This window comes from Centropristis striata, chromosome 24 (genome assembly GCF_030273125.1).
Source record: "Centropristis striata isolate RG_2023a ecotype Rhode Island chromosome 24, C.striata_1.0, whole genome shotgun sequence".
In the NCBI taxonomy this organism is placed as follows: domain Eukaryota; kingdom Metazoa; phylum Chordata; class Actinopteri; order Perciformes; family Serranidae; genus Centropristis; species Centropristis striata.
This window is the reverse complement of record NC_081540.1, coordinates 16957959-17102137: the sequence shown is the minus strand read 5'-3', so window position 1 is coordinate 17102137 and position 144179 is coordinate 16957959. Positions and strand designations below refer to the sequence as shown.

Here is a 144179-nt window from a genome sequence, read left to right as displayed (position 1 = left end):
TCAGAAAGCTAGATATAGTGATTACATCTAGGGCTGGGCGATACGGACCAAAAGTCATATCCTGTTATATTTAGGCTGAATATCGATATATGATATATATCCCGTTATTTTTATCGCAAAGTGAGAGCAAATGTTCAGTCAAAGTCAAATATGACATGTCACAAGTAGTTTTATTGAAACCGTTTAAGTGAACATAAATACTGTATAACAGGAGAACCTTTTTTTAAAAACAAAAAAATAAAAGCCGCAGCTTGCCTGGAGCAAGGATCACAGTGCAAATTTGAACTATATCGATATCACATTGAAAAAAATATCGAAATATCTTTTATATCGATATATCGCCCAACCATTATTCCAATGTAGGCTTTTCTTATTTTCCTCTTATTGCTTCATGTAAAATGAAAAACACAAGAGGAAAACACAATTGAAAAATGAAAAAATAAGAGTACCTTTTTTTTTTTTTTAATCAAAACTCCATAAAGTGCACATTTAAATAAATAAAAATATCTTAAATAAAAATAGCCTATGAAATAAAATAGGCCAATCTTTTTTTAAAATAAATAAATAAATATATATAGAAAATAATAACAAACATTACAAAATAACTAAATATTATAAACCCTAGTAAGGGCAGCATTTGTATAGAAAAGAAAAAAAATGTAACTATACCGATATATGGTCTAATTCCATATCACATCTAAAAATATATTGATATATCGCCCAGCCCTAATTACATCCCACGTAAACCAGTTCTCCAAGTAAGATAAGTGCAGCTGACAGGTGTCCTTGGTATGTTATCAGTGTTGAGTCAGAGGTAACGATGCTCCATATTGTTGTGGAAATAAACTCTTTGTATATGGTCCCATCACAGTCCCAGAGCAGCCTCCCCTGTGTATACACCACAGCCTGGTTTCCATGGCGAGGGAAGGCCAGCTGGGATTCACGCCGCCCAACTGAGCATGTGCAGAATACAGTCAAGCAAGCAGCTGTTGGAGTGGACAGGAGGACAGCTGTCTGCTACTGTCTGTTTGTTTACCACGTCAAACGGGAGGCGTATCCACGAGCGTTTGAGGTCATTCAAACACAGTTGTGTCACAAGGAAATCTGCTGTCAATGACCTGATCTCTGGTCAGCTGATTAGTAGACGCAGTGTTCTAAACATGCAGCTAATCGAGTTAAAACGACACAGATCGGGAGTATAAAGCGAGCTCCTTAACCCTTTGATGCACAACATGGGTCTAAAGTGACCCACCTGAGTTTTTATTTTCTATATCTTTGCAGTAAATTGATCTTTATTCAGCATTTGAGGTTTTCCTCGAATAACTTGTTTTTGATCATCATACATCGTAATTTTTTGTTTTGATTTCTTACTTTTTGAACTTTTTTGTATCACTACGCTTCTAATGCACAACATGCGCAAAAATGACCCGTATCCATTTTTTATGTTATTTCATGTATGGCTGAATGTAAATATACATCTTTGAAATAAATGTATTTTATCATTTTAGTCCAAATATTTAGTGTTAGTACAGTACAAATTGTTATTATTATAGTATAAGGCCATTTAATTTTAAATCAAATTTGGATGAATGGGTCATTTTTGACCCATGTGTGTAAATTTGATGTAATAATACAAAAATATTTTTCTTTATAAAGTATGAAAGGAAAAATGGATATAATATGTTGTAATAAAAAAAGATTCAAATAATACTTGGACTAGTCATCATAAAATAAATTGATATAAAAAGATATAGCAAAGAAACTCAGAGCCAGCATGAAATAACATGAGAAATGAATGTGGGTCATTTTTGCCCCATGTTGTGGATGAGAAGGGGGGTCAATATGTTGTGCATCAAAGGGTTAATGTGTGGAGAAGGACTCCAAAGTCACATGAGATCTATCCGTGTCATCCGAGTCCAGTAGAGTCACTGCAGTCCGGACTCTATTCCGCCTATCTTAGCAGAAAAACTGGAATAATATCCATTTCCTGGTCGCACAGACGTCACATTAATGCTGATCATCTCGCCTGGATCTGCACAAGTCTGCAAAAATGTCTATTAGTGAGTGTGTGTTTCTGAATGAGACCACTCTAATGTCTGGTTTTCAGACTTTCAGAGGTTGTGTGTTTTCCTATTTCAAGATATGAGGTTTCCAGGGCCGGGACTTTAACGCGTTAATTAATATTAATTAAATACACAAAAATGAACGCCTTAAAATAATTGACTCATTTTAATCACACTTATTTTTGCACCGCGGAACGTTTCTCACTGGATGAGTTTCAGGCGGACCGATTATACTGGAGCACCAACTAGCGAACTAGGACATTTTGTGACAAAAAACCAACGGATGGAAGCGTCGTTAAGAGCATGGTTGTGTGCAAGCTATGAGCCTAAAACCAAAGTATAATAGTTTACAGAAGGTTTACCTACCTATAGGCTACCTGAATTTCTGAAATGTACTATATTTCTAAATATGCTATTGCTACACTTGATGATAAAAATTGCACTGGTCTGTTGGACTTGAACAAAAATACACAATATTTTTGTTGCTTAAGCTTATGCATTCGGTCATTATTCAATGGTATACTAAAAATCCATGTGAAAAATTACTTCTCACTTCTCAGGTCAAATATTTATATGCGATTAAAATGCGATTAACTTCGATTAATTAATTACAAAGCCTCTAATTAATTAGATTTTTTTTTTTTTTTTATCGAGTCCTGGCCCTAGAGGTTTCCTGTCTGGGATCAGTGACCATGAATAATGTAGTTTTCCTGTTGATAACAAGCAGCTGATGTGTTCTCCCTGCAGGCCTTACACACACCCCGAAATCCGAGAAATCTGAAATGGTTTTCAACCTCAATGACGTGGAGACCTACCTGCCTTACACCAAGGCCTTGAGGGACTTCTTGGCCAAGTATGACGAGGAGGGACAGAGGGACAAGATGAAGTTCGATGACTGTGGAGGTAGGTTTTCAGCTGAAGTCCCACAGGCTCTTCCTGTTTCCCAAAGCTGGACAGAATTGGATGGGAAAATAGAGCAGCAGCTTCAACTTTTGACTGAAGCTTAATGATGCTACTTCGAGTGAAACAAAAGATCTGTGAACCAAGGTTATAATAGTTTTGGATTTTTCATTAGTTTTAGTTTTAATTTCGTTGTCATTTTTGTCTTCAAATTCAGTTCGTTTTAGTTTTTAAAGTGAGTTTGCTAGTCTTAATTCGTTTTTATTTTTGGGAAAATGCTTAGTTTTAGTTTAATTAGTTTTAGTGTTAGTTTTAGTTTTTTGTAATGGGGTATTTGTTGGATGTGAGATTCATTAAGGTCACAATAAATGTTCCTTTATTTCCTTTGTCTGATCCATCTCAGCCCCAATAAGTTTATTAACAAAGGTTTACGTGTTAAAGTTTGCCGAGACGAAAACAAAGGATATTTTCACTATACAGTTTCAGTTAGTTATTGTTTTTTAAAAAGCTCATTTTTATTTTTATTTCATCCATCCATTCTCGTCCGCTTATCCCGGGCCGGGTCAGGGGGCAACAGTTTTTGTTATTTTGTTAGTTTTCGTTAACTATAATAACCTTGCCTGTAGTTGGTTTCCATCTGAAAATTCCTGGGACCAATCCTAGCTAAAAACCATCAAACGGAGCACTAATCAGCAAGTCAAAGAGTCCTGGAGGCACGAGTCATCCTGGCCCATCAGTACGTCAACATAGGTGTTCCGAGAAGCTTCCAGTCTTGACAAGTCCCCCTTTCTCTCCCCTCCCCCTCTCTAGACGAGCCAGCAGAATACAAGAACAGAGGCGACTTGGACAGCGATGTCGGCATGAGGAGGGCCTGCCGTTTCTCCAGGACCTGGCTGGGACCTTGCTCCGGCATCGAGGACCGCGACTTTGGTTTCAAGGAGGGCAAGCCCTGCCTCATTGTAAAGCTCAACAGGATTGTCAACTTCCGTCCTAAGGTAATTATCCAAATTTGTAAAAGAAGAAATTGAGTATTAGTATACAAGTTGAGTGGAGGTTATTGCCAGTGCCAGTGAGCTCACCTGAGGAGAGTGAGTCATTAAAATGTAATGTGATACCCTGAAGGATACCTCATACTAATGCTAACAACCTTTCCAACAGCTCTGATGAAGTCACAAGACTCTCCTTGTACACATTAGCAGTCCCTCTAGGGTATTTATATACAAAGCTCCTTCATGTTTGTATAAAGAGAAGTGGATTCCGTGTTGGAGGCAGGGAGCTGTTATTCCCTATGAAAGTTGCTCAGTGGTGCAAGAAAGACTTCCATGCATTTAAAAAATAACCGGATCTTGGGCATGTATTGGGCCCACAGGACTTTAGCACTACAGACTTCCAGTTTGGCGATCCGAATGCTGACAGTGAAATTGGTCATTGGAAAAAGAAATTGGTAGTGACGCACACTGAAATTGTATTTCCACTGTTTCAACGTTATGTCAGACCGCCATCAACACCCGGGGATCGGATCGGATCGGATAAAGAACTTGTAGCTTTTTGATCAGCTCAGATCACAACAGAATTCCTCTTAACCCTTTGATGCACAACATGGGTCTAAAGCAGGGGTCTCAAACTCAAATTACCTGGGGGCCGCAAAAAGGTCAAAATGACCAAAAAAAGACACAAAATCACTAAAAAAAAAGACACAGAATTATTAAAAAAAGACACAAAATTATTAGACACAAAATTATTTTAAAAAGACACAAAATTATTTTAAAAAGACACAAAATTATTTTAAAAAGACACAGAATTACCAAAAAAGACACACAATTATTAATAAAAGACACAAAATTATTAAAAAAAGACACAATTATTACTTGATGTAATAATACAAAAACTATTTTTCTTCATTATATCCATTTTCCTTTCATATTTCATGATCTGTTGTAATAAAGAAATAAAAAAATTTTCAAACACACAGCAGCATGAAATAACATGGGAAATGAATGCGGGTCATTTTTGACCCATGTTGTGCATTAGAAGGTGTTTATATGTTGTGCCTCAAAGGGTTAAAGGGATAGATTATTTTCAGTGAGGTTGTATGAGGTACAGACGGTTTATTACCTGCAGTCGATGATGGCCTACGCGTTCCCAGTTTGGAGAACCAGACGTGCTCCAGGCAGGAACCGTAGAACTTACATGTTCCTACACATAAGCGCAGCAGATCGGTTGTTTTGGTCAGAATGGCGTAAGAAAACGGAACATTGAAGTTCTACGGTTGAGAAAAACTAGTGCCAAATGAAACAACAAAAATCTGAGGACATATCATTATAGCGTACACATAAACAGGAATGACCTTTGTTTAGGTGGTTAAACCTGTTTTGTCTCAGTCCCTGTCTGCAGCAATGCATTGATTTGTTCCTTGTCATAATTTTCCATTCAGCCTCCTACCTCTAATACAAGTATCCCTGAAGAGGCTCAATACAAGGTCCAGCCCAACGTCATCCCCATCTACTGCACCAACAAGGTACACCTTTTATTTAATAGTTTAGACCTATTGTAGGGCTGGGCGATATATCCATATAAAAGATGTATCGATATATTTTTAAATGGGAATGTGTGGAATTATCGCATTTATCGATATAGTTAAAAAAATTTTCTTTATATATAAATGCTGCCCTTACTAGGGTTTGTCATATTTAGTTATTCTATAATGTTCGTTATTCTTTTCTCGAATATATTTATTTCAGAAAAGATTGGCTGATTTTTTAAAAAGTTTTTATAGGCTATTTTTATTTAAGATATATTTTTTATTTAAATGTGCTCTTTATGGAGCTTGGATTTGGAAAAAAAAGGTCCTGTTATACAGTATTTATGTTCACTTAAATAAACGGTTTTAATAAAACTGCATGTCATATGTGGCTTTGACTGAACATTTGCTCTCACTTTAGGATTAAAATATCAGGATATATATATCGTATATCGATATTCAGTCTAAATATATCAGGATATGACTTTTGGTCCATATCGCCCAGCCCTACGCATAAGCATCCTTATTAAATCATAACCCATGAAGGCATATATAAATATGAAATTATTCATTATCAACCACTTATCTTACACTATAACTTCTATTGATTTATTTTGTCTTCCATAAGCCTCTACTACTTACATTAATTGTGTTATAATAATTGAAGTATGTACTTAGCTTTTACCATACATATCTATATATTTACATATATATTAGGTCCGGGACTCGAGTAAAAAAATTAATCTAATTAATTAGAGGCTTTGTAATTAATTAATCGCATATAAATATTTGACCTGAGAACAGTGAGAAGTCATTTTTTTCACATGGATTTTTAGTATACCATTGAATAATGACTGAATACATAAGCTTAAGCAACAAAAATATTGTTTATTTTTGTTCAAGTCCAACAGACCAGTGCAATTTTTGCCATTAAGTGTAGCAATAGCATATTTAGAAATATAGTACATTTCAGAAATTCAGGTAGCCTAGGGTTAGGTTCATTTTTGTGTAATTAATTAATCTTGATTAACGTGTTAAAATCCCGGCCCTAATATATATACATACACATGACATGTTATATTTGACTTTGACTGAACATTTGCTCTCACGTTGCGATAAAAATATCGGGATATATATCATAATTTTGATTTGATTGATATCAGTATTCAGCCTAAATATATCGGGATATGACTTTAGGTCCATATCAACCAGCCCTAACCTAATGCATGTTTGATTTCCTTTGAAAAAGATGTACACTTTTTGCTCTGCAGCTTAGTCATCCAAGCATTTGTCTGTTTCCAGAAAGAGGAGGATGCTGGTAAAATCGGGGAGATCAAGTACTACGGTATCGGCGGCGGGTTCCCCCTGCAGTATTACCCGTACTACGGCAAGCTGCTGCACCCTCAGTACCTGCAGCCGCTGGTGGCTCTGCAGTTCACCAACCTGACCCAGAACACTGAACTGCGAATCGAGTGCAAAGTGTACGGAGACAACATCCACTATAGTGAGAAGGACCGGTTCCAGGGACGCTTTGATGTCAAGTTCATGGTAAACAGTTTATGACGGACATCAGGACCATAGCAACCTCCCTGGCCGCCCTCCCCCCTTCGGCCCCTTTTGCCCTTCCCTAAATACAAATCTAATGTAGGAGATTCTAAGCGAGGGGGGTAGGCTGTAGCGGTTAAGTCAATCACAAATAGTCTTGAATGAATAAATGAAGAAAATACCTGATAGGGGACCGATGTGTAATCTTGTCTGCTTTCATCTCTAGCTTCTACACTTCTGTCTAGCGTTAAAATGTAATTTAGAGGAAAAGTAGCAATAGGCCTAATAAGAATATTTATTCAGCTGTAAATGAGACTTTTCCACAAGCCATGGGACATTGTCCATTGATGACTGTAAAGTTTAATTCCATCTCCGATGTGTAGCGAGCTGTGTCGTCCCCTCTGCATATCGCTGCCTCGTGTGGTTTCACTAGATATTTTTGGAGTGTGCATTAGTCGCAAAACGTGGTCCTTCTAAACCACGCTGTCCTCGTTTTCTTCCGTGAGCAAGCTTTAGCAGTTCTAGGCTTCACTTCATGATCGAAGTAGTCTCGACGTGGTCCACTCTTCTGATGTGTGTAAGGAAAAGGCTGCACTCCAGGGAACTTCTTTCCTCTTTTTATTATTCTTTTACGTCTGATCATGGGAGACTTTGCCTTTTATTTGCTTTGTTAAATCACTTAAATGTGTGAAGGGGTTTTATTACTTGGTTTCATGCCTTTTACTTTTGATTTTGCCTTGAATGTAGAGTTGTGTCCAGCCCGTTAGACACGCCGGCCTGCTGACACGACGCCGACGGTGCTAACTCTGGTTTTTAACATTTTCTTTTTGCTGGATTCATCACAGCACTGTGGTGTAACTCTCTGAATGTTTTAGCCATTAAACATGGTGGATGAATTTTATATTTATGCAGTTGTACATTTTGTTTCTTTGCAGAATATTGTAATGTATAAATGCAATACCAAAGTGACGAGTTGAAGAGAGTCTTTACCAGAAGCAATGCAGTACTCGTTTTTAGGATCTCATCATGTTATAAGTGCTAAAGTCAATGTCTCGCCTTGCGACCTCAATGGTTAACTCTTGATTTGTGTTTTGGCCACGAATGTAGTCAGGTGGAGGATGGACGGGTAACAAGCAGCCAGTTGAATCCCACATAGACCTGATTTCATGCATTAAAAAAAAAAAGATAAGAGTTCTTTCAGAGCTCAGTGGCTTTAGATGATTAATGATGTTGGCTTTAATATTCCATTGATCTCATGTTGATGTAAAACACTCGACATCAGTCAACTTTCCATCAAGTTCATCCAGCTTTGTCATTTATTCAAAGATAGAAACAAATAAAATCATAATGGACCTTTCTCTTGTGTTGTCTCTGTCTGTTATACTGATAAGTTGGCATAAGTAGGGCTGGGCGATATATCCATATAAAAAATATATGTTGATATTTTTTTTTAATGTGATACGGAATTAGACCATATCGCATATATCGATATAGTTAAAAAGGTCTTTCTATACAAATGCTGCCCTTACTAGGGTTTGTCATATTTAGTTATTTTGTAATGTTCGCTATTCTTTTTGCATATAAATATATTTATTTCAGAAAAAGATTGGCCTTTTTTTTATAGGCTGTTTATATATTTTTATAAGATTTTTATTTAAATGTGCACTTTATGGAGCTTTGATCTGAAAAAAGGTACTCCTGTTATACAGTATTTATGTTCACTTACATAAAAAGTTTCAATAAAACTACTTAAATATTTGACATATATACAGTATATCGGGATATATATTGTATATCAATATTCAGCCTCAATATATTGGGATATGACTTTTGGTCCATATCGCCCAGCCCTAAGTATAAGCATCCTTATTAAATCATAACCCATGAATGCATACATAAACATTAAATTATTAATTAATAACTTCTATTGATTTATTTTGTCTTCCATTAGCCTCTACTCCTTACATTAATTGTGTTATAATAATTTAAGTACCCTTTACCATACATATCTATATAGTTACATATATACAGGTTCATCTCAATAAATTAGAATATAGAAAAGTTTATTTATGTCAGTAATTAAATTCAAAAAGTGGAAATAACACATTATATAGATCCATTACACACACAGAATGAAACATTTCATGTCTTAATTTAATTTCTTCTAGTTATAATGATTATGGCTTACATTTAATGAAGACCTGATGACCTAATGAAAAAAGTTGAATATTACAAAAGACCAATTTTAAAAAGTATGTTTAATATGGGAATGTTGGCCTCTGAAAAGTATATTTAGATAGATGTATGACTCAATACTTGGTTGGGGCTGTTTGACTTGAACTACTGGAAATGGACTTTTCATCATATTCCAATTTATTGAGATGCACCTGTATACATAGACATGTCTGCATTCACGTCTGCACACAAGAAATAAATGAACCATTAACCACTATAACCACTAGATAGTTTTAAAGCCCTTCTGCATCCCTGTACCATGAAAAAATATTATGACATGTTCACAAGTCCTGGAGCACATCTGATTTTTTCCCAGCATGCACTTGGTGTGGAAGACAGTATTAGGCTCAAATTTTCCCCTTTTCCCTATTTTTCCCTACTAAATAAAATCAACCTTTTTTATGTAGATTGTGTACAGATTTTTCACTACTCTGCAAATCTACCCAGAGAGCTACTTTCTCAAATATTTAACTTTGTTAAATCATTTTTACCATACTATGTCTTAACTATTCTGCCCTACAAAGTCTAACAGCAGTAACTACATTTTTGGTCAAAATTGAGTTATAACTAAAAATTCCCCAAACTCCTTGATGTCTGTTTTATCTTGTGACAAAGTTTAAGATTTAAATTTTACTTTGTTTCAGAGAAATAATTATATAAAAATAGCAGTAAATACAAAATTCAATTTAAAACCAAATCAGACCAAACAAGTTCAAGTCAATTCAATTTCAAGTCAAGTCAATTTTATTTTTATAGCCCAAAATCACAAATCACAGATTTGACTCAAAGGGCTTTACAGACTGTGCATGTCCTTAGACCCTCACATCGGCCAAGAAGAAGAAACCTCAGGGAGAGACAGAGGAGGGATCCATCTCCCAGGAAGGACAGACCTGCAATAGATGTCGTTGTTGTTGAGAGAGACAGAGAGGAGCAGGAGTTCTGGGAGGAGACAGAGAGGAGCCGGAGTTCTGGGAGGGGCACAACAGCAGGTGATGAAGCGCCACCATTAGCCAGTAGTGATGGTGAGTGTAGAGTGGACCAGGAGAGGAGCATTCCCATCTGGGGCCGAACCAGATCCACAGCAGTGAGACCAGCAGGAGTGATGCGAGCAGGACCACAGCTCCACACCCTGTGAAAGAGAGAGCAGAGAACAGTGTGAGTACTCTGGAAATACATACATTAATACACAGGACAAGATGTTACTATCCGTTGTGCCATAGTCCTAGGGAGTGGACACACCCCTGTCCACACCACCACTGCAAGTACCATGCGGCCCCTACCAACCAATAAGGCTGTGACGAGCCTCACTCACGCCGTACAAGCACGCTCAGTGTCGTTGGTCCCGCATGGCATTCTTAGCTAAAACATCAGAACCAAGCGGCCCTGTAGAACCTGATAATGTAATAAATTCCCGATAATGTAATAACCCTGATAATGTAATAAAAATCTGCACTTGAGTCCACTGAAAATGTAATGAAACCTGATAATGTAATAACTTCCCGATAATGTAATAAAGTGAATTTCCAAATAAAGTAATACACTTTTTTTTTTTACCAATAATGTAATAAAGTATAACACCAAGCACCTTTAGATTTCAAGAAGCTGTTGAATGCATTCGTGTGTCATGGATACCTCGTTTGTGAAAAACAGATGAACGGGTCAAAAGTTAATAAACATTCAACTTTGACCTGTTGGTGGCGCTAGAGCTCTTGAGCTAGAGTTGCCTACACAGTATCACCACTTGAACTCAAGTAATGGGTGGTCTGCTGTTAAATTATTACAATATTGGGGAATTATTACATTATCAGGACTTGCAAAATGAAGGCTAACCTGATCATGTAACCTCCCATTAATGTTATACTTTATTACATTATTGGTAAAAAAAAAAAAAAAAAAAAAAAAGTGTATTACTTTATTGGGAAATGCACTTTATTACATTATCGGGAAGTTATTAAATTATCAGGTTTTATTACATTTTCAATGGACTCAAGTGCAGATTTTTATTACATTGTCAGGGTTATTACATTATCTGGAATTTATTACATTATCAGGTTCTACAGGCCCTATCCAACGGCTAAGGCTGTGTCGAGCCTCACTGGCGCCGATAATATGCGCTCAGTGCTGTTGGTTTCGCATGGTTTCGCACGGCATTCTTAGCTTAAAGTGACAAGTTAGCAAAAACATCAGAAGCCCAGCCCTAACTATAGGCTTTGTTGAAAAGGAAAGTTTTAAGTTTACTCTTGAATAAAGAGAGGGTGTCTGCCTCCCGTACTGAGACTGGGAGATGATTCCACAGGAGAGGAGCTTGATAACTGAAGGCTTTGGCTCCTAATCTACTTTTAAGGACTTTCTGAACCAGAAGTTTACCGCTTATAACAAAATCAGTTTTAAAACGTTTATTCACTGAAAACAAAATATTAAAGCTGAAAGAAGACAAAAACATTGTAGTTACTGCACTCTGTTTTTGCATTACTATTAGAACCTTTTACAGTAATGCAAAACCAGAGTGCAGTAACTACATTTTTGGGTTCAAGGGTCAAATAAATCGTCATGATTTTTGAGCATGAAACTGACATCATCAATACATGTAGAAATAAGTGTCATATCACTTACACTGTAAAAAAATGTCTGTAGATTTTATGGTAAAAAACTGCTAAACCATGACAGTAAAAGACCGTAAAATGATAAATGAGTTAATTCAGTTTACAACAAAACAATAACAAAAATATACTGTAATATATACAAGCCATCAATTTTGCATTTATCTTTTGTAAAAATACTTTTTCTCACTGTTAAATGTACTAAACACCATATCTCTAACAGAAATATACTGTAATATTTAATGGTAAAATCTTTAATTCATGCGGCATTTATTAAGTATTTTCTTGTCAGTTATAAGAAAAGGGAAGAGCATTTCTTTTGATGGAAAAACTTTTTATTTTTATGGTAAAAAATGGAATAAAATGGCAATCTTAAATGTGAAATCAACAGTGCTAATATTATTTTAACATAATATTAGAAAAAAATCGCACCATACCGTGAAAACAAGTTTTTTTATTTTTTTATTTTTTACAGTGTAGCTACCTATAACCCATTTGGCTGGCCAGTTAGAAAAATTGAAAGCAGTTTTTCTCAGTTTTATCCTTTGCATAGTTACTTCAGTTAGACTTTGTAGACATTATATGTAGACTTATAAACATTATAAAAACAACTTATAACATCGTCAGCCATTTCTTTCATGTCATATCTTCTCTTCTATTATTACAGAAAAAAATGTGTAACATTTATAATACAATGTATGGTCAAGTTATAAGTTCTCATGTTTTATGAAAAAACGCCATGTCTGTTGAGTTAAAAGTCGCGCGAGCGATAACACATCTGCACGCGCATTTATTTCGTGTCACGCGCGCAGATTTTCGTTTCGTATCTGTTTATTTCGGTCAATACATGTCATCAAAACAAACCAGAAAAAACAAAAACAAAACATTGCTCAAAGTAAACAACATGTAAACAGAGAGAGAAAATTGATAATAGACATTTGGACCGAAAAGGCGTAGGCTGAAGCATAGCTTATTACGCCTACCCTGTTACAACTCAAGTAAATTTAAAATTTAGAAATGTACAATCTGTTATTTATCAACAAAAGAAATAAGCAGTCACAAAAGAGAGAAAAGAAAGAAGCTTATTACTCATTACTCTAACTTATATAAATTAATCATCCTATTTTTAAGTAATTTTTTGAATAAGTTAATGGTATTGCAAGTTTTCAAGTCTTTCTCCAATTTGTTCCATAAATAGATTTCAACTGCCGCGCGCACTTGTTTGATCTTCGCGCACATATTCAGCAACTGAGTGAATGAGTGAAGCAGATTATCCCCCGTGCTCGCTCGCGGTGAAGCTCTGCTCGCGCGGAGCGAGGACTTTTGACACATTGGGGGCGGGGCCACGTGGGTGCCTTTTCAGTTTACAGCTGACAGCTGGTAGCGGCGGCATCATCTAAAGAACAACAACGGTTGTTTCATGACGTTCACGACCACAACTCTACGCTTCATCACTGATAATAAAAAGGTTTAAAAATGTTGTTTCTTGTTTCTAAATGATCAAACAGTAGTTAAAGTGTTAGATCCATGGGTTTGCCGTGACACCGAGCAGAGACCTGCAGTCCAGCGGTGCAGGCTGTCTCTCTGAAGCAGAGGATGGCGGTCGTCTTAATTTATGTCAGTCTTCTCAGACAGCCCACAAACATTGAAAGACTTTCTGATCTGGGAAGAGGACGTGCTGTCCCTGAAGGATGTCCGAGCTGAAGGATGTCCGAGCGGAGACACCGGAGCGTCCTGTCAGCAGCAGGTAACTAGGTCAAGCTAACTTACGTCAGTAATCGCAGGTGGTTTAACGTAAAATATAATAAATAAACGCTATAGTGAGACAGGAATATGATGGAGAAGAACAATGTTTCCATTTTCAGTAGTTATCAGACGAAAACATTTTAGTTTATGTCGCTCCATGCTAACGGTAATAGCTAATTACTAGCTAACATTAGCGTTAGCTAACCATGACATCAAATGGCCGGCTAGGATGAAAGAACACGTTTTCTTGAGGACGAAAGAGTGTGGTGCAAAACATGTCTGAGAAGTCTGGGTGGCATTCTGAGGGATGTTGAACATAATGATATTAATGTCACATTCTTTTAGAAGCCAGGGTATTAGTCTTCTGTGACGATCAAAAGTATCAATATGCAGTTACCTCTAACATTTATGGACAATCGTGCACCTTACTATATTAGCAATAACCACCTGACTTAACTTATGTACAGTGTATAACATATTAACATCATTGTGCACTGTATGCAGCACATAGTGTAGCGTAGTTATGGTTATATCCCTATATCCAATTATCTTTCAAAACATTTTCCATTTGCATCAAGTACTATATAATGTTTTATTAATGGTTTGTATTCTGCTCTTCACTTTGTTTGTTTTTTTACTAAGAAAAGTTGCTAGTAATAATTATAGAAACTAATTATGATAGAATCTCAAATACAAAAGCTGGACTAGGCTCAAATACTGAAAATTCGCCATGTTGATTAATATAATATACTTGGTATACTGGCGCTACTATTGGTTCATGTTGTTGAGCTGTCAGAGTCAGAGCCAATCAGAGGCAGAATAGGGCGGGTCTTAACGGAACGGGGTTCAAGGGTCAAAGGAACCCATGTGATCTAAGGTCAGCCTCAAGTGTTTTTCGTTTTTTAGCTAGCGACTGTCAATACTTCTGTTGAGTAAAATATTTTTCCAAAAGTAAATGATTGTGCATTATTTTGGTTCGTGTTGGCGAAGCTTTTTTATTTTATTTTTAAAATCTGCCACTACACATGGAGACGCATTTGAAGCAGTTAGGCCAAGTAAAGAAATAGCGCATGCTAAACTGCACGCATCACAAAAAATATAGCCTGCAAGATGTGGTGAGGGAGGTCGCGGAATTTAGGATAACCTGACTGACTGACGTGGAGAACGAGGAGTCACGGTAAGAAATAATAAGTAAAAATAATCATTTCTTTAGAGGTTTGCATCAGCTGTGATGAGCTCCGCTGGCCAAAAAAATAAATTATGTTGATGTGGAATTATTTGGGTTTTAAGACAGGTGTTGTTGTTTTTTTTATATTATTGTGGTTACTTTTTAATTTTTGACAGTCATTTCAGACCAATTCTGAGCTGCAGATATGTTCATGTTTAGGCTCAGAGTGGTGAGGGTATTTATGAGGGCTGCTGTTTGAGGTGAAAGGTGTTTAATAAGAGGCTCAGAGGGACAGAGTCGGACAGCTACGTTTCAATTATTGTGTTTGTGTATACGGTTTGTTTTGGAGTATGGACATAGTTGATGACTTAATACCTGCTGACTTAGCTTGACCTGTCTCACTGCCTGCCTGTCTGTCACTGCGGTGGATTGATGCTGCTGTACTGCACTGAGTGTTGTGCGCTCAGTAGAGCTCCGGTTATAACGGCAGTGAAATGAAAAACACTCCAGCGTCTGTAGTTAGCATTTTCTGGAGGAAGATTTCATAGAGCAGGATCCAGGACCCTGGATTGTCTCCAGTCATTAAGTTCATTTTTTTTTTTTTTTAAATAAACTTTATTAAGGCAGTTGGGTGGGGTGTAATACAAAAAAATACATCAGAACGTCGCCAGGGGGTTTCAATAAATCATAAAGAGGTTGTCATACAAAAATATTATAAAAATTACAAATATTCAGAGTTTTAGCAGCTTTCAAATTAGTAGAGTCTTTAATAGAATTAATATACTGCTTGGTTTCATTTATAAATATAGAAAAGAGGGGATTTTTTTTTGTGTATCGAGATTTATGTATGTGATATTTTGCCAATAGTATAATTAGATTTATAATGTAATATTGATTTTTTTTTTTGTGTATGGGAAGTCAGTGAAACCAAACAGTATATTTTCAAAACAAAGGGGTCTCCAGTCATTAATGAGATGTTGATTCTCTTCCGGTTATATCACTTGATTACGCGTGAATTCGCGAGATTCACTGATACACTGCACTCTGTTGGTAGAGCATTTAATTGTTCTGCCTCTCACTTCACTTAGAGATTGGATAATCTTCCACGGCACACCTGTTGATTTCTTACGGCACACTTGTGTGCCGCGGAACAGCTGTTGGGAATCACTGGATTGGAGCACAGTTATGGGGCGAATCTGATTGGCTCCTTGCGTTTTGGCTTTGATGCTTTGATGTAAATCCTGTCCGCTGGCGGGACTCGGCATCTCTGGCTTTTCGTCTGAGGTAAGAAGACATACTACTAGCATACTACCGTTACAATCGTGCATTATAATGTTAGCATTTTCATATTTGAACTTTTAAACTACTGTCGAAAATTTTGTGAATGTAGTTGCAAGTTATTTGAGTTTCATTTGGACGATGTTTGTCATTTTATTTTGCTAATTTATTCGCGGCTCCTGGTCTTAGGTCTGAGCTAGCGCTCTCTAGCAAGCTAGCTTTAGCATCATGTCGAAGCAATTTATAAATGGTCCGTCGAGGCAGAATATCTTCAGTTACTCCATGTTACAGTTAGCATGATGCTAACAGTTATAACAGTAGATGTGTCTGGTGTTAGCAAACACTATTGATTCTAAGAGTGCATTGCATGGTTTGACTGATCTGATGCTACTGACAGACGGCCTATAATGCATTGTGGGTTGATAATATAGGCCACAACAGTTTATGATTGCTGTGTTTTGTCTTGTGTCTATCTGGGAAGGTGTCATTATGCTAATAATAATATAATAATGCTGAAAAATTGCTAGCTTATGCTATTTTCCTTGATTAATGTTGTCTAGATGCCATTTTTAATGTAGGGTTTGTGTACAATGTTGGCCTGACTAATTAAAAAAAAAAACTGTGATATGTAGCTAATAGTATGTGGATTTTGATGGTAGCTTCTTGATAATAGTCCTGTTTTTGTGAGGATGTTTTGGTATTCTTATGTAATAAGGTGTAATAGTACTACCAATGTCATACTCATCAATGGCTAAATTTGAACATTCGGTGTATTTGGATAATATTAAACTGAAACTCATGTCACTTGGTAATGAGAGGTGAAAAAGAAAAGATAATCATGGGGATATACATTTAACCATGGAGTCAGGGCTGTAAAAATGTACTGTAATGATGAACTGGTAGTTTACTTCACCATTTAAGATTTACATTGTGTCAATGTCAATGTTACTCACTACTGTTAGCAGACTATTACCCAAACTATTACCATTTCTTTTTTCCAATTTGTCATGTCAACTGGTACCTGAAGTATGTGCTCCTGTGACTAATATTAATGTAAGTGTGTGCGTGCGTGCGTGCGCGCGCGTGTGTGTGTGTGTGAGAGAGAGGGAGAGATTTATTGGAAGTTGAAAATGTAGGCTTAAACAGCTTTGGATTAATTCGTGTGTGTGTTTGTGTGTGTGTGTCTCCTCAAGTGGTGCTGTGAAGCATTTTCGTTGTAGGCTTTAATCCTGTTTTCTTCTGATCTTCATACTGCAGTACTATTTTGGTAATAGAGGTTATTATGTAATAAGGTGTATTTGTAATACCAGAGTCATAGCCATTAATGGCTAAAATTAGGCATCATTTCAAGAGAGAAAAAAGTAAAAAAAAAAAAAAAAAAAACCTGAATACTTTTTTCAATAGTAATAGTGGAAAAAATAATTCTTGATGGGAATGCACAGAGTAGGTCATGTCAACTTTTAGTGAAACTTATGTTTTGATATTTGTATATTTGAATAAAATTGACCAATAATAATGAAAAAAATATGAAAATGAAATATACATTTTTTTGGTCATGAGTTACCTTAAAAGGTGAAAAAAAAGTTGGCAACATTTTTTTCTACATTTCCTAAAACCAGTCTAATGTCATGAGGTCCTTTTTGACCCCTGAGGACCATTGGTGCTATAAAAATGTATAAAACACGTAAAAATGTATGAAGAAAGTTCAAATTTATATTATCTATAAAGGATGCAGAGGGGCACATATGCTGAAAATTTTGCTATGTTTCTAGAGGTGCTATCTGTGTATTTAATTCAAATGATTATATTCAGCTTCATACTGATTTTTATGAATAAGTGATACATTAATTCAGTTATTTAAAACATTAATAACACAATATTGTTACATTGCTGCAATGCTCACGGTTGTCATCCTGTTCTAGATAAACACTACTTCACCTAAGAGACTTGAGTATCCAGTTCTTCGTTGACCTTCAGCATTCAGTGGTTTGTCTTCACCTTTTCAGGTAAGCAATTTTAAAAAGTTGCTTTTGTGATGTTGAGAAACACTGAAATTATTATTCATAAAGAACTTTCAACCACTGTTCTGTGATGTCATGTATAGTGATATACAAATATATTTGAAGGAACGGTGTATTTGGGATAATCAATATTATTAGTATTATTCGTGTATTTATTTATTTTTAAATCAGAGAATGGGGGGAAAATAGATTCTTAGTACAAAAACTAGTAACTAGTAAAAAAAAATTGGTAACAATAATGTTCATTCATTAATTGACGCTTGGTCAAACTCTCATCTAATTAAGTATTGCTGTCTCATTAACATGTTGTATTTATTTATTTTGTAGGCTAAAACCAGTGAAGCCATCACCATGTTGTTGTTTGTTGTCATTATGCAGATTTTTCAGCATGTGGTCCTCAATATATAGTATAGAAGTCACTGCATTTTCTGACTTTTCCAGGTTTCCTGTGTCCAGCATCTTCAAGACATACTAAGCTAACTTTTCATATTTTTTGCACATTTATATTTAGGTTAGGTTAGGAATAGGTTAGGTTTATAGTAGAGTATTTAGTTTGTATAGTTTAGCTTTTTATGGTGGTCTAGGGACAGTTAAGTTAGCAAATTAATTTAGTTCAGATCACTTACAATTGCATATTATTGTTACAATTGTGTTATTTTGTGAGTTATTGTTGTACAGGCTATTGTATATTGCAGAACCAAGTGAGACGAGGAAGACCACTGCTTCCAAGATGCCGCTCAGAAAGTGCGTTGGACAAGTCTCGACCTTGCAGATCCTGCCCCACTTAGCCAAACCACTTCCGACCATGGGGTACCTCAAAGACCTCCGTCAACCAGCCGGCTGTGGATGATGGATAACGGACCCACAACTCCTTCTCCAGTCTACAAGGTATGGGTTTATTTTTTTCCCCATCACAGTGGACACAGACATGGCCTGATAATACAATCTGCTGTCTTAACTACTTCCTTTGAGTAATAAAATATGAATTCACAATTGAGTATTTGGTATTGTGTGTCATCAGGTTCTGAAAATACAGACCTCCCCACAGTCCAAGAACAGCTGGATGACCTCTGGACCCACCTGCCCCCATTCACCAGTTGAAAAGATAAGCTTTTTAAAAAATTCTTCAATTGTTAATTCTGCACAAAGTGATACACAAAACATTGTCTGTATTCCATTTCAACAAACACAAACATGAAATGTATATTTACATGACTTAATGCAAGTCAATCATACTAAACATCATCTTTTTTTTTTTTTAAACCAACCATTGCACACACTTCCATCCAAGGAGAGGTTACATCTTGATGGTAACTTTTTAGATTAACAAAACTTTTGTGATATTTGTAATTGTTGTTGCTGGTGAGGGGGCGGAAAGGGTAATTCTAAACATTGCCTGCAAGAGACCAACACCGGCGTCTCAGGGGAAAGCTATCTGTATACATAACTATCAACCTACTTGGTTGCTTCAAAATTTTACGATAGTTTTGCAAATCCTGACCCAGAGAGAAGCACATCAAACAAACAAAAAAGCAATGGTAGATTTTCAAGGCCTTTCAATGACATTAACATTATTTTCAATGACATTCATTTTGCAATTAACATTAGTTTTATCTTCTAAAACAGAACTATAATGACATTCAAATGTAGATTACTACAAACACAATAATAAACTGCAAGTCTCATTGGATAAAATGAAAAATTATTGACAGTCCTGAAATGATGGGTTTAATATCCTTAATAAGCCCGCATTAATAATATATTAATATATTATATTATATATATATTATATATGATATATATATATATAATAATATTATATTATACGCATGGTCTTAGCAGGAGAGTTACTGGTTTGCATGGTCTTAGCGGCAGAGTTACTGGTTAGCATGGTCTCAGAGGCAGAGTTACTGGTTCACATGGTCTCAGCGGCAGAGTTACTGGTTCACATGGTCTCAGAGGCAGAGTTACTGGTTCACATGGTCTCAGTGGCAGAGTTACTGGTTCACATGGTCTCAACGACAGAGTCACCGGTTCACATGGTCTCTCAGCGACACAGTCGCCGGTTCGCATGGTCTCAGTAGCAGTCGCAGGTTCGCATGGTCTCAGTGGCAGTCGCCGGTTCGCATTGGTCTTAGCAGGAGAGTTACTGGTTTGCATGGTCTTAGCGGCAGAGTTACTGGTTAGCATGGTCTCAGAGGCAGAGTTACTGGTTCACAGGGTCTCAGCGACAGAGTTACTGGTTCACATGGTCTCAGCGGCAGAGTTACTGGTTCACATGGTCTCAGCGACAGAGTCACCGGTTCACATGGTCTCTCAGCGACACAGTCGCCGGTTCGCATGGTCTCGGTGGCAGTCGCCGGTTCGCATGGTCTCAGTAGCAGTCGCAGTTTCGCATGGTCTCAGTGGCAGTCGCCGGTTCGCATGGTCTTAGCAGTAGAGTTACTGGTTTGCATGGTCTTAGCGGCAGAGTTACTGGTTAGCATGGTCTCAGAGGCAGAGTTACTGGTTCACATGGTCTCAGCGGCAGAGTTACTGGTTCACATGGTCTCAGCGACAGAGTCACCGGTTCACATGGTCTCTCAGCGACACAGTCGCCGGTTCGCATGGTCTCGGTGGCAGTCGCCGGTTCGCATGGTCTCAGTGGCAGAGTTACTGGTTCACATGGTCTCAGCGACAGAGTCACCGGTTCACATGGTCTCTCAGCGACACAGTCGCCGGTTCGCATGGTCTCGGTGGCAGTTGCCGGTTCGCATGGTCTCAGTAGCAGTCGCAGGTTCGCATGGTCTCAGTGGCAGTCGCCGGTTCGCATTGGTCTTAGCAGGAGAGTTACTGGTTTGCATGGTCTTAGCGGCAGAGTTACTGGTTAGCATGGTCTCAGAGGCAGAGTTACTGGTTCACAGGGTCTCAGCGACAGAGTTACTGGTTCACATGGTCTCAGCGGCAGAGTTACTGGTTCACATGGTCTCAGCGACAGAGTCACCGGTTCACATGGTCTCTCAGCGACACAGTCGCCGGTTCGCATGGTCTCGGTGGCAGTCGCCGGTTCGCATGGTCTCAGTAGCAGTCGCAGTTTCGCATGGTCTCAGTGGCAGTCGCCGGTTCGCATGGTCTTAGCAGTAGAGTTACTGGTTTGCATGGTCTTAGCGGCAGAGTTACTGGTTAGCATGGTCTCAGAGGCAGAGTTACTGGTTCACAGGGTCTCAGCGACAGAGTTACTGGTTCACATGGTCTCAGCGGCAGAGTTACTGGTTCACATGGTCTCAGCGACAGAGTCACCGGTTCACATGGTCTCTCAGCGACACAGTCGCCGGTTCGCATGGTCTCGGTGGCAGTCGCCGGTTCGCATGGTCTCAGTAGCAGTCGCAGGTTCGCATGGTCTCAGTGGCAGTCGCCGGTTCGCATTGGTCTTAGCAGGAGAGTTACTGGTTTGCATGGTCTTAGCGGCAGAGTTACTGGTTCACATGGTCTCAGCGGCAGAGTTACTGGTTCACATGGTCTCAGCGACAGAGTCACCGGTTCACATGGTCTCTCAGCGACACAGTCGCCGGTTCGCATGGTCTCGCTGGCAGTCGCCGGTTCGCATGGTCTCAGTAGCAGTCGCAGTTTCGCATGGTCTCAGTGGCAGTCGCCGGTTCGCATGGTCTTAGCAGTAGAGTTACTGGTTTGCATGGTCTTAGCGGCAGAGTTACTGGTTAGCATGGTCTCAGAGGCATAGTTACTGGTTCACAGGGTCTCAGCGACAGAGTTACTGGTTCACATGGTCTCAGCGGCAGAGTTACTGGTTCACATGGTCTCAGCGACAGAGTCACCGGTTCACATGGTCTCTCAGCGACACAGTCGCCGGTTCGCATGGTCTCGGTGGCAGTCGCCGGTTCGCATGGTCTCAGTAGCAGTCGCAGGTTCACATGGTCTCAGTGGCAGTCGCCGGTTCGCATTGGTCTTAGCAGGAGAGTTACTGGTTTGCATGGTCTTAGCGGCAGAGTTACTGGTTAGCATGGTCTCAGCGGCAGAGTTACTGGTTCACATGGTCTCAGCGACAGAGTCACCGGTTCACATGGTCTCTCAGCGACACAGTCGCCGGTTCGCATGGTCTCGGTGGCAGTCGCCGGTTCGCATGGTCTCAGTAGCAGTCGCAGGTTCGCATGGTCTCAGTGGCAGTCGCCGGTTCGCATTGGTCTTAGCAGGAGAGTTACTGGTTTGCATGGTCTTAACGGCAGAGTTACTGGTTCACATGGTCTCAGCGGCAGAGTTACTGGTTCACATGGTCTCAGCGACAGAGTCACCGGTTCACATGGTCTCTCAGCGACACAGTCGCCGGTTCGCATGGTCTCGGTGGCAGTCGCCGGTTCGCATGGTCTCAGTAGCAGTCGCAGGTTCGCATGGTCTCAGTGGCAGTCGCCGGTTCGCATGGTCTCAGTAGCAGTCGCAGTTTCGCATGGTCTCAGTGGCAGTCGCCGGTTCGCATGGTCTTAGCGGCAGAGTTACTGGTTTGCATGGTCTTAGCGGCAGAGTTACTGGTTAGCATGGTCTCAGAGGCAGAGTTACTGGTTCACAGGGTCTCAGCGACAGAGTTACTGGTTCACATGGTCTCAGCGGCAGAGTTACTGGTTCACATGGTCTCAGCGACAGAGTCACCGGTTCACATGGTCTCTCAGCGACACAGTCGCCGGTTCGCATGGTCTCGGTGGCAGTCGCCGGTTCGCATGGTCTCAGTAGCAGTCGCAGGTTCACATGGTCTCAGTGGCAGTCGCCGGTTCGCATTGGTCTTAGCAGGAGAGTTACTGGTTTGCATGGTCTTAGCGGCAGAGTTACTGGTTAGCATGGTCTCAGCGGCAGAGTTACTGGTTCACATGGTCTCAGCGACAGAGTCACCGGTTCACATGGTCTCTCAGCGACACAGTCGCCGGTTCGCATGGTCTCGGTGGCAGTCGCCGGTTCGCATGGTCTCAGTGGCAGAGTTACTGGTTCACATGGTCTCAGCGACAGAGTCACCGGTTCACATGGTCTCTCAGCGACACAGTCGCCGGTTCGCATGGTCTCGGTGGCAGTCGCCGGTTCGCATGGTCTCAGTAGCAGTCGCAGGTTCGCATGGTCTCAGTGGCAGTCGCCGGTTCGCATTGGTCTTAGCAGGAGAGTTACTGGTTTGCATGGTCTTAGCGGCAGAGTTACTGGTTCACATGGTCTCAGCGGCAGAGTTACTGGTTCACATGGTCTCAGCGACAGAGTCACCGGTTCACATGGTCTCTCAGCGACACAGTCGCCGGTTCGCATGGTCTCGGTGGCAGTCGCCGGTTCGCATGGTCTCAGTGGCAGAGTTACTGGTTCACATGGTCTCAGCGACAGAGTCACCGGTTCGCATGGTCTCGGTGGCAGTCGCCGGTTCGCATGGTCTCAGTAGCAGTCGCAGGTTCGCATGGTCTCAGTGGCAGTCGCCGGTTCGCATTGGTCTTAGCAGGAGAGTTACTGGTTTGCATGGTCTTAGCGGCAGAGTTACTGGTTAGCATGGTCTCAGAGGCAGAGTTACTGGTTCACAGGGTCTCAGCGACAGAGTTACTGGTTCACATGGTCTCAGCGGCAGAGTTACTGGTTCACATGGTCTCAGCGACAGAGTCACCGGTTCACATGGTCTCTCAGCGACACAGTCGCCGGTTCGCATGGTCTCGGTGGCAGTCGCCGGTTCGCATGGTCTCAGTAGCAGTCGCAGTTTCGCATGGTCTCAGTGGCAGTCGCCGGTTCGCATGGTCTTAGCAGTAGAGTTACTGGTTTGCATGGTCTTAGCGGCAGAGTTACTGGTTAGCATGGTCTCAGAGGCAGAGTTACTGGTTCACAGGGTCTCAGCGACAGAGTTACTGGTTCACATGGTCTCAGCGGCAGAGTTACTGGTTCACATGGTCTCAGCGACAGAGTCACCGGTTCACATGGTCTCTCAGCGACACAGTCGCCGGTTCGCATGGTCTCGGTGGCAGTCGCCGGTTCGCATGGTCTCAGTAGCAGTCGCAGTTTCGCATGGTCTCAGTGGCAGTCGCCGGTTCGCATGGTCTTAGCAGTAGAGTTACTGGTTTGCATGGTCTTAGCGGCAGAGTTACTGGTTAGCATGGTCTCAGAGGCAGAGTTACTGGTTCACAGGGTCTCAGCGACAGAGTTACTGGTTCACATGGTCTCAGCGGCAGAGTTACTGGTTCACATGGTCTCAGCGACAGAGTCACCGGTTCACATGGTCTCTCAGCGACACAGTCGCCGGTTCGCATGGTCTCGGTGGCAGTCGCCGGTTCGCATGGTCTCAGTAGCAGTCGCAGGTTCACATGGTCTCAGTGGCAGTCGCCGGTTCGCATTGGTCTTAGCAGGAGAGTTACTGGTTTGCATGGTCTTAGCGGCAGAGTTACTGGTTAGCATGGTCTCAGCGGCAGAGTTACTGGTTCACATGGTCTCAGCGACAGAGTCACCGGTTCACATGGTCTCTCAGCGACACAGTCGCCGGTTCGCATGGTCTCGGTGGCAGTCGCCGGTTCGCATGGTCTCAGTGGCAGAGTTACTGGTTCACATGGTCTCAGCGACAGAGTCACCGGTTCACATGGTCTCTCAGCGACACAGTCGCCGGTTCGCATGGTCTCGGTGGCAGTCGCCGGTTCGCATGGTCTCAGTAGCAGTCGCAGGTTCGCATGGTCTCAGTGGCAGTCGCCGGTTCGCATTGGTCTTAGCAGGAGAGTTACTGGTTTGCATGGTCTTAGCGGCAGAGTTACTGGTTCACATGGTCTCAGCGGCAGAGTTACTGGTTCACATGGTCTCAGCGACAGAGTCACCGGTTCACATGGTCTCTCAGCGACACAGTCGCCGGTTCGCATGGTCTCGGTGGCAGTCGCCGGTTCGCATGGTCTCAGTGGCAGAGTTACTGGTTCACATGGTCTCAGCGACAGAGTCACCGGTTCACATGGTCTCTCAGCGACACAGTCGCCGGTTCGCATGGTCTCGGTGGCAGTCGCCGGTTCGCATGGTCTCAGTAGCAGTCGCAGGTTCGCATGGTCTCAGTGGCAGTCGCCGGTTCGCATTGGTCTTAGCAGGAGAGTTACTGGTTTGCATGGTCTTAGCGGCAGAGTTACTGGTTAGCATGGTCTCAGAGGCAGAGTTACTGGTTCACAGGGTCTCAGCGACAGAGTTACTGGTTCACATGGTCTCAGCGGCAGAGTTACTGGTTCACATGGTCTCAGCGACAGAGTCACCGGTTCACATGGTCTCTCAGCGACACAGTCGCCGGTTCGCATGGTCTCGGTGGCAGTCGCCGGTTCGCATGGTCTCAGTAGCAGTCGCAGTTTCGCATGGTCTCAGTGGCAGTCGCCGGTTCGCATGGTCTTAGCAGTAGAGTTACTGGTTTGCATGGTCTTAGCGGCAGAGTTACTGGTTAGCATGGTCTCAGAGGCAGAGTTACTGGTTCACAGGGTCTCAGCGACAGAGTTACTGGTTCACATGGTCTCAGCGGCAGAGTTACTGGTTCACATGGTCTCAGCGACAGAGTCACCGGTTCACATGGTCTCTCAGCGACACAGTCGCCGGTTCGCATGGTCTCGGTGGCAGTCGCCGGTTCGCATGGTCTCAGTAGCAGTCGCAGTTTCGCATGGTCTCAGTGGCAGTCGCCGGTTCGCATGGTCTTAGCAGTAGAGTTACTGGTTTGCATGGTCTTAGCGGCAGAGTTACTGGTTAGCATGGTCTCAGAGGCAGAGTTACTGGTTCACAGGGTCTCAGCGACAGAGTTACTGGTTCACATGGTCTCAGCGGCAGAGTTACTGGTTCACATGGTCTCAGCGACAGAGTCACCGGTTCACATGGTCTCTCAGCGACACAGTCGCCGGTTCGCATGGTCTCGGTGGCAGTCGCCGGTTCGCATGGTCTCAGTAGCAGTCGCAGGTTCACATGGTCTCAGTGGCAGTCGCCGGTTCGCATTGGTCTTAGCAGGAGAGTTACTGGTTTGCATGGTCTTAGCGGCAGAGTTACTGGTTAGCATGGTCTCAGCGGCAGAGTTACTGGTTCACATGGTCTCAGCGACAGAGTCACCGGTTCACATGGTCTCTCAGCGACACAGTCGCCGGTTCGCATGGTCTCGGTGGCAGTCGCCGGTTCGCATGGTCTCAGTGGCAGAGTTACTGGTTCACATGGTCTCAGCGACAGAGTCACCGGTTCACATGGTCTCTCAGCGACACAGTCGCCGGTTCGCATGGTCTCGGTGGCAGTCGCCGGTTCGCATGGTCTCAGTAGCAGTCGCAGGTTCGCATGGTCTCAGTGGCAGTCGCCGGTTCGCATTGGTCTTAGCAGGAGAGTTACTGGTTTGCATGGTCTTAGCGGCAGAATTACTGGTTCACATGGTCTCAGCGGCAGAGTTACTGGTTCACATGGTCTCAGCGACAGAGTCACCGGTTCACATGGTCTCTCAGCGACACAGTCGCCGGTTCGCATGGTCTCGGTGGCAGTCGCCGGTTCGCATGGTCTCAGTGGCAGAGTTACTGGTTCACATGGTCTCAGCGACAGAGTCACCGGTTCACATGGTCTCTCAGCGACACAGTCGCCGGTTCGCATGGTCTCGGTGGCAGTCGCCGGTTCGCATGGTCTCAGTAGCAGTCGCAGGTTCGCATGGTCTCAGTGGCAGTCGCCGGTTCTCATTGGTCTTAGCAGGAGAGTTACTGGTTTGCATGGTCTTAGCGGCAGAGTTACTGGTTAGCATGGTCTCAGAGGCAGAGTTACTGGTTCACATGGTCTCAGCGGCAGAGTTACTGGTTCACATGGTCTCAGCGGCAGAGTTACTGGTTCACATGGTCTCAGCGACAGAGTCACCGGTTCACATGGTCTCTCAGCGACACAGTCGCCGGTTCGCATGGTCTCGGTGGCAGTCGCCGGTTCGCATGGTCTCAGTAGCAGTCGCAGTTTCGCATGGTCTCAGTGGCAGTCGCCGGTTCGCATGGTCTTAGCAGTAGAGTTACTGGTTTGCATGGTCTTAGCGGCAGAGTTACTGGTTAGCATGGTCTCAGAGGCAGAGTTACTGGTTCACAGGGTCTCAGCGACAGAGTTACTGGTTCACATGGTCTCAGCGGCAGAGTTACTGGTTCACATGGTCTCAGCGACAGAGTCACCGGTTCACATGGTCTCTCAGCGACACAGTCGCCGGTTCGCATGGTCTCGGTGGCAGTCGCCGGTTCGCATGGTCTCAGTAGCAGTCGCAGGTTCACATGGTCTCAGTGGCAGTCGCCGGTTCGCATTGGTCTTAGCAGGAGAGTTACTGGTTTGCATGGTCTTAGCGGCAGAGTTACTGGTTAGCATGGTCTCAGCGGCAGAGTTACTGGTTCACATGGTCTCAGCGACAGAGTCACCGGTTCACATGGTCTCTCAGCGACACAGTCGCCGGTTCGCATGGTCTCGGTGGCAGTCGCCGGTTCGCATGGTCTCAGTAGCAGTCGCAGGTTCGCATGGTCTCAGTGGCAGTCGCCGGTTCGCATTGGTCTTAGCAGGAGAGTTACTGGTTTGCATGGTCTTAGCGGCAGAGTTACTGGTTCACATGGTCTCAGCGGCAGAGTTACTGGTTCACATGGTCTCAGCGACAGAGTCACCGGTTCACATGGTCTCTCAGCGACACAGTCGCCGGTTCGCATGGTCTCGGTGGCAGTCGCCGGTTCGCATGGTCTCAGTGGCAGAGTTACTGGTTCACATGGTCTCAGCGACAGAGTCACCGGTTCACATGGTCTCTCAGCGACACAGTCGCCGGTTCGCATGGTCTCGGTGGCAGTCGCCGGTTCGCATGGTCTCAGTAGCAGTCGCAGGTTCGCATGGTCTCAGTGGCAGTCGCCGGTTCGCATTGGTCTTAGCAGGAGAGTTACTGGTTTGCATGGTCTTAGCGGCAGAGTTACTGGTTCACATGGTCTCAGCGGCAGAGTTACTGGTTCACATGGTCTCAGCGACAGAGTCACCGGTTCACATGGTCTCTCAGCGACACAGTCGCCGGTTCGCATGGTCTCGGTGGCAGTCGCCAGTTCGCATGGTCTCAGTGGCAGAGTTACTGGTTCACATGGTCTCAGCGACAGAGTCACCGGTTCACATGGTCTCTCAGCGACACAGTCGCCGGTTCGCATGGTCTCGGTGGCAGTCGCCGGTTCGCATGGTCTCAGTAGCAGTCGCAGGTTCGCATGGTCTCAGTGGCAGTCGCCGGTTCGCATTGGTCTTAGCAGGAAAGTTACTGGTTTGCATGGTCTTAGCGGCAGAGTTACTGGTTAGCATGGTCTCAGAGGCAGAGTTACTGGTTCACAGGGTCTCAGCGACAGACTTACTGGTTCACATGGTCTCAGCGGCAGAGTTACTGGTTCACATGGTCTCAGCGACAGAGTCACCGGTTCACATGGTCTCTCAGCGACACAGTCGCCGGTTCGCATGGTCTCGGTGGCAGTCGCCGGTTCGCATGGTCTCAGTAGCAGTCGCAGTTTCGCATGGTCTCAGTGGCAGTCGCCGGTTCGCATGGTCTTAGCAGTAGAGTTACTGGTTTGCATGGTCTTAGCGGCAGAGTTACTGGTTAGCATGGTCTCAGAGGCATAGTTACTGGTTCACAGGGTCTCAGCGACAGAGTTACTGGTTCACATGGTCTCAGCGGCAGAGTTACTGGTTCACATGGTCTCAGCGACAGAGTCACCGGTTCACATGGTCTCTCAGCGACACAGTCGCCGGTTCGCATGGTCTCGGTGGCAGTCGCCGGTTCGCATGGTCTCAGTAGCAGTCGCAGGTTCACATGGTCTCAGTGGCAGTCGCCGGTTCGCATTGGTCTTAGCAGGAGAGTTACTGGTTTGCATGGTCTTAGCGGCAGAGTTACTGGTTAGCATGGTCTCAGCGGCAGAGTTACTGGTTCACATGGTCTCAGCGACAGAGTCACCGGTTCACATGGTCTCTCAGCGACACAGTCGCCGGTTCGCATGGTCTCGGTGGCAGTCGCCGGTTCGCATGGTCTCAGTAGCAGTCGCAGGTTCGCATGGTCTCAGTGGCAGTCGCCGGTTCGCATTGGTCTTAGCAGGAGAGTTACTGGTTTGCATGGTCTTAACGGCAGAGTTACTGGTTCACATGGTCTCAGCGGCAGAGTTACTGGTTCACATGGTCTCAGCGACAGAGTCACGGGTTCACATGGTCTCTCAGCGACACAGTCGCCGGTTCGCATGGTCTCGGTGGCAGTCGCCGGTTCGCATGGTCTCAGTGGCAGAGTTACTGGTTCACATGGTCTCAGCGACAGAGTCACCGGTTCACATGGTCTCTCAGCGACACAGTCGCCGGTTCGCATGGTCTCGGTGGCAGTCGCCGGTTCGCATGGTCTCAGTAGCAGTCGCAGGTTCGCATGGTCTCAGTGGCAGTCGCCGGTTCGCATGGTCTCAGTAGCAGTCGCAGTTTCGCATGGTCTCAGTGGCAGTCGCCGGTTCGCATGGTCTTAGCGGCAGAGTTACTGGTTTGCATGGTCTTAGCGGCAGAGTTACTGGTTAGCATGGTCTCAGAGGCAGAGTTACTGGTTCACAGGGTCTCAGCGACAGAGTTACTGGTTCACATGGTCTCAGCGGCAGAGTTACTGGTTCACATGGTCTCAGCGACAGAGTCACCGGTTCACATGGTCTCTCAGCGACACAGTCGCCGGTTCGCATGGTCTCGGTGGCAGTCGCCGGTTCGCATGGTCTCAGTAGCAGTCGCAGGTTCACATGGTCTCAGTGGCAGTCGCCGGTTCGCATTGGTCTTAGCAGGAGAGTTACTGGTTTGCATGGTCTTAGCGGCAGAGTTACTGGTTAGCATGGTCTCAGCGGCAGAGTTACTGGTTCACATGGTCTCAGCGACAGAGTCACCGGTTCACATGGTCTCTCAGCGACACAGTCGCCGGTTCGCATGGTCTCGGTGGCAGTCGCCGGTTCGCATGGTCTCAGTGGCAGAGTTACTGGTTCACATGGTCTCAGCGACAGAGTCACCGGTTCACATGGTCTCTCAGCGACACAGTCGCCGGTTCGCATGGTCTCGGTGGCAGTCGCCGGTTCGCATGGTCTCAGTAGCAGTCGCAGGTTCGCATGGTCTCAGTGGCAGTCGCCGGTTCGCATTGGTCTTAGCAGGAGAGTTACTGGTTTGCATGGTCTTAGCGGCAGAGTTACTGGTTCACATGGTCTCAGCGGCAGAGTTACTGGTTCACATGGTCTCAGCGACAGAGTCACCGGTTCACATGGTCTCTCAGCGACACAGTCGCCGGTTCGCATGGTCTCGGTGGCAGTCGCCGGTTCGCATGGTCTCAGTGGCAGAGTTACTGGTTCACATGGTCTCAGCGACAGAGTCACCGGTTCACATGGTCTCTCAGCGACACAGTCGCCGGTTCGCATGGTCTCGGTGGCAGTCGCCGGTTCGCATGGTCTCAGTAGCAGTCGCAGGTTCGCATGGTCTCAGTGGCAGTCGCCGGTTCGCATTGGTCTTAGCAGGAGAGTTACTGGTTTGCATGGTCTTAGCGGCAGAGTTACTGGTTAGCATGGTCTCAGAGGCAGAGTTACTGGTTCACAGGGTCTCAGCGACAGAGTTACTGGTTCACATGGTCTCAGCGGCAGAGTTACTGGTTCACATGGTCTCAGCGACAGAGTCACCGGTTCACATGGTCTCTCAGCGACACAGTCGCCGGTTCGCATGGTCTCGGTGGCAGTCGCCGGTTCGCATGGTCTCAGTAGCAGTCGCAGGTTCGCATGGTCTCAGTGGCAGTCGCCGGTTCGCATTGGTCTTAGCAGGAGAGTTACTGGTTTGCATGGTCTCAGAGGCAGAGTTACTGGTTCACAGGGTCTCAGCGACAGAGTTACTGGTTCACATGGTCTCAGCGGCAGAGTTACTGGTTCACATGGTCTCAGCGACAGAGTCACCGGTTCACATGGTCTCTCAGCGACACAGTCGCCGGTTCGCATGGTCTCGGTGGCAGTCGCCGGTTCGCATGGTCTCAGTAGCAGTCGCAGGTTCACATGGTCTCAGTGGCAGTCGCCGGTTCGCATTGGTCTTAGCAGGAGAGTTACTGGTTTGCATGGTCTTAGCGGCAGAGTTACTGGTTAGCATGGTCTCAGCGGCAGAGTTACTGGTTCACATGGTCTCAGCGACAGAGTCACCGGTTCACATGGTCTCTCAGCGACACAGTCGCCGGTTCGCATGGTCTCGGTGGCAGTCGCCGGTTCGCATGGTCTCAGTGGCAGAGTTACTGGTTCACATGGTCTCAGCGACAGAGTCACCGGTTCACATGGTCTCTCAGCGACACAGTCGCCGGTTCGCATGGTCTCGGTGGCAGTCGCCGGTTCGCATGGTCTCAGTAGCAGTCGCAGGTTCGCATGGTCTCAGTGGCAGTCGCCGGTTCGCATTGGTCTTAGCAGGAGAGTTACTGGTTTGCATGGTCTTAGCGGCAGAGTTACTGGTTCACATGGTCTCAGCGGCAGAGTTACTGGTTCACATGGTCTCAGCGACAGAGTCACCGGTTCACATGGTCTCTCAGCGACACAGTCGCCGGTTCGCATGGTCTCGGTGGCAGTCGCCGGTTCGCATGGTCTCAGTGGCAGAGTTACTGGTTCACATGGTCTCAGCGACAGAGTCACCGGTTCACATGGTCTCTCAGCGACACAGTCGCCGGTTCGCATGGTCTCGGTGGCAGTCGCCGGTTCGCATGGTCTCAGTAGCAGTCGCAGGTTCGCATGGTCTCAGTGGCAGTCGCCGGTTCGCATTGGTCTTAGCAGGAGAGTTACTGGTTTGCATGGTCTTAGCGGCAGAGTTACTGGTTAGCATGGTCTCAGAGGCAGAGTTACTGGTTCACAGGGTCTCAGCGACAGAGTTACTGGTTCACATGGTCTCAGCGGCAGAGTTACTGGTTCACATGGTCTCAGCGACAGAGTCACCGGTTCACATGGTCTCTCAGCGACACAGTCGCCGGTTCGCATGGTCTCGGTGGCAGTCGCCGGTTCGCATGGTCTCAGTAGCAGTCGCAGGTTCGCATGGTCTCAGTGGCAGTCGCCGGTTCGCATTGGTCTTAGCAGGAGAGTTACTGGTTTGCATGGTCTTAGCGGCAGAGTTACTGGTTAGCATGGTCTCAGAGGCAGAGTTACTGGTTCACAGGGTCTCAGCGACAGACTTACTGGTTCACATGGTCTCTCGGCGGCAGAGTTACTGGTTCACATGGTCTCAGCGACAGAGTCACCGGTTCACATGGTCTCTCAGCGACACAGTCGCCGGTTCGCATGGTCTCGGTGGCAGTCGCCGGTTCGCATGGTCTCAGTAGCAGTCGCAGGTTCACATGGTCTCAGTGGCAGTCACCGGTTCGCATTGGTCTTAGCAGGAGAGTTACTGGTTTGCATGGTCTTAGCGGCAGAGTTACTGGTTAGCATGGTCTCAGAGGCAGAGTTACTGGTTCACAGGGTCTCAGCGACAGAGTTACTGGTTCACATGGTCTCAGCGGCAGAGTTACTGGTTCACATGGTCTCAGCGACAGAGTCACCGGTTCACATGGTCTCTCAGCGACACAGTCGCCGGTTCGCATGGTCTCGGTGGCAGTCGCCGGTTCGCATGGTCTCAGTAGCAGTCGCAGGTTCGCATGGTCTCAGTGGCAGTCGCCGGTTCGCATTGGTCTTAGCAGGAGAGTTACTGGTTTGCATGGTCTTAGCGGCAGAGTTACTGGTTCACATGGTCTCAGCGGCAGAGTTACTGGTTCACATGGTCTCAGCGACAGAGTCACCGGTTCACATGGTCTCTCAGCGACACAGTCGCCGGTTCGCATGGTCTCGGTGGCAGTCGCCGGTTCGCATGGTCTCAGTGGCAGAGTTACTGGTTCACATGGTCTCAGCGACAGAGTCACCGGTTCACATGGTCTCTCAGCGACACAGTCGCCGGTTCGCATGGTCTCGGTGGCAGTCGCCGGTTCGCATGGTCTCAGTAGCAGTCGCAGTTTCGCATGGTCTCAGTGGCAGTCGCCGGTTCGCATTGGTCTTAGCAGGAGAGTTACTGGTTTGCATGGTCTTACCGGCAGAGTTACTGGTTAGCATGGTCTCAGAGGCAGAGTTACTGGTTCACAGGGTCTCAGCGACAGACTTACTGGTTCACATGGTCTCAGCGGCAGAGTTACTGGTTCACATGGTCTCAGCGACAGAGTCACCGGTTCACATGGTCTCTCAGCGACACAGTCGCCGGTTCGCATGGTCTCGGTGGCAGTCGCCGGTTCGCATGGTCTCAGTAGCAGTCGCAGGTTCACATGGTCTCAGTGGCAGTCACCGGTTCGCATTGGTCTTAGCAGGAGAGTTACTGGTTTGCATGGTCTTAGCGGCAGAGTTACTGGTTAGCATGGTCTCAGAGGCAGAGTTACTGGTTCACAGGGTCTCAGCGACAGAGTTACTGGTTCACATGGTCTCAGCGGCAGAGTTACTGGTTCACATGGTCTCAGCGACAGAGTCACCGGTTCACATGGTCTCTCAGCGACACAGTCGCCGGTTCGCATGGTCTCGGTGGCAGTCGCCGGTTCGCATGGTCTCAGTAGCAGTCGCAGGTTCGCATGGTCTCAGTGGCAGTCGCCGGTTCGCATTGGTCTTAGCAGGAGAGTTACTGGTTTGCATGGTCTTAGCGGCAGAGTTACTGGTTCACATGGTCTCAGCGGCAGAGTTACTGGTTCACATGGTCTCAGCGACAGAGTCACCGGTTCACATGGTCTCTCAGCGACACAGTCGCCGGTTCGCATGGTCTCGGTGGCAGTCGCCGGTTCGCATGGTCTCAGTGGCAGAGTTACTGGTTCACATGGTCTCAGCGACAGAGTCACCGGTTCACATGGTCTCTCAGCGACACAGTCGCCGGTTCGCATGGTCTCGGTGGCAGTCGCCGGTTCGCATGGTCTCAGTAGCAGTCGCAGGTTCGCATGGTCTCAGTGGCAGTCGCCGGTTCGCATTGGTCTTAGCAGGAAAGTTACTGGTTTGCATGGTCTTAGCGGCAGAGTTACTGGTTAGCATGGTCTCAGAGGCAGAGTTACTGGTTCACAGGGTCTCAGCGACAGACTTACTGGTTCACATGGTCTCAGCGGCAGAGTTACTGGTTCACATGGTCTCAGCGACAGAGTCACCGGTTCACATGGTCTCTCAGCGACACAGTCGCCGGTTCGCATGGTCTCGGTGGCAGTCGCCGGTTCGCATGGTCTCAGTAGCAGTCGCAGTTTCGCATGGTCTCAGTGGCAGTCGCCGGTTCGCATGGTCTTAGCAGTAGAGTTACTGGTTTGCATGGTCTTAGCGGCAGAGTTACTGGTTAGCATGGTCTCAGAGGCATAGTTACTGGTTCACAGGGTCTCAGCGACAGAGTTACTGGTTCACATGGTCTCAGCGGCAGAGTTACTGGTTCACATGGTCTCAGCGACAGAGTCACCGGTTCACATGGTCTCTCAGCGACACAGTCGCCGGTTCGCATGGTCTCGGTGGCAGTCGCCGGTTCGCATGGTCTCAGTAGCAGTCGCAGGTTCACATGGTCTCAGTGGCAGTCGCCGGTTCGCATTGGTCTTAGCAGGAGAGTTACTGGTTTGCATGGTCTTAGCGGCAGAGTTACTGGTTAGCATGGTCTCAGCGGCAGAGTTACTGGTTCACATGGTCTCAGCGACAGAGTCACCGGTTCACATGGTCTCTCAGCGACACAGTCGCCGGTTCGCATGGTCTCGGTGGCAGTCGCCGGTTCGCATGGTCTCAGTAGCAGTCGCAGGTTCGCATGGTCTCAGTGGCAGTCGCCGGTTCGCATTGGTCTTAGCAGGAGAGTTACTGGTTTGCATGGTCTTAACGGCAGAGTTACTGGTTCACATGGTCTCAGCGGCAGAGTTACTGGTTCACATGGTCTCAGCGACAGAGTCACGGGTTCACATGGTCTCTCAGCGACACAGTCGCCGGTTCGCATGGTCTCGGTGGCAGTCGCCGGTTCGCATGGTCTCAGTGGCAGAGTTACTGGTTCACATGGTCTCAGCGACAGAGTCACCGGTTCACATGGTCTCTCAGCGACACAGTCGCCGGTTCGCATGGTCTCGGTGGCAGTCGCCGGTTCGCATGGTCTCAGTAGCAGTCGCAGGTTCGCATGGTCTCAGTGGCAGTCGCCGGTTCGCATGGTCTCAGTAGCAGTCGCAGTTTCGCATGGTCTCAGTGGCAGTCGCCGGTTCGCATGGTCTTAGCGGCAGAGTTACTGGTTTGCATGGTCTTAGCGGCAGAGTTACTGGTTAGCATGGTCTCAGAGGCAGAGTTACTGGTTCACAGGGTCTCAGCGACAGAGTTACTGGTTCACATGGTCTCAGCGGCAGAGTTACTGGTTCACATGGTCTCAGCGACAGAGTCACCGGTTCACATGGTCTCTCAGCGACACAGTCGCCGGTTCGCATGGTCTCGGTGGCAGTCGCCGGTTCGCATGGTCTCAGTAGCAGTCGCAGGTTCACATGGTCTCAGTGGCAGTCGCCGGTTCGCATTGGTCTTAGCAGGAGAGTTACTGGTTTGCATGGTCTTAGCGGCAGAGTTACTGGTTAGCATGGTCTCAGCGGCAGAGTTACTGGTTCACATGGTCTCAGCGACAGAGTCACCGGTTCACATGGTCTCTCAGCGACACAGTCGCCGGTTCGCATGGTCTCGGTGGCAGTCGCCGGTTCGCATGGTCTCAGTGGCAGAGTTACTGGTTCACATGGTCTCAGCGACAGAGTCACCGGTTCACATGGTCTCTCAGCGACACAGTCGCCGGTTCGCATGGTCTCGGTGGCAGTCGCCGGTTCGCATGGTCTCAGTAGCAGTCGCAGGTTCGCATGGTCTCAGTGGCAGTCGCCGGTTCGCATTGGTCTTAGCAGGAGAGTTACTGGTTTGCATGGTCTTAGCGGCAGAGTTACTGGTTCACATGGTCTCAGCGGCAGAGTTACTGGTTCACATGGTCTCAGCGACAGAGTCACCGGTTCACATGGTCTCTCAGCGACACAGTCGCCGGTTCGCATGGTCTCGGTGGCAGTCGCCGGTTCGCATGGTCTCAGTGGCAGAGTTACTGGTTCACATGGTCTCAGCGACAGAGTCACCGGTTCACATGGTCTCTCAGCGACACAGTCGCCGGTTCGCATGGTCTCGGTGGCAGTCGCCGGTTCGCATGGTCTCAGTAGCAGTCGCAGGTTCGCATGGTCTCAGTGGCAGTCGCCGGTTCGCATTGGTCTTAGCAGGAGAGTTACTGGTTTGCATGGTCTTAGCGGCAGAGTTACTGGTTAGCATGGTCTCAGAGGCAGAGTTACTGGTTCACAGGGTCTCAGCGACAGAGTTACTGGTTCACATGGTCTCAGCGGCAGAGTTACTGGTTCACATGGTCTCAGCGACAGAGTCACCGGTTCACATGGTCTCTCAGCGACACAGTCGCCGGTTCGCATGGTCTCGGTGGCAGTCGCCGGTTCGCATGGTCTCAGTAGCAGTCGCAGGTTCGCATGGTCTCAGTGGCAGTCGCCGGTTCGCATTGGTCTTAGCAGGAGAGTTACTGGTTTGCATGGTCTCAGAGGCAGAGTTACTGGTTCACAGGGTCTCAGCGACAGAGTTACTGGTTCACATGGTCTCAGCGGCAGAGTTACTGGTTCACATGGTCTCAGCGACAGAGTCACCGGTTCACATGGTCTCTCAGCGACACAGTCGCCGGTTCGCATGGTCTCGGTGGCAGTCGCCGGTTCGCATGGTCTCAGTAGCAGTCGCAGGTTCACATGGTCTCAGTGGCAGTCGCCGGTTCGCATTGGTCTTAGCAGGAGAGTTACTGGTTTGCATGGTCTTAGCGGCAGAGTTACTGGTTAGCATGGTCTCAGCGGCAGAGTTACTGGTTCACATGGTCTCAGCGACAGAGTCACCGGTTCACATGGTCTCTCAGCGACACAGTCGCCGGTTCGCATGGTCTCGGTGGCAGTCGCCGGTTCGCATGGTCTCAGTGGCAGAGTTACTGGTTCACATGGTCTCAGCGACAGAGTCACCGGTTCACATGGTCTCTCAGCGACACAGTCGCCGGTTCGCATGGTCTCGGTGGCAGTCGCCGGTTCGCATGGTCTCAGTAGCAGTCGCAGGTTCGCATGGTCTCAGTGGCAGTCGCCGGTTCGCATTGGTCTTAGCAGGAGAGTTACTGGTTTGCATGGTCTTAGCGGCAGAGTTACTGGTTCACATGGTCTCAGCGGCAGAGTTACTGGTTCACATGGTCTCAGCGACAGAGTCACCGGTTCACATGGTCTCTCAGCGACACAGTCGCCGGTTCGCATGGTCTCGGTGGCAGTCGCCGGTTCGCATGGTCTCAGTGGCAGAGTTACTGGTTCACATGGTCTCAGCGACAGAGTCACCGGTTCACATGGTCTCTCAGCGACACAGTCGCCGGTTCGCATGGTCTCGGTGGCAGTCGCCGGTTCGCATGGTCTCAGTAGCAGTCGCAGGTTCGCATGGTCTCAGTGGCAGTCGCCGGTTCGCATTGGTCTTAGCAGGAGAGTTACTGGTTTGCATGGTCTTAGCGGCAGAGTTACTGGTTAGCATGGTCTCAGAGGCAGAGTTACTGGTTCACAGGGTCTCAGCGACAGAGTTACTGGTTCACATGGTCTCAGCGGCAGAGTTACTGGTTCACATGGTCTCAGCGACAGAGTCACCGGTTCACATGGTCTCTCAGCGACACAGTCGCCGGTTCGCATGGTCTCGGTGGCAGTCGCCGGTTCGCATGGTCTCAGTAGCAGTCGCAGGTTCGCATGGTCTCAGTGGCAGTCGCCGGTTCGCATTGGTCTTAGCAGGAGAGTTACTGGTTTGCATGGTCTTAGCGGCAGAGTTACTGGTTAGCATGGTCTCAGAGGCAGAGTTACTGGTTCACAGGGTCTCAGCGACAGACTTACTGGTTCACATGGTCTCTCGGCGGCAGAGTTACTGGTTCACATGGTCTCAGCGACAGAGTCACCGGTTCACATGGTCTCTCAGCGACACAGTCGCCGGTTCGCATGGTCTCGGTGGCAGTCGCCGGTTCGCATGGTCTCAGTAGCAGTCGCAGGTTCACATGGTCTCAGTGGCAGTCACCGGTTCGCATTGGTCTTAGCAGGAGAGTTACTGGTTTGCATGGTCTTAGCGGCAGAGTTACTGGTTAGCATGGTCTCAGAGGCAGAGTTACTGGTTCACAGGGTCTCAGCGACAGAGTTACTGGTTCACATGGTCTCAGCGGCAGAGTTACTGGTTCACATGGTCTCAGCGACAGAGTCACCGGTTCACATGGTCTCTCAGCGACACAGTCGCCGGTTCGCATGGTCTCGGTGGCAGTCGCCGGTTCGCATGGTCTCAGTAGCAGTCGCAGGTTCGCATGGTCTCAGTGGCAGTCGCCGGTTCGCATTGGTCTTAGCAGGAGAGTTACTGGTTTGCATGGTCTTAGCGGCAGAGTTACTGGTTCACATGGTCTCAGCGGCAGAGTTACTGGTTCACATGGTCTCAGCGACAGAGTCACCGGTTCACATGGTCTCTCAGCGACACAGTCGCCGGTTCGCATGGTCTCGGTGGCAGTCGCCGGTTCGCATGGTCTCAGTGGCAGAGTTACTGGTTCACATGGTCTCAGCGACAGAGTCACCGGTTCACATGGTCTCTCAGCGACACAGTCGCCGGTTCGCATGGTCTCGGTGGCAGTCGCCGGTTCGCATGGTCTCAGTAGCAGTCGCAGTTTCGCATGGTCTCAGTGGCAGTCGCCGGTTCGCATTGGTCTTAGCAGGAGAGTTACTGGTTTGCATGGTCTTACCGGCAGAGTTACTGGTTAGCATGGTCTCAGAGGCAGAGTTACTGGTTCACAGGGTCTCAGCGACAGACTTACTGGTTCACATGGTCTCAGCGGCAGAGTTACTGGTTCACATGGTCTCAGCGACAGAGTCACCGGTTCACATGGTCTCTCAGCGACACAGTCGCCGGTTCGCATGGTCTCGGTGGCAGTCGCCGGTTCGCATGGTCTCAGTAGCAGTCGCAGGTTCACATGGTCTCAGTGGCAGTCACCGGTTCGCATTGGTCTTAGCAGGAGAGTTACTGGTTTGCATGGTCTTAGCGGCAGAGTTACTGGTTAGCATGGTCTCAGAGGCAGAGTTACTGGTTCACAGGGTCTCAGCGACAGAGTTACTGGTTCACATGGTCTCAGCGGCAGAGTTACTGGTTCACATGGTCTCAGCGACAGAGTCACCGGTTCACATGGTCTCTCAGCGACACAGTCGCCGGTTCGCATGGTCTCGGTGGCAGTCGCCGGTTCGCATGGTCTCAGTAGCAGTCGCAGGTTCGCATGGTCTCAGTGGCAGTCGCCGGTTCGCATTGGTCTTAGCAGGAGAGTTACTGGTTTGCATGGTCTTAGCGGCAGAGTTACTGGTTCACATGGTCTCAGCGGCAGAGTTACTGGTTCACATGGTCTCAGCGACAGAGTCACCGGTTCACATGGTCTCTCAGCGACACAGTCGCCGGTTCGCATGGTCTCGGTGGCAGTCGCCGGTTCGCATGGTCTCAGTGGCAGAGTTACTGGTTCACATGGTCTCAGCGACAGAGTCACCGGTTCACATGGTCTCTCAGCGACACAGTCGCCGGTTCGCATGGTCTCGGTGGCAGTCGCCGGTTCGCATGGTCTCAGTAGCAGTCGCAGGTTTGCATGGTCTCAGTGGCAGTCGCCGGTTCGCATTGGTCTTAGCAGGAGAGTTACTGGTTTGCATGGTCTTAGCGGCAGAGTTACTGGTTCACATGGTCTCAGCGGCAGAGTTACTGGTTCACATGGTCTCAGCGACAGAGTCACCGGTTCACATGGTCTCTCAGCGACACAGTCGCCGGTTCGCATGGTCTCGGTGGCAGTCGCCGGTTCGCATGGTCTCAGTAGCAGTCGCAGGTTTGCATGGTCTCAGTGGCAGTCGCCGGTTCGCATTGGTCTTAGCAGGAGAGTTACTGGTTTGCATGGTCTTAGCGGCAGAGTTACTGGTTCACATGGTCTCAGCGGCAGAGTTACTGGTTCACATGGTCTCAGCGACAGAGTCACCGGTTCACATGGTCTCTCAGCGACACAGTCGCCGGTTCGCATGGTCTCGGTGGCAGTCGCCGGTTCGCATGGTCTCAGTGGCAGAGTTACTGGTTCACATGGTCTCAGCGACAGAGTCACCGGTTCACATGGTCTCTCAGCGACACAGTCGCCGGTTCGCATGGTCTCGGTGGCAGTCGCCGGTTCGCATGGTCTCAGTAGCAGTCGCAGGTTCGCATGGTCTCAGTGGCAGTCGCCGGTTCGCATTGGTCTTAGCAGGAGAGTTACTGGTTTGCATGGTCATACCGGCAGAGTTACTGGTTAGCATGGTCTCAGAGGCAGAGTTACTGGTTCACAGGGTCTCAGCGACAGACTTACTGGTTCACATGGTCTCAGCGGCAGAGTTACTGGTTCACATGGTCTCAGCGACAGAGTCACCGGTTCACATGGTCTCTCAGCGACACAGTCGCCGGTTCGCATGGTCTCGGTGGCAGTCGCCGGTTCGCATGGTCTCAGTAGCAGTCGCAGGTTCACATGGTCTCAGTGGCAGTCACCGGTTCGCATTGGTCTTAGCAGGAGAGTTACTGGTTTGCATGGTCTTAGCGGCAGAGTTACTGGTTAGCATGGTCTCAGAGGCAGAGTTACTGGTTCACAGGGTCTCAGCGACAGAGTTACTGGTTCACATGGTCTCAGCGGCAGAGTTACTGGTTCACATGGTCTCAGCGACAGAGTCACCGGTTCACATGGTCTCTCAGCGACACAGTCGCCGGTTCGCATGGTCTCGGTGGCAGTCGCCGGTTCGCATGGTCTCAGTAGCAGTCGCAGGTTCGCATGGTCTCAGTGGCAGTCGCCGGTTCGCATTGGTCTTAGCAGGAGAGTTACTGGTTTGCATGGTCTTAGCGGCAGAGTTACTGGTTCACATGGTCTCAGCGGCAGAGTTACTGGTTCACATGGTCTCAGCGACAGAGTCACCGGTTCACATGGTCTCTCAGCGACACAGTCGCCGGTTCGCATGGTCTCGGTGGCAGTCGCCGGTTCGCATGGTCTCAGTGGCAGAGTTACTGGTTCACATGGTCTCAGCGACAGAGTCACCGGTTCACATGGTCTCTCAGCGACACAGTCGCCGGTTCGCATGGTCTCGGTGGCAGTCGCCGGTTCGCATGGTCTCAGTAGCAGTCGCAGGTTCGCATGGTCTCAGTGGCAGTCACCGGTTCGCATTGGTCTTAGCAGGAGAGTTACTGGTTTGCATGGTCTTAGCGGCAGAGTTACTGGTTAGCATGGTCTCAGAGGCAGAGTTACTGGTTCACAGGGTCTCAGCGACAGAGTTACTGGTTCACATGGTCTCAGCGGCAGAGTTACTGGTTCACATGGTCTCAGCGACAGAGTCACCGGTTCACATGGTCTCTCAGCGACACAGTCGCCGGTTCGCATGGTCTCGGTGGCAGTCGCCGGTTCGCATGGTCTCAGTAGCAGTCGCAGGTTCGCATGGTCTCAGTGGCAGTCGCCGGTTCGCATTGGTCTTAGCAGGAGAGTTACTGGTTTGCATGGTCTTAGCGGCAGAGTTACTGGTTCACATGGTCTCAGCGGCAGAGTTACTGGTTCACATGGTCTCAGCGACAGAGTCACCGGTTCACATGGTCTCTCAGCGACACAGTCGCCGGTTCGCATGGTCTCGGTGGCAGTCGCCGGTTCGCATGGTCTCAGTGGCAGAGTTACTGGTTCACATGGTCTCAGCGACAGAGTCACCGGTTCACATGGTCTCTCAGCGACACAGTCGCCGGTTCGCATGGTCTCGGTGGCAGTCGCCGGTTCGCATGGTCTCAGTAGCAGTCGCAGGTTCGCATGGTCTCAGTGGCAGTCACTGGTTCGCATTGGTCTTAGCAGGAGAGTTACTGGTTTGCATGGTCTTAGCGGCAGAGTTACTGGTTAGCATGGTCTCAGAGGCAGAGTTACTGGTTCACAGGGTCTCAGCGACAGAGTTACTGGTTCACATGGTCTCAGCGGCAGAGTTACTGGTTCACATGGTCTCAGCGACAGAGTCACCGGTTCACATGGTCTCTCAGCGACACAGTCGCCGGTTCGCATGGTCTCGGTGGCAGTCGCCGGTTCGCATGGTCTCAGTAGCAGTCGCAGTTTCGCATGGTCTCAGTGGCAGTCGCCGGTTCGCATGGTCTTAGCAGTAGAGTTACTGGTTTGCATGGTCTCAGCGGCAGAGTTACTGGTTAGCATGGTCTCAGAGGCAGAGTTACTGGTTCACAGGGTCTCAGCGACAGAGTTACTGGTTCACATGGTCTCAGCGGCAGAGTTACTGGTTCACATGGTCTCAGCGACAGAGTCACCGGTTCACATGGTCTCTCAGCGACACAGTCGCCGGTTCGCATGGTCTCGGTGGCAGTCGCCGGTTCGCATGGTCTCAGTAGCAGTCGCAGGTTCGCATGGTCTCAGTGGCAGTCGCCGGTTCGCATTGGTCTTAGCAGGAGAGTTACTGGTTTGCATGGTCTTAGCGGCAGAGTTACTGGTTCACATGGTCTCAGCGGCAGAGTTACTGGTTCACATGGTCTCAGCGACAGAGTCACCGGTTCACATGGTCTCTCAGCGACACAGTCGCCGGTTCGCATGGTCTCGGTGGCAGTCGCCGGTTCGCATGGTCTCAGTGGCAGAGTTACTGGTTCACATGGTCTCAGCGACAGAGTCACCGGTTCACATGGTCTCTCAGCGACACAGTTGCCGGTTCGCATGGTCTCGGTGGCAGTCGCCGGTTCGCATGGTCTCAGTAGCAGTCGCAGGTTCGCATGGTCTCAGTGGCAGTCGCCGGTTCGCATTGGTCTTAGCAGGAGAGTTACTGGTTTGCATGGTCTTAGCGGCAGGGTTACTGGTTAGCATGGTCTCAGAGGCAGAGTTACTGGTTCATAGGGTCTCAGCGACAGAGTTACTGGTTCACATGGTCTCAGCGGCAGAGTTACTGGTTCACATGGTCTCAGCGACAGAGTCACCGGTTCACATGGTCTCTCAGCGACACAGTCGCCGGTTCGCATGGTCTCGGTGGCAGTCGCCGGTTCGCATGGTCTCAGTAGCAGTCGCAGTTTCGCATGGTCTCAGTGGCAGTCGCCGGTTCGCATGGTCTTAGCAGTAGAGTTACTGGTTTGCATGGTCTTAGCGGCAGAGTTACTGGTTAGCATGGTCTCAGCGACAGAGTCACCGGTTCACATGGTCTCTCAGCGACACAGTCGCCGGTTCGCATGGTCTCGGTGGCAGTCGCCGGTTCGCATGGTCTCGGTAGCAGTCGCCGCTTCGCATGGTCTCAGTAGCAGTCGCAGGTTCGCATGGTCTCAGTGGCAGTCGCCGGTTCGCATGGTCTTACTGGCAGAGTTACTGGTTTGCATGGTCTCAGAGGCAGAGTTACTGGTTCACATGGTCTCAGCGGCAGAGTTACTGGTTCACATGGTCTCAGCGGCAGAGTTACTGGTTCACATGGTCTCAGAGACAGAGTCACCGGTTCACATGGTCTCTCAGCGACACAGTCGCCGGTTCGCATGGTCTCGGTGGCAGTCGCCGGTTCGCATGGTCTCAGTGGCAGAGTTACTGGTTCACATGGTCTCAGCGACAGAGTCACCGGTTCACATGGTCTCTCAGCGACACAGTCACCGGTTCGCATGGTCTCGGTGGCAGTCGCCGGTTCGCATGGTCTCAGTAGCAGTCGCAGGTTCGCATGGTCTCAGTGGCAGTCACCGGTTCGCATTGGTCTTAGCAGGAGAGTTACTGGTTTGCATGGTCTCAGCGGCAGAGTTACTGGTTTGCATGGTCTCAGCGGCAGAGTTACTGGTTAGCATGGTCTCAGAGGCAGAGTTACTGGTTAGCATTGTTTCAGAGGCGGAGTTACTGGTTCACATGGTCTCAGCGGCAGAGTTACTGGTTCACATGGTCTCTCAGCGACAGAGTCACCAGTTCACATGGTCTCTCAGCGACACAGTCACCGGTTCGTATGGTCTCGGTGGCAGTCGCCGGTTCGCATGGTCTCAGTAGCAGTCGCAGGTTCGCATGGTGTCAGTGGCAGTCACTGGCTCCCATGGTCTTAGCGGCAGAGTTACTGGTTTGCATGGTCTCAGAGGCAGAATTACTGGTTCACATGGTCTCAGCGGCAGAGTTACTGGTTCACATGGTCTCAGCGGCAGAGTTACTGGTTCACATGGTCTCAGCGACAGAGAAAAATGTATTACAAATAATATTAAAAAGAATTAAATAATTAATGAAAGCGTTCTCTAGAATTCTGGGATTAATTCTATTTCATTGCATGTCATAAATACACCTTCATTCTAGTTCCACTGAAGGATTCAGTGTTTGTTCAAGCTGTTCCCAGCCTGTTGCCTGTTCGTGGCGGTAATGGAGTCATTTTACATTGATATGTTCACTTTACTATTTCTGAATACTTCTTCCACCACTGCCCAGCACTTAGATGGGATCAGGTTAAGATGATAAGCCTACTAGAGGACATAATACATGAATAAATATCTAACTTTGTCCTGTGTTTCCCTCTTTTTGTTTGACCCCAGAGATGAATGAATGAACTGTTGTTGGCTCAGGAGGAGGAGCAGAGTGACTGGGCGATTTCTGTTACCATTCAGTCGTTGAGTTCTCAGTGTGCCGACAGGAGCAGGCTGCTGGATCGGTTGCAGACACATGGCTCTGTAATTACAGGAGGGAGCTGCTGTGTGGTAGCTAACAGAGGGATGTTGTTTCAGACAGCAGCAGGCAGCAGGTATTAAGTCACCAGGAGCCACGGGGCCGACAGCAGCTGCTTTATAACCTGCTTCTTTCTTTAACCTCTTACTGTTCAAAGAGCTTTTTTGTGGTGGTGGGCAGTTCTTTGCAGACGATGCTGCTGCCAGATAATTTTCAGTTAATTTACACTAAAAACTCTCAACTGGAGCCAATATTTTAGGTAAAAACTCACCATGTTCACCAGTTAAATAGCTTGAAAAGCATGAAAAAGCTCACAATGTCAATCCTAAAAAGAAGTCTTTAAACAATAACATAATAACATAAGCACATAATAATAATACTAATAATTAAATAAGCACATGAAGCTATGGTCAGTAGGTAAATTAAACTCAAAATAAGATAATTAAGATACTATTGCTAGATATAAGAAGAAAATACGTAAGCTCCATGTTTTTACAGTGTAGATATAAATTTACAGTGAAATATGAACAGTATTGTACTTATTGATGTCATTCTGTTTATTTCATGCAATCTGGGAGAAAACATGTGATTACAACGCTTTAAGACATTATTTACAGAACTATTTACATTCCAAAATCCAGTAAGAAACTGTAAAAAAAAAAAAAAAATACAGTTCTTTGCAGACTGCTGCTGCCAGTTAGTTACAGTAAATTTACACTAAATAGTTTTACAGAGTATGATAAACATTCAGTAATTTACTGACAAAACTGAAGAGTATTGTGTTGTAAATTTACAAGAATACAGTAATATACAGCAAATTAACTTCTAAAACCCAGTAATAAACTGTAAAAAAAATACAGTTCTTTGCAGATTATGCTGCTGCCAGTTAATTACAGTAAATTAACACGAAAAAGTTTTACAGTGTATTATAAACATTCAGTAATTTACTGACAGAAATGTGAAGATTATTGCGTTGTAAATTTACAAGAATGCAGTAATATACAGCAAATTAACTTCTAAAATCCAGTAAGAAACTGTAAAAAAAAAAATACAGTTCTTTGCAGACGATGCTGCTGCCAGTTAATTACAATACATTTACACTAAAACGTTCTACAGTGTAATCTTTATACTGTATGTATCATCTGTTTAAAGCATCTTTTTGCCTCATGTATACACACTGTGTTGACTCTTTATAGGCATTTATATGAATATATGACCATATGACCGGATTATGACAAATATGAAGATATAATAAACAAAAGTGCTTGGTTATTATAGCTTATTTGCTATGACAATCATCTTTATTTCATTTTTACTTTTTTTTAATGCAACAATGCATTCAAATTTGATATTTCTAAATTATGTTGGTTTATCCAGTTATTATTCAGGGTCCTTTTTTTTTGAGAATTGGTGGTTGTGGGCAGTGGATGTTAAGGGGGAGGTAGCAGGTCAACAATAAATGCCACATAGAAGTGGTGACATCATCTGAAAGCTGTGAACCTGAAGATTCATTTGAGATGAAGCTCAGCACTGTGTGTCAAGTTGTTCTGGTCAAAAATATCTAATTAAATTACTTAATGAATTAATTATTTATTTCTTGAAACCTATTATGGTGATTAAAGGGTCATAACATTAAGGGACGCTTTCTAAAGTCCAGTCCATGTTCAACTGTGTCCCATAAGTTGTTGCAGCAATTTTGGGGTTGATACCATTTGTTACACACATTTGGTGCTCAATAATGCAATTTTATTCATATCAAGAGTGGATAAAAATGGTCAGAGAAAACCTCTGTGCGACACACAACAACTACCAATAGACCCAAAACAACTACAAATAGACACAAAACAACTACAAATAGACACAAAACAACTACAAATAAACACAAAACTATAAATAGACACAAAAACAACTCCAAACCCACACAAAACAACTACAAATAGACACAAAACAACTACAAATAAACACAAAACTATAAATAGACACAAAACAACTACAAATAGACACAAAAAAAAACTACAAAGAGACACAAAACAGCTATAAAGTGACACAAAACTATAAATAGACACAATCAATATACAAGCCCTTTGGAACAACATAGAAGAATCCATGCAGAGTTTTGGGTTCAAAAACTTCATTTTGGAGATTTTTGTATTTTCAGCGATTGGATGACGAGGTCTCTAGTTTGTTTGTTCGCAGGATTTCTCTAATCTTAACACAATGTCCACCTTCTACCCTTTTTTGAAGCTTTCAATCACATCTCATGGTCTTCATCGGCATCAGCATGTATAAACTTTCGCTTTCAAGTCATCAAGAAACAAGTGATTCCATTATAAATATCTTATTCAGAACACCTTTCTACATAGGATATATATTGTTTAGCCTCTTTTGTTGTTGGTTTGTGTCTTTTTGTTGTCATTTAGTTTTGTAGTTTGTAGTCGCTTTGTAGTTGTGTCACTTTGTCCAACCAAATTATTTTTTGTCTTTATATAATGAGTTTTGTTTGTAAGTTGCTTTGTGTCTTTGTAATTGTTTTGTGTCTCTTCGCCATTGTTGTTTTTCTTTGTAGTGGTTTGTCTCTCTTTGTAGTTTATTTGTGTCTCTTTGTAGTTGTTCTGTCTCTCTTTGTAGTTGCAGTGTGTCTCTTTGTCATTGTTTTGTTGTAGTTTGTGTCTCTTTGTAGTTGTTTTGTGTCTCTTTGTCGTTGCTTTGTGTTTGGTTGTAGTTGTTTGTGTCTCTTTGTGGTTTGTTTGTGTCTCTTTGTGGTTGTTTTGTGTCTCTTTGTAATTGTTTTCAGTCTCTTTGTAGTTGCAGTATCTCTCTTTGTAATTATGATGTGTCTTGTTGTAGTTGTTTGTCTCTCCTTGTAGTTGTTTGTGTATCTTTGTAGTTTATTTGTGTCTCTTTGTAGTTGCATTATCTCTCTTTATAATTGTCATGTGTCTTGTTGTAGTTTGTTTGTGTCTCTTTGAGTTGTTTGTCTTTCTTTGTAGTTGTTTTGTCTCTCGTTGTAGTTGCAGTGTGTCTCTTTGTTGCTTCTTTTCAAAGTTGTGAGTGATTTTGTAGACTCTTTGTATTGGTTTTATGTTCCTTTGTGGTCTCTGTGTAGCTTTCCTCCAGGTGTTCTGCTTTCCTCCCACAGTCCAAATTCCTGCAGGTGAATAAAGGGAATTGGGGACTATAAAGCTTGATTTATAGTTGTTCATTAAAGGTCTTTGTGATGGCTTTAGAGTGGTAGATCAAGTGAATTATTACAGATATTACAGCACAATGTCCCATTGTTTAAGCACCAAAATTCATCAACTGATACATGAAAATGTTGTTTCACCCTGAATAGACTGCAAAAACACCTGGCATATCTACACTGTCCTCAAAAACAGAGTATCCAGAAGCACACGTGTACAGTCCAGCATATTTCTAGTTCCACGCCAGAAAAGGACACATTACACTGAGCAAGGCCTGAAGGCATATTCAATATATCAGGTTAATCTGGTTTAGCTAATGCACAGAAAGTCTCTAACAACGTCAGTCTCAATTCTTAATATGGTTTCATTTGAATGCCACGTGGTAGATCTCATGCTGCCCTTCATTTCTATTTATGCAACTAAGGTTAGAGCCTCATATAAAGAAGACTTGAACAGGCAAGAAGCCTCGCGAATCACAAAACAGCAGAAGAGACAGACAAGGAGTGTGTTCACGAGGCTTCAGATAACAGTAATGGAGCAGTGAGATAGCATCACACTGTCAGGACACAGTGTCTCTACCTGAAGAACAACTTCATCCCAACACAACCACCTCTGACCTCGTGGGAACAGCTCAGTCTGCTCTTATGGATAATGTTTTACACATATTACACTGGAACATGTCATGTATTTAACAGAGGTGAAAGGTCAAAAAGAGCTCAATTCAGGGCTTGTTGGTAACAAAAATGAAGCTTAAAATTGTGACATTTCTGTCAAAATCATGTTATTCTACATGTCTCATTTAAAACAACACCAAAAATAAACTCTTTGAAATAACTAGATTCTGTTAAAACCATTAAATTCTTCCTCAGCGCAGCTAAGAAGCCGTGATTGATTCTGCTGAGACGAATGGTCACATGACAATTTGTCACTGAAAATCAGACAGAACTGCAGGCTGTTTACACAGAGCAGAGAGGAGAGGGCAGGAGAGGAGAGGAGAGGTTGTGTGTACAGGTTGTAAAAATGTACGTAGTTCAATAGGTATAGCATGTGGAGACCCATTTTTCTTCAATATTAATTACATTTTATTACAATTAACGACTACAAATAAACACAAAACAACTACAAACCGACAAAAAACAACTACAAATAGACCAGAAACAACTACAAAGTGACACAAAACAACTACAAATAGCACAAAACTACAAATAGACACAAAACAACTACAAATAGATCCAAAACAACTACAAATAGACACAAAACAACGACAAAGTGACACAAAATAGCTAAAACAGCATAATGTCTTTTGTTATTATTTTTTTGCCTTTTTATACTTGTTTTGTGTGTCCTTGTAGTTGCTAATTCATCATTTCCACAGGCTGTTTACACAGAGCAGAGAAGAGAGGACAGGAGAGCACAACTACAAATAGACTTAAAACTACTACAAAGTGACACAAAACAAGTACAAATAGACACAAAACAACTACAAAGTGACACAAAACAACTACAAATAGACACAAAACAACTACAAAGTGACACAAAACAACTACAAATAGCACAAAACTACAAATAGACACAAAACAACTACAAATAGATCCAAAACAACTAAAAATAGACACAAAACAACGACAAAGTGACACAAAACAGCTACAAATAGACACAAAAAACTACAAGTAGACCCAAAACAAATACAAATAGACACAAAACAACTACAAAGTGACACAATACAACTACAAATAGAGACAAAACAATTACAAGAGACACAAGACTATTTTAGTTGTTGGTTTGTATCCCTTTCTAGTTGCTAATTCATCCTTCCCACATATAACAGCAGACTGTTTACACAGAGCAGAGAGGAGAGGACAGGAGAGGAGAGGTTGTAAGTACAGGTTGTAAAGATGTACATAGTCTTCAATATTAATTACATTTAAATAAAATTAAAAAAGGTATATTTTTCAGGTAAATTCAACTTTTTTGGGGGGATGTATGCCATTACAACTGTGTTGTACTGCACAAAATACATTTTTAAGTTGTTCTAACTTCTAGCCATGATTGTGCTGATTCCTTAGAGTTGCATGACTTATATATTTTATATATTGCAGTGAAATACAAGGCCACAGTGAGTGAAATGCTAAAGGAGCAAAAGATAAAACTGCTCAGGATTCAGTTAAGAAATTAACCATAAATGTTCTCTGTGTACATGTGAAGGCCCTCTGGTCTGCTGGGCCCCTGGGTGCTCACCCAGTAGAAGGAGTGTAAGTCACACCTCAACGCACGCCTGTGAGGCAAACATAAACAAATAAGCTCCATGGCAACAAGGTACGCCCACCGCAAATGTAACAGGAGCACATGGAGCAGGAGTCAGCCCATCACCCAGCCTGTTGGTGACATCACAGCCCTGGTGCAGGCCAGTGGAAGGTGTCTGGAATGAAAAACCTTGAGGCAAGTAGAAATCATGTGTATTATATTATGAAAATAGTAACATTCAGTACGATAACATGAATTGGTTCATTTTCAAACACTGTGGTACTGTGAGGATGTGTCCAATGTCAGCAGGGTTACACTCCATTATCTGATGAGATGGAGGAGAGGCGTAGCGTGACCCCTATCTCATTCACACTCTGACAACCGTTACAAGGTTATCTCACTGATAACACTCATGTGACACACAGATGCTGTGTGGGTGGCTGGCAGGAGAAGGGGGCCAAAGAAACACTACCAATAGACCCAAAACAACTACAAATAGACCCAAAACAACTACAAAATGACACAAAACAACTACAAATAGACACAAAACAACTACAAAGTGACATGAAACAACTACAAATAGACGCAAAATAACTACAAAGTGACACAAAACAACTACAGAAAAACCTGAAACAATTACAAAGCGACAAAAAACATCTAAAAATAGACACAAAATAACTACAAAGTGACAGGAAACAACTGCAGAGCGACACAAAACCACTACAAATTGACACAAAACAACTACAAATAGACACAAAAAACTACAAAGCGACACAAAACAACTACAAATAAACACAAAACTATAAATAGACCCAAAGCAACTACAAAGTGACATAACACAACTGCAAATAGACACAAAACAACTATAAAGTGAAACGAAACAACTGCAGAACGACACAAAACAATTACAAATGGACCTGAAACAACTACAAAGCGACACAAAACAACTACAAAGTGACACAAAACAACAACAAAGTGACACAAAACAACTACAAATAGACACAAAAAACTACAAAAAAACACAAAACTATAAATAGACACTAAGCAACTACAAAGTCACACAAAACAACTACGAAAAGACACAAAACAACTATAAATAAACCTAAAACTACGACAAAGTGATACGAAACAACTACAAATAGACCCAGAACAATTACAAAGCGACAAAAAACATCTAAAAATAGACACAAAACAACTACAAAGTGACAGGAAACAACTGCAGAGCGACACAAAACAACAACAAATCGACACAAAACAACAACAAATCGACACAAAACAACTACAAATTGACACAAAACAACTACAAATAGACACAAAAAACTACAAAGCGACACAAAACAACTACAAATAAGCACAAAACTATAAATAGACCCAAAGCAACTACAAAGTGACATAAAACAACTATAAAGTGAAACGAAACAACTACAAATAGACACAAAAACTACAAATAAACACAAAACTATAAATAGACACTAAGCAACTACAAAGTCACACAAAACAACTACGAAAAGACACAAAACAACTATAAATAGACCTAAAACTACGACAAAGTGATACGAAACAACTACAAATAGACCCAAAACAACTACAAAGTGACACAAAACTACAAATAAACCCAAAACAACTACAAAGTGACTCGAAACAACTACAAATAGACACAAAATAACTACAAAGTGACACAAAACAACTACAGAAAAACCTGAAACAATTAAAAAGCGACACGAAACATCTAAAAATAGACACAAAACAACTGCAGGAAAGTGACAGGAAACAACTGCAGAGCGACATAAAAAAAACAAATCGACACAAAACAACTACAAAGTGACACAAAACAACTACAAATAGACACAAAACAACTACAAATAGACACAAAACAACTACACATAGACACAAAACAACTATAAAGCAACACAAAACAACTACAAAGTGACACAAAACAACTACAAATAGACACAAAAAACTACAAAGCGACACAAAACTACAAATAAACACAAAACTATAAATAGACACAAAGCAACTACAAAGTCACACAAAACAACTACAAAAAGACACAAAACAACTATAAATAGACGTAAAACTACGACAAAGTGATACGAAACAACTACAAATAGACCCAGAACAACTACAAAGTGACACAATACAACTACAAATAGAGACAAAACAATTACAAGAGACACAAGACTATTTTAGTTGTTGGTTTGTATCCCTTTCTAGTTGTGTCCCTTTGTTTTTTTGCCACTTTTTGTTGTTGTTTTCCATCTCTTTGTAGTTGTTTTGTGTCTCTTTGTAGATGTTTTATGTCTTTGTATTTGCTTTTCATCCCTTTGTAGATGGTTTGTGTGCCTTTACAGTTATTGCAGTTCTTTTAGTCTCTGTCGTTTTCCATCTCTTTGTAGTTGTGTTGATTAGCTGCTCCCGTGGTAACTGCTACATCACTGTCACAGACGGATGCATTAATAGTAGCTGTTCTCATGTCATGTCATGTAACATTTCCTTCAAAATAAAACTCAAACGGCTGTCCTTATTGCACTTTTGTTAAACAGAGTATTAATCTTTTATTTTCTACAGGATGTGTCCAATGTCACACTCCATTATCTGATGAGATGGAGGAGAGGCGTAGCGTGACCTCTATCTCATTCACACTCTGCCAACTATCACAAGGTTATCTCACTGATAACACACTGTCATGTGACACACAGATGCTGTGTGATTGGCTGGCAGGAGGAGGGGGCGGGGCACAGGGATGTCCACACTCTGATTCCAGGGACTTTATTAGATGTTTCCTGTGAGAACTGCTGCATCACCATCACACACACAGGCATTGACAGTAGCTGCCCTTTTTCTTGTCATGTAACATTTCTTTCAAAATAAAACTCAGGTGTCGTTATTTCAGTTGCGGCCCTCGTGACGATATTTTGTTGCCCCCCACCTTGATATGAAAGTTTAATGTGAGTTTTAAATGAATGGCACTTTACCGTGTTGTGTGTGGAAAGTCCCTTTGATTACTTTTTTTGGGTAATTTAGTGTCTTTTTTAAAAATAATTTTGTGTCTTTCTTGGTAATTCTGTGTATTTTTGGTCATTTTGTGTCTTTTTTAAGTAATTTAATGTTTTTTTTTAGTCATTTTGTGTCTTTTTTGTCATTTTGTCTTTTTTAAGTTATTTAGTATTTTTTTTCTGTCATTTTGTGTCTTTTTTTTGAGCAATTTTGTGTCTTTTTTTGGTCATTTTGATACTGCCTCCAGCAGCCCCCAGGTAATTTGAGTTTGAGACCCCTGCTGTATGGCATGTTGTTGCCCTCAGGCAACATACCCATTTTTGGCCTGTCAAATTTCTACAATGAATGTTTTTGAGTGATGCAATACTTTATAAAAGAAGGAAGAGTATAGAGAACCAATAGCAATGCTTTAATTTGTCACATGACCTCCAGGAGGCCATATTGAAACCCCATTTTGCACACTTTTCCAAAGGAAACAGCTTTGCCATTTTACCCCACAAAAAATCACTCAAAACATCAAAACAAATTTCCTGGCCCTTTTCCATCTGGAAATAATATATTCCTACTGATAGGTGAGTAAACCTTCATTTTTGATAGTTTCATACACTTAGACTGTTAAAAACATGCATTCATTCAAAAGAAAGAGACACAAATGGACCAAAAAATACACAAATTGACAAAAAAAAGAGACATGACAAAAAAAGACGTATAATGACCAATAAAAAGACACAAAATTAACACAAAAGACGTAAAATAACCAAAAAGAAGACACGAAATGACCAAAAAGGACACAAAATGACCAAAAAAAGACAAAATTACCAAAAAATATGTAAATTGACCAGAAAAAGACACAATTGACCAAAAGGGACACAAAATGACCAAAAAGACGTTTCATACACTTAGACTGTTGAAGACATTTATTTCAATGGGTCGTTGATTCAATGGTTCAATGTTTCTACAGGCAACATTCAGACAAGAAACCGGTTAAAAAGTTCCTTTTATAATGTTTTTAAATCTAAATGTTATTAGATTAGATTAGATTAGATTCAACTTTATTGTCATTGAACAGAGTACAAGTACTAGGACAACGAAATGTAGTTTAGCATCTAACCAGAAGTGCAGAGTAGTAAAGTGCAGGGTATTTACATATGAACACAGAGTATAAATATAGTGCAGGTATGTATTGAATATGCTATAGGATATATACAGTTATAGAAATATATACAGTAGAGATATGTACAGTAAGCAGCAGTGCAGGTAGATGAATGGATGGTAATAAATAAGGTCATGGTCATAAATAGTCAAAAATATTCATTAATGTGGGCAGATACAGGACAGTAGGTGGGTCACCTCTGTGTAGTGTTCAAGAGGGTGACAGCTGAGGGGAAAAAACTGTTCCTGAACCTGCTGGTTCTGGAGCGCAGGGAGCTGTAGCGCCTCCTGGAGGGGAGGAGGGTAAACAGTTTGTGTCCAGGGTGGGAGCTGTCCTTGGCAATGCTGCGTGCCCTCCGCAGACACCGCTTGGTGTGGACAGCTTCGATGGTGGGGAGTGGTGAACCGGTGATGCGCTGGGCAGTTTTTACCACCCTCTGCAGCGCCTTCCGGTCTGCGACGGAGCAGTTACCATACCAGACTGTGATGCAGCTGGTAAGGATGCTCTCAATGGTGCAGTGGTAAAAGTTCACCAGGATTTGAGGAGACAGATGGGCTTTCTTAATTTTCCTCAAAAAGAAGAGCCGCTGGTGAGCCTTCTTTATGAGACGGAGGTGTTCAGAGCCCAGGAAAGATCATCGGAGAGGTGGACCCCCAGGAACTTGAAGCTGGAGACACGCTCGACCTCAGCTCCGTAGATCTGGATGGGAGTGTGTGTGCCTCTGTTGGTTCTCCTGAAGTCCACGATGATCTCCTTGGTCTTTTTGGTGTTTATGGCCAGGTTGTTGTTAGTGCACCAGGTCGCCAGGTGCTGGACCTCTTCCCTGTAGACTGTCTCATCGTTGTTGGTGATGAGACCGATCACAGTTGTGTCATCTGCGAACTTGGTGATGATGTTGGAGCCATGCACTGGTTTACAGTCGTGGGTGAAGAGGGAGTAGAGGAGAGGGCTCAGCACACAGCCCTGTGGGACACCAGTGTTCAGGGTGAGTGTGGAGGAGGTGTGGTTGTCTAACCTGACAGACTGAGGTCTGTTGGTCAGAAAGTCCAGCATCCAGTTGCAGAGAGAGGAGCTAATGCCGAGGTTGCACAGCTTGGTGATGAGACTGGAGGGGATGATGGTGTTGAATGCTGAACTAAAGTCAATGAACAGCATTCTCACATAGGTGTTTTTATTGTCCAGGTGGGAGAGGGCGGAGTGAAGTGCAATGGAGACGGCGTCATCAGTACTCCTATTCTGGCGGTAGGCGAACTGGAAAGGGTCCAGGGTGGGTGGTAGGCTGGTTTTGAGGTGAGCCAGGATCAGTCTCTCGAAGCACTTTGTGATGGTGGGGGTTAGTGCAACGGGGCGGAAGTCGTTGTGGTTAGTAGCAGCTGAGTGTTTCGGCACAGGCAAATCTATCTCTCATTTTAAATCTAAATGTTATGTATTGTTCCCTGTTGAAGCTACTGAATCGTTTACACGTTTATTGAATAAATTATGTTATAATTCATTTTAAAAACTTTCTTTTTCACTTCATGGTACCGTTATGGTACAATGTTGCCGACAGACAACAAAACCCAAAAACTTCCAAAAGAAAAAAAGGATTATAAAATTCAGATTATGTTTATTTAGTCTATTTTAGTCATGTCAACATTCAGACAAGAAGCCGGTTAAAAAAGTTCAGTTTTTTAGGGTCATTTTGTGACTTTTTGGTCATTTTTGGGTAATTTAGCGTCTTTTTTGGTCATTTTACATGTTTTTTGGGGTCATTTTGTGACTTTCTTTGGTCTTTTTAGGGTAATTTAGTGCCTTTAATAATGTTTTTAAATGTAAAATGTTTTGTATTGTACCCTAATGAAGCTACTGAATCTTTTACACATGCTTATTAAATAAATTATGTTCAAATACATTTTAAAAACTTCTCTTTTTCACTTGTGCAGCTTTATGCTACAATGTTGTCAACAACAAACCCCAAAAACTTCCATAAAAAAAGAATTATACAATTTCTTCAGATTATGTTTATTTAGTCAAAAAAGACAAAAAACACTCCAAACATTGTTTTCCTAACTGGCATCATAATGCGTACCATAGAAGGTTAATAAAAAATAAAAAAAAATACATAAAATGTATTCAAACACAATAATTTACAAAATCGCATTTATAGAATTGTGTTGAACCTTTATATGTCATTCATATATTATATATCTTGAAACATCCATTTCACATACATTTTACTGTTTTACCATCCCTGATTTAATTAAATGTGTCTTCCAATGCAAATAATAATAATAATTTGAATTCTACCTACTAAATAAGTCTCTGAGACATTTTATGACTTCTGAACATACTTGAACACAAGAGGGCAGCAGTGGTGCATCACATAAATCAGATGAGATGACTGGTCAGTCAGGAGCAGAGGAAGGATCTTCAGCTGGAAGGAGATTCAGAAAACACATATGTGTCATGTGTGCTAGAGCAGTGGTTCTCAAATGGGGGTACGTGTACCCCTGGGAGTACTCCACACTGCAAAAAAAGAAAAGTTGGGTGAACTCAAAATCTCAAGGCAACAAACTTCGATAAAATTTTAAGTTGGACAATTAAACTAAATATTTTAAGTTTTGTTTTTGAGTTTGCTCAACTCTGAATTTCTCTGGCACGATTGTAACGCCGCTATGAAATGTCAGCTAATGTTGTGACCACAATTTTGAGTTAGCATTGATACGCTAATGGCTACTCTTGTAGCTGTAACAAGCAGCGCGGCTAGCATCAGTTAGCCGCTAGCTCTCGCTAATGACCGAATTTCACAACAAAGAAATAAGAGTTAGAACTATTGTCCCTTGTTGTGAACCCCAACTTAAAGATATAAGTAACAACAACTCACCAACTTGTTTTTGAGCAGACAACTGGCTTCCTTTGTTGTGCTAACTTACATTATTGCCCTAAATGTCAGTAATTTATATTTCCAAGTTTTACCAAATTAAATCACTGCTTTAGGCTAAAAAATACAAATCGGCTTTTTTGCAGTGCAGGGGGTAGGTGAGATTTCAAAATATACATTTAAAAAGTAGCATCCATGCAAAAATCCTGTAAAAATAATTATTTAATAAATATTTTAGGAAAATATAAGTATAAGTTCATAAAATTCATTTTATATTCAGTAGGCTATTCAATGTCATTCTCCTAAAAACCCAGAGTGTCCCCCATACCAGGATGGTTGGATCCAACCTGTCATATGCCACCTGGCATCACCTGGCATCACCTGTCAATCACTTGAAAACTCAAAGATGGAGTCGTGGTTGAAGCGTAGCAGTTAGAGCAGGGGTCCCCAAACTTCGGCCCGCGGGCCACTTCCGGCCCGCCAAAGCAATTGGAGTGGCCCACTTAACTATCCCAAACAATCCCTCTAAACATGGCCTGTTTTTTGCATTTAAAATTGCATTTATTATATATTTATTTATAAAATATCCACATGTAATGATTAAGGTAGGCGTTCTAATTAAAATTGACCTTAGTTGTGAATTATTTACAGTAATAGCTAATTTTCACCCCCTCACACAATGATATATTCCGATCTACGTGATGCCAAGCCGTAATCGTCAAGTTTTCGCGGGCAAGGCAAGCTAACGGAAGAAAGTCGGTCAACAAAATGTGGAAACGGAAAATAGATTCTGAATGCAGAATCTATTTTCACCTGTACCTGTTACAAAATCATTGTTAACTGGTATCAGCTTGTTTTTATTTTCTACAAAATAAAAGGAATATCTGTGGTACTTCAAATAAACATGTGAATACTTTTTATTACTTTTTTGCAAACCAACAGGTGGTGCCAAGGTCAACAAATGATCGTTATATTTACACAATAACACTGGTGGTGACTTTGGCCCATATCATTTCCTGTTATAGACTGACCCCAGCCCCCCATCACAGAAAGAAAAGTTGATGTGGCCCCCACCGAAAAAAGTTTGGGGACCCCTGAGTTAGAGTTTTAAATGGTTATATGATCACTGTTTTTACTACATTAGTTTGAACCACTACATTTTATTGATGAGAAAGATTTGCAATAAATTTAGTCATGGATTATTAAATTAAATTTAAATGTTTGAAATTGTTTTTTTTTTCCAAATGTTTGAATTTTGTATGTGTTTATCAGTTCCAAAGTTTAATAAATCAGACACTGATGGCACAGCGCTCTGTTTTTAAGTCCGTTTTTTTTGTTTTTTTTCAACCAAAAATGCTTTGGGGAACTTGGCTAAAAAAATATTTCACAGGGGGAACATCACTGAAAAAAGGTGGAGAACAACTGGGCTAGAATGTTTAGTTTCATTGATTTGTTGAATGATGAATTATTGCACTGCTTCCTCATATTTAGAGGGTATTTGCATTAGGTGGTCATCAGTTACTCGATATAGTCAGCTGAACTAGATAATTATCTAACAATTAATTAAAATATTTTATTGCATTGAGGTTGTACCTGATACTGTTCTGATGTCGGCGGGCCAGCAGAATGATACGCCGCATATCAGGATCATTTCACTGATATCATATGAAACTAGAAGATCTAAGGAATCTATTCTGCCCTACAAAGTCTAACTGCAGTAACTATATTTTTGGTCCAAATTGAGTTATAACTAAAAATGAACTCCTTGGTGTCCATTTCATCACGTGACAAAGTTTTAGATTTCAATTTTACTTTATTTCAGAGGAATGATTATATAAAAATTGCAGTAACTACAAAATCCAACTCAAAACCAAGCTGTAATTGCACTTACCATGGACTGATTTGGATGTATATACTAATTCAAATATAAAAAATAATAAAAAATTATTATCTAGATAGTGATGAAGTAAAAAAGTGAGATAAAAATATATTAAGACTAAAATATAGCAATACTTTATAATATTAAGTCTAAAATGCACAAATCTTGGGATAGAGTTGTTAAATACTTTTAATTACATTGATGACAAAATCAATTTGGAAATGTTTGAAATGTATTCACTGAAAACAAAATATAAAAGCTGAAAGAAGCTAACATTGTAGTTACTGCACTCTGTTTTTGCATCACTATTAGAAACTTTTACAGCAAAACCAGAGTGCAGAAACTACGTTTTTTGGGTCAAAGGTCAAATAAATCATCATGTAGAAATAAGTGTAGAATACATGTAGAAATAAGTGTCATATCACTTACCTACATATAACCCATTTGCTGGCCAGTTAAAACACGTTAAAAAACTTTAAAGCAGTTTTTCTCAGTTTTACCTTTTGCGTAGTTACTGCAGTTAGACTTTGTAGGACAGTATAGAGCCCAAGCATGTTAGGTTGCTTCCAGTGTCGGGAAGTTGTGGAAAAAACCTGAGAATATATATTAAAAGTCAGAGAATATATATGGAAACCTTCAATATATATTGTTTCATTGTTACTGAAACTGAATTAACCCGTTTATCATTTTACAGTCTTTTACTGTTGTGGTTAAGCAGTTTTTCACCGTAAAATCTACAGACATTTTTTACAGTGTAGAAGTTGTTGCAGCATATATATATATATATATATATATATATATATGCATATATATATATATATATATATGTGCATATATATATATACACATATATATATATATATATATATGTGTGTGTGTGCGTGTGTAGTTGATTTTGGACATTAGAAGGCAATCACAGTGTGATACTTCTCTACCTTTCATTGACCTGGTTATCACATTTTGTTTTGTTTTTCAATTTACAAATTGATGACGAGTACCTGAACGCACCATCCGTCTGTGTCTCTGTGGGGCCAGAGTGTCTTGTTGGTGGAGGTGAAGTGTGTCTGACTCAGAGGAAGGAGAGGTGACTGGGTCCTGTGGGGAGGCAGACAGAGCTCTAATGAATTTAATTGGTGAGTCAGATCAGTGGTGGCTGTTAGCAGCTTGTTAACACATCAGCACCACTGGGAATATGTGTGATGTCACAGTTTGATTTAGTGATGTTAACCTCCAGCATTCAGGCCAACACTGTGACCACAAGGTGTTTTTCATATGCCAGGATGGTGCAGTCATCTGGGCAGTTAACAGCATGAACTATTCTATCAGAGACGTTTTCCAACATGTTGGGTCATAAATCATCCCGTAGAAATGCCCACTGACAGCATCACTGACAGGAAGGTGACTTACTGCAGTGCAATCAGGGAGACCCCAGAGACAGCATCACAACCCACAGCAGCTTAGCAATTACAAATGCACATGGGGCCAGGAATTATCTCTGGTTGACCTCCAGTCACGAAATGAGCGTTGCAGCCTGGAGACCAGAGGTTCAGACCACAGCATCTATCACACACTGACAACCATAGACTGTATATGAATAATGGACGTAGTCACCGTGATGTCACCCATTGGTTTGTGGCCCGTTGGAAGCATCAATTTCAGCGTTACACTCGTCGCCATCTTGCGTCGCCATCTTGTTTCCGATACGGGGAGCAGACCTGAGCTGCGTTCTGATACCCATACTTCCCGTACTTACTATACTTAGTTTGAGTACGCAAGGTGTTCCGATTCTGATTGCAGCGAAAAGAAGTGTACCTAAAGGACCTGAATGGTGCCCTCATAACGGTCAAAACGCTGAGTGTGCAACGATGTTCACTCTACGCGCTCAACGGGCGCCATCTTGTCTAGAGGCGGAGCCAGGCACAGCCGCTCAGCTCGAAAACATTTTTTTTATGGCGGCCGAAATGACATCACCTGCAGCTCCCGAACCCTACAGATGTAAGTTTTGTCGTACATATTCATATTTACATTTTACAATCGCCTCTGAACAGTTTTTTAATGTATTGACATGTATTAACACTGCGCTTGTGGTTACAGTTGTTGTTATCGTCCAATATCGTCCGGTTTAGCCGGCGCATTCTCCACATTTGCTGCGTTAATGGAGCCATATTGCAGAATTGTAGAAGTAAACCAAAGATTAAACAACACAAAGGTAATTTTTTTGCCGTTCAAAGCAGGATGATTTGGCAGGTGATGAGTCGTGGCAGCTGTTGCGATCGTAATTTCCGGTAACTGCACCAGGGAGTATTAGATTTGGAATAACACTCACCTGCTGAAATCTGCATACTTAGTAAGTGTGGATAGTGTACTCATGGAAGTATGGATATCGGAACACAGCATATATCTGGACTGTGGAGGAGAGAGAGGGATCTGATCACTGACTACAGCCTCTCTACACCTCAACCTGACTGAGAGAAGCTGCTGCTAATTCATGTTAGCATTAACTGGAGCATTAACTGGGATGTTAGTTTTGGCTAGCAAAGAACAAAAACTAAATGTATGTTACTTACCTCAGAAAAATGTTGAGGCTGCTTCTCTCCTGATGACGGCTCGTCTTTTTATTGACCTGTCAATTAAAGGTAGCCCCGCCCCAAATCATACGATTCTTTATCTTTTATTTTCTTCTAAATGGGCCCATTATTTGAACTATTAACATCAGATTGTCTTGAAGAAGATTTTTTTACTAGCAATTGAGACCATAGTGTTCTCCTAAAAAAAATTCTGAGGTAATAAATCAAGTGAGAAGTTTTCTTATTTTGCACTGAAATTAATGGACAGAAATGTTTTTGCAGCCAAACTTAGCGCCCCCTGCTGGAATTTTTGGTAGAATGCAGCTTAAGGCACTTCCTGGTTTGCCTCCCTGCTCAGACCCGGAGGTTGCCGCCTGCTAACAACAGGTTTGAACCTCAGCCCTATGTTCCCAAAACCCTGTGTTCCCCAAACCGTATGTTCCCTCAACCCTATATGTTCCCAAAACCCTGTGTTCCCCAAACCGTATGTTCCCTCAACCCTATATGTTCCCAAAGCCCTGTGTTCTCCAAACCCGATGTTCCCTCAGCCCTATATGTTCCCAAGGCCCTGTGTTCTCCAAACCCTATGTTCCCTCAACCTCATGTTCCCAAAACCCTAACACATAATATCTGTTAGTAAATATCCAAACCTGTGAATTTTACATTTTTTTTTACATGTCCTTAAAAAGTCAGTTGCTAACAAGTGGCCTAAATGAGACTACAGTGGTTGTCAAATATCATTAAAAATATTTTTTTAATGAATGGATTTAATACCTAACCCCATGAACACACACACACACACACACGCACACACACCAGTCACATCAACAGGTGTTCATCAGTGTGAATTGTGATCCATCACTTCTACTCTACTGCTCAACAACATGCATCAACAGATTAACTGTAATCTCATTTACATCAGATAATCTGACTGAGTCCAGCCAATCACGTTACAGCCTGTGTTCACTGTATGTGCTATGAACAAGCAGATAGAAAATGATTCATTACTTTATTGGTTGGACTAAGAGGTAGCAATTTTCCAGGTTGCACTCATGGTAATATTTTTTAATTCTTTTAGATAATTCTTTTGTTGCAATCTAGCATGTTAAATTGATATAATTTAATATTTAAATTATTCCTATTAGTTAATAGATAAGAAAGTCTTAAGATCAGAGCACAGCATGTGCAAGTCTATGTTCCCTCAACACTATGTTCTCTCAGCCTTATGTTCCCTTAAACCTCATGTTCTCTCAGCCTTATGTTCCCCTTAACCATATGTTTCTTCCAACTTAAATTCCCCAGACTCTGTTTTCCCTCAACCTCATGTTCCCTCAGCCCTGTATGTTCCCTCAGCCATGTGGTTCTCCAAACCTTACGTTCCCTCAGTCCTATGTTCCCAAAGCCTTGTGTTCCCCAAACCGTATGTTCCCTCAGCCCTATGTTCCCAAAGCCTTGTGTTCCCCAAACCGTATGTTCCCTCAGCCCTATGTTCCCAAAGCCTTGTGTTCCCCAAACCGTATGTTCCCTCAGCCCTATGTTCCCAAAGCCTTGTGTTCCCCAAACCGTATGTTCCCTCAGCCCTATGTTCCCTTGACTCTACCTTCCTTCAACCTCAGCCCTATGTTTCCCTTCACCATACGTTCCAGCTGTCTTATATTCCTTTACTCTATGTTCCCTCCAGCCTGTCTTCCTCTAGCGCTGGCAGTGCCAGTTAGCCAGATTCCCACAATGCAATACAATTTGTTTTTTAAATAATTACAATGTGTTTACTGCGAAATGTACACTAGTACACTAGATGAAAGCCACTGTAACACTGTGTTTGCACCTCTTACTGATCAGCTGATCTCACTTTCACAGCAGCTCCCAGCTGTCACTCACTGAGTCGAGGGCTGAGATTATTGTCGTGCTCCTCTCTGAGAGCTGGAGGTGGAGTCTGATGTCTCACTTTAGCTGTCTACACAGTAAGAGGATTTACTCAGACTGGAAGGGATATAAATAAAAACGTGGCTCCAACTCCAATCACTCCTGTTTTCTGTTCATGTTTCACCCTTAATTTAAATATTATAGATAGCCCTAATAAACAAAAATAAATGGTTGTCAAGGAAGTTTTAAAATAACTGAAGGCGCTGGGTTTAATAATGACACAGGGCAAACAACCAACACACTAAATCACTAGGAATTATATTATGTTGAGAAAATGTGAGAGAAGATGCTCTAACAGCCTCTGGAGGTGAAACAGTGAGTCAGCACAGAGCTGAACACACACACACACACACACACACACACACACTGACACTGCACTAAGCTGATCACACTCAATGAGTGGCAGGTACCCCTCACAATAATAATTTAAATGTAAAAATATAATCTAATAATCTAAATATAAAAATAATAACTAATATTACAAAAAATGTATTATATTTTATAATATAATAATTCAAAGATAAAAATTATATAATAAATTACCTTTAAATAAAAAAAACTACTGTTACAGAGACAATATTATATTGTGAATATAATAATTTAAATATAGAAATATATATAATATAATACATTTATATTTTATAATATAATATTTCAAATATGAAAATATAATATAATAAATTCCATATAAAAAATATTAACCACTCTTATGGGGACTTATTATATTTCCAATATAATCATTTAAATATAAATAATAATAACTACAGTTACTGAGACATATTATATTTCCAATATAACAATTTAAATATAGAAATATAATATAATATATTTAATTGAAAAAACAACAACTGTTATTTAGACTTTATTTATATTTCCAATATAAAAATTTAAATATAGAAATATAATATACTAATTTAAATATAAAAAATAATGACTACTGTTACTGAGTCATTATTATATTTCCAATATAATCATTTAAATATAAAAAATATAATATACTAATTTAAATATAAAAAATAACTACTGTTACTGAGACATATTATATTTCCTCTATACTAATTTAAATGTAAAAAAGAATAACTACTGTTACTGAGACATATTTTATTTCCTCTATAATAATTTAAATATAAAAAATAATAACTACTGTTACTGAAACATTATTATATTTCCAATATAATCATTTAAATAAAAAAAATATATTATACTGATTTAAATATAAAAATAATAATAACTACTGTTACTGAGACATATTTTATTTCCTCTATATTAATTTAAATATTAAAAAAAAATTACTGTTACTGAGACATTTTGCAGGTAGATACAGAGTAAAACATTTTGGGATATGGTTTTTATTTTTTACACTTAATCTACAAACTCCAAACAATTGACATTCAACAGTGAAATAAGCTCAGAAATCATATTGCAAAATTTACATTATGAGTATAATTAATTAACATCTAAAACCTGAGGAAATATCTTAAAAAGTGGCTACATTTCCTTGTGTTCATTCTGTTGGCTGATGCACACGTACTTTAGTTTGGAGGCAGAAAATGATTATCTCCTCCTCCTCCTCCTCCTCCTCCTCCCCCTCCCTTCATCCTCTGTTGGGAGGTGGTGCAGAGTGGATGAAAAGGAGGAAAGGGGAAGATCTTATACATAGAAAAGCATGGCTGTTGTTTGCTCCTGTCTCTTGTTTTAAAAGACAGATATTAACTTGTTGACACAGGATCTTTACACCTGAGCTCTTCGTTGGATGTGAAGGAGGAAAAACAAACAAGGAGCAACATGGGAGTCCGCCAGAGCTCCCCCTGACTTCTCCTCATCATCACACGCAATCAGGTAAACTACAGAGTGGTGAGTGATTGTTTTTAATGTTACAGTTTGATTCGAAGAAACAAAAACACGCTGAAGTCCTCAGCTTAACAAGTCACACGAGTTAAAAATCTAATTTTAGCTGATGTAATCTGGGAGAGAAGGATTTGAGTGCTAAGAAACATGCAGAGCTAATGAGACTAAACACACACAGAAGCTGTTTTACTTACTTTAGTATTAGCAGTCACCTTTACAGTGTGCTGTAAACCTTACACTGTAAAAACCAACTGACAAAAAATAAGAAATAAATAACTAGAATTAAGCAAATACAGGCTCAAAACAAGTAAAATTCTCTGCCAGTGCAGTAAGTCAATTTTTCTGTGAAAGTGAACATACAGTGTTGTAACGTGAACATCATGTGAAAGCTGTGAACCTGAAGATTAATTAGAGATGAAGCTCAGCACTGTGTGTTGAGTTGTTCTGGTCAAAATATCTAATTAAAATGACCTTATGAATTAATTATCTATTTATTGAAGCCTATTATGGTGAATAAAGGGTCATAACAATAGGGGACACTTTCTAAAGTCCAGTCCAGGTTCAACTGTGTCCCAGAAGTTGTTGCAATTTTTGGGTTGATACCATTTGCTACACACATTTAGTACACATCTAGTTTGATACAATATTAGTATATTCAGTATACTCCTAAATTTGAGCCCACTATGCCCTCAGGAAGAAGAATAACTGGTTATATGTTAACCCTCTGGAGTCTCCAAAAGCTCCAAATCCAGACTTGTTGACTCCATCCAGACTAGAAAACAAAGCAGCATGGAGCCCTACTGTAAATTTACCTCTAAAGTTCTGGCTGTAAACTCCATGAGGCCAGTTTCAGTTTGATGATGATATACCAAGTAAAACTGGAGACAAGCTCAAATATATTTAGTATAAAATGATAGAACTGGATGGAACCCTCTTATATGTTAGATTTGACACCTTTGTTCACATTTGCAACATTTCAAATTCTTTATTGAGCATGATAGTGTTGTGAAAGTAAAAAAGGATTCAAAATCACATTTTATGTTGGACTAAAGGACTAAAAAAGACACAAAATGACAAAAAAAAAGACACAAAATGACTTAAAAAGACACAAAATAACTAAAAAAAAGACACAAAATGACCAAAAAAGACACAAAATGAGTAAAAGAATTACATAAAATGACAAAAAAGACAGAAAAAAAACAAAATAACTAAATAAAAGACACAAAATTACCAAAAAAGACAAAATTTGAAGACAAAGTGATAAAAAAAAAACCCATAGAAGACCAAAAAAAGACATACAAAAAGACACAAAATGACGAAAAAAAGATACAAAATTACTAAAAAAAAGACACAAAATTACCAAAAAAAGACAAATAATAACAAAAAAAGACACAAAATGACAAAAAAGAAACAAAATAACTAAAAAAGACACAACAAAAGACAAAAAAAGGCCAAAAAAAGACCAAAATTGTTACACAGAGACCCAAATAAAATAGAATCCCACTAGAATAAAAACCAGAGTTGATGACAGGATCACACACAATCACAAGATCACATTTATGTTGGTTTTTCTTTGTTTCTTTTTGGTTCAAAATGTTGATCCAGTAAGTCAGAATAAAAAATCTATTATTAGGTAATATAGGTGAAAAATATATACCAACATGGCATTTAAGCATTATTTAAGTGGTGTATACAGGCAGGATGAAAAGGATTCAAAAATGGACAAAATAGCCCAAAACTCCATAGAGTTAAAAGACCACCATGATATGATACGCTTATTCCCTCTAAATTTTCCTAGATGGCACTTAAAATTCAGTTCAGTCAACATGCATTGAATGTGAGCAGCCTTTTATTAGTAAGAAGTGGTGCTGTCTCACCTCACAATCCAACAATTCATCACACAGTCAGTTGTTTAAAGCAGCAGCATCATGATCAGCACCATGGACAGCACTACCAATCATAGAGCAAACCTGTGATAGCAAACGGTTCAGTGGGAAAAAACAACCTTTCTATTACTGATTATTTGAAAACAAGTTAGACAAAAATGATACTGATTTAGCTGCACTGTAAAAAATGTCTGTAGATTTTACGGTGAAAAACTGCTAAACCACGACAGTAAAAGACTGTAAAATGATGAATGGGTTAATTCAGTTTCACCGTAAATGTATATTTCAGCCAAAACAGTATTTTTTACAGTTTTGCTTTTTGAAAAATACATTACTCCACTGTAAAATAAACTGTAATATGTATTTAACCCTTTGATGCACAACATGGGTCTAAAGTGACCCGACAGTTTTTATGTTCTATATCTTTACAAAAAAGTATTTTCATCATTCAGTTTCCCAGGTTTTCCTCAGTTTGTTTTTGATCATCATACATCCAAATTTTATGTTTTCCTTCATTCATTTTTTAATAAAATCCCTTTTTGTGTCACTACTCTTCTAATGCACACCATCTGGGTCAAAAATGACCCATATCCTCTTTTTAGCTAAGTAGTTTGCTAAGCTAACTAATTAGCTAACTTCTTGGCTAAGTATTTAGCTAAGTTGCTTGCGAAGCTAAATACTTACTAAAAAAAATATTTAAAAAATATTAACTAATATATTTACAAGCCATCACTGTAATTTTTGCATTTCTTTTTTGTAAAAATCCTTTTTCTCACTGTTAAATGTACTAAACACCATATCTCTAACAGAAATATACTGTAATGTTTAATGGTAAAATATTTAATTTATGCAGCATTTATAAAGTATTTCTTAGTATTTATAGTTTCTTTTATGGAAAGAGGAAAGGATTTCTTTTTATGGAAAAACGTTTTATTTTTTATGGTAAAACATGGAATAAAATGGCAATAAAATGTGAAATCAACAGTGCTAATATCATTTTACCGTAATATTAGACATTTTTTTTACCGTATTTATTACGGTAAAGTTCTGGCAACCACAGCTGCCCTTTTTTTTACCATAAAAACAAGGTTTTTTTTACAGTGTATTCAAAGAATTGTTACAAAGAAAAATTGACTTAATGCATTGGCAGATAAGTTTACTTGTTTCGAGCATGTATTTGTTAATTCTAGTTATTTATTTATTATTTTTTGTCAGTTGGTTTTTGCAGTGTAAGGTTTACAGCACAGTGTAAAGGAGTGAAAAAGTAGAAAAAGTTACACCGTATTTATTACGGTAAAGTTCTGGCAACCACAGCTGCCGTTTTTTTACCATAAAAACGACAGGTTTTTTTTTACAGTGTTCTTGTGTTTCTCATCATCTGGTCCTGCTCTATGTCTCCAGGCTGACGGACACCCAGGATCAGACATCTGTAGCGGGGACAGGACTGTCCAGGTGATTCTTACTATGTGCTTACATTTCAAGATCACACCAAGATCATCAGAGAAGTCTCAATTCATTGCTGATAGGACCTGATTAAATGAACACAACCTCCCAACTCAGATGTCCTTTTTTTTAAACAAATCCCTGCTGCATTGTTTACAGGTGTTATTATGCCCATCTTTTCCTACCCTGTGTATTTGCTGATAAAATGTTTTTTTTCATTTTGATCTCTTTTCCAAGACTTCCCAACATGATGCGCTTTGGGAAGAGCAGTGTTGGCCCAGCAGAGCCCGGCCCCAGCAGCCAGGGGACGGAGGGGAACATGGGGAGCAGGTGAGCCCTGTCCTTGGAGAACCAAATTGCTGAGGCTGAGCCAGCTTTCAGTCCTTATGTGCACACACAAATCAGTTTTCAAAACATATTATGGTCACCAAAAAAGATTTGGCTGAAGCTGAAAAGGGGCATACTTATTTTGAACTATATTGTATGAAATGTAAATGAGTGCCTTGGCTCCCATCATCTTTATGTTACTGAAAATGGAAGTGCCCTCCTTCAAGAAAGGCCTCAAGTTTGCTTATTAAGACCCATATTTATGTTTTTTTGTTCGGTGGGGACCTCTAGAGGCTGTAGTAATAAAGACAAGAGCAAGTAAGGAAGACACTCGAGCTAAGTTTAATTTAATAAGTTTAATTTAAAATAGTTTAATCGAGCTATGCTTAAAAATCGATTCTGCCGTCTAATCGGACTTCTGTCCTTGTCCCAGTTTCCGTGCAACTGAGAAAATCTAATAACTGATGGGAACGTGTCCTCCTCCTCAACAATGGATGGCGAGATGGGTCGTTTCAGCTGGTTAATATGACCCCCTTCCCAGTTGACCTCAGTTTGACACTTTGTGCCGTTGCGACTGATAATAACTAATGCCAACGGCTACTGCGACTGGCTAATGAACGGCTAATGTGACGGACTAATGTGACCGGCTACTGCGACCGGCTAGTGAACGGCTAAAGGACGGACTAAAGCCTGATTTCCACCGGGCGCGTTACAGCAGCGTCACGTCAGCGCCGCGTTCGCCGTTGCAAATAGGTAACACTCTAATCAATGAGAGCATTTCCACCGGGCGCGTAGCGTAATGTTACAGCAGCGTCTCAGCAGCGTCTCTACGCGAGCAATAGGTAGGACTTCTATTTCTCCGCGAGACGCTGCCAAACCGCGTAAATGTCAACAGAGCAGATCGCACCAGACAGGAAGTCTACTTTAACCGGCTAATGTGACCGACTAATGTGACCTTGTTCTTGAATGTTTTTGTTCCAGGGTCATACGCCGGTGGGGGGGTGGAGCATACTTTGTCTAGTCATACATGCCGGTGAAAATCCTATTCCAATCACATTATCTGGGTGTCTTAATATGAGTTGGAGAACTCCGACATTAGTTGGACTAACACGTTTACATGCACTTCAGTTGTCCAGTTATAGTCGGATAAAGGTAATAATTCATTTTTTTCAAGTGTCATGTAAACATACTGAGTGGAATTCTATAGTGTCAAAGTCTGAAGGATAACCAGAACATTAGGCCAGGAGAGTTTGTGTTCTGTGTGGAACCAGAAGTCAGCATTGATGAGGGGCTTCAGATGTTGTTTAACCATAATTTACTGGGACATGGCTTGTCCAATTGAGGATAAAAGCTTGGCCCTGAGGGGTTAAAAAAAGCTGATTTTTGGTTCAGTGTGCTGCTTGCGTTTTACCATCAAGATTGTTGACAGATTTGTTAGATTGCTATAGATCTATTTTACATTCTTATGATATTTGGTCGCTATAATTCTTATAAATACAATACAATATATATGATTTGTTTCTCTTCCAGTGATGGTCAGAAGGCCCTGGCTGCACAAAACATGAACAACTGCAACAACAATGATGGGTACGTTGAAATTTGTCTTTCAAGGAGTGAGACACACAAAAAAACAAATGGGGGAAAGGACATTGGTCAATTACATTTTTGTTTATCTTATGAATGAAATATCTTATGTTGTCTTAAAAGTTCAGTTTTTCGGTTTGTCAGCTTATAAAATTGTAATTCTGTGTTCTTCACCTTGCTGGTTGTGCGTTTCAACACACAGCAGCTTATAGACATTTTGTTGTTTGCTAACGGATGGAATTGACAAGAAGGCTCCTTCATTCAATACAAAGTGAATGGAGAGAGATGGATTGTTTTTACCCTCCTGTGGGGGCGGGGCTTATCTGTACTCTGTGTCTATACAGTAACATGGCTGTATAGCGCCCCCTGAGGCTCTTTGACAAAACTGCAGGTCAAAAATCAAAATAGTTCCCTTATCTGTCTCTGTTTCTGGACATTTACAGCAAAAAGGACGACAAGAAAGACGAGAAAAAAGACGACAAGAAAGACGAGAAAAAAGACGAGAAAAAAGACGACAAGAAAGATGACAAGAAAGACGACAAAAAAGACGACAAAAAGGATGACAAGAAAGACGATAAGAAGGATGATAAGAAAGATGACAAGAAAAAGGATGAGAAAAAAGAAGAACCGTAAGTACCACCAGTGGTGGAATGTACTAAGTACATTTACTCAAGTACTGTACTTCAGTACCCAAGTAAGGGATCTAAATACTTTTTCCACCATTGAGTACCCCATATTATTCAACGGTTTCCATAAAATTTGAATTTTTGAAACTGACTTGGAATCTTTCTAAAACAGTTTCCCCACCACACGTGTGATGTTAAGGGGTCGTATAAGCAGTATTCACTCTTGTAAAGGTAGTCATTTTGACTATTAATATACTTTATGTGGTTTAATTTGTAAACATGCAAGTTCATTTTAAATTGTTCATGTTTTTCATGGTAAATCTCGACCCTAAAGTAACTAAAACTGGCAGCAAAATATAGTGGGGTGGAAGTATAAGTATGTATTTTTAAACTAGACTTAAGTACAGTACTTGCATTAATGTCCCTAGTGAGATAAAGGTACAAGTAAAGTTACAAATATGTGAATGTCTCTTTGAAAAAATATAATGGATTGTATATGGATCATATGTAGTTTCCAGAACAAGTAGTGCTAGTCCAGGGGTAGGCAACCTGTGGCTCTGGGGCCACATGTGGCTCTTCAGGCCGTCTGCAGTGGCTCCATGTGGCTGCGACAAAAAAAATTATACCAAATTAAATTACTTTTCTATTTTCTTTACATTTTAATTTTCATTGATGTTTGTGTAGGCCCAAAGCATTTTGTATTCCTGAATTATAAAAATGTGTTGCTTATATACGGCATTACATTTTATGTTATTTTACATTTTAATCAACTAAAATGTGCATCATAGAGTAATAAAGTCTACAGCTCGCCATCTTAACCTCTGAATTTTGCCAACATCAAGCCTCGTTTTGCGTTTTTCCTTCAATTCCAAATCTCCTGAGATATTTTTGGTGTCCACCCTCTCATTTGCACTTGGGTCCTGGCTGCATTTTGACAAAATCATACTAATAAATGCTTATTATTGTTTATTGTTAAAAGGATCCCCATTAGCTGTCACCAAAATGGGACGAGCTGAACAATGATAATGTAAAAACAATGAAACATTGTAGACATCATTAAAAATCATCAGAAATTATTCAAATAAGTTATCAAATTCACAAGTATTACATTCATGCAGTCCATTCCCTACTCACAAATTTAAATAGTGCATTCTCAAATGGTACTTGAAAGATGTTTTGCTATTCAGCTTACGTATATTCAGTACATTATGACCTATCAGTATTATGGGTAGGTTCATTTAGACTCAATAGGCTGTTTCATAGTAAGGCTCAGAATAAGGTATGCGGCTCCATTATGATATTTTTCTCTTTTTTTGGCCAACAATGGCTCTTTAGTTAGTAAAGGTTGCTGAACCCTGTACTAGACAAAAGTGGAATTCTTCAACACTGATACCTACAACTTTTGTCCGTACTTTTCTGTGCTGGGTATAAAAATGTTTTTTAACAAAAAACAAATCCCCCTTTCTCAGGAAGGAGGTGTGGATCATGGACCCTGCCACAGATACATACTACTACTGGTTGTGCACAATATCCGTCCCAGTGTTCTACAACCTGATGCTCCTAGTGGCCAGGTCTGAATTCACAACTTTCTGAATTTCCTCTTCACTTACTGTTGTTTTCAAAGATCTTTCTCATGGTTTTTATTTGCTTCCTTTTTAGGTCTTGTTTTAATGAACTGCAGTATAGCTATTTGACAACGTGGCTGGTTTTGGACTACGTTTCTGATCTCCTTTACTGCATTGACACCTTTGTAAGAATCAGGACAGGTCAGTCTAAAAGAACATTGCTGAATATGTTGAAAGAAACTTTGAGTATGATAATGCTTATAATATAACATTCTAATGTGTCAACAGGTTTTCTGGAGCAAGGTCTTCTTGTAAGGGATGACAAGCTCTTGCTAGAGAGGTACAAGAAGACACGGCAGTTCAGATTGGATGTCTTGTCACTCCTTCCCACAGATATTTTATTCTGCGTTGTTGGAATTAACAATCCAGAGTTGAGGTTCAACCGTCTTTTCAGGTTGGCCCGACTATTTGAGTTCTTTGACCGGACTGAAACCCGAACAAATTTCCCCAACATCTTCAGAATTGGAAATCTTGTACTTTACATCATCATCATTATCCACTGGAATGCTTGCCTCTACTTTGCCATCTCCAAGATGCTTGGCTTCGGCTCGGACACCTGGGTATATCCAGACATCAAAAAACCTGTGAATGCACGCCTGCTCAGACAGTACATCTACTGCTTTTACTGGTCCACTCTTACCCTGACCACAATTGGTGAGACACCACCTCCAGTCCGAGATGTTGAATACTTTTTTGTGGTGTCTGACTTCCTCACTGGGGTTCTGATCTTTGCTACAATTGTCGGCAATGTTGGTGCCATGATTTCCAACATGAGTGTTGCACGTGCGGAGTTCCAGGCTAAGGTTGACTCTATCAAGCAATACATGCAGTTTCGAAAGGTTACCAAAGACTTGGAGACAAGGGTTGTGAAGTGGTTCGACTACCTGTGGACAGAGGAGAAAACCTGCGATGAGAAGCAAGTCCTAAGGAACCTGCCCGACAAGCTTAAGGCTGAAATAGCCATCAACGTCCACCTGGAGACTTTAAAAAAAGTGCGTATCTTTCAAGATTGTGAAGCAGGTTTGCTAGTTGAGTTGGTCCTTAAGCTTCAGCCACAAGTTTTCAGTCCTGGGGACTACATCTGCAAGAAGGGGGACATTGGCAGGGAAATGTATATCATCAAAGGAGGAAAGCTGGCGGTGGTAGCAGATGATGGGGTTACCCAGTTTGTGGTCCTCAGTGATGGGGCATACTTTGGAGAAATCAGCATCCTTGGAATCAAGGGCAGTAAGGCAGGAAACCGAAGGACAGCCAACATCCGAAGTGTGGGCTACTCTGATCTGTTCGCGCTGTCCAAGGACGATCTGATGGAGGCGCTCACTGAGTATCCTGATGCTAAATATGCTCTGGAGGAGAAGGGACGGGCCATCCTGATGAAAGACAATCTCATAGATGAGAATCTGGTCAATGCCGTCGAGGCTTCTGAATTGGAGGACAAAGTCAACAAGATTTTTTCCAGTTATGAGGTCATGTCAACCAAATTTCGAAAGCTGACGGCACATTATGAATCTTCCCAGCGTAAACTCAAGCAGCGCCTCACTAATCTATCAAACCAGGTCCGAACCTTCAGAGGAGACGATGAATAGGCTTGGCTTGCACTACTACTGCCAATCTTAGGGACCTTTCCACTTCAAGACATTCCTTCTGAGGTCATCCAATGGCATTAACCTTAGTACATAACAAATGAGCAGCTGCTGGATGTACCGTATATGGTTGAATGTAACGGTAGCCTTGAACCTTTTATTCAGAGGGCTGGGTAGCTCGATGCTTACTAAAGTACAAGGTGAATTATGTCCCTATTTACTAGTTATGTGCCAATGAAGCCTCATGAACCATTTTCTTCATTTTCTGACTCCACTAGATGGTAAATGGTAAATGGGCCTGCACTTGTATGGTGCTTTTCTAGTCGCTTTACGACCACTCATAGCGCTTTACACTACAGACTGCGCTCATTCACCCGTTCACACACACATTCATACTGGTGACAGAGGCTACCATAAACGGTGCCACCTGCCACCATTGGGAATTCATTCACACACCGATTACTGCAGCATCGGGAGCAATTTGGGGTTCAGTATCTTGCTCAAGGATACTACGACATGTAGGCTGCCATGTTCAGGAATCGAACCACCAACCATCCGATCAGTTGGTAACCCGCTCTACCAACTGAGCCACATCCCAAAGATGGAGCAAAGATGGAGCTTCAACAAGGGCTGAAAACACACTTGGAGTATGATTGCTAGAGCCTTTTTCAATGAACCAAGGGCGCCATCTAGTGGACTCAGAAAATAAAGCAAATGGTTCATGAGGCTTCTTTGGCACATCACTACTATTTAGTATCAAACCTGTCTGGTACTGCAATATGGTATAGAATACCTGGTCTTTTACATTTCTTTATGTCCTTTTCGTCATTTTGTAATTATATAATCAGGCAACTTTGCATTACAGCTGTGTATGTGATTGCTACCCAGATTAAAATATGAGATTAAAACAAACGTTTATTAGTGATATTTGTAGCATGATTTTAAAGCCAACACTGTTGCCATAAGTTCTGTTACCTGGGTCCGATTGTAAATAAGTGTTGAACTGAATTGAAGTCTTTTTGTCAATCTTTTTCCATCTCAAGCAGAAACATACCAGCAAATGAGTCAAATGTGGAACTACAATGTAAGCTAGCATTACAGTACTGTTGATATAGAAGTCAAATGCTTCAAGTTTCAAGTCTTGTATACAACATGATGTTCATTTTGTAAATGATCCATTTAGAGTCAAATAAAGCAGGATATGCTGTAAGGTGGGGCTGTGATTGACAAATCACTACTATGATGCATTTTTGTTTTCAGTTTATTTGTAACATTTTGGTTGTTTCAAATGTCTTAATCAGTTCTCTAAAACAGCCATTTTCAACCTTGGGGTCGCGAGATGATTTCTGGGGGTCGCCAAATCATTTTGGAAAAAATATAAATGCACAAAAATGAATGTTAAATTACATAATTTCAGGCAGGGAGATGTTTTAGTTGTTGTCTGCTTCAATATTTGTCCAAAATTCGTCATATCAACTGAGTTTGTATGATCTGAACTGTGAGATTCTGTTCAATGAGAACAGCGGAAAAAATAAACAAACACAAAGAAAAAAAACTGGCACGTTGTTGCTTTACCGCAGCTGCAGTTTGCTAGCAGCTAGCTATAACTGATGCTGGAAAAATGGAGAGATGGCTGCAAAGAAAAGCTCCAGACTTGGTTCAGACAAGGTCTACCAGCAGAAAGCCTATCGGGACCACCAACAGAGAAACGGAGGGCAGTGGGCCGACACTGGCTAGGCTCCGTAAATATGAGCCCCACTTCTTAAAGTATGGCTTTTCGCGGATGACAAAAAACAACACAGAATATCCAGTGTGTCATTTGCTCTGAAGAGCTGGCAAACGAAAGCTTGAAACCAGTAAAACTGAAGAGACAAGAGGGGGGGAGGGGGTTCTGGACAACATGCATGTTAAATTAGGGGCGAAAAACTAAAAAGGGCACATTCTGCACAACATGGAGCCCCACCAACATTCAAAAAGCTCTGATGCATCATGTATGATTAAATAGTCCTTGATTACAATTAGCATTACGTTAAAAGGAGATCCAGATGGATAGAAATGTCACAATTTTAAGCTTTGTTTGGGTAACTTAACACTAACTAACAGACACTTTTGTTACCTATGATTCATTCAAGGACTGTCGGATGATTTTACATTTTCTTTCTACTATAAACAATGTATTTTTGGTGCTTACTTAAAGGAAACATACATTTGAGGTATAGTTATTGTGAAAATATTCTTTGTCCCCAACATGATATGCAATTAAGATACAATATGGTTGCTGTATGACATTAAAAGTTGTGGGATAAAAAAAACTTGTTGACCAAAACTAACGAAATAATGAAAACTAGAATTTAAAAAACATTTTTGTTAACTGAAATAAAAATGAATATTTTAATAAAACGATCACTAACTGAAACTGTATTGTGTGGCTACAAAACTAAAATTATAGTGAAAATGTCCTTCATTTTCATCTTTGTCAACTTTCTTCATACAGGAAGCATTGGTAAATGTTTATTCAGACTAGGATGTTACACGACTATGTGAGTCAATTGCCTTTAAAAAGTTCAGCACTTCATTCAAACCTAAACTCAAAACACCCAGATCTGCAAGAGTTAATAACCTTATTGGGGCTTAGATGGATAATAAAAGGAAATAAAGGCTAAATTTATTGTGACCTTGTTAAACCTCGCAACCAACAAATACAAATAACACTAAAACTAATAAAAACTACACTAAAAATAAGGATTACAAAAAAACCCCATCTAAATAAAAACTAGCAAACTCACAATGAATTACAATTAACTGAATTTGGAAGAAAAAAAAATAACGAAATGAAAACTAAAACCATATATAACTGTATATAAATAATGGACGTAGTCACCCTGACGTCCCCCATTTGTTTGTGTCCAGTTGGAAGCATCGAGTTCAGCGTTACACTTGTCGCTATCTTGTTTCTGATACGGGGAGCAGACCATATCTGGACTGTGGAGGAGGAGAGGGATCTGACCACTGACTACAGCCTCTCTACACCTCAACCTGACTGAGAGAAGCTGCTGCTAATTCATGTTAGCATTAACTGGAGCATTAACTGGGATCTTAGTATTGGCTAGCAAAAAACAAAAACAAAATGTACGTTACTTACCTCAGAAAACTGAACAGCGACTCCTTGGAGTGTCTGTTAGTCCAACCAAACGCTGAACAAGACATTTTTACTGAACAAAACGTTCAAATAAACTGTCATTAAGTGAAAATACAGTGAAAGGGTCAAAGTTATGAGACCAAACCACTAAACGTCCTTTTTTGTATCTATATAACATATATAACTTTATTGACACGTTGCCGTGGATACGCATTGTTGTGCTTCTCTCCTGATGACGGCTCGCCTTTTTAATGACCTGTCAATCAAAGGTAGCCACGCTACAATTCTTTATCTTCTATTTTCTTCTAAATGCGGCCATTATTTGAACTATTAACATCAATTTGTCATGAAGAAGATTTTTACGGTTGAGACCATAGTGTTGTACTGAAAACATTTCTGAGGTAATAAATCAAGTGAGAAGTTCTCATTTTGCATTGAAATGAATGGATAAAAATGCTTTTGCAGCCAAATTTAGCGCCCCCTGATGGAATTTTCGTTAGAATGCAGCTTACGGCACTTCCTGGTTTGCCTCCCTGCTCAGACCCGGAGGTTACCGCCTGACTAAAACTAATGAAAAAAAGAAAACTATAATAACCTTGCTCTGGTTTTCAATTAAACTGTAGCTAACAATTGCAAATTCATTGTTATGGCCTCTAACGTTAATGACATAAATATTGCAACAGATGTTCAATTTTTCCTGATTTAAATGAGTGTAGAAATGAACATGGGACTCAAATTAGGATCATGAGGCAATGCAAGTTGGAAAAAAGCTGTCATCTTTATTTAGCATGTTTTCACAACACTGAATACTTGTAGCCTTTCATCAGTATGTATCTTTTAGAATGGAACTGTTAAGTCAAACCAATTGATGAAAACTGCTTCCCTTTCCAAGATCAGCTCGACCTTTCACCTTTTATCTTCACTAGGCTCTTTCACATGTCCATATGAGCAGCGTCTTCAGCATTCCAAACGGAGGTACAGAGTAAAGTTAAACAGCTGGAACCAGACCTGGGCTCAACACCAGTTGGAAGTACTCTTTGTTTTACCCTACGCAGTTCCACAGTGCCAACATACAGAACGCTGTCCACATTTCCATGTACTCCTTAGGCTAAAAACAAGCAATTTAAAGTATTCTCCAACATTGTTTTGGCCCAGGTCTGGCTAAACCATGATGATAAGAAAGTAAGAGCAATGGAACAGAAAGAATGGCTCAGGGTTGATTACTGCTGGAGTCTGAGCACTGTGGTTTAGTGGCATGTTGTGGGCACCATCACGCTCACAGGCTGAGCAGTGTTTAAACAAAAAAAACAAAAAAAAGTCCTCTTGCAGACAGCAGGAACCTCATGACAGTTTGAGCGACAAGTCACAGTTTCAGTCTCCAAAGACGACAACCATCACTGAAAAGTCCCCGAGCCCTGAGAGGGAACTGATCCATTTTCTAAGTCGGAACAGGTGAAATAAAAGCTTTTTTCTTAGTTAGTTTCTTTTTTTTTTTGTGGACTTACATACCTTGTAAACACACAATATATGTACCTTGTGTTCACAGCATATGGAGGAATTTTAACTTGTGGTAGTGGTGTACTGCAGCCTCTTGTGGCCAAAAAGAGTATTACAAACACAAACCCTTAAAAAACAACAACAAAGAAATTCACCTGGCAAATTTGATCGGAAAAAAAAAACATCGAAAAATGATCCTACTTCACCTGTTCTTAAGTCATTAACACATCAAAGACAACTATTTAGACTTACTTTGTATTAAGTATGCCAGAAATAGTAGCAACTGCAAAGATACATACGAAAAGTAAGAAGAAGAAAAAAAGTACGCAGCCTTAGAAAATGGATCAGCAGAATTTTTTTTCCTCACTTGCCTTTCAAGTTTTAAGCCAGTGATGACACACAGAACAACCTGTCCAGACTGCTGTAATCCCCCACTAGTGTTCAAAAATCGAATCACATGACCAAAGAAAATAACCAGTCACATAGCAGGTGGTAACAGATATTAATGTCCTCTGTGATTTTTCTCCACTGACTCTTGGTCCATGACCTTTGACCTCTTCCCAGTGGATGCTGTGAGTGGTTTTGGTCTTTTTTTTTTTTTTTTTGAGTTTTCTGTTTCTCAATCAGTGCCTACACTGCAAAAAAGGTGTGTCTAAAAACAAGATAAAAACACTAAATCTGAGGTAAATAATCTTGCTGCATGGACAGGTAATTTCACTTGACAAGATTTCTTAAATTAAGATGATTAAATCTAGAAATAAGCATGTTGAACACTTAAAATAAGAAATTAACATTTAAAACAAGATAAATTAAAGCTGCAAGCAGCGATGAACTGGCCCGAGCAGAGTGCACTGCAAATAATTTGTTTCTTAACATTATAAAAAAAACTTAACATTTAGAAGTGTTAGATAATTTATCTTGTTTTTAAGAGTTAATTTATTATTTTAACCCATTTAAGCCAGGAAAGCATTACCACATTTCTACCATTAGAAAGGGCGCTGTTGCGTTATTACTAAAATAGGTGGAGAAAACTACAAATAAACCCGGGAAAGCGGATACGTCGTTTTGTAGTATTTGCAGTTTTTTCCACCTATTTTCAGTCTCTTGGCCAATGAAATGCATCAGAATACATGCGGGAGTGTAAAACTTGAGGTTTTAGTGGGTTATTTTAAAATTGCCCAGAGGTTTTACAGGCATTTTTTCCAGGCGTTTTAGGCCTAAATGGGTTAAGAGTTCAACATGCTTAGTTCTAGATTTAATCATCTTAATTTAAGAAATCTTGTCAAGTGAAATTATCTGTCCATGCAGCAAGATCATTTCCCTCAGATTTAGCGTTTTTATCTTTTTGACACCTTTTTTGCAGTGTAATGGTCTTTGAAACCATCACAAGCGGATAAAGATCAAGGAGAAGCGTCATGGTGATCTGGTGATTGAAAATCCATACATTGGTCGAGTGATTAGGACTGTGAGGTGTGGTTGACAGCCTCTGGGCCTGGGCTAATCTGAAGATGATGGAAACTGTTCAGACAGCCTTACAGCAGCGTGCCAGGTTAGCTAAGAGTGGTCAATAAGATTCTTGCCAAATGATCAAGCCAATTATTTGGAAGTAAAACAAAAACCAAACATCACAGGAGTGGTGTGTTTGCACATTTCGGTGTTTTTTGGATGATTGTCTCCAAATGTGTGCTTTTCTTTTGGACTTTGGGTGGAATTTCACATCGTCCAAAGTCAAAAATCTAAAAGCAGAGTACCTCAAGTTGTGTTATCCATTACAATGAACCTCAAGAATGTGTCAAAATGTCTTTGTCTGGCTGTAAAGTTTAGCTAAAGCTACACTGCAATGCCTCAAAAAGATCATTTAACTCAGACAAAAAGTAACACTGACTTGATGATCACTGTAATCGTTCACGACCAATGAAGAATCAGCTGATCGATTTTCATATTATTGGGTACTTAGCACGGCTACTTGATGTGCACAATGTAGCAAAGAGTCAAAAATGTGTGTCTGTTTGATTTTACTTTCAAATAAGTGGTTTAAATAACTTGGGTTGACGCATTCAAAACCGGTTAAGGTGTCATCAGTGTCATCATGTAGACATTACTCAAGTTCCTAACAACAAAAATCTGCCTGTTCTGTGGGAGGATGATTTCACAGTTGATATTCCAATTAATGCAGTAAAAGTGATGTTAAACACTTTTTGTTAGATGTTTCATAAGACAGTGGTTACACCTGTTTTTATTCTTGTTGAAGGTGACAGATCCAAACAGAAATCTGATCACAGTGACGTGTCCACACAGCAGAGAAGACAATCAATGTCAATGTTCTGTCTATGCATTCAGTACAGAGGTACGCAGGTCCAGCACGTGTTTAGCCTAGCTTAGCACAAAGAGTGGAAGCGGTGGGACCCAGTTAGCCTAGCCTAGCCTAGCTACAGAAGTTAAACTCAAGGACACAGTAGCCGTGTTTCCACGAAAGTCGAAGCAAAATTTTGAAATGTCGCATTATAGAAAATGTGAATGAGGGACGTTTCCCTTTAACCCTTAATAGGGCACTCATTGAAATACTTGCAAATTCCAAATTTCAACCCTAGAGAATATTAGAGGATATTCCATACTGCCAGAATGTGTAGAAAAAAAACATACGGACCCGGGGGAGGGGGGTAATATTTTGAGAATTTTTTTTACGAGATTAAAGTGGCAAATCTACGAGAAAAAATGTGCAGATTTATGAGATTTAAAGTGGTGAATCTGGGAGAAAAAATTAGCCTTTTCCCGCTTTTTTCTCGTAAATCTGCAACTTTTTTTGCCCAGATTTGCCAATTTAAATCTCTTAAATCCGCAACTTTTTTTCTTGTAGATTTGCCACTTTAAGTGAGTAAATTTTTGTAGAGCTGCAACAATTATTTGATTAATCGAACAACAATCAATTATTAAATTAATCGTCAACTGTTTTGATAATCCAATAATTGGTTTGAGCAGGGGTTTTTAAGACAAATGTCCAAATTCTGATTTCAGCTTCTTCAATGTGAATATTTCTGCTTTCTTTGTTCTTAAATGACAATAAACTGAATATCTCTTTGGTTTGTGGACAAAACAAGAGATCTGAGGACGTCATCTTGTGGTTTGGGAAACACCGATTGATATTTTATACATTTTATTGACCAAACAACTACTCGATTAATCGATAATGAAAATAATCGTTGCAGCCCTACTTTGTTGTTTCCATCTAGCTTTTTTAAATGCTAATCTTCAAAATGTGCATAGAAATTAATTGATGGAAACACAACTAATGTGACGGCTGTAGAGAAGGCTAGGCTAATATTTCTGGCTGCTTCCACCCTTTGAGCTGTAATGTTTTCCTCTAAATGTAATTTCCCCATCTCTCATAAGCAAATGTGAGAGAGAGATGAAACCAAAGCACAGATTTACACTGATATTATTTTCCACTGTGGGTCTAACAGCAAAGGAAGGACTGATGGGAACATATCAGGGGCTTCAGGATTGACTGACCCTGGGCTGCAGCTTTGACTTTATCAGATATTATGATGACTGTCCTGAAACACTTAGAGCAGCCAGATTGGTGTTGTGTCGTGTTGGATTAAAATGACAGGTGTAACCAGAGCCGGAGACTTCAGACCAATAAAATAAAGATCAGGTACCAAAGCTTTGTCTGTGGGCTTCCAGATAAACAGACAGACTGCAGTGTGAGCCGCTAGTCACACAAGACGAAGCCAGAATCGGACAACACAAAGTGCTTACTGGGGTTTCACCTATCGACTGACTGTATAGGTTGGCACAAGAAGAGCTCTACGTCTGTATCTGAGAACATCATCAGTGACTGGTCTACATGCGTACATCCTCCAAAACGTGCACAATACGGCATCGTAGCTCCGACCGCACTGATATATAAATACTGTTTTTATTTAGAATCGTCAACACAGGAAGACATGGAAATAAAATGCTTCAAACAATCATGGCAACCTGTGGCCAAAAAACAAACATTCTGAAAATGTCTAAGTGCACTTACACAGCTCTGACATGATTTTAGTCTAACCTGCGGTGCCCCCCCCCACCCACCCGAGGAAAAAATAGGCCCAAAAACAAAAAACAGCTATTTATAATGTGCTATTCTGGACCAAATTACAGTAACTCTCTAAATGCTTACCTTGCTCAAAAATGGACTTTGTAGAAACAATAACCGATGGCTGTGAGTGGAATGGTCTTTCTTCTGCGGGGAATACAATATTTTGTAGTAAAGACTAATCTAAAACTAGATTTTTATCTCTGTCAACGGTCTGTGAACAAGAGTTCAGGTCTACTTCAACACATTTTTGTTCAATAAATGGCCTTTATATTGACGTTAATGCTTTGTCCCAAATTTACATAGATTAACATTAACCCTCCCCCTTTCCCAAAGTCGGGAAGCTATCACAACAGGCAGGCATGAAAAATAACCCATTTTAACCTTAAAATAAATAATAAGGAAAATGATCCTCTCTGTACATAAAAAAAAAAGACGGGGATGCTGCTGCACATTCACATAATGTGGATGTGGGGGGTGGAGGTGGTCTCTGTGCTTACACTGACTGATGTGGGATGATGCAGGCACAGTAGAAGGACTACTGGAGCGCTCTATTGGAACCATTCCTCCTCTTTTATTATTGACTTCCTCAAAACATACTCTGGTCTGTCTTCTGTCACCTTTTAGATTGTGTCTGATAAAGGAAGGGCAGGGCAGGGTTTGATGGGCTTTCTGAGAAGGAGTCCGTTTTGCTGTGTTTGGAGCAGGGGCTCAGAGCATGCCAAACCCTTTGGCATAGGTGATGGCTTTCAGCAGTCTCTCCCTCAGCTTCTCCTTGCTGTTGTACTCAGGCAGCAACAGCACGTTAAAGCAAGTGTGAGACGTTGGTAACCTGCCGAGACAAAACGACACAACACACAGCTGACAGTCTGCACACGTACCAGCAGCAAACAGAGAACCTGCTACGGGTGGGCGATACGGCCCTAAAAGATTATCACCATATTTCAGGGTAGTTTTCCGATAATGTTTTTTTTCTTGACGATATTTAAAAAATAGTGAAAAATATGTAGAAAATTATTTTTTAGTCTGTATAAATAAATAAAAATCATACAACAAAATAAAAATCAATCATAAATCTAATTGTACTGTAAATTGCAAATCTCAACAGTTGCCAAATACAACAAAATTACTCTCGACTCTTTAGTATTAGCAAATAAGAAAAAATAACCATCTACGGGGTCCGGGGGCCCCCATGGGAGAAAATTTGGTACGTTTTATTTGTTTATTTATTTGTTTATTTAGAAGGATCCCCATTAGCTCGACCCTAATGTGGAGCTACTTTTAGTGGGGTCCACATTTAAAACATACATAAATAAAATCAAAAATATATATTCACATAAAATGACAAGTATATTCATTCCAATCATGGCATGCTTCATCATGGTTTGACTGATTACCAACATAAATTAGCAAAAGTTAAAAAAGTTATCATGTCAGGAGTCTTTACATCATACAATGTCGTACAGTATCATACATACATCACAGTAATTATTTAATTGCAAACATCCCTATAAAAGTGTCACATCACAATAACACATCTAATGTTTCCACTTTGTGAGCTAAATGTGAGCAAAAACCTCACATAACCTTTTTTTTTTTCATAAAAGCCCAAATTTGGTGCCTCTCTCACATTCTAATGCCACTATTCCATCATATACACTGATATGATCATTGAATATTTTAATTAATTATTGTAAAGGAGAAGAAAAGTTCTTGTATGTTTTATTTAAGGGATCTTATTTTGACTTTTAAATTCTGTGTTGGTCTTATTTTGAAAACTGCATTTGTTAAGCAACAGGAAGTAATAGTGGCTTTTTTTGATTAACAGAACTTTAACTGTTAGCTAATGTTAGCTTGCGGCTAACGAATGGCATAATGCAGCAGTGTGTTTGGACCTCTGACGGCCCGGACAGGTTGATAGGATTTAGTTTGGCGCGCACACACACATACGCACACGGAGGGATGATGTGGGGACGGGACTGATACATTACAGACAGGTAGGTTCTTGTTTTCTGTCCATGCAGCAAGATCATTTCCCTCAGATTTAGTGTTTTTAGACACACCTTTTTTGCAGTGTGCCACTGATTGGACTTGGGTCGCTACACTATCATTCTGACAGTTGCCGAGTCACCGAGTGACATAAGTGACACTGCATGAGAAGATGAGCAGGAGCAGTAGAATGGATAGATGTGGCTCACCTGTCAGTGTCAGGGCCGTTCTTGGCAATGATCATCTTCAGCTTGCCCAGCCCACCCACGGGTGCTCTGTCAGTGCCGGTGGTGAACTGCAGGAAGAGGCGCTTCTGCTCCTCACCAAACGAGTGCAATGTCTCCCAAAACTCCCTACGAGGCAAACACACATCCCACATTTAGAAAGAGAAATGATCACGTGGAATCGGAACATATGACCAGGTTGGTTTTAGTCTTTACGTTAAAAAAAAAAATACATTTATACAGGCAGACTTTCTTACTTTATGATTCGAGAATCTCTGTTGTATCCTCCATCGTATTCTGTTGTTTCTTCAAGTGCTAGGAAGTCCAGGTTCTGCAGCATGTGACAAAGATGGATGGAAATTCAACATTTGAGCATATTTCAATGAATTACTACGATACCTAAATGTCCAGGAAGGATTCTCACCCGGCTTCCACAGATCAGGAGCTCGATCTCCTCTGGTCTGAACAGGTACTTGAGCGGAGACTCGTTGGTGACCATGTGGAAGCCTCTCCTGAAGGCTTTGAACTGCTTCTCCACACTTTTGTTCAGCATGTACTCTGCATACTGGGCCACAAACTCCTGCCAAAACACATCAACAGGTAATGGGAAACGCTGGATGAAAAAGATGGATTTATCTTTTGCAGAACTCACACATTTACTATCTAATATCACACATTTTGGTGGCTGGTCTGCAGATCAAGACCCTCCTTTACAAGCACTCTCAAGACACTAAGACAAATTGACAAAAACACCAGAGTGCACTGTCACTTATGTGAGATTTACATATATATTTTCTATTTTCAGATGTTTTATTGATCAAACCAGAGCTGCAACACTTATTTGATTAATCGAACAATAATCAATAAATTAATCGTCAACTATTTTGCTAATGGAATAATTGGTGTGAGCAGTTTTTTTTAAAGTCAATAAGTCCAAATTCTCTAATTTCAGCTTCTTTAATGTGAATATTTCTGGTTTCTTTGTTCCTTTATGACAATAAACTGAATATCTCTTTGATTTGTGGACAAAACAAGAGATCGATTTATCGCTTTAATAATCAACAGATTAATGAAAATAATAGTTAGTTGCAACCCTAGATCAAACAATAAAAAGGAATATTAAAAAACTTCCAGCAACTCCAGTTAATTCTATATTGGTGCCAGACTGCCTGTTATACATGTTTTAAGTATCTGAGATGTCGGACTAAGGCTGAAGTATCCAGTGTGAGAATTACTTTTATTTAATTCCAGATTCTCAATGAAATGCACTGTTCCCATTTGTCCACCAGGGGGCACACTGTCCTAACAGGAGCCATGCTGTTCATGCAGAAGCTGCTTTGTTAAATAGGAGAAAAAGTGGACACAGAGTGATAGATTATCCAAGAAAAATGGACCCGTTTCTATTTCTTCCCAGAGATAAATGGAAGGAATATAAAAAAAAAGGAATATAACATTTGGCTGCACTATCAGACTCATCAGGCCGACAAGTGCAAGAATTTCTAGCAACATTATAGCTAACGAAACATCATCAATATCAAAACAATACTGTGACGGATAGTTTTTGATTAAATACATGCTGAAGGCAGCAGAAGTTGCGTGTCCCGACAAGTGACAGGGTTTCACCAACATCAGCCCAACAGGAAGTCAAACTTGCAAAGTCATAACAACCATTTGAGGTGAACAGAGCCATCAATATTTGGATCTGTTCAATCAAAAAAACCTGATCAAAACCAGTGTTTACCCTACCATTATATTGACAAAGTAAATTTTATTTTCTACAGAGTGCCAAATCACAACAGAAGTCATTTAAGGTTACCTTTCCTATAGAACAGGTCTATATCTGGTCCTTTCATTAAACAAACTAAATAATAAATGTTATTTTATATGTTATTTTATTTACACGACGGCATGACATATCTGTCTCTACAAGATTGGCGAATCTCAACTCTCTATACCTGCAGTTACCCATTAATTACCTAGAGCAGGGGTCTCAAACTCAAATTACCTGGGGGCCGCTGGAGGCAGTATCAAAATGACCAAAAAAAGACACAAAATTACAAAAAAAGACAAAAAATGACCAAAAAAGACACAGAATTACCTAAAAGACACAAAATTACTAAAAAAAAGACACAAAATTACCAAAAAAGTAATTAAAGGGACTTTCCACACACAACACGGTAAAGTGCCATTCATTAAAAACTCAAATAAAATTTTCATATCAAGGTGGGGGCCACAAAATATAAAAGTAGAACGTCAGTGTAGTTTTTACCAGAAGTAAGCCCTATAAACTCGAGTTGTCGGGCAGGACCTCACCTTTCTGTTTTCATTTGTGACTGGAATCTTGTCCCCATTTTCCCTTAAATCATACATGAGTGGGTTCCCAAACAGGTCCGTCTGGGAAATCTGGAAAGTGATCATCATGTCGTCCTCCACGCTGCCTTCGTACTCCAGCAGCTCCTTCAGACTCTGGTACAGAACCTTTACAACACAAGCATCAGTAAGGTCAGGACACATGAAACCACACACACACACACACACACACACAATCTTGTTTTCATAAGAAATATTAGCATAATGTAGTCAAACTGGCATTTTAAGGGTTAAAATCCTGATGAGCATTCAATATTTGATAGTTTTGATCAGGATTGAAGTGGATCAAAAGATTTAACCCCATAAGTTCAAAAATATATATATCAGTAATAGTTTTATAGTGTTTTTTGGAAGTGGACATGTCTGCCATAAAAGGGTAGTACATTTTAAATCTGACACTACACAAAAAACTGTAAATGCATCAAAATCAATTTTGTTCTTAATTTTTGACATATCCAAGGCTGTGATAAAAACCAATGCCCCAGCCAAAAATTATTTATTAAATGGAAAATGACTAAATTTTTTTGTGTTTTTTCTTTGAAAAAACAGTGCCAACGTGCAATCAAACTGGAATTTGAAGGGTTAAAATCCTCAAAGTATTTGAAAGTTTGGTAGTTTTGAGCAGGGCAGAAGTTGTTTAAGAGGTTTATGCAGGGAAAAAAAAGTAGAAATAAATATTATTCTGTAAAGTTTAATGCATTTTTTTGGAGGTGGACATTTTCAGCCCGAAGGATCTGAAAGGGTAGTAAATTTGTACACAGTGTATTATAGACCCATTAGAAAAATTTAAAATTGGATTTCAAAATATATCAAGAAAAAAATCCTTCTTCCAAAAATCATGTCATTTGCAGTATCCAGGGTTCGTACACTTTAGCAGTGGTCAAATTGAAGCATTTTTCAAGGTACATTTTCAAGCTTTTCCAGTATCTTACACCTGTTGTAAATTGCATGTTTTAGATGAGTACTTACATACTAAAAGGGGGACATTTCATATTTTTTACAATGAGCATGTGATAATCTATAGTCTATAGATGGGTACAGTCAGATTGCAAGAGAAATACAGTAAGAATTTCAAACATTTACAAGCACTTTATCCAAAATCCAAGCACTTTTCTTGAGAATCTTGAAAATACAACATTTACATTCAGGCATTTTCAAGGATTTCAAGCACCTGTACGAACCCTGAGTATCACAGCCAAAATTATTCCCCAAAAAAAAGTGAAAAATGACTGAAATGGCTGAAAATGGTCCCAGAGGCTTATGAGTTATGTGAACATATGATGCGGTTCTTACCGGGTTGGCATCAGCCAAGTCCCTGAATGTTCCTTTCTTGCCCATCAGCTTCCTGTAGACCACCATAGGAAAATGGACGTCCAGAATACAGTTGTTATAGATGGCCAGGCCGAGGACGATGCCTATCAGAGTGTACTGGCCCTCGTTTTCGAACGACGACGGGTTGAACCAAAATAGTTTGGTGCCCTCATCATATGTGAACATGCCTGCAGGCAGAAGAGGACAAGAAAGAAGGGATGTCTGGTGAATGTGGATGATTTGAATGATCAGACCTGAACGACTCATGCAGCTTCCCCTGTACTGAACATTTTGCCTGGCAGCCAATCAGGAGAGACGCTTCACACGACACTTAGTAGTTTTACTACTGAACTATGACCACTGTGGAACTTTTATTTCGTTGACTGTGTGTTAATCAGTCTTCCGTTTGAACTGGAATGAAGAAATAAGTCTGGGCTCTCAATGTTGAATTGAAAGCAAAAAACATAGAAGAAAGCCGGAATGCAAAGCACAAATCATCAATATAATAATTGGATATACATTACGGTAAAACATGTGGCTTCATTTAGAAATTAAAATTTGGTACAATTTGGTACAAAGCACCACTTTTTTTCCACATGCTCTCTATCACCATAGGTTTCAATTTTTGATGGGAGCCACTTCATCAAGATTGTGGATCGGAGATGGCAGCCATATAAAGTCAATGAGAACTGATACATCTTCCAAGCCACTTAGAAGGTCAGTCTTGGTGTCAAAATCTACATTTTCTGGGTCAAAGAATCATTTAAAGCCGTTGAGAATATCACTAGATGACTATTTGATCAAATTGATAGGTTAATTTTCGCCATGTTTTTACATCATTTCAAGGTGAACATAGATCCCAAACATTTTCAACTCAGGATTCCATTGTGTGATAGGCCTACACCTGGTCACTAACACAATTCACTCTGGATTTCCACCCTGACTCATCTCATCTGGAAGTCTTTTTAGCGTACCTATCTTTAGGAGTTTTAAATTGCGCTAGAAGGTTCGATTTTCCAATAATATTCAAATAGTTTCCAGCGAATATCAATGTTTAATGTGTATGTGCTGGACGGTGTGGTACCTTATGAAAAGTAAGTGTTTTATGGAGTTGCAGACGTTGTAGTGTGGCATGTAATGTACGAATACATACTTCCTACCGGCACTGCACTAGTGTAAAACCTGTGAGTTTGCATAAATTATTCTATGATCGGAACCGGCCAGAACTCTGACACCAGATCTCAGCAAGTAAACCAATAGCTTTGTATTAACTACACAACTGGTACACAAGTATTTCACACAACTTAATGTGCAAAATCCTGAACTACCCCTTTAACAAAGCCAGAATACAACAATAAGGATGCACAACTATGACAGTTTCCCCAGACTATCACGGGGCTGACACAAAATCACGCTGACAAACTCCACACAGAAAGGTGCTCTTTAATAGAATGGGTTAAAACTAAACAAATGTAATCCAAGAACACACTACCTGTGTCTCTATTCTGTCTTTGCCTGGACTTTAAACTTCTGAATAAACACAAAAATGCAAATATAAGAAATAAATAATACATCAAATTAAATTGCAAAAATTGATGTCCTTAAAACGCTCTTGTTGATGTAGTGCTGAAACGGCCACTGCCCCACAGGTCCACTACACAGCAATTATGTCCCACTTAAACTGAAAATGAAAGTACATGCTCAAGGTTATTACCCTAACTGTCCATTGTAAATTTCCATTACATTTTGAGAGTTTTTTTCCTGTTCAACTTCAACATAATTACTAACTGTGCCCACACACAGTTTTCACAGTGCAATGAAGTAATTGTACAGCTTTGTGTTCTATGTTATAAAAGGGGCTTCGATCATTTGATTACACTAGCCTTTATTATCACATAGAATCTGTTGAAAATAGTCTCATTGCTGCTCTTAAAGGAATAGTTCGGAATTTTGGAAATAGGTCCTCATTTCCAACTTAGCCGGTGTGATATAGGTCGGTGGAGACCGTTTTCAGCACATTTTATGCAGTCCTTATAGTTGCACAAGTCACTGATGCTAAACTGGTGTTGAGCTAGCGCACGTCAATAGTAACATTCAGCCTGTCACTAAAAACAGCTTTACCTGCTCCGCAGAACACCCGAGACAAATGCATTATAACGTCGGACTATCGATGTACATGTCTGTGTTGATAGAATAATTTTAGAAATTAAACCAACCTTGCATTTTCAATGTTAAAACATTTTGAGGGACTAGTTTCTCAGCAGCAGCGGAATTTTACTTTGTGGGTTAGTAGTAGTGCGTCAAAACGAAACCAAACTGGTATGGCTGATTTGATAACACAAACTCATCCTCGTCGTCCTCAAACTCAGAAATCTCAGCATGGCTGGCAGTGGCCATAGTGTCCTGCTATCCTGTCTCCGCTATGACAGCACCTAAATAAACTCGCATGATTGTCAGCGAAACCGAAACGTCTTCCACTGTAGCCTCACTAGCCTGGAGATAATATCACTCCGCCGCTGCCGTAGCCTAAGCAACAACAGGGAACAAAGTATAAGCTATTCTAATGCTATGCAAGGTTGGTTTAATTTCTAAAATTATTCTATCAACACAGACATGTACATCGATAGTCAGACGTTATAATGCATTTGTCTCGGGTGTTCTGCGGAGCAGGTAAAGCTGTTTTTAGTGACAGGCTGAATGATACTATTGACGTGCGCTAGCTCAACAAAAAAGAAAAAAATTATTTCTTCTTTAAAAGATTGGCCTATTTTATTTCATAGGGTATTTATTTACTACTATTACTTATTACTTTATTGAAGATATTTTATTTAGTATATTTAAATGTGCACTTCATGGAGCTTTGATTTATTTATTTATTTATTTTTTTTAAAAAGGTACTCCTGTTGTAATTCAGTATTTATGTTCACTTAAATAAACAGTTTCAATAAAACTACTTGTGACATGTTATATTTGACTTTGACTGAACATTTGCTCTCACTTTGCGATAAAAATATCAGGATATATATCATATATCGATATTCAGCCTAAATATATCAGGACATGACTTTTTGTCCATATTGCCCAGCCGTAGTTGTAAGTAATTTAAACACATTTTAAAGTTTTATGATAAAAGTTTAACTTACAGAAGAAGAAAAAAAGTTATCCAATATGTTTATCACCCGTGCAACCAAATGCTTCAGATAACTGGAGATCAGTCTTTGTCGTTGCTGTGGAGAAAATTTAGCCCACTTTTCTTTGCAGAATTGCTTTAATTCAGCCATAAGAGGTTTTTCAAGCATGAGCTGCCTGTTTAACGTGCTGCCACTTTATCTTAATTTGACTATCAGTTCTCCCATTGATACACTTTTACCCCGTCTCTGTCTTATGACAGAAAGAACAGCGCTGACATTAACCGATACAAGTGAGGTCAGCAGTTTCAGATTCCGCTGATGTACTATTAGAGCAATTTTTAAAAAACAGGCCACTTCTGGAATGACATACCACAAGATCTACCACATTTGAAGATCTGAAACAGTTATGTGCAAAAACATTGGTCACACAACACGTCTGTGCTACAGCAGCGTCATGTAGATGAATTCAAAAGCTTGTTTAAAATCAGAATCTTAAAGCACAGTATTTCATTTATTCTGTCATGGGCTAGAGTAGGGCTGGGCGATATGTTGATATAAAAAATATATCGATACATTTTTAAATGTGATATGGAATTAGACCATATCGCATATACCGATATAGTTAAAAAAATGTTCTTTCTTTATATATAAATGCTGCCCTTACTAGGGTTTGTCATATTTAGTTATTTTGTAATGTTCGTTATTCTTTTCTCATATAAATATATTTATTTCCGAAAAATAATATGGCTTATTTTATTTCATAGGCTATTTTCATTTAAGATATTTCTTCTTTAAATGATTACTTTATGGAGCTTCGATTAAAAAAAAAGGTCTCTTCTGTTATACAGTATTTATGTTTACTTAAATAGACAGTTTCAATAAAACTACTTGTGACATGTCACATTTGACTTTGACTGAACATTTGCTCTCACTTTGCGATAAAAATATCAGGATATATATCGTACATCGATATTCAGCCTAAATATATCAGGATATGACTTTTGGTTCATATTGCCCAGCCCTAGGCTAAAGTGAGCTATTGCTTTTCTCAAACTGTCATCAACTAAGTAAGACACATTCCAATTTAAACTCCTAAAGTGTGTATGCTTTCTTACCAATATCGGGGTTGAAGATCTCCTCCACCACCAGCTGGAAGAACTCTTTGGAAACACCTCCTTCATCAACACCTTGCTCTCCTTCAAATTCCACATACAGCTGCTTCTTCAAGTCTGCAGGATTCTCCATTGCTATCATCTCCAGCTGCAGAGACACGAGAGAAAGAGATGAGCGCAACGTGCTTCGAACTTAACCAAATGTATTAAAAAGAGGCATTTAACTGCATGTATTGAACTGGCACACACTGCAAAAGAGGGGTGTCTAAAAACAAGATAACAACACTAAATCTTAGGGAAAAGGTACTCAAAACAAGTGAAATTATCTGTCCATGCAGCAAGATCAATTCACTTGAAGATAGTTAAATCTAGAAATAAGAGTAAAGTTGAACACTTAAAATAAGTAATTAACTCTTAAAACAAGATAATTATCTAACACTTCTAAATTAGGGCCGGGACTTTAACGCATTAATTAAGATTAATTAATTACACAAAAATTAACATATTAACATTTTAATCACACTTATTTTAAGCTTATGTATTCAGTCATTATTCAATGGTATACTAAAAATCCATGTGAAAAAAATTACTTCTCACTGTTCTCAGGTCAAATATTTATGTGCGATTAAAATGCGATTAATTTCAATTCATTAATTACAAAGCCTCTAATTAATTAGATAAATTTTTTTAATCGACTCCCGGCCCATATTCTAAAGTTTTTTTATCTTGGTAAGAAGCAAATAATTTGTAGTGCGCACATACCCTGACCAGAGCGTCGTCAATGATGTGATCTCGCCGCACTTTGAGCCTCAGGTAGGGGTTGAGCTGCTGGCCCTGCACCAAGCTGTAGAGCACAGTGATACGCCGCTCGCTGTACATGCGGATGCGGTTGTCGTAATATAGACCCAGGTTCTTGGTGACGGCGTTCAGGATGAAGGGACACGTCATGAAGGAGAACTTGTTTTCAGTTTCCACCTTAAAGAAAGTGTAGTCCTTGTCCATCTCCAGCACCTCGTTCAGAGGCTCATTGACGAACTCCTCGAAGGGGATGAGCGGCCGTCTGCAGTCGTTGGTTCGGATCCCCAGCTCCGTCTCCAGCGGGTCCACCCGGGGGCCCTTCTTGTTCCGCCGCTCCTCGCCCAGCAGCTCCTGCAGGGTGAGCTCGCTGGACTCTGGGATGGGCTCCTCGTCCTCTTCCTCGTTGTGCTCCATGTCGAGGTCGCCGCCCAGCACGTTTGCATAGTAGACGATCTTCAAGCACTTGGTGGACGCCACCACCGCGTCGTCGTCGTTGACCAGGTTGCGGCTGTTGAACTCGTTGCTGATCACCTTGTAGGTGATGAGCTGCTGGAAGGTCTCCACCATGCGGCGGATCTGCTCGGCGCTGTAGTGGGCCCAGAGGCGAGCCAGCTTGGCCTGGGCTGCCAGGGGGAGTTTGCTCATGGCCTTGCAGAACTGTGGCAGGGCGATCTCCAGGTACTCTGGGCTGTGGAGGTTGCTGTTCTCCATCACTATAACAAACAGGTTCAGGTAGTTCGGGTCCCTTGAATACACGTTGTGGTACGTCAGATCGCACTCCACGTTGGGTGAGAGGTAGACCAGTGCATTCAGGAAGGCGGCTTCTATCTTCTCATTGGACAGCAGGCGCTCGTAGACCCGCCGCACAGCGTCGATGTCCACGGAGACCTCGTCAGGGCCCAGCTTCTGGACGTCGTTTTCCCCTGAGGAGCCCTCTCCGAGCCTTGATGACGAAGAGGAGGCAGGGGAGTCCTCCTCCATAGCTGTGGCGGAGCAGGCGGCTGCCTCCTTCTCGTCCTCATCTTTGTCCTCGTCCTTACCTTGGAGGGACTTGAGTTCCTCTTTAGTGTGAGGTTTGGACCTCCTGAAGCTCTGCACCAGGCCCTCGGCGCTGGAGAACACCCTGCCTATTACCCTGATCAGAGGGGAGTAATCTTCCTTCTCTCCACAGATGTCCAAGATCTCGTACACTTTCTCCTCTGTCAGGAAATTTACATCTAGAAACAGAATCAAACATTACATGGTTAAGAAATTACTATTTATGCTGCGCTTAGACCAAAATATTTCCCCAGTCCCAGTCTACAAACATAAAGTCTTTAGTAAATCTAGAAGTTTTACTGGAGTGACGGCACTCCGTCTTGGCTTTGGATCATATCAAACGTGTTTGATATTATCTCAAGTCTCAGTGACGTAACACAATCACCAACCAATAGATGAGCGGGGGAAAGGTCCCCGGTTCCAGACCGGACAGTAAAACCCCTTCCACAGGAAAAAGGAACATCACAATAATGCTAGTGAGCTCAGTCCTAAATAAAAATATAGTGAGGTCATACATTTATTTTTATTTTATTTTATTTATTTATTTAGTTCTTTTCATGGTGGACAACAAAATGTGTACAGAGACACAATCTGCACCTTCATGATTGGAAAGGAGCAGCAAGAAGAAAACATTTCTTATATTTGTCTGCCCCCTACTTGAATAAAAAAAAAAAAAAGATGGTCTGACATCACATACCTTATTACTTATCTACTCATTTAGATTTTTGAAGCTGCTGTTTCTTAGTAAAGAGAACAGAAAGGAGACCCAGTTAAAATGTATAAATATGTATCTGTCTTTTGTTTTGTTTTTTCTTTTCTCTCTCCATTGTGATTTCCTTTTTTATTTACCTAGTTTGTGTATGTGTCGGTGTCTGGATGTATTGAAATTTGCTTGGGGTCCAGTACTTGTGGGTGGGGGGCATTGGGAGGTTTGTTTGATTGGACAGGAACTAGACTTGATTGTCTCATGTGAGAATTGTATTTTCTTTGTCTGTTGTATTGGGAAAAAAAAGTATAAATAAATATATAGCCTACATAAACAAGTAGTAAATAATGGATGATTAATGTATGATTGACTAAATGAAAGTTGATAGAGCTGATAAATATAATTGTTACATTTAACAAATTATAATTAAATAGGATTAAATGTATATCATGAATTCATTTGTAAATGTTCCTTTCCTTTATTCTTCCTTATATCTATTTTTACTGTAAAATAGTCAACTTTTCATGTGATAAAAACAGAAACCCTTTTTCAGCTTTGTGAGGGGCATTTTGTGGCGTGTTTTCTTCTTTTTGTTGTTTTTATCTGTGCTGTGTTTTGCTGTTTTGCTTTTATTCATTTGTTGTGTAATTATTTATTTTGCTTTTGTCATTTCTGTCATATGTTCCCTGTGAATTTCCATGTCTTCATTTTTTTTAAAAATTCAAATTATTTTAACTATTTTAATTGATTTGACCTGTTATGACATGACATTTTAGATACTTTAATATGTGATTGTTAAGATTTTGTGAAGCACATTGGGCTACCGTTCTGTGTATGAAATGTATATCAATAAACATGACTTGACTTGTTGTTTTTTCAACACAAACCACTGCACACACTAGAGCAGCTGGAGCCAAAAGCTGCTTCTCCTCCATTTGTAAGTTTTTACTAAGAGCATGATGGGAAAAAAATTGCATTTAGGAAAAAACTGCTAAAAGAATCTAGTTGTAGTCTTGTAAATAGTGACCCTGGAAGATTCAAAGCCCGTCTAAAATCTCAGTGTAAGACTAAAAACTCTAAACACTTTAGATGTGAGCAGGTGTGACACGATAGTTTTTTTCAGGAGTCTTTTCAAAATCTTCTAGTGTATATGTTTGTCAACAGGCTGTAGATCCGGATCGCCCAGCATCAACTCACCTTTGAAATTGTCCCGCACAGAGTGGACATCTTTATGGTTCAACTTCCTGTTGCTGCAAGCGGAGTTGCTGTGAGCGCTGCTCTCCAGGTAGGCCGAGGCAGTGCCTTTCTTTGAGGGGTGGGGGTCACATAGCTTAGCGTTGACCTTGTAGAGTTCCAAGGCTTTGACCGCCGCCGCGTTGTTATCCATGCGGTTGAAACCCAGTGATGAGGCACACCATGAGTTGGAGCATGACTCATTCCCACAGCCCTCCGTTAACTGGTGGTAATAGCGCTCTATTAGATGTTTGGCAGCTGCTCGCTTCCTGTGTTCAGAGATAAGGCACAACAGGTTTTAAGTACTGCAGAAATAAAAAAAATCATCATTTACCTTCAGTTAGTACAATTAGGGCTGGGCGATATGGACCAAAAGTCATATCCTGATATATTTAGGCTGAATATCGACATACGATATTTATCCCGAGCAAACGAATAAAACCCCTGTTTGTATCATCAATATGAGTCAAAAATGACCCGTATTCATTGTCAATGTTATTTCATGATTGACATGGCTGAATGCTTCTATTATACATCTTTGAAATAAATGTATATTATCATTTGTTGTTCCAAAGATTCAGTAAATATCTTGTTTTTGTTCAGCACGAAACAACATTTTTTTTACATAATGATGATCTGTTGAAATCAAAAACAAGGTATTCAAAGAATACTTGGACTATTCAATCATAAAATAAATTGGTTTCCTTCAGTTAGTACAAGTAGGGCTGGGCGATATGGACCAAAAGTCATATCCCGTTATATTTAGGCTGAATATCGATATACGATATTTATTCCGATATATTTATCGCAAAGTGAGAGCAAATGTTCAGTTAAAGCCAAATGTGACATGTCACAAGTAGTTTTATTTAAAAAGTTTATTTAAGTGAACATAAATACTGTATAACAACAGGAGGGCCTTTTCTTTTTTTTTTTTTTTTTTTTTTTTTAAAATCGAAGTTCCATAAAGTGCACATTTAAATGAAAAATATCTTAAATACAAGCCGCAGCTTGCCTGGAGCAAGGACCACAGTGCACAATTTGAATTACATCGATATATGTGATATGGTTTAATTCCATATCACATTTAAAAATATATCGATATATCGCCCAGCCCTAAGTACAATATGGGATAAAGCCTGACCGACGTATCGACAAATCTGTATCTATCTGCATTAGTATACATGTTATACAATATGAAAACCTTTATTACAGAACATACAGTACACAGAAAACATAGAAAACTATGCTTGTGATGACTTAAATTGTTTTACATAACTATTTATTTTCCACTTGGGGCAATTGACTGATTTACTGATAAATATTCAGCCATTAGTTATATTTATTCTTTATTTTCTGAATTTTTTTTTTTCTAGAATTGGTTGATATAATGTCTAATATTTGTGAAATATTTCCTAATAAAGTTATTTATGTTACAAAGTAGGCTTCACAGTACATTTGAATAGTCATTCCGGTGCAGCATTGGTGCACAATTGACATAGAAAAAATTCACCATTTAGCTGCTATATTTATAATCTCTAATTTCTCCCTCTCTAATATTGGCATCGGTCTCAAAAATCCCATATCTGTCGCGCAATAATATGAAAAGTCAGAATTGTTTTTTCAATACTGGTGAAGTTAAGATTATTGACAAGTCAGAAAGTGATAATTACAGTATGAGATAACATGAGTACAGTCTGAGAAGATGATACCAGTATCAATTTAATCATTAAATTAATCCAATAATCACATGATTTATGGTATGAAATTATTAACATAAACACTACAATTCAGCTTCAGATTTTTTTTCACCTTTTAAGCCAACTCATGACCAAAAAAATATATATATATAATTTTCTTCTTTTTTTCATTATTATTGGTCAATTTTAGTCAAATATACAAAATTAGGCCTCATTTCAAGAGAAAAAAGTAATAAAACCTGAATATTTTTTTAATAGTTATAGTGAAGTAATAATTTCTTGATGGGAATGTACAGAGTAGGTTATGTCAACTTTTAGTGAAACTTATGTTTTGAAAGCATTGTTCATTTTTGGATGACTGCAAAAATAAAAAAAAAGAATCCCACCCATGGTCCTCAGGGGCCAAAAAGGACCCCATGACATTAGACTGGTTTTAGGACATGTAGAAAAAAATATTAGCAACTTTTTTTATTCACCTTTTAAAGCAACTCATGACCAACACATTGATATATAATTTTCATATTTTTTTCATTATTATTGGTCCATTTTAGTCAAATATACAAAATTAGGCCTCATTTCAAGAGAAAAAAGGTAATAAAACCTGAATATTTTTTTCAATAGTAATAGTGGAACATTTTTTTTGTGAAACTTATGTTTTGAAAACATTGTTCACTTTTAGATGACAGCAAAAAAAGTAAATTTTCAGCATATCAGATATGCAGATCTTTGTTCTGTTTAACCCTTTGATGCCCAACATGGGTCTAAAGTGACCCGACTGAGTTTTTATGTTCTATATCTTTGCAATAAATTAATTTCATCATTCAGTATTCCAGGTTTTCCTCAATCAACTTCCTATTTTTTTGTTTTCATTTCTTACTTTTTGAATAAAAACACTTTTTGTATCACTACGCTTCTAATGCACAACATGGGTCAAAAATGACCCCTATTCATTTTCACTGTCATTTCATGTACAGCTGAGTGTTTCTATGACACATCTTTGAAATAAATGTATTTTTATCATTTATTGTTCCAAGCATTTAGTAAATATCTTGTTTTTGTTTAGCACAACTCATTATTTTTTTACATAATGATCTGTTGTAATCACAAACAAGGTATTCAAAGAATACTTGGACTATTCAATCATAAATAAAATTCCAAAAGATAGAGCAAAGAAACACACAGCCAGACTGAAATAAGATGGGAAATTAATTTTTAACCCATGTTGCCATGTCTCTACACTGTCAATTAGTATGCGCTGTGTGTGAGTCTGAGTGTGTGTTTATGTGCGTACGTGTCTATGTGTGTGCATTAGGGTTGTCAAAAGTACAGATACTCAAAAAAGTAATCGATACTAAAATGTTGTATCCAGATACAATACTCATTTTCAAAAGTATCAAAAGTAAGTAAATATTGTGCACAGCATACAACCTCAAAATATTGTTCTAACTGTTATTGTTTATTGTATTTATTTACTTTTTGCACTACCTCAGACCTGAAGCTTGTTATCATAGTTGCAGTTTCTTTTTGCACAACTGTTTTTTATTATAAATATTTAACCTGTGGCTCTGGTAATTTTTACATGTTGCATTTTTCTTGTTAATAAAAATATTTCTGTTAAATTTTGAGGTCTTTGTTTTTTCATCATTGTGGTATCAAAAATTGTATTGAGTATCGAATATTTTCCCCGAGTCTCGGTATCGAGTTGAAAATTTTAGTATCGTGACAACCCTAGTGTGCATATATGTGTACGTGCAGATGTGTATGTGGGGATTGGTGGATTGGGTCTGTTTTTATTCTTATTTTTTGTAAAGCACTTTGTGTTACATTACCATGTATGAACAGCGCTATAAAAATAAAGTTTGATTTTTGATTTGTGCATTAGAAGGGGTGTCCATATGTTGTGCATCAAAGGGTTAAAACAACCATTGCCCATGAACAACTTTTAGTGCTAGTTTTTGTTGTAAACTTCCGTGACTATGGTTCACCCTGTACATGTAGCATGGTAATAAAAAAAAGAAAAGAAAAGAAGAAGTGAGGAGAGAGACTTTGTGCTGTGTGGAAAGGCAGTTTTTAAACACAAATAAGAGAAAATGAGTTTGACTTACATTCGGCTTGCTTCTGGGTTTTCTATTTCAGGCTCCTCGTATTCTCTATTGAACATCAGACAATAAGCATGAGAACCACAGCAGAGGTCATGCTGTCATACTGACACCTACAACAAACACTCCTGCCTCTCTGCTGGCTGCATTAGACACTCAGGGTCAATATTAGAACATATTTTCATTTACACAATGAGTGAACAGAAGATGCTATGCTACATTAGAACCGGTGTGTGGTAGAACCAGGTTAGCCTTATAGTGATTAGGATCACAGTGTCAAATGTGTAGCCACAGTTAATAAGCTAGTGATGGTCAAAATAAGCACCTAGTTTTACAATCTAACGTTAGAAGAAATATAAGGACCTGATCACTATGAAACTATAAAATCAGCAAATCATGTTAAGTTGAACTCAAGCACGTTTATACATCTGCATTGAACATCATGGTACATTTTAAGCTTACCTCCTATACTCTTCTATAATCATGTAACTCTTGTATATTCATGTCTTGTTCTACTTAATATATATGATAATCATGTTAATATACATTATAATCATGTTAGGATGAATGACTTCATGTTATTCTCTGTATAAATGCTGTAATTGTGTAATAATTGTTTGATTTAATGTGGACCCCAGGAAGAATAGTCTTCATCTCTATGAAGACTAATGAGGATCCAAATATGTAATAAACATTAAACAATAAACATCCTGCCGCTGACTAGCATGCTAACATAGCCAGAACCGAGCTAACCCTTATCCTGGCCTTATTTCAACTATTATTCATGTAAAATATCGAAAGTAGTAACAATGTTCACGTTTTACACCACCAATGCCTGCTGTGAATGTTGTCTTATTATTTTGATAAAAGAGCGCGCAAGTATCCCATATCTCCTAGCAACCCCTTGGTAGCTATGACTCCCAGTAGCTCCTAGCCTCCCCGGTGTCCCCGGCTCTCTCCTGCCGGCCTCCCTACCTGTATGGTCGGGCTGCGGGGCTGCTGGTCTCGGCCTGTGGTGGCGCACACTCACAGTCCTCCTTCTCGTCGGAATTCATACGAGACTTTCTCCTCAGTTGTTTGTGATGCTGCTGCTGTCTGTGAATGTTTCAAGTCCTCCACAGGTTGATTACAGCTTCAACAGTGCGACGGTTTAGGTGTAAAAGGGCAGCGACGAAGGATTTTCTATTCAAAACTTCATTCACGGCCTTCCTACAGCAGGCTCTTTCCGCTGCCTCAGGTTCACCGCCGCCATCTTGACTTCACCATCAACCCACGTCCCACAATGCACTGCGTTCTAGCTGAAAAACCTGCTGGAGTGGATCATAAAAAGCGCAAGGAACCGGATTCACCATAACACCGTGATCTGATCAGGACGCTACGGCTCTACCTTAAATTTATAGTCACCTGGCACCTGTTTACTTTAGTTTCTTAGGCCTGTATCTTTGAAGTCTGTGTATATATTTTAAACCTTTATGTTTTTTGGAGTATGTATTATTTCAGTTTTTAGGCCTATATAAAATGTTATTAAGTCTGTATATTTTTTTGAGTTTGTATATTTTTTTTTATCTATATAATGTTAAGTTTTTAGGCCTATATAAAATGTAATTAAGTCTGTATATTTTTTTGAGTTTGTATATTTTTTATCTATATAATGTTAAGTTTTTAAGCCTATATAAAATGTAATTAAGTCTGTATATATTTTTTAATTTGTATATTTTTTGAGTCTGTATATTTTTGAGTTTGTAGGCCTATATAAAATGTAATTAAGTCTGTACATTTTTTTGATTTTGATTATTTTTTTAATCCGTATAATTTTAAGTTTTTAGGCCTATATAAAATGTAATTAAGTCTGTATATTTTTTTGAGTTTGCATATTTTTTCAATCTATATAATTTAAGTTTTTAGGCCTATATAAAAATGTAATTAAGTCTGTTTATTTTTTTATAGTTTGTGTATTTTTTGAGTCGATATATTTTTACGTTTTTAGGCCTATATAAAATGTAATTAAGCCTGTATATTTTTTTGAGTTTGTATATTTTTTGAGTCTATATATTTTCAAGTTTTTAGGCCTATATTAAATGTAATTAGGCCTGTATATTTTTTTAAGTTTGTATATTTTCTTAAGTCTGTATATATTTTAAGTTAGTTGGCAGTAAAAGTAAAAGTACTAATACCACACTGTGAAATTACTCCACTACAAGTAAAAGTCCTGCATCCAAAACTTACTGAAGTAAAAGTAGAAAAGTATCAGCATCAAAATGCACTTAAAGTATCAAAAGTAAAAGTACTCTATCTGCAGAATGACCCCACTCAGATTGTTTTATATGTTCTAAATATATTATTGTATTATCATTAAGCATTCGTTATGCACAATACTCCAATAATATCATTAGGTTATTATTATTATTAATAATATTATTAATGCATTTATGTAAGCAGTGTTTTACTGTGTTAAGGTAGAGCTAATTTGAACTACTTAATATACTGCTATGAGGTTTAATTCATGAAAAGGCTAATTTACTTTAAATTGATCATGTTTTTATGTTAAAACTCCTGAAAAGTAACTAATGCTGTCAGCTGAATGTAGTGGAGTAAAAAGTACAATATTTGTCTCAAAATATAGTGAAGTAGAAGTATAAAGTTACATAAAATGGAAATATTTAAGTAAAGTACACATACCTTAAAAGTGTACTTAAGTACAGTACTTGAGTAAATGTACTTAGTTACTTTCCATCACTGTTAGTAGGCTTATATAAAATTAAGTTAAGTCAGAATATTTTCTGAGTCTGTATATTTTGCTACTTTTCTACTATTTACACTATACTAGATAGCCTAGCAGAAGTTTATTAAAAAGTAAGACAATCACAAAAATATAGTTTATAAATAAAAATAGAAATAGAATGTAAATAAAACACATACAGACTTCAAATATACAGGCCTAAGAAACTAAAGTAAACAGGTGCAAGGTGACAATAAATTGTAATAAATGAAGGTCTGAGGTATAAATGTGCAAACATGATTAAAAGTCCATGTTCACTTATTGACCCCTACAGTTTATTGATAGACAGTATATGTTCAATTCAATTCAATTTCCCTTTTTTCTGATGCGTTGATCCAAATGTATAACACTGGGTCTCTGTTGAATAGTCTTAACTTTCTATTGTGTAGTGCTGTTTGTAGATTGCTTGAGAAAAGCTCTTACTGTTTCCCAATTGTTAAGGAAAAATATAGTCGGATGCATATATGAAAAAAACACCTAACCCTAAAAAAATTCTAACAAAAGGTTTCTCAGCTGTTTTTTTAGATATATTTAGTACTAGATTTTCTTAACTCTATGGAGTTTTGGGCTATTTAGTCCATTTCTGAATCCTTTTCATCCTGCCTGTATACAACACTTAAAAAATGTTTAAATGACATGCTGGTATATTTTTTACCTAATAATAATTTATTTTTTATTCTGACTGACTGGATCAACATTATGAACCAAAAATAAACAAAGAAAAACCAACATAAATGTGATCTTGTGATTGTGTGTGATCCTGTCATCCAACTCTGGTTTTTATTCTAGTGGGACTTTATTTGTGTCTTGTGTGTTTAGCGTAACAATTTTGGTCTCTTTATGTCTTTTTTGTCATTTTGTGTCCTTTTTTAGTCATTCTGTGACTGTTTTTAGTCATTTTGTGTCTCTTTTAGACATTTTGTGTCCTTTTTTTTGTCATTTTGTGTCTTTTTTAGTCCTTTAGTCCAACATAAAATATGATTTTGACTCTTTTTTTACTTTCAACACACTATCATGCTCGATAAAGTATTTGAAATGTTGCAAATGTGAACAAAGGTGTCAAATATAACATATAAGAGGGTTCCATCCAGTTCTATCATTTTATACTAAATATATTTGAGCTTGTCTCCAGTTTTACTTGGTATATCATCATCAAACTGAAACTGGCCTCATGGAGTTTACAGCCAGAACTTTAGAGGTAAATTTACAGTAGGGCTCCACGCTGCTTTGTTTTATAGTCTGGATGGAGTCAACAAGTCTGGATTTGGAGCTCTTGGAGACTCCAGAGGGTTAAAAACATCCTAAAAGTTGACCAAAATCTGACCAGTAGAAAGGAGTCATTTTGACGATGAGCAGGAAGCACCAACACTAGGCAAAAAGATATGAGAAAGGAGAAATGTGTAATTAGTGAAGGGAAACTGTAAAGTGTCTGTGGTGAAGGTGCTCATGCAGGAAGTCACACTGGAACTGATCACATCTTTGTGGTTGTAAATGTAATAAATAATACGAGTGAAGCTAATAAAGTTCAATTAAATGTATGCATGTTATTCATTTTTCAGAATAGATGTACTGTATATGAGCCATATTAATGAGTTAGAAATAACATAAATACAAGGCCAAAAGGAACATCTCTATTTGATCAATTAATCATCTAGTGATATTCTCAATAACTTTAAAAGATTCTTTGACCCAGAAAATGTAGATTTTGACACGAACATTGACCTTCTGAGTGGCTTGGAAGATATATTGGTTCTCATAGATTTTATATGGCTGCCATCTTCGATCCACAATCTTGATGAAGTGGCTCCCATCAAAAATTCAAACTTATAGTGATAGAGAGCATGTCGAACAAAATGTGGAGCTTTTGTCCGACGTGTCCCCTTTATTTAGCTCCGCCTCCTGACTAAAAGGAGTAATGGTCATTGACCTGGTGGCCGCCATTTAGAAGATGGGGCATTTCTTGGAGTCAGAAATGTGTAAGCTTTTGGTATGTTTTTAAATATATCTGATACTACTGTAAACCACTGAGAAACATTTTGCCAGAATTTCTTTTAGGGTTAAACCATATTTGCACCTGACTAATAACATATAAACCATATAACATGTCCGGTTATGTACAGAGTGCACAGCAGATTACACACCAGTGATAAAATATATTTTTCCCATAGACCAAGAAAAAAAACCAGTGTTGCTGTTATGAATTTGCTCTTGTAAATTATTTCAGCCCAAGACCAATAGAGGGTGCTAGTGCTATTTGTACGATAATGTAGACTTGTAATTATCTTGCAATGTTGCATTAGTGTTACCTACAATGAAGCTGCAACTCTCTGCATCTGATCATTGATAGCCGAGAACATTATTGTTCCTAAACTGTAATATTACCACCAACTGAATGTTTTAAAACTGATGGAAGAGGAAACAGGAACTCCTTCAGTGGACAGGCTTCTTGTGACATTGGTGTATCCTAACACATACAGCTGCAAGAAAAAGTATGTGAACCCTCTGAAATGACCTGGTTTTCTGCATTAAATTGCCATAAAATGTAAGTAAGTAAGTCCGTAAGTAAGTAAAGTTTATTGATATAGCACTTTTCACAGATAAAATCACAAAGTGCTTTACAGAAGATAAAAAGAAAGAAATAAGATAGGGGGACATAAGACAATTAAAACACAGTTAAAACACAATTTAAACACAATTAAAACACAATGAAACATAAAAATTATAAAATAATATGTACAATGCATGGTGGTCATCCTGTCTAAAAAGATAGGTCTTAAGGTAATATTTAAAAGTTCACAGAAATAGCACACCTGATAAAAAATGTGGGAAATGTGAAAATGTGATCTTATTTGCATCTAAGTCCCAAGTATAGACAAACACAATGTGCTTAACCTAATACCACACAAACAATTATAATACTTCATGTTTTTATTGAACACATCCATTAAAAATTCCTAGTGATTGTGATAAAAGTAAGTTAACCCTTGATTTAATAACTGGTCGAGCCTCCTTTGGCAGCAATAACCTCAACCAAACACTTCTGATAGCTGCTGATCATAACTGAACAAGGTTCAGGAGGAATTTTGGACCATTCTTCCTACAGAACTGCTTCAGCCCAGTCATGGTCTTTAGATGTCTGGTGTGAATGGCTCTCTTCAGTTCATTCCATAGCATCTCTGTTATATTGAGGTCTGGGCTCTGACTAGGACTCTCCGAAAGGTGGATTTACTTTTTTTTGAAGCCATTCTGTAGTAGATTTACTTTGATGTTTAAGGTCATTGTCCTGCTGCATCAACCAACTTCTACTGATCTTCAGCTGGCAGACAGTCACCCTGACATTAACCTGTAGGATAGCTTGATAAAATTGGGAATATATTTTCCCTCAATGATAGTAAGTGGTCCAGGCCCTGAGGCAGCAAAACAGCCCCAAGTCATGATGCTCCTCCATCATACTTCACTGTTGGGATGATGTTATCATGTTGGAATGCAGGACCTTTTTACACCATACATAGTGCTGCGTGTTCTTAATGAACAATTCAGCCTTAGTTCCATCAGTCCACTAAACATTCTCCCTATAGTGTTGTGGAGTGTCAAGCAAGGTTATTATATACGAAAACTAACGAAATAACGAAAACTAGACTTGAAAAAACATCTTCGTTAACTGAAATGAAAATAAAAACAAGAGTTTTTTTTAAAAACGATAACTAATTGAAACAGAATTTTGTGGTTACAAAACTAACTAAAATTATAGTGAAAATGTCCTTCGTTTTCGTCTTTGTCAACTATGTTATATGGATAAGACAAAGGAAATGAAGGCAACATTTATTGTGACTTTTTTTAATCTGGCACCCAACAAATACCCCATTACAAAAAACCTAAAACTAATAGAAACTAAGCATTTTCCAAAAAATTAAAACTAATAAAAACTAGCAAACTCAATCTAAAAACTAATTAAAACTAACTGAATCTGAAAAAAAAAATTGACAACGAAATTAAAACTAAAACTGATGAAAAATCCCAAACTATTATAACCTTGATACAACCTTAACTTGTTTTCATATACAAATATTAGTTGCCTTTTTGAAATAGGCCATTTGGGCGGGAAAGCAGCGGAACTGGCAACCTACGCAACCTGGGCCGTGTGCAAACGCCGTGAACGCAACACTTCACACACCGAGCAGCGAGACTGAGGAGCGGCTAGTCGCCACAGAGACACACCGTCGACAAATTAACCAAGTAGGTAATAGTCAGCGAGTTAACTTAGCTCATCTTTGTTGTAGACACCAGTTTACTGAAACATGTTTGGGAACAGAAGGGAAATTTTGTCGAAAGTAACTTCTATTTCGAGTAAGCTAACTTTAGCGCCACGCCCTGCTGCGAGGACGGGGTTCGATCGTGGCCTTCACCGTGAAAAACTGAAGTTATCTCTCGTTATCTTACTAAAGTTTATTCTAATATTTCTGCTCGGGTTTTATTGACTTCTGCCATATCGAAACATAATAGGGCCTTTATCGGGAGTAAGTAAACCAAGAGTAGCAAGATAAGAGTTAATTTAGCATTCCTTGCGAGCAAAGGAAGAGGTAAGGTTAAGTTAAAGTAGTAGACTTTGATAAAGATTAATTCAACCTGTTACTTTTCCAGTTTATGTTAACCTGCTGTATTGGGCTTCTTAGCTAATGTTGGCTAAATAGCACGAGGTCGGTGGTTAAACGACGGTCACGCCATCTGCACTTTAAATTTTAGTGCGCAATTACATTGTACTTTACGGTAGCCAGTTTATCACGCAGCTGCATGACTCCAAAATTTTGATTTGATTTAATTACATTCCGCCACTGATTTCTATTATAATTTTAAATAAAATTTTTTATTGAAGGTCATAATAGTTAACGAAAACTAGAATTGAAAAAACATTTTCGTTAACTGAAATAAAAACTAGTTTTTGGATTCAACCTGTTACTTTTCCAGTTTATGGTAACCTGTTGTATCGGTGTGTCGGAGGTTAAACTGAGGTCACGCCATGTGCACTTTACATTTTTGTGCGCAATTACATTGTACTTTACGGTAGCTCGTTTAACAGCTGCATGACTCCAAAAAGCTATTCAATTGTATTCATGCTGCTTTTTAAAAGCCAATACGATTAGTAAGTCGAATTGTTATCAGCAAACTCCACTACTACTCCTTGAAGAGCAGGTCCCCATATGTTCATGACATGAATTGCATGCCTTTTTACTGTACCAATTTGGAAAAAGCAGCATGAATATAATTAATTGGCTATTTGTGTCATGCAGTAGTGTGACAAACGGGCTACCGTAAAATGTCCTGTAATTGCGCACTAAAATGTAAAGTGCACGTGACCGCAGTGTGGTTAACACGTGTTAGCCCTACAACGTGGGTTTGAAAGGTTAACTTGGCTGTTGGGGACGATGACATTTTTATGCTAAAAAAAAAATAAATCACGATTATTTATTTGCCCTTTGACCCCAAAGTGTAGTTACTGCACTCTGGTTTTGCTGTAAAAGGTTTTAATAGTAATGCATGTACATTAACTACAATGTTGTTGTCTTCTTCCAGCTTTTATATTTAGTTTTCAGTTAATTTTGTGTTTAACAACTCTATTCAAAGATTTGTGTATTTTAGACTTAACATAAAGTAATGTTATATTTTACTCTTAATGTAATTTTTATCTAGATAATAATTTCCCTATCAAATAAGCGTATAATTATATATTTATACATGTATCCAAATCAGACTATGGTAAGTGAACGTCTGCTTTGGTTTTGAGTTGGATTTTGTAGTTACTGTAATTTTTATATCATTATTTCTGTGAAATAAAGCAAAATTGAAATCTAAAACTTTGTCACAAGATAAAACGGACATCAAGGAGTTCATTTTTAGTTGTAACTCAATTTCGCCCAAAAATGTAGTGACTGCAGTTAGACTTTGTGGGGCAGTATATTTTGTCTAATTATTAATCGATGCATTTTTTTTGTTTCAACCAATTTGTTTTACTGAGTCCTCTGGTAGGATTCATGCCCCCCAATTTGTCTCTGGCATTATGTCTCAGGTCTTAAATAACTGGAAACCTTTTTCAGCATGATAATGTTGCCTTTGTGTTATTATTTTTGCTATTGTTGTTTTAGGTGAAAAATGGACGCCTGGGATGAAGAGGTAAGCCAGTTAATGTCCTGCTTTGTTCAAACTGATCGATAAAAGAAGCATGTGGCAGCAGGTTTTTGTTCCATGAACACCTGATTTGAATTTACTCTTCTTTACAGGAAACTACTTCTGGTACTACTGCACTAAACAGCCACAATTCAAGTGAAGGTATGTTCATTGCTCTATAAGTAAATTATTGAGGCATTAAAATTAACTGCACTGTTATGTATTATCTGCTAAATGCACCTTTTTATATCAACTTTATATGGGTAATTCTCATGAACATCTCATAGCATACATACAGCTCATAGCAAAAATCCATTGAATACATATTTTCTGACCCTTTATAACATACAATCTGAAGTCACTGTTAAATATGAATTTATAATTTATTTTAAAATGTTAAGGTATTTTCTGACATTTTTAGCAAAACTGAGCAAAATTCATTACTGTAACACATTTAAAAAAAAAAATATATATATATATATATATATATATATATATATATATATATATATATATATTTTTCTTTGGCAAGCACTTAAATATGCTCAAAGGTAGCTAGTATCACCAAAATGTGTTTTATTGAAATATACACATTTAATGCAAACGATTCTATCATTACCGTAACATTTAGCCATTTTTTCTCATAAATTTTCATTCAGATTTTGTTCTTTATACATTGTTAAAAACCATTGTTTGATTATATTCTGTTAAATCATACATTTTTAAACAAATGTTTATTTATGCTGATCAAGTTTATTAAATATTTATTGTATACAAGTGTGGGGAAACCATGGCATTTTTATCTGGATGCATTACTGTAATTTGTGAATCAAAAATATGTCTAAAAATATAGAAAATATTATTTTAGCACAAAACAATGATTTGTGCCTCATTATGGTTATATTCATTCATGTAAAAATGAAATATATTTAGTTTAATAAAGTATGTCCTTATAATCTTCACAGACAGAAGTTAGACTGGCTTCATGACAATCACCCATGAATTACGACTTATTTACGTTCGTTTTTTCATTTTACCATTCCACCTGTTGTTTCCTGTCACTACCTTTCAAAATAAAAGCACCCGTTTCACACTTGACAGCGCCTCTTCAAAATAAAAGCATTACAATCTTGTAAAACACCTAAAAAATGTATAAACATGGAAAAACAAGCTATATAACACAAAAACACCAATAGAAACATTGCTAAAGGTCATTTACAGTTTAAAAATAATGGAAAAGTGATATAATGGTTGGAATATTTACTACTTATGGCTATATTTGATTTATTCCACATTAACAGTCTTATAACATGTATTATCAGTACATAATTCACTGTATTTCATAAATCGGTTAAATTAATACTGAGCAGAATTTAGTTCAGAGTTTTGGTCCGGCCCCTGCAACTTTCCTGGTATTGGTCATGTGGCCCCTTGGGAAAATTAATTGCCCACCCCTGTTCTTAACTGTAAATAAATGTTGCCATAATTGTAATTATTTGACAGCTGTTTAAGCTGATGCATTATTGAATATGATCACCTTAGGCACACAAGGAGACACGTGGAACACAGGCAGCGGAGGATTTGGAAGGGGTAAGTTAACAAGCATGATCATTGACCATCTCTGCATGAAAGAACATGTATAAAGAACGCTTTTCTGTTTGTTTCTCTCTTGAGGTCGTGGTGGGAGAGGAAGAGGCAGAGGAGGATTTAAAAGCTCATTCTCTTCAGGTTCACCCTCATCTAACATTACATGACAAGTTGTAAAAAGCCTTGATTGAGTGACTAAATATGTATCAATGTCAACATCCTTTGTGGTCATTTTACAGATTAAGAAATTAAAATGATCAGTAGATTTGCAGATAGTTAAATAAATGTTGTGATGACCTGCATGAACAACACTTGGCTCAAAGTCAGGCAAAATAAATGCATCAGTGGGCTCCTACAGTGTAAAACTATGTGGCATTTATTCATATTAATCATTAACTGCTACATAATACATTAGCTGCTTCCAGCCAATAAGACCATTATATGTGTGGTAGGATGTAGTTTAGAATTGAAATGACAGACTTAAGTAGGTTAATCTAATGATTAGATGGGTTGAAGCTCTACTCCATTGGCCTTGTAGAAATCTAATTTTGGTTCTTTGACCTTTGTTTTGCAGGAGGTGATGAGGATGGAAATGGTAAGAACAGAAGTATTATGGTAACTTGTCAGCAGTTGCTAATTCCTGTGATGCTGTAGTACTGACCTCTGGTTTGTTCCTTAGATGGGAGCAACTGGAACAACAATGATGGAGAGAGAGGTGGTTCCAGAGGTGGTTTCAGAGGCAGAGGGGGCAGAGGTGAGGATGAACTGCTGTTAACTGTACAGAGAGAACATGTGTTGTCCTACTCCAGATTTCACTGTCACTGGTCCATACTGAGATGGGGGGACTCATTGTATTAGCAGAATATGTCAGGGTCTGTTGGAAGATTCCTAATTAAATTGAACCAAACTAGAGATGTTCCGATATTATTTTTTCCCTCCCGATACCAATTCCGCTGTGGGTATCGGCCGATACCGAGAACCGATCCGACACCAGTATGTTATAAAAAAAAATATATATATCATATTACACCTGCATGACTGTGATACCATTATTGTGGTAAGGTCTGCCTCAGGTTAAACCCTTTGTAAAACATTAACAAATACAGCAGATTCAAGCCATTTATTTTTAAATAAAACAGTATCCCTATACAATACAGTAGTGCAACAGCCACTTAAATAAATAAACCTGGACGTCCGGGGGCATACTCCCCAGAGAACATTTTTGCCCTCAAAGCCTAAACTTGGTGCCTCAATCACATTTTAATGCCACTATTCCATCTGAATCATTGCATGTTTTAGAGAATTATTGTAAAGGAGAGTAAGGGTTCTTCTATGTTTTATTTAAGGCATCATATTTTGACAGTCTTCTCGTAAATTATGTGGTGGACTCTGCTAACACATCCATGTGCTCGCATCGGTGCCTGGACTCCAGTACTCGCCGATACCAGCATTTTCAGCAGTATCGGAGCAATTTCCAGTACTGGTATCGGAATCGGAACAACTCTAAACCAAACTGTTTATTAAACCCTGACAGCATGTTTATTCCAACAGGGCGAGGCGGAGGATTTGGCCGGACGGACCGCAGTGAATTTAATGGTAATGTTTTCATGTGTGTAGTTTTGAGAATCAGGCCTTTTGTGAGTGCAACTGACCTAAAGACATTTAATCTGATTCCACAGGAGACGATGATGAAGGGTGTGAAAACGGTAGGTGTAACCACACTTACAGAAACAGGTGTCTGTCTCAAACCTCAATTTGTAATCTCCCCCTAACATATGTTTACTATATATGTTAATGTCTATGTTTCCATACTGCGTGTTGTGAACAGGGTCTAGAGGAGGACGGGGTGGCAGAGGAGGTTTCCGAGGTATTACTTAATTTAGTCCTGTGTGGTTTCTAAATGTATTGCATATTAAATATTCAAGTCTCAGTTTGAAATGTGAAAAGCAGATTATTAATGGTTGATGATGTGTTGCAGGTCGTGACCAGGGTAGCCGCGGAGGCTTTGGAGGAGGTAAATAAGCACTCCTTTAACCCTCTGGGCCCACTGTGGACTTTTTCAGCCATATTTGAAAATTTAAATTTTTCTAATGGGTCTATAATACACTGTGTACAACTTAACTACCCTTTCAGGCCAATCAGGCTGAAAATGTCCACCTCCAAAAAATGCTATAAAAACTATACAGATTTTTGTGTTCTTTGAAAAACAGTGACATGGAATCAAACTGGCATTTAAAGGGTTAAGATTTGATTGAGTTTTTATCAGGACTGAAGTTGATTAAAAGATTTAACCCAACAAAGTTGGAAAAATATATCGGTAATATTTTTAAAGTGTTGGACATGTCGGCCATAAAGATGTTTTTACATTTTACATCATTACACAAAAACTAAAAATGCATCAAAATCAATTTTGTTCTTAATCTTTGACATATCCGAGGCTGTGACAAAAACCAATGCCCCAGCCAAAAAATATTTATTTTATGGAAAATAACTAAATTTTTTGTTTGTTTTTTTTCTCTTTGAAAAACAGTGACATCATGGAATCAAACTGTCATATAAAGGGTTAAAATCCTTAAGATCTTTGAATGTTTGGTAGTTTTGAGCAGAGCAGAAGTTGTTTAAGAGGTTTATGCAGAAAAAAGTAGGAAAAAAAAATCTAAAGTTTTTACAGCATTTTTTTTGGAGGTGGACATTTTCAGCCCGAAGGGTCTGAAAGGGTAGTAAATTATAGTGGGCCCAGAGGGTTAAACTTTGGAAGTAGATACTTTGTTACATGTCACGTGTGTTTTCATTGTTGCAGGTTACCGTGGGAAAGATGAGGAGGTCTTTGCTCAAGGTTGTACTCCTTTTTAGATGATTATGATTTAAGCCATTTAGTCTGTATTTACATTTCACTAATGTGATTGACTTCCCGTCTGCTATAGGCACAGATAAAGATCCAGAGAAGGATGGAGCCGACAGTGAGAGTAAGTGAATTGTTCAATGGGAATATTTTTTTTTTAATAGATTTTATTGATTTTTATCAAAACAAAAACAAACAATATAAGTGCTCTTTAAATTCACAAAGATATCGCAACAGATAGGAAAATAAACCACCATCCAAACCAAAATGATTCAAGTGCCTCACGATTGACCTCACTCCAAATAAATTAAATTAAAATAAATTTAAAAAGTAAGGCAGCAAGAAAAGAGAAGGGAGAAAAAAAAAAAAAATCAAAGTCCTGCAGTGGTATGAAGCTTGTTCCTCTTTAACCCCCAGGACCGAGGGTGACATACATTCCCCCCACCCTCAATGACGATGAAGACTCTGTGTTTTCCCACTATGAGACGGGCATCAACTTTGACAAGTATGACGATATCTTGGTGGACGTGAGTGGAACCAACCCACCGAAGGCTATCATGGTGAGAAGTGCTGAAACGAGTAGATTCATCAATGAGCTGCTGCTGGCCTCTTTCCAGTAGCTGATGAAATGAAGCTGGTGTATGTTTGGTCTGTTGTATAAATGATCTCAGTGCTCAGTCAACAGTTCAACCTCTCTCCTTCAGACCTTTGATGAGGCAGATCTGTGCGAGTCTCTGAGGAGAAACGTCAACAAGTCTGGTTATGTGAAGCCCACCCCTGTGCAGAAGCACGGCATCCCCATCATCTCTGCCGGCAGAGATCTCATGGCCTGTGCCCAGACTGGCTCTGGTAAAACGGTGAGATGTTGGCTAGAATTAAGGCCTGACTTGCAGCTTTGCTTGTGGACAGAGTATGAATGTGTCGTTCCTCCTCCAGGCTGCGTTCCTGCTTCCTATTCTGCAGCAGCTGATGGCTGACGGAGTGGCAGCCAGCAGCTTCAGTGAGCTGCAGGAGCCTGAAGCCATCATTGTGGCCCCGACCAGAGAGCTCATCAACCAGATCTACCTGGAGGCCAGGAAGTTTGCCTTTGGGTATGTTCATCGTTAATCACATAGCAAGCTGTCAAATACACCCCACAAAATGTAAGACGTCTCCAGGGGCCGCATTCACTAAAGTGTTCTTAGGTTAAAACTTAAGAAAAAAATGGCGAATAGCATTTAAGAACATTCTTAGGAACATCTTATTTTTTATTTCTTAAGAATTGTCATATGTCTTAGGAACTTCCTTGTTTTCTCACTTAGGACGTTCTTAGATTTTTAACTTAAGATCATTCACCAGAAAAACAATTGCAGGCCTCGAGAGCCTCTATTGTCTAATGAAGACCTGATCAGGGAGTAAGAGGATCCATTCTGTCTCAGAGGTCTATTGGTGGATTTTGCTCCCTAGCTGCCACCAAATAACTTCCATCTAAAAGTAATAATAGTCAGGACATGGTTTCAGTGACTTGGCCTACTTAAATGTTTATCATGATTAATGAAGTAATATTAAATACAACTGCCTCTGTGATTTACTAAGAGAACATTGTAGTGTAATCGAGGAACATGTCACACAGACTGAAAGGACATTTACATTATAGGTCAACTGCCAGAATAATTAATTTGTTAACAAATTAGTCTAGGGCTAATCTAAAGAAATCAAATACATTTCATTAAACTTTGTTCAAGTAAATACAAATCAAGATTTATCTTTTCACTGTAGCTGTTTAAAGAGTGCTGAGGGCTTCTCTTAAAGTTGTGAAGAAATTTACTTTGTTTTCAAGAATCTCAGTTGTTCTCAAGTTCTGTCTTAAAAAATAAACGAAAGAAAAGAGAAGAATTTCTTCACGAATACCAAATCTTCTTAAATTTTGACTTAAGAGCAAAGTGTCACTTAAGAAGCATTTTTTTCTAAAGAAGGCTAAGTGAATCAGGCCCCTGGCTTTAAATGTGAGTCCTGTGTGTGTTGTAGGACGTGTGTGCGTCCTGTAGTGGTCTATGGTGGAGTCAGCACTGGACACCAGATAAGAGAAATCTGTCGGGGCTGCAACATGGTGTGTGGAACACCAGGGAGGCTGCTGGATGTGATTGGAAGAGGAAAGGTAAGATCATCATTTATTAGATGTTTGAATCAATCAGGCTTTAGTTAAAGGTTGACCTGTAACTGAATGGTGAACGTGTTCCAGATCGGCTTGAGTAAGCTGCGCTACCTGGTGCTGGATGAGGCCGACCGTATGTTGGATATGGGTTTTGAGCCTGACATGCGGCGCTTGGTGGGCTCCCCTGGGATGCCAGCCAAAGAGAACCGTCAGACTCTGATGTTCAGCGCCACGTACCCCGAGGACATCCAGAGGTCTGCTCCATCACCACTCACCTTTACCTCTACAACCAGATCAGCATCTATTATTATTGAAGTTTTTTGTTTGTTTTTTGCAGGTTGGGGGCTGATTTTCTCAAGACTGACTATTTGTTCTTGGCTGTTGGTGTGGTGGGCGGAGCCTGCAGTGACGTGGAGCAGAAATTCATCCAAGTCACCAGGTTCACCAAGAGGGACCATCTCCTGGATATCGTCAAGACCACAGGTAGAGTATTTTCTAGTGTGTATGGTGATGATGGCTTCTCACATGTATCTATGTCACAATCACCAGGCACCAGGTTAGCCATCAATTATTTGTATTTCCACAATTAAAATATTGTACTCTACTTCTAAATCTGTATCATTCGTTCTTTCCATTTTCAATTGGCAATCAAAAAGCAAATAATGAAAAATTGACTGGTTATTTTGTTTTTTATTATAACAAAAAAAAATGCTTTTTTCATATTTCAATATTAGGCTCAGGTCAAAAATGCGAAATGGAAAAACGGGCACCAGGACTGAATTTGATTTTAATAATTCTATACAGTCTTATCCAAAGGCGTTTCATTAAAAAAAAAAAAAATCCACAGTAAACAGTTCTGTGAATATCATGCAATTAATCTTCTTTCCATATTTATCTGGTATTTGGCCTGGTTGTGTAACACTTTAATCTGAAAACTGAAAAACTGCAAGTCGACACAACAAATACATTTTTGGCGCAACGTAATTTAATTAGTTCTCTTGGTGTGTTCATGTAAAGTTAATACTTCATCTCCTCTCTGCGGGTCAGAGTTTTATACTGAAAAAAAGTGAAAGAATGACTGTAAAGTGTTTATCTTTCATGTCAGCTCGCTTGGAGCAGTTTACATGAATTTACCATAAAACGGTGCACTACATTATATATTATAATTATTATTTTATAGGGACGGCTGGTTTGACTACGGACAAGCTAATGACTGCTCACTGACCAACAGTCAAACTTCCTGGTCCCATAAACCCGACCAATTAAATATTAAAATCAAATTCAGTCCTGGTGCCTGTTTTTCCATTTCGTATTTTTGATCAGAGTCTAATATTGAAATATGAAAAAATAAGCTCTTTTTTGTGTTAAAAAAACTAACAAAATAACCAGTCAATTTTTCATTATTAGATTTTTGATTTGCCAATTGAAAATGGAAAGAAGGAATGATACATGGATTCTTCTACATGAAGCCCTGTGATTCACTGCATTTTCCACCACACACTCCTGCAAACTATCCAGAATAAATGCATACCATCATTCTCAGGCATGGATAAGGGAGAGTTTTGAAGGTGCCAACCGTCAGTCTGTGTCCATGATGCACACACACTACTCTGGCAGGCAGTGTGTGTGTGTCATTGGTTATTAGTCCTGATTGTTGTTGACGTGTGTTGGTTGCAGGTACGGAGCGCACCATGGTGTTTGTGGCGACCAAGAGACTAGCTGATTTCATTGCAGCCTCCTTGTGCCAAGAGAAGGTTCCCACCACCAGCATCCATGGGTAAGTGTGTGTCCAGGAGTCGGTGTTCCTCCTGAGTGTGAAGGCAGGTGGTGACGTGTTGTCTTCCAGGGACCGGGAGCAGCGGGAGAGAGAGCTGGCTCTGGCAGACTTCCGCTCTGGTAAATGTCCTGTCCTGGTGGCCACGTCTGTAGCTGCCCGCGGCCTGGACATCCCCGATGTTCAGCATGTGGTGAACTTTGACCTCCCCAACAACATTGACGAGTATGTGCACCGCATTGGGAGGACTGGTCGCTGTGGTAACACTGGGAGAGCCGTGTCTTTCTATGATCCTGAAGCTGATAATCAGTTGGCCCGCCACCTCGTCTCAGTGCTGGCCAAGGTAAGAGCTGGAGTAAAGACTGTTTGTAATATTTATCTCTGCTTGACTTGTTCCTTCAGCATAAACACTATTCAGTCATTTACAGCACAGGAATTGTGACTTAAAGCACTGCCCGACAAAGTCTAACTGCACTAACTACATTTTTGGTCGAAATTGAGTTAAAACTAAAAACTCCATGATGTCTTTAATTTGTGACAAAGTTTAGTAAATTTTGCGTCATTTCAGAGAAATTATATAAAAATTGCAGAAACTACCAAATCAAGAAAAGTGAGATAAAATTATATTGAAACTAAAATATAACATGAAGTCTAAAATACACAAATCTTTGAATAGGGTTGTGAAACACTTAAATACACTTAACACAATCAATTTGGAAATGTTAATTTACTGAAAACAAAATCTATAAACTGAAAGACATTATAGTTACTGCACTGTCTTTGCATTAATATTAGAACATTTTACAGTAATGCAAAATGAGAGTGCAGTAACTACATTTTTGGGGTCAAAGGTCAAATATTTATCATGATTTATGAGCATAAAAATGTCATCAATACATGTAGAAATAAGTGTCATATCACTGACCTACCTATAACTCATTTGGCTGGCCCGGTAAAAAAACGTTAAAAAAAAACTTTAAAGCAGTTTTTCTCAGTTTGACCCTATGCTAGTTACTGTAGTTAGACTCTGTAGGACAGAACAGTGTCTGCTTCAATGTTTCCGTACCTTGATTGACAGGCGCAGCAGGAAGTGCCCTCGTGGTTGGAGGAGTCTGGGTTTGGTTGCTCCGGAGCGTCTGGCCCCAACCCTATGAGGAAGAGCTTTGCCTCCACAGACAGCAGGAAGGTAACTGGACTGACTTTTCTGTCTCAGTCACTTGTTTGTTTTCCTCTGAGCTCATTGTCTGTCCTCTGTCTCCAGGGAGGGTCTTTCCAAGACAACGGTGCGAGGAGCCAGCCGGCCGCTCAGACGGCAGACGATGAAGAGGAATGGGAGTAGCAGAGCAGCACCTCATCACACCATTGACCTTGACTTGTTTTCTTTTCAGCTGTTCGGCTTGTTGCAGTTTTATCAAAATGTTTTTGTTTGAAAGAAATGTTTGCATTAAGCCGTAAAAAGTTTAAAAATGCCAAACGTGATGTTTAAATGTGAAACAAGGTCAGCTTGTTGTAGTTTTATCAAGTATTTTTGGTTAAAGGAAAATTGTTTGTATTAAACAAGACAAAAAATATCTGACAAATGTCAGACAAGGTGTTAAAATGTGAAATCAGGTTGTTCTTGTATGATGTGAACACTGGAGCTGTTCATAACTGACCTGCTTATTGTGGAAGCTTTGATTTTTTTTTTTTTTTTGTCATATATTGTCATATTCCAACAATATTTACTTTAGGATGAGCAATAAATAAATATTTGTTGAAGCAAAGCCTCATTTATTGTCTGTGTTGAATGTAAGGCAGTCCAGTTCTTGGTTAATGTATTTTGTTGAGTCCTTCCTGAAAAACCCAAAATTATGTCAGTGTTTCATAGCTGCCAAATGGAAATTGATTAAATGCCGAGGGAATGTTTAATTTCTTCTGATTTAACCCTTTGATGCACAACATGGGTCAAAAATGACCCTCATTAATTCCCCATGTTATTTAATGCCTTGTTTCTGTGCTCTTTTGATATCAACTTATTTTATGATTGAATATTCCAAGTATTTTTGGAGTTTGCATGTTCTCCCCGTGTCAGCGTGGGTTCTCTCTGGGTTCTCCGGCTTCAAAACATACAGCTTAGGTTTACTTGGAGACTCTAAAACATTGAATGAGCCAAACTTTTGACTGGTACTGTAGCTCTAAATAAAACAAGTTTCACAGTCTAAAGTGGCTGGACTTATTTCTTTCTAGATAAAATATATAATTTGTAAATGTTAACATGTTCAGACCCATTTAAAGCTTTTTTTTAATTAAAAAAAAAAACATCTGAACATGTTCTGGCCCACTTCTTTACTTTAACAGCACAAATATTTTTATTATCTTAATTGTGATGTGCCGTTTTTAACACAACTGCAACTGCCAGAGTGAGACAAGGGTGTGGTCATTTTATAATTGGGCAACTGTTGAAAGGGTGTGAGTGAAAGGTAGAAATGTATCCAGAACCGCTGACACTTGAGTATTTTTAGACAAATCATTTCTGAACAGACGACAGAAGAGACATGAAGGGAACTGCATGAGGTAAGAGAGTGAGAGCATATATATGTGTGTATGGGTGTATTAGAGAAAATGACAATTAAAATATAGCTACTTTTCTTAATAGAGTTCCAGATGAGTAATTTATTAAATGTTTGTTCTGCAGTAATGTTATATTTTATCTTTGGTCAAAAATGGATAAAACCCACTGAATGTATTTTTACTAAAGTTTAATAAGAGTGTTCAACTATCTATTAATATAAACAGTGTAGGCAATACAATACACAACAAAACAATACAGTTTGTCAACTACAGCTATTTGAAGTGGAAAAAGAAAATTGAGCTTGTCTTAGAAGTTCTATCAATGATCATCAACATTTGGGGGACAGACAGCATTTTAGATTTAAGTAAACAGGCTGTGAGGAGTTGGATGTGCTATAACTCATTAATACTATATATTCATTACCTTAAACTAGTGTTAAAGACACAAACACCATGGGTTGTGAATGTGATTCAGGACATGCATTAGCATACATTAGCATGTAATTCTTCAAACATGACACTTTCAGAGGTGTGTACTGACTGTTCATATTTAGATGGGAGTGTTGTTTTGACTGACAGAACAAAGAAACTGGATAAAGCCTGTTTAACTGGCTTTGCCTTGACATTTATGCTATTCTTATGAGCTCCTTAATTAATTTAATTACCTCGCTCCACCTTTTCCTGGAACTGGCTATATGTCACGTAACCACACTGGAATCTAAGGTTGAAGGAAAAACATCTTTTGGCCAAGTGATGATCTGTTTTCTTAATTCAGCATGTTTTCTAAATGTGCAGTCCGTGATTGATCTATTATTTAAAAAATGAAGCTTTATTACTTTGAATAAATAGACTGTGAGCTGACGTCAAAGAGTTAAACTAAAGTATCAAAAGTAAAATGCTCATGATACAGATTATTTTATATATTTATAATATATTATTGTATATTTATTATTGATGTATTTATTTAATCATCATTGTAAATATGGGGCTGATTTTAGTTTAGGTTTAGTATTAATAAAAAAAAAAAATCATTAGCAGTTTAAATGTATCATGTGTTTCATGTTAAATATCGACCGGAAAAGTCACAAAAGCTGTCAGCTTAGTGTAGTGGAGTAAAAAGTATAAAGTTACATAAGACGGAAATACTCAAGTAAAGTACAAGTACCAAAAGTATAGTACAGTACTTAATGTACTTAGTTACATTTCACCACTGCACCTTATGTACCAGTGGAAAACCTGCTCAAGGCAGAGGGTGTGCTTTATTATAAATAATATCAGTGTCTTTCCAGCTGAAACCATAGACTGTATAAAATTGAGTAACATATAATTTAAGCAGGGGGCAAAAGAAAAGCAATTGTTTGAGAATTTAGTCTCTCACTGCAGAAGAGGGAGACCAAACTCAGCTGAAATACTATTTAGTATTAAGTGTGGCTATTTAACAAAAAACATCTTGATATGTCAACCTGTTTATTCTTCTTTAGGTTCTTGGGTTAAGGCTTCTAACTGTTTCCAGCAGAATTAAATGATGGCAACTGCAGCACCTGGTGAGTTCTGTCTGAATTTATTTGTCTAGATAACAATGTGTCTTCTCTGTTTCAGCATATTACACATTTGATCAAACAAAGTAGGTCTGAACTTTGTCTATGTTTTATCAAAGTTTGCCAGAATGCCCATATAGTATGTTCTAAGTTGGTCTCTGACCTCAAATGTGATCTTTCTGGGATCCATCGTTCTAAAATGTCGTGCTTGACGTGTACAAACAGTTTTGTCACATAATATAGTGGAACTAAGTTGATTTTTATTTGATGTGATTTTGCATACCTCAGTATGAAAAATATTCTCAATGGTATTGCTCATAAGACTTGTAAGACTCAGTTTTGTACAGGCACAATATTATACGGAAGAAAATTAAAACTATCCAAGCACATTGGTGTAGTTATTTCATCTGTAGGGCTCTGAGACATCGGGCAGGTTGCATGCTGTTGCCCATAGTTTATATTTTAGAACTATTGGAACAGTAGAACAATTAGCTCTAGCTGAAACATATCTGTGACAGGTTTATCAATTCATCCTGTTCAGTCTACTACGTTCTTTCAACTTTACTTTATCCACAACTAAGGCCGCAAGCCCCCTCCACTCAAAAATGTGTTTTCATATTGTTCCTACACTTGAATGTTTGCAATGCCATATATTGCATATTTCTTGATTCTGGATTTTAATGAGGGAAAAGGATTTTAACAAGACAATTTAACTTTTTCATGTGAAAATTATATCAGTCACATTAGCCTATTATTCAAAGAAAGGTATTTTCGGGTGCAGTGTGAGCCGGGCAGTAGTCGAAGGCGGGTACCTGGGCGTGCTAACCTCCAGCTTTAGCGGCTAGCTCTGGGGACGTGGAATGTCACCTTGCTGGCAGGGAAGGAGCCCGAGCTTGTGCAGGAGGTGGATCGTTACCAGCTAGAAATAGTTGGGCTCACCTCCACGCATAGCGTGGGCTCTGGAACCAAACTCCTGGAGAGAGGCTGGACTCTCTCCTTTTCCTTTGCCCAGTCGCAAGGAGAAGGTCTCTGACTGTTGTCTGTGTGTATGCACCGAACAGCAGCTCAGAGTACCCGGCCATCTTGGAGTCTCTGGGTGGTGTCCTGTAAGGGGTACCACCTGGGATTCTATAGTTCTTCTAAGAGACAACCCTCACGTGGGTAACAATGATGGTACCTGGAGGGGGGTGATTGGGAGGAACAGCCTGCCCGATCTGAACCCGAGTGGTGTTTTGTTATTGAACTTCTGTGCTAGTCATGGATTGTCCATAACAAACACCTTGTTCGAACATAGAGTTGCTCATAAGTGTACCTGGCACCAGAGCACTCTAGGCCAAAGATCGATGCTGTCGCAGATCTGACGATCTGCGACAGCATGTTCTGGACACTCGGGTAAAGAGAAGAGCAGAGCTGTCACCTGATCACCACCTGGTGGTGAGTTGGATCAGTAGCGACCGTGAAACAAAATAAAATCTGAATCAATTTAAAACTATCCAACCATTATAACAGTATCATATTAACAAGTTAAGACTATAAAGCTACAGTGTCGACATACTATCAACAGTCGCTAACCGCAGATACCTAACTTTCACATCTAACGAGTAGAAACATCAACAAACACAATCGAGAGGACACAGAAAATATCTCTACGTAATGATGCTTGTGTTGACATATTAAACTCCAGCCAACAGCTGGAATTTGCACCCACAGTCAGTATTAGTAGTGTGTGTATAGGCAAACAAACAACAACAACAACAACAACCACAACATCCATTATTTTATTTTTTTAAAGATGACTTTTTTTTTGGTATTTTTCATGCTTTTTATTGAAAGTGACAGATAGAAAGGGGGTGACAGAAGGGGAGTGAATTCGAACCCGGCTCCGCCGCAGCAAGGAGTCGGCCTTAATGGTAAGCGCTCTACCAGTGTGAGCCATCGGGACGCCCCACAACATCCATTATTAATTGCGTTATTACATTTGTGGGAAGTTCTTACAATATTGAAAGTTGAAGATATCCACTTGCCCACAAATGTAAGTCCCTGCAAGCGTAATAGTACATTTTTGGGAAATCGCGTGTTAAGTTTGTAGTAGGCAGCGGCTATTACGTTTATGGAAAATGTATTACAGTTGTGGGATTATTACATTAAGAGCTGCAGATTTTTATTATGTTTGTGGTTTATTATGTTTGTGGGCATTATTACATTTGCGGGCGTTGCAGGCCCCAAATTGACTTTATTTCTAATAGGTTGGAAACACTGAATCAGTTTTCATTTTGTATCACAGAGTCAGCATTCAGGATTGTGCTGTTGGGAAACAGTGAACCTCCAAAGACATCACTTGGCTCCTTCATCCTTGGTAACAAAGACTTTGATTTCCAAGAACGTACCCCAATCAAACACTGTGTAGCAATCTGTGGGCAGTGGGGAGGAAAATCTTTAACAGTAGTAAAAACTCCAGACCTGTTCAGTCTGTCTGTGGAAGCTGTCAGAGAAGAATTAAGAGGCTGTGTGAGCCTTTGTTCTCCTGGACCAAATGTTCTGCTGCTGCTTGTGAGTCCCTCTGAATTAACAACAAAGAACGGACAAAAACTAAAGTCCATCCTGAGTTTCTTTGGTCGAGATGCCCTTAAACACTCAATGGTCATCTTGGCAGATGAGGAACATGAAGCAAATTTCACAGTTGGACGTCTCATTAGAGACTGTGGAGGAAGATGCTACATCATGTATAAAGATGGACGAAAACCTTTAATGGAGCAAATTGAGCAAATTGTGCAAGAAAACAACGGACATTTTCTTACTTTCTCGGAAACGATCATCATCATGAAACCAGCTTTAAACATGGTTCTGTGTGGGAGGAGCGGAGCAGAGAAGACCTCAGCAGCCAAGGCCATTTTAGGTCAGACAGAGCTTCATTCAGTCTCCAGCTCAGAGTGTGTTAAACATCAGGGAGAGGTGTGTGGACGTCGGGTTTCCCTGGTGGAGCTGCCTGCATTGAATGGAAAACCTCAGGAGGAAGTGATGGAGGAATCATTCAGGTGTATCTCTCTCTGTGATCCTGAGGGCGTCCATGCCTTCTTCCTGGTCCTTCCTTTGGATCCCCTCACTGATGAAGACAAGAAAGAGTTGAAGACCATCCAGAACACTTTCAGCTCTCGAGTCAATGACTTCACCATGATTCTGTTCACTGTGGAGTCAGATCCTACACCTCCAGATGTTGTCAATAACAAAGACATCCAGGAGTTCCTTCAGAGCTGTGGAGGAAAATATGTTGTCCTCAACATCAGGGACCAGCAGCAGATCCCAGAGCTGTTGGATGCTGTGGAGAAAACATCCTGCTATACAACAGCAACATATGCACATGCCCAAATCGAAAAGATCATAGAACAGGAGAAATGTATCAATATGCAACAAGCTGAACTTCAGATGCTGAAAGAAAGCAACATCATTTGTAAGTACTTTATTTATTTTAATCACTTTTCTATGTCTTAGAGAAGTAGACACCATGTCATTAGCATATTTGCAAGTATGTTATTTGTTCTATTGATTAGAATTTCATAGAATTTCATAGAATTTCCCCCATTTCATAACTAATGATCCGTTTGTCGTCGAGGCTTGTATGAGGTGTCAGTGTGCTCAGCAGAGACAGCCTTATTTGTTTGTTTCGCCCATTTACGCTAACCAGGCCCCCTTTCATAACTAATTTCCCGTTTGTCGTACACTCTTTTCAGAGTTGTCATCGCACTCGCCAGAGAGTTCCTATTTAGTTGCCTCGCTCCGCCCCCTTAACCTGGTCACACCCCCTTTCGTAACAGTGGCCTGTTTGTCATAGGTTTTGTTGGGAGGCGGTGTCGTAGAAAATCTTTAAAAAAAAACACTTGACGACCAGATAGATTCGAATTACAGCCTTGTGCGGGTTTTTTTGTAGGTATCAAAAACAGATACAGATGCCAAAGGTGACAGACAAATCCAAAGATCAGAACAACTGAGGAGACAACGCCTTGTCTTGTCTTTTTAGTTTCCAGGTTCGGGTGTCATTATTTCTGTGTAACTAAAGTTCAATGTCCTGTAATTTCCTGTTATGTTCCACTTTTGATATAAGAGCACACTTAGGAGGTCAGATTCCTATTCTAATGTTATCGTATCAACCAGAGCATCCACTTCGGATATGCTAAGCTGACTTGTTTAATGAGTTTTTCCTTTCCCATAAAAACTGAAATCCTACCTTTTGCCAGGTCATGTCATGCATTCATTTCTTATATTACCTATAAATTTTCAACGGATTTACACTACAGCGGCCGATGATCGCTGGACCCGGCATGGCCGGCTCCCCTGACGGCTCCACTCTGCTCTCACCCATTCATCGCTGCTTGCAGCTTTAATTATAATTTTATTATTGTTTAACTCATGTTGTTCTTGTCTTACAGGTGATGAAGACAAGCAGAGCCCAGAGTGTCTCAGGATTGTGCTGCTAGGGAAGACCGGCTGTGGGAAGAGTTCTTCAGGAAACACCATTCTAGGAAGAGAGGAGTTTAAAGCTGAATCAAGTCAAAGATCAGTCACCAAGTTTTGTCAGAAAGCACAGGGTGAAGTGGACGGTCGTCCTGTCGTTGTGGTCGACACTCCTGGTATGTTTGACACAACTTTGTCTCATCAAGAGATTCATGAGGAGATGGTGAGGTGCATCAGTCTTCTGGCTCCAGGACCACATGTCTTCCTGTTGGTGTTACACATTGGCAGACTCACATCAGAGGAGAAGAAGACAATAAAACGGATCAAGGAAGGATTTGGGAAAAATGCTGAGAAGTTCACCATCATTCTTTTCACTGGAGGAGACAAACTAAAGCTTGACAAAATGTCCAATGAAGATTACATTAAAGAAAAATGTGATGATTCCTTTAAGAGTCTGATTTCTGACTGTGGAGGAAGATACCATGTGTTCAATAACTATGATGAACACAACAAGAAACAAGTCAGTGAGCTGATGACAAAGATCGACACCATGGTGAAGGAAAATGGAGGCAGCTGCCACACCAATGAGATGCTGCAAGAGGCCGAGGCAGCGATACAGAAAGAAATGAAGAAGATCCTGAAGGAGAAGGAAGAAGAGATGCAGAGAGAGATGGAGGAACTTCAGAGAAAACATGAGGAAGAAATACAAGAGATGAAAAGAACAATGGAAGAAATTGTAAAGGAGACAAAACTGATGGAAAAACAACTTGAAGAACAAAAGAACTGGGAGGTAACAGAAAGAGAACAATGGAAGAAACAAAATAAACAGAGACAACAGGAGGGACAAACAAGACCTAAAGAGCTTCTAGAAGAAGTCAACATAAGAAAGAAAGAACGAGAAAGGAGAGAAAAAGAAGAATGGGAGAGGACAAGACAAGAAGAACTAGAGCGACTGGAATGGCAAAAAAAACGTGAAGTTATGAAGATAAAAATTAAACAAATCAAATCTGAATCAAAGGAAAACATAGACAGAGAGCTGAAGCAGAAAACAAAAGAGATGAAAGAAAAACAAGAGGCTTGGGAAAGTGAACGAAAAGAGTGGTGGGAGAAAAGAGATCAGGAAAATAAGAAAAGGCAACAGGAAGAATGTAAAAAGCCAATTTAAAGTATATTTTATGTGAATCAGTGTGTGAGCAAACACATATTTTCCAACATGCATACCCCTGCCGGAGAAAATTCTGTGCATTTTTAAGTAAAATGCATCGATCTTGTGCACTTTGAGTGTTAAATGAGAGCAAACTCATTACGTTACGTAAATTGAATCTTTTTTTTTTAAAAGATTTTTTTGGGGGCATTTTATAGCTTTATTGACAGTAGAGATGTTAGAGTGAAAGGGGGAGACAGAGGGGAAGACACGCGGGAAAGGGCTCCGAGCTCGAACCTGGGCCGCCCACTCACGAGGACTGGGCCTCCGTGGTATGCGCTCTACCAGGTGTGCCACCGGGAACGCCCCGCCTCTCGCAAATTCTAATGCCACTATTCCATTATATACACTGATCTCAATCATTGCATATTTTGATAAATTATTGTAAAGGACAATAAAGGTTCTCGTATGTTTTATTTAAGGTATCTTATTTTGACAGTCTTCTTGTAAATTCTGTGGTGGATTCTGTTAACACACTGCACTCTTATTTTGAAAGCAGCATGTGTTTAGCGATAGGAAGTAATTGAGACTGTTAGGCACAGTTTAGCCTTTTGTGATTAAAACAACTTTATTTGTCAGCTAATGCTAACAGAACGGTGTGTTTGGATGGTTTGGATCACCTGCGACCGGCCCGGACAGGTGGATGGTATTGGTATTTGGTTTGGCGCGCACACGGAGAGATGATGTAGGGCGGGACTGATACAGACAGGGAGGCATTCAGGCGTCTCTCTATCATGCTGGAATTTTTTTGCAGCAGAGAAGCGGGATGGGCAGCTCGGTGGAAACCCTGGCGCACATGTGTTTGTGTGCGCGCATCGGGTCGTAAATCTGCCACGCGCAATATAGAGAGCAGACGAGAATTGTAAAAAAGCAACCGAGACAGAAATGACATGTCGTCGTGTTTATAGGATAAATAACATAAGCTTATTTAGTTTGTTAAATAAAAGGACAAGATATCTAGGAAAGGTAACCTTAAATGACTTATGTTGTGATCTGGCCCTATATAGAAAATAAACTTTATCATCAACGATGTTCCACATTGTTATTCAATCTTCTCCATATGTTGCTTTAACCAGTTTTGCCTACAGACTCTACTTGGTCCAGGTTAAAGGCAGAGCACATCTTCAACAGCAACTTTTTTCTGTATCCTTACAGTGACAGATGATCTGAAAATACTGAAGCGCAGCAGCAGCAATAAATGGCTGCCACCTAGCAGTGAGTGAAACAGAACTGAGTCAGAATTATTTTTCTGTAGATCAACAAATATTGTTATTTACATGAGTGCATTTCCTATTTGGTCTGAATTTTAATGAAATAACTAATAGTTCCCTTTGATATTACTATTAATGAATGAGAAGAAGCACGATTTTCATTACTGCAATATTTATTACCCAAACAATTTAAACAATAACAAAGGTAGCCCCAAATAACCAAAATTGACAAAGTCAGTAGCGTGTGTTTCCACCATTTGCCGCAATGACAGCTTGACAGCGATGTCTCATGCTCCTAACTAGCCTCATGATGGTGTTCTGAGGCAATGCGTTCCACTCCTCCACAAGTGCTACACGCAGTTCTGCCAGGTCACGTGGTTGTGGGGTACGAGTATCCAGTCGCTGCTTCAGCTGGTCCCAGACGTGCTCTATGGGGTTCAGGTCAGGGGACATTGCTGGCCAAACCATATGAGGCACTCCGACTTCCTGAAGTCGAGCTGTGACGATTCTGGCACGATGTGCAGGAGCATTGTCATCCATGAACAGAAAGTTGGGGGTGTGCTGGTGGAATTGGGGGATGATGATGGGTTCTATGATGTCTCTGAGGTAAGAACGTGCAGTGACTGAGCCTTCTACAATCACCAAATCGGTTTTGCGCTGACTGGTGATGCCTGCCCAGACTGTTGCACCTCCTCCACCAAAGCGAACCCTGGGGACCATGTTGACCTCGGCGTATCGCTCACCTCGCCTTCTCCAGCAACGCTGACGACCATCGTTTCTGTGCAAGGTGACTCGACACTCATCAGTGAACAGGACGGTAGACCATTGCTGCATTGTCCAGGTCACATGGTCTTGTGCCCACTGCAAACGGGCACGGCGGTGTCTTGGTGTCAGTGGAGTCACCTGCAACGGTTGTCTGGCATTCAAGCCAAAGCGGTGAAGTCGGTTGCGAATGGTTTGTCTGGAAACCCTAGTACCCCTCACTTCTTGTAAACGGGCCTGCAGGTGTGTGGCAGTTGCAAAACGGTGTCTGAGTGCATAGGTCCTGAGGTACTGGTCATCATTGCGGTCCATCACTCGTGGGGCTCCACTCCTGGCTCTGTCACGAACACTGCCAGTAGTTCGGTGTCTTGCTGCAAGTCTGCTGATGACACTTTGAGACACACCGAGTTCACAAGCAACATCTGACTGCCTGCTACCAACCTGAAGGCGTGCTATGGCCAGGTGGCGCTGCTCATCCGTTAAGTGACGTCGTGTGTTCATGGCTGCTTGAATGATGAACTGGGAATGACTTACTGACAATGCCAGCTTTTTATACCCCCAGAATGTTGAAATTGATGCCACATTGAAAAGGGTTGTCTTTTTGTATTTTTTGGTATTAGCCCAATATGTAAGGCGCACTGTACACAGTGAGACCATTACGTGGAAAACACAAAATGAGCTGTGTCTATCACCCTAATACAATTGCCTCCCTATCCCTAAAATCACTGAAGTGACACAAACACCTTAAGTATGAAATCCACTGAGGACCTCACAATATCCCTAACTTATTGTGAGTAGTGTACACTGTTTGGAGGTGGTGGGTAAAATTTATTTGAATAATTGCAAGTTTGCTTGCTTAAAAAGTTGTGACTTCCTTATAAGTTGTTTTTATTTTGGTTGAAGTCTACACCAACAAGGTTTTTCTAATAGTGTTTTCTTTTCAGTGTCTGAGGTGATGGTTGTTCTGCTGGGGAACAGCTGGTCTGATAGGAGTTCAGTGGGGAACGTCATACTGGGAGGGACTGCATTCAACACTGAGGATGAGCCAGACCACTGTTTGAGACTCAGTGGACCGCTAGAGGAGAAAAAAATAGTTCTCATCAACACTCCAGATCTGCTGCATCCCAATATCTTTGAACACAAACTGACAGAACATGTAGAAAACTGTGTGAGACTCTCTTCTCGTGGACCCCATGTGTTCCTGCTGGTTCTTCAGCCTGAAGACTTCACTGAGGAACAAAAGAAGAAGCTCTGCAGAGTCCTGAAACTCTTCAGTGATCAATCATTTGATCATTCTCTGGTTCTGATATCACCACCCAGAGAGGAGAGTTCAGCTTTCATGGACAAAGATGAACCAGACCAGCCATTAAAAGACCTGATCAGAATGTGTAGATACAGATACTTGAAGCTGAGGAACCTTGAACGTTCAGAGCTGTTAACACGTTTGGGTCAAACTGTAAAAGAGAACAATGGAAAGCATGCGAGCTGTGATGTATATCAGGATGCAGCATCAGGTTTGGCTCGTGATCAGGAAGTCCTGAAACAAGCGGAAGAAGACAGTGAATATGATCCACCAAAGCCTGCTGGTAAGTTCAAGATAGTATTTCAGTTAACTTTGTAATTTTTGTAATGACCAAAAAATACTGTAGAAACATACTGTTGTTGACATGACTGTGTCTTTTACAGAGGGAAAAGCTCCAGGCGAATGCACCCAGCCCCCTCAGTGTAAGTAAATCACTTGTCATTATCTATGGAGCTAGATAAGGGTCAAAAATTTTGTACTTGAAAACATAAAATCTGAAACTGAAATGTCAAGTTTTGATCTTGAATTTGGATAAATACACCAACGTATTCAAAATAAAGATAAGTGAACATGTTTTTTTTCCAGGTTAAATACAGCTATTCTCAATTCTGGTAATTATTTTGAATGAATTATTCATTTTCATTTTTCACTTTCATAATGTTTCTTTCAGTTGCATGTTTTATCTTTTCAGATTCAGATCTTGTTTTTTACAGTTTAAAAGAAAAAACTTTTGACCCAAATGTAGCATGGAGGGCATGGCATCAACTGAGAGGGGCGTGGAATCATGACAGACAGCTCAACCAAAAACCTAGAGACCTTCCCCTATCATGTTGCCACATGATTGGCATTGAAAAACCTGCTGTCAGTGACTAACTTCCACTTGCACACCATGCATGGATATCCTGCACGACTAAAACTGTTTTAGTTTCCACTGTAAGATCATAAACAAAGCAGCATGGCTAACTATGCACAGCGTCTCTGCCGATCATAAACATAGTGATTGTGAATTAACCGGCTTCGCTAACTACGCACAGTGTCCGGTGCTTGTTGTAAACAAACAGAGATCGCTAAGTGAACACCTCCTGCAGCAGCAGCACATACACACTGTACTGCTGCAGAGCTAACTGTAGCTAACTGCCGTTAACGGAGTCTCTTCTCAATGAGCCGGCCTCCGGCTTGTCCCCAGTCGCTTTCTTGAAAAATAGTTGCTAAGGGGGTCCGAAAAGTTGCTAAATTTAGCAACAAAGTTGGGAGCACTGCTTCGCCGGTGGGGGGGTGATTATCGAGGTACATAAGATCAGTTTGACGTAGCAGTGAACCTGTGAATGCTGCACAGTGTCTGCTGGCAATAACGGCGTCCTGGAGCGGTGCTGCATGCTCACTTGCAGGACCCAGCACACAGGTCAGAAAAGTTAAATAAACAGGCAAGTCAAAGAGCAAACACCAGCAGGATGAGAGCAGGGCATGTGGCATGATGATCTGACAGAGGGTGAATGAGAATTGGTTGTATTTGAATGGCAGACTGAATGGGAGGCTGATGAGGATAATGAGGACCAGGTGTGGAAGTGTGCGGGGAAGCACAGGTGAGGGGAATTAGGTAATTGCAGGGCAGATGAGGTTGGCAAGACAAGTGAGTTAGTGATAAGCACATCTGCTGTCAATAACAGGTGATAAACAAACCAGTCCCCAAGCAGGTGATCCCTTGACAGTCCCGCCATGACACTTCTTTGTCAGCAAGAAGACCAGGCATCTAACGTAGACCTACATTATTTTGCAAAATGTTTTGTCACACCCCGCAAGTAAATGGGGCATTGCACCCTAATTGGGGCTCTGCTTTTTATTAAAGTTTTACAGTAAATTGATAAATGATGAGAATCTGCAGTGGAATGTTTTAACTAATGTTATATCTTATCTTATCTTATATCTGTTATTTCATAGCACGTGAACTGAGGATTGTGATGTTTGGAAAAAGTGAGGACAAAAAGAAAACACTATGCAGCTTTATCATGGGGAGCACACAAGTGTTTAAAAGAAACACAAAAAAGCAATGTGAGGTCGCCCGTGGAGTGTGGAAAGGAAATTCTTTAAAGGTAGTGAAAACTCCAGACCTGCTCAGTCTGTCTATGAAAACTTTCATAGAGGAGATGAATAGCTGTGCAACCCTTTGTCTCCCTGGACCAAATGTTCTACTGCTGTTAGTGAAACCTTCTGATGTCACAGAGAAGAACAGACAAAGACTGAAGTTCATTCTGAGTTTTTTTGGTCAAGAAGCCTTTAAACATTCAATGGTCATCCTGACGCATGAGGAGAGTGAAACAAGTGTCTCTGTGAATCAGCTCCTTAAAGACTGTGGAGGAAGACACTACAGTATGGCTGTAGATGACCACAGATCACTAATGGAGAAGATGGATAACATTGTGCAAGAAAACAGAGGAACCTTCCTCACCTTCAATGAAGAGATCGTCAGACTAGTCTGAACACATGAAACCAGCATGGTTAAACATGGTTCTGTGTGGGAGGAGAGGAGCAGAGAAGACTTCAGCAGCCAAGGCCATTTTAGGTCAGAGTTGAAAGAGCATGAGGAAGAAAGAAAAAGCCAAAGATGAGCAGTATGACATATTAAAGGCTCTTTCAGCAATACATCAAGAATGAATCAATGACTTGGTGAGATGTGTCTCCCAAAGGAGAAAAAATGTTTAAAAAAATGAGTGCCTTATTGAAGAAGCAGGAACAAAAAATGAATAATGTGGGAAATCAGATGCAAAAGGAAAACCTGCAGAAAACCCATGACGAACAACTGAGTGAATTGATCAAGGAACTACTGGGAGACACAGATAAACCACCATGTTCCATCTCATGAAGCATTTTATTCTGTATCCATGCTAGTGGCTTGGCTCTAGGACAATAATAATATACCATAGTCCAGACTGAAATATCTCAGCAGCTACTTCGGGGAACACATATATGTTTTATGGACATTCATGTTACTCGAAAGATGAATCCTACTGGAAGACTAAGAATTAGTCATGCATTTCCAAAAAAGTATATTGGGAATTTTTTTTTTGCCGTTTTAAACCTGGTTATGTAACACAAAACAACTTGTTTTTTTAAAAGTAACTGAAGTTACACAGGTAACATTAGTTTACAATCAACTCTCTCCAGAATCATGCACTGCATCTTGAATTTACGTACGTAACTTATGTAAACCTCATTTAAGTCCCATGTGTGTTGGATCCATCAACCCCAAACTCCTTCTTACAAAGAGCGTAGGAAGGAGTTTGGGGCCTAATTGAGAAGGGGACAGGACTGGACTTTGAAGACCCTCTGACTTTTCCTCTGGAGCCACCAGCATTTTGACCTTTTTTATGCCCTCCAGGAAAATATTGTTTGAATTGCCCGACCATCTGTCTGTCTGTCCCATCCTCATAAACCAACACGGAATATCATTCCACTGCTACGCTGACGACACACAACTATATATAAAAACTGGTCCATCACTATCATCATCAACATCATCATCATCATCATCTTCATCAACACTGAGCACCTGCCTTGAGGAGATAAAGGTGTGGATGGCAAAAAACTTTCTACAACTAAATAGCTCAAAAACAGAAGCTATCCTAGTTGGCACACCACACCAGGTCCGGTCATCTCCCATAACACACATCACCTTCTCTGGTAAAAACATCCCCTGTCATCTACAGTCACCAACCTGGGTGTAAAATTTGACACTCACCTCACTTTTGACACCCACATTAAACATCTCTGCAAGACTTCCTTCTACCACCTCCGGAACATCGCCAAACTCTGCCCCACACTCAGTCTGTCAGATGCAGAACAACTGGTCCACGCCTTTATCTCCTCAAGGGTGGACTACTGTAACGCACTCCTCATCAGGACTCCTAGCAAGAGCCTACAAAAACTGCAATACATCCAGAATAGCGCCGCTAGGGTCCTGATGAGGGTGCACAAATATGACCATATCACATCCATCCTTCACTCACTCCACTGGCTTCCTCTTTCATTCAGGATCGACTACAAAATCTCTCTACTAACCCATCAGTGCATCCATGGAAATGTCCCGCCCTACCTCAAAGAACTCCTCACACCACAAACCTCCTCACGTAGCCTCCGCTCCAGAAACAAACACACCTTACACCCCCCCAGGACTAAGCTCCATACAATGGGTGATCGGGCCTTCTGCTCAGCCGCTCCTCATCTATGGAATTCTCTCCCAGACCACCTGAGGGCTCCAAAAACAACAGACTCTTTTAAAAAAGGCCTAAAAACCTTTCTTTTTAAAAAGGCCTTTTATTAAGTGTAACGTTGTGCTTTGGCCTTTTAACCTGTTTTTAATCTTGTTGTACTCTGTAGCACCTTGGGATTGCTTTTAACAATGAAAAGTGCTTTACATGATATCCCAGGAAAGGCTTGATGATATAATGTCTTGGTACAAATGTCCACTTGGACTCAGAGATTAAATTATTCAGTTTTTGAGGTCATGGTTACTGTGACCTCACAAGTCACAAGTGTTGACAATTTATGCCCAAAAAGGTCAAAGTTCAGTTTCTCTGTGACAACATAATGTTCCTCAAAAACGTGCATTATTCAATGCCATAATTCACATGTACATATTCACCATACTTCACATTTGATCACATGTTAAATTGCTGACACAAATCTAGCCTTGAGGCCACGACTACAGCACACCAACATCATCTACTAGGTAACAAATTCTAACTGCATCCTGGGCGTAGAGCTGTCCAAGACAATTGTGATTAAAGAAATGCAAACCTGCTCCTCTTTAAAAGACTGATAATAGCTACAGCTAGACCATATGAGACTATGAGTCTGGACAGGAATGTAAAAGGATTACAGAGAGGCAGCAATTCTATTTTTTATTCATTTTTTATGAAGTATCTCAACAAGTGGATGGATTGTGAGAAAATGTAGTTTATCATTCATGTTTCTTCAGGATAAATTGTAATAACTTACTTAATAGCCATACTCTGTTCATCATTTAAATGTGTCCATTACACCACTGTATTTGGTTTATGGCCACATTTTACTTTCTAATTTTTTGTTAGTGATTATCGTATAATGCAGTATAATGAACTTACCGATGTATTGTATAAAAAAAGGGAAAAGTTTATCTCATTGAGCTGCAGTTTTAGGCGACACCTCTTTAGCATGCAGAAAATCTTTATATGTTGATTGTTTTTATGTACTGTTTCGTAGACTTTTTTGCTGTTAGTTTTCTTCTTCCCCTAAAGATTTGCATAATTAATTACAGCTATGTACAGAAAGACATTAACAGCCTGAAACTATTCTTGGTCATTAGATATTATCTTTGTTTTGTTTTGAATATGAAATAGAACATGAAGTTTGCAATGGATTATAAGTGAAATTAAATGTTTACATGTCATTACTTTTTGGGGCCACAGGTAGACCACAAATCTTCAGTTGTATATATGAACTGAATTGAATGAAAAATGCACCAGCATTCTTCATTTCAGCCCCCAGAACTTCCTCAAAGAGAACACGTCTCCTCTTCTCAAAGGGCCCAGCGGACAGGCTTGGGCCTAACTCTTACTGCTCTCTGATTTTCCTGCTTGTGGCCTATGCGAGATATAGTCACAATGAAATCAACACCAAGATTTTGTTACAAATAATCTGTTATTCTGTCTCTGTTTTCTGTCTCTGTGCATGGGGATCACTATCTGATTGACTCGGTCACCGTCTGTGCCTGCATAATTCACTAACTGTGTGTGTGTGACCTCTCTCTATGCATTTATAGATTAATCATGTAAGATGCTTTTGATACAATGATCATGTACTAATATTGTTTTTAAAACTATGATTACTCTAGATACATTTATTGTATATGCCTAAGCTTTCTGTGTCCTATTTAGAGTAAGATTCTATTATCACAAAAATATATATTTTATGTTTTGTATTTTATGCGGACATTTAATATCTCTGCAAGTCGTTGAATGTTTTGGGAACAGGTCAGGTCACAGACACAATGTGCTGAGCAGAAGAGATAACTGTCTTCTCTGCTTGGTTAAAACTGACGAATCAACGGATCGAGAGGGACAAACCTGGAGAATTCTACCCACATGATTAGTAAAACATTGTAAGGTTATAAAAAAAGGGTTCGAGGGACAGAAGGGGCGTCCAGACTTCATGAACTGATCCACCTTAATCATGTTAATCCGGGAAGTGATGTTTGAATCCAGAGACTCTGTAACTGCACATTTCTTGACGTATTGCAATAAAATTATGTTAAACTGAGAACTTGCACGTCTCCTGCTCATCGTTCCCCATCAAACGATCTGTGCAGAGAATTGGTAAGAGGATTTACTGTTGGAGTCAGGTAATTTAATTTTAAAGGTTTCCTCAATGCATTTCTCAACAATTTCAAGCCAACAACACAGCAAATTATTCTGGAAAACACAGAACGGACTTTGCCCAACAAGGAACTTAGTCTTTGCCAAGGATTCCTTTCCTTTCCCATATATGGACCTTGTGTTAAAATACTGAGCTAGATCAGTTAGTACAAGCAAGAACAAGTTGTAAAACTTTAATCTATGGTTTTTGATCTGATGTTTTAGCCGTGCCAATTGAAATTGAATGTTAGTCTTGTTTATACAGAAACCAGGCCTTTACTAACTAACAGTTCATTTTGAGTCTATTACAAAAACTCACATACAGTATAATTAAAATTGACCTTTTACCAGACAAATAGATTCAGAGTTACCATGGTCGTTTTGTTCTCCCAAGACAAAAGACTGTCCGACATTTTTATTTTACCTGCTTCTTTGTCTGCCCTAACCAAATTCTGGGCGGCCATTTTGTCACACACACGCATTCAAGCATACACATCGCATACTCTCCCATATTTTCACTGTAAATAGTCTGATTAGATATTGTGTATTTTCTTTGCTTTACTTTGTTTTACAATAACTAACTTTTTGGAAAATACACGCTGTCCCTTTTAATGTTGCACATGAATGAGTGAGATGCCAACCTCTTCTATGAAATTAATTCTAAATTCCTTCAACCATTGCTAAATGTGCAAATGGTAAATTGATTAAAATTAATGTTAATTATTAATCAGAGTTCCAAATTGATAGTTTAGTAACTTTATGAGACTCATTTAGGTAAATTGGCTATCTTTCCTCTGTTTTACAGACTGGTGCCCCATTTCGAGGTGACTTGAGTAAATCAAGTCATATCATTTTTTATTACTATAAATAATAATTGACAATAACTGTTCATACTTCTGATAGCCATCAAAGCCCACTTTTGAACACTTACATTATTTTAGTACTTCTGTATGAGGGATAGCATTATTTATATCAGTACTCTTAGACACCCCCTACAGTTAATGTTGCCCCGTATGAGGCATGTTCCCTACATTTATGGCCAAGGCATTCATACATTTATTTGATGAACCATAATCACATGAACATACTAGATGTTCACTTCACCTTTTTTCTCTTAAATTACAATATCACAACAAATAACAATTTAAAATAATGTTGGTTATCATTATCAAAGAAAAGGTAATTCAATACTTAAATATTACAGAAAATATCAAACTTTTAAAATTTCCATGAGATGAATCTAAATTATTAAGATAAATATATAATTTATATGATCCTATAGTTGATAATGTTTTTTGCTTTTTTTGTTTTTCATTATAAAAGATGAATAAAGTGTATTTTATTTCAGTGTAGATAGTTGTTAATGCTGTGTCTAGAAAAAACATAATATCTGTAACTAAATTTGCAGTCCTGTGTGTGTGCTGTTGTTGAACTGGATTGTATAAAATTAAATGTTTATTATTTTGTCCACCACACGATTGGATATTTCCCTAAATACAGTACAGAAGCATGAGCACAGAGGTGACCTATCTCCTCTCCAGGACTGTCTCTCTGGACTACAGAATATTTTACTGGGTTTATTGTTCTGGTCCTTAACAGTATAATGATACTCATGGAGGTAAAAGCAACATTTATATTATTATATAAATTAATCTTGAAATATTTTCTGTATTAAACATCATTCATATAATCTGAACATTGTAATGTAGCAAATACTCCTCACAAAAATGATCTGAATCACAAATCACACTCCCATCAACTGACTGAGAGAAGTTGCTGCTAATTCATGTTAGCATTAACTGGAGCATTTACTGGGATGTTAGTTTTGGCTAGCAAAAAACAAAAACCAAATGTACGTTACTGACCTCAGAAAACTGAACAGCAACTCCTTGGAATGTCTGTTAGTCCAACCAAATGCTGAACAAGACATTTTTACCAATAGTGGAGCGGCTAAGTGCTCATTTTTGCCAGAATCTTTCAGTTTATGATACAAGCATGAAAATTGGCATGAACACTCTCCATGGGTCACTTAACAAGAAAATTGTCTGAGACATTTGAAATTTTAAGATGGCGGCCATTTTTCAAGATGACCGACACCTAGGTGGAGCAGCTAAGTGATATAATGGTTTATTTGGTGATACAAGCATAAAAATTGGCATGAGCAGTCTCTGTTGGTCACTTGACAATGACCCACCGACAGTTATTTGAATTTCCAAGATGTCGGCCATTTTTCAAGATGGCCGACACCTTAGTGGAGCAGTTAAGTGATATAATGGTTTATTTGGTGATACAAGCATACACATTGGCATGAGCAGTCTCTGTTGGTCACTTGACAATAGCCCACCCACAGTTACTTGAAATTCCAAAATGGCGGCCATTTTTCAAGATGGCCGACACCTTAGTGGCGCAATTGAATGATATAATGGTTTATTTGGTGACACAAGCATAAAAATTGGCATGAGCAGTCTCCATGGGTCACTTGACAATAAGCCATCCACAGTTACTTGGGTTGACAAAAAAAAACACTCCCAGCCACTTGAAATTTCTATTTTCAAGATGGCTGCCCCCTGGATCCTCAAAAGATCAATTTTCTCATAGAAATGTATTGGGTTTTAGATTATTCTGGAAAACAAGTTTTAACACATCATAATACAGTTGTGTTGATTTGTTGATCATAGACAGATTAGACAAGAGTGAGTATCTGCACTACCAAGGCACACTGGTGATATATGACTGCTGTTAAACATAGAGTGGGGTTCAATGTCAGCCAATTGTAAAGTTTGTCAAAGAAGAGACGACAACTCTGAGTAGTTTTAGTTAACCGGGTGGTGTTCAGATCGTAAAGGGTAAAAATGGCATTGGATGAACGATCGGACTAAGCGTAGGGTTAAGGCATGAACTTAGTTGTATCCCATACATCAAAGTGCTTATTTAAAGGTGGTAAAAGGCTAAACCCTCAGCCTCTGCCTTTGAATTTGCTGCAGACATTGCAGAAGCCATCATAACAGTTGAGAAAACAAACAGCAGGACACCAAGATCATACTGGTTATGATACCATTGCAAGAAATGTTCCATTATTTCATAAAATAAATGCTCTGCCTATCTTACATAGTCCAACCCGACTAGATGAAGGTGATGGCATAGAAAGCACATTGACAAGAAACAGAGCAAAATATCATTCAAGCTGTAAACTTATGTTAAACAACACACAGCTGGAAAGGGCACAAAAAAGGCATCTACTGCTGCTAAAGACACTGAAGATACCAAAGATGGTAAATGGACCTGCACTTATATAGCGCTTTTCTAGTCGCTTTGCGACCACTCAAAGCGCTTTACACTACAGACTGCGCTCATTCACCCTATCACACACACATTCATACTGGTGGCAGAGGCTACCCTAAACGGTCCCACCGGTCCCACACCGATGAACACAGCATCGGGAGCAATTTGCAGTTCGGTACCTTGCTCAAGGATACTTCAACATGTAGGCTGCGACGGTCAGGGATCGAACCACCAACCCTTCGGTTGGGGGCCAACCAACTCTATCAACTGAGCCACAGCCGACCCAAAGATATCCATGTCAAGAGGTCAAGAAGGTCCCAGACTTCTTATGAGGCTGGATATGTGTGGGGACAGGCATTGAAGAGACAGCCACAAATGTCGAGCCCGTCCGACTGGGGATGGGTTAAACAGGACAAGGAGAAGAAAGTCTTCTGGACTCCACTTCCACCTATTGCGGAGAGTTGTTGGGAGTTGACAAAATGTGGGTGCACCAAGGCTTGTACTGGAAAGTGTAAGTGCTACAGATATGGACTCAGTTGCCCCTGCTAGAACGTATTTGCTTGTTTCTTTTGCCAGTGTTATTCCTTGTTGTCCTTTGTGTTTTCAAGTGTAGGCCTATGGCTCGGTTTCCCCTCGCCACATCGGCGCATTATGTTCTATTTTGTCACCAGCCTATTACTGTGACATGTTCAGTTTTTACTTTGTAACATTGCTTTCACATTTTCAGTTTAGTTTCCTAGTATAGTTTCAGATACTGTTTGTCATGGTTTCGTGTCAGCCAGAGCTGCTGTTGCCTCTGGATCTGTCATTATTGCCATTCAGTATTAACCAACCCCACCCCTTAGTATTTATTTGGCATGTTTAATGGCAGTAGTAATGGTTAGTTATAAAAAAAAGGAATTTAAAAAAGCCCTCATGGTAAGGGAGCCTGTGTACCTCGGTGAACCCGGAGAGCTACGCCGGTGGGAGGGAACTCCTGTCAGGTTTTACCAAACTGGACAGGTCGTGGGCAAGGAGTCAGACAAAGCACAGTCAAACAACCTCTCTTGAGGAACCCAATACATTTCTATGAGAAAATTCATAATTTAAAGGTCCACATGGCAGGCGGCAGTCATCCTGAAAAAAAAATTGCCGCCTTGAAATTTCAAGTAGCTGTGGCTGGCTTATTGTCAAGTGACCCAGAGATACTGCTCATGCCAGTTTTTATGCGTATATCACCCAGTAAACCATTGTATCACTTAACTGCTTGACTAAGGTGTCAGCCATCTTGAAAAATGGCCACTATCTTGGAATTTCAAGTAACTGTGCGTTGCTTATTGTCAAGTGACCTACAGATACTGCTCATGCCAATTTTTATGCTTGTATCACCAAATAAACCATTATATCATTCAATTGCTCCACTAAGGTGTCGGCCATGTTGAAAAATGGCCGCCATTTTGGAATTTCAAGTAACTGTGGGTGGGTTATTGTGAAGTGACCCACAGATACTGCTCATGCCAATTTTTTATGCTTGTATCACCAAATAAACCATTATTTAATTTAATTGCGCCACTAAGGTGTCGGCCATCTTGAAAAATGGCCGCCATCTTACAATTTCAAAAGGCTCGGACAATTTTCTTGTTAAGTGACCCATGGAGACTGCTCCTGCCAATTTTTATGCTTGTATCACCAAATAAACCATTATATCATTCAATTGCTCCACTAAGGTGTCGGCCATCTTGAAAAATGGCCGCCATCTTGGAATTTCAAGTAACTGTGGGTGGGTTATTGTCAAGTGACCAACAGAGACTGCTCATGCCATTTTGTATGCTTGTATCACCAAATAAACCATTATATCACTTAACTGCTCCACTTAGGTGTCGGCCATCTTGAAAAATGGCCACCATCTTAAAATTTTAAATGTCTCGGACAATTTTCTTGTCAAGTGACCCATGGAGAGTGTTCATGCCAATTTTCACGCTTGTATCATAAACTGAAAGATTATATCACTTAGCCGCTCCACTACAAACAAAACGTTCAAATAAATTGTCATTAACCCATTTAGGCCTAAAACGGCTTTTGCCATGATTTCAAAGTTCTGGAAAAGTCCCATGTTGCATCGTGACACTCCCACATGTATTCTGATGCATTTCATTGGCCAAGAGACCGAAAATAGGTGAAAAAAAACTATACTACAAAACGACGTATCCGCTTTCCCGGCTTTAATGGTAGAATAACGCAACAGCACCCCCAGTTTTAACGGTAGAAATGCGGTAATGCTTTCCCGGCTTAATGAATGGGTTAAGTGAAAATACAGTGAAAGGGTCAAAGTTATGAGACCAAACCGCTAAACGTCCTTTTTTATATCTATATAACATTATATATAATTTTTTTGACACGTTGCCGTGGATATGCATTGTTCTGCGTCTCTCCTGATGACGGCTCGCCTTGTTAGTGACCTGTCAATCAAAGGTAGCCACACCCCAAATCATATGATTTATGTCTTCTATTTTCTTCTAAGTCGAGCCATTATTTTAACTATTTATATCTAATTGTCTTGAAGAAGATTTTTTACTAGTGATTGAGACTATAGTGTTGTATATAAATCATAGATATAAATATATGTATATAATACCGGTTACTAAGGCTCATGGGTGCTGTAGTCTTTATATTAGTAACGTTGATAATAACCATAGACTGTATATAAATCACAGATAAATATATGTATATAATACCGGTTACTAAGGCTCATAGGTACTGTAGTCTTTATATTAGTAACCATTGGAGACCATCCTCAGCTCATGAAGCTCCGCCCACTGTGGGCGGGTCCGCTATTTGAGTTAGTCCGATTGGTCAGCTAGACGTTTTCCGTTTAAATCTTCTGCTTCACCCGGAAGTTGTAGAAAGTAAATAAAGCACGGAGTTTAAACTTAGCAGCTATCAATAATGCACCGAGTCAAAAAGTCTCCACTCTGTTAGGTAACAGAGAGAATTCAGATTAATGTCGTTCACTATGAAAGGATCGGCTAAAAGCAAGGTAAGACCTACACTTGACTTGATAAGACACGAAAGCTCAGCAGCTGTTTTAGTGTCTCTAGATGTGTAAAAGTTTCATCTAAAGACATACACAGTCAGACCAAGGTTATAATAGTTTTGGGTTTTTCATTAGTTTTAGTTTTAATTTCGTTGGCAATTTTTGTTTTCAAATTCAGTTAGTTTTAGTTAGTTTTTAGAGTGAGTTTGCTAATTTTAATTCGTTTTTATCTTTTGAAAAAAAATGCTTAGTTTTAGTTTTTTTCAATTCTATTTTTTTTTTATGTCGTTAGTTTTCGTTACCT

At 40.5% G+C, this 144179-nt stretch overlaps 7 protein-coding genes and 1 long non-coding RNA gene across 8 annotated transcripts in view; 7 read left to right on the top strand and 1 right to left on the bottom strand.

Annotated features, from left to right (window-relative positions):
* atp1b1b (ATPase Na+/K+ transporting subunit beta 1b) overlaps window positions 1-8283 on the top strand; it is a 14523-nt gene extending 6240 nt beyond the window's left edge. The window contains exons 3-6 of the mRNA XM_059327901.1: window positions 2811-2966; window positions 3774-3958; window positions 5398-5481; window positions 6787-8283. Of these exons, the coding sequence (XP_059183884.1) occupies window positions 2811-2966; window positions 3774-3958; window positions 5398-5481; window positions 6787-7047 (686 nt within the window). The 3' untranslated portion in view covers window positions 7048-8283. The remainder of the gene's footprint in view (window positions 1-2810; window positions 2967-3773; window positions 3959-5397; window positions 5482-6786) is intronic.
* A 7505-nt stretch (window positions 8284-15788) lies between these two features.
* On the top strand, window positions 15789-18554 carry LOC131962640 (uncharacterized). The gene is made up of 3 exons (XR_009389945.1): window positions 15789-16062; window positions 17979-18062; window positions 18519-18554. It is a non-coding gene; the product is annotated as an uncharacterized LOC131962640 (long non-coding RNA).
* A 50419-nt stretch (window positions 18555-68973) lies between these two features.
* LOC131962962 (cyclic nucleotide-gated channel cone photoreceptor subunit alpha-like) lies at window positions 68974-75046 on the top strand. Its single transcript, XM_059328078.1, has 6 exons — window positions 68974-69057; window positions 70579-70640; window positions 71081-71266; window positions 72733-72834; window positions 72923-73029; window positions 73117-75046. The coding sequence occupies exons 1-6, from the start codon at window positions 68974-68976 to the stop codon at window positions 74472-74474; spliced, it is 1899 nt and encodes a 632-aa protein (XP_059184061.1). The 3' UTR covers window positions 74475-75046.
* A 3319-nt stretch (window positions 75047-78365) lies between these two features.
* LOC131962750 (ubiquitin-protein ligase E3A) lies at window positions 78366-102187 on the bottom strand. The gene is made up of 11 exons (XM_059327803.1): window positions 101872-102187; window positions 100903-100947; window positions 97065-97369; window positions 94088-95340; window positions 93329-93473; window positions 89065-89270; window positions 87715-87879; window positions 85826-85981; window positions 85659-85732; window positions 85387-85530; window positions 78366-84020 (listed from the first exon to the last, which is right to left on the bottom strand). The coding sequence occupies exons 1-11, from the start codon at window positions 101949-101951 to the stop codon at window positions 83900-83902; spliced, it is 2694 nt and encodes an 897-aa protein (XP_059183786.1). The 5' UTR covers window positions 101952-102187; the 3' UTR covers window positions 78366-83899.
* Window positions 102188-107837: 5650 nt separating this feature from the next.
* ddx4 (DEAD (Asp-Glu-Ala-Asp) box polypeptide 4) lies at window positions 107838-119937 on the top strand. Its single transcript, XM_059327804.1, has 23 exons — window positions 107838-107911; window positions 109816-109843; window positions 109951-109999; window positions 111380-111427; window positions 111512-111565; window positions 111999-112019; window positions 112104-112178; window positions 112976-113020; window positions 113104-113130; window positions 113253-113291; window positions 113403-113438; window positions 114225-114260; window positions 114349-114390; window positions 114684-114826; window positions 114971-115123; window positions 115203-115357; window positions 116274-116403; window positions 116488-116654; window positions 116738-116883; window positions 118078-118177; window positions 118247-118517; window positions 119253-119360; window positions 119436-119937. Exons 2-23 carry the CDS (start codon window positions 109823-109825, stop codon window positions 119511-119513), a joined length of 1944 nt encoding a protein of 647 aa, XP_059183787.1. The 5' UTR covers window positions 107838-107911; window positions 109816-109822; the 3' UTR covers window positions 119514-119937.
* Window positions 119938-122249: 2312 nt separating this feature from the next.
* On the top strand, window positions 122250-128242 carry LOC131962591 (GTPase IMAP family member 8-like). Its single transcript, XM_059327539.1, has 4 exons — window positions 122250-122268; window positions 124547-125656; window positions 126696-127501; window positions 128204-128242. The coding sequence occupies exons 1-4, from the start codon at window positions 122250-122252 to the stop codon at window positions 128240-128242; spliced, it is 1974 nt and encodes a 657-aa protein (XP_059183522.1).
* Window positions 128243-130843: 2601 nt separating this feature from the next.
* Window positions 130844-131621, top strand: LOC131962590 (GTPase IMAP family member 7-like). The gene is made up of 2 exons (XM_059327538.1): window positions 130844-131474; window positions 131575-131621. The coding sequence occupies exons 1-2, from the start codon at window positions 130844-130846 to the stop codon at window positions 131619-131621; spliced, it is 678 nt and encodes a 225-aa protein (XP_059183521.1).
* Window positions 131622-143640: 12019 nt separating this feature from the next.
* Window positions 143641-144179, top strand: part of LOC131962589 (coiled-coil domain-containing protein 14-like) — a 9876-nt gene continuing 9337 nt past the window's right edge. The window contains exon 1 of the mRNA XM_059327537.1: window positions 143641-143878. Coding sequence (XP_059183520.1) covers window positions 143843-143878 — 36 coding nt within the window. The 5' untranslated portion in view covers window positions 143641-143842. The remainder of the gene's footprint in view (window positions 143879-144179) is intronic.

What these genes read in the sequence shown, in the direction of transcription:
- LOC131962591 (XM_059327539.1), top strand. An exon ending in GATCATAGAACAGGAGAAAT is followed by an intron (nt 125,657 to 126,695) that starts GTATCAATATGC and finishes CAGGTGATGAAG; the next exon opens with ACAAGCAGAGCCCAGAGTGT. An exon ending in AAGAACAAAAGAACTGGGAG is followed by an intron (nt 127,502 to 128,203) that starts GTAACAGAAAGA and finishes GCGCTCTACCAG; the next exon opens with GTGTGCCACCGGGAACGCCC.
- ddx4 (XM_059327804.1), top strand. Translation starts at nt 109,823, where the DNA reads ATGGACGCCTGGGATGAAGAG. An exon ending in TGGACGCCTGGGATGAAGAG is followed by an intron (nt 109,844 to 109,950) that starts GTAAGCCAGTTA and finishes TCTTCTTTACAG; the next exon opens with GAAACTACTTCTGGTACTAC. An exon ending in GCCAGGAAGTTTGCCTTTGG is followed by an intron (nt 115,358 to 116,273) that starts GTATGTTCATCG and finishes TGTGTGTTGTAG; the next exon opens with GACGTGTGTGCGTCCTGTAG.
- LOC131962590 (XM_059327538.1), top strand. Translation starts at nt 130,844, where the DNA reads ATGGTTGTTCTGCTGGGGAACAGCTGGTCTGATAGGAGTTCAGTGGGG. An exon ending in TGATCCACCAAAGCCTGCTG is followed by an intron (nt 131,475 to 131,574) that starts GTAAGTTCAAGA and finishes TGTCTTTTACAG; the next exon opens with AGGGAAAAGCTCCAGGCGAA.
- LOC131962962 (XM_059328078.1), top strand. Translation starts at nt 68,974, where the DNA reads ATGATGCGCTTTGGGAAGAGCAGTGTTGGCCCAGCAGAGCCCGGCCCC. An exon ending in AGGGGAACATGGGGAGCAGG is followed by an intron (nt 69,058 to 70,578) that starts TGAGCCCTGTCC and finishes ATTTGTTTCTCT; the next exon opens with TCCAGTGATGGTCAGAAGGC. An exon ending in CTGATGCTCCTAGTGGCCAG is followed by an intron (nt 72,835 to 72,922) that starts GTCTGAATTCAC and finishes CTTCCTTTTTAG; the next exon opens with GTCTTGTTTTAATGAACTGC.
- LOC131962750 (XM_059327803.1), bottom strand. Translation starts at nt 101,951, where the DNA reads ATGAATTCCGACGAGAAGGAGGACTGTGAGTGTGCGCCACCACAGGCC. An exon ending in TTGACGACGCTCTGGTCAGG is followed by an intron (nt 93,474 to 94,087) that starts GTATGTGCGCAC and finishes GTGTCTCTGCAG; the next exon opens with CTGGAGATGATAGCAATGGA. An exon ending in TCCTGATCTGTGGAAGCCGG is followed by an intron (nt 85,733 to 85,825) that starts GTGAGAATCCTT and finishes CACATGCTGCAG; the next exon opens with AACCTGGACTTCCTAGCACT.